The sequence below is a fragment of the Conger conger genome, chromosome 18 (assembly GCF_963514075.1).
Source record: "Conger conger chromosome 18, fConCon1.1, whole genome shotgun sequence".
Taxonomy (NCBI): domain Eukaryota; kingdom Metazoa; phylum Chordata; class Actinopteri; order Anguilliformes; family Congridae; genus Conger; species Conger conger.
This window is the reverse complement of record NC_083777.1, coordinates 15,234,180-15,353,624: the sequence shown is the minus strand read 5'-3', so window position 1 is coordinate 15,353,624 and position 119,445 is coordinate 15,234,180. Positions and strand designations below refer to the sequence as shown.

At 43.5% G+C, this 119,445-nt stretch overlaps 7 protein-coding genes across 10 annotated transcripts; 3 read left to right on the top strand and 4 right to left on the bottom strand.

Moving 5' to 3' along the window:
- Window positions 1-2,962: 2,962 nt before the first annotated feature.
- Window positions 2,963-11,357, bottom strand: LOC133118316 (cytochrome P450 1B1). 2 transcript variants are annotated; one of them, XM_061228196.1, is made up of 4 exons: window positions 10,901-11,357; window positions 10,747-10,808; window positions 9,456-10,465; window positions 2,963-6,352 (listed from the first exon to the last, which is right to left on the bottom strand). In XM_061228196.1, the coding sequence occupies exons 3-4, from the start codon at window positions 10,455-10,457 to the stop codon at window positions 5,582-5,584; spliced, it is 1,773 nt and encodes a 590-aa protein (XP_061084180.1). In that variant the 5' UTR covers window positions 10,458-10,465; window positions 10,747-10,808; window positions 10,901-11,357; the 3' UTR covers window positions 2,963-5,581. The 2 variants fall into 2 exon arrangements, with proteins under 2 accessions (XP_061084180.1, XP_061084181.1); XM_061228197.1 differs by having other exon boundaries at window positions 5,599-6,352; window positions 9,451-10,465; window positions 10,747-11,357.
- Window positions 11,358-54,025: 42,668 nt separating this feature from the next.
- nanp (N-acetylneuraminic acid phosphatase) lies at window positions 54,026-56,141 on the top strand. The gene is made up of 2 exons (XM_061228688.1): window positions 54,026-54,260; window positions 54,815-56,141. The coding sequence occupies exons 1-2, from the start codon at window positions 54,171-54,173 to the stop codon at window positions 55,451-55,453; spliced, it is 729 nt and encodes a 242-aa protein (XP_061084672.1). The 5' UTR covers window positions 54,026-54,170; the 3' UTR covers window positions 55,454-56,141.
- Window positions 56,142-56,603: 462 nt separating this feature from the next.
- Window positions 56,604-65,019, bottom strand: polr1b (RNA polymerase I subunit B). The gene is made up of 15 exons (XM_061228037.1): window positions 64,764-65,019; window positions 64,216-64,383; window positions 63,927-64,073; window positions 63,509-63,641; window positions 63,092-63,228; window positions 62,588-62,811; window positions 62,186-62,357; window positions 61,658-61,829; window positions 61,108-61,389; window positions 60,563-60,696; window positions 60,061-60,231; window positions 59,701-59,857; window positions 59,182-59,378; window positions 58,404-58,654; window positions 56,604-57,734 (listed from the first exon to the last, which is right to left on the bottom strand). The coding sequence occupies exons 1-15, from the start codon at window positions 64,938-64,940 to the stop codon at window positions 56,852-56,854; spliced, it is 3,405 nt and encodes a 1,134-aa protein (XP_061084021.1). The 5' UTR covers window positions 64,941-65,019; the 3' UTR covers window positions 56,604-56,851.
- A 747-nt stretch (window positions 65,020-65,766) lies between these two features.
- Window positions 65,767-73,890, bottom strand: ttl (tubulin tyrosine ligase). Its single transcript, XM_061227953.1, has 7 exons — window positions 73,234-73,890; window positions 72,473-72,551; window positions 71,581-71,813; window positions 71,342-71,477; window positions 70,508-70,777; window positions 70,226-70,369; window positions 65,767-69,881 (listed from the first exon to the last, which is right to left on the bottom strand). The coding sequence occupies exons 1-7, from the start codon at window positions 73,400-73,402 to the stop codon at window positions 69,719-69,721; spliced, it is 1,194 nt and encodes a 397-aa protein (XP_061083937.1). The 5' UTR covers window positions 73,403-73,890; the 3' UTR covers window positions 65,767-69,718.
- Window positions 73,891-78,597: 4,707 nt separating this feature from the next.
- Window positions 78,598-83,024, top strand: LOC133118287 (vinculin). Its single transcript, XM_061228149.1, has 5 exons — window positions 78,598-79,670; window positions 80,727-80,906; window positions 81,154-81,326; window positions 82,030-82,147; window positions 82,484-83,024. The coding sequence occupies exons 1-5, from the start codon at window positions 78,864-78,866 to the stop codon at window positions 82,691-82,693; spliced, it is 1,488 nt and encodes a 495-aa protein (XP_061084133.1). The 5' UTR covers window positions 78,598-78,863; the 3' UTR covers window positions 82,694-83,024.
- Window positions 83,025-83,700: 676 nt separating this feature from the next.
- On the bottom strand, window positions 83,701-98,826 carry LOC133118286 (zinc finger CCCH domain-containing protein 6). Of its 2 annotated transcripts, none has more exons than XM_061228146.1 (12): window positions 98,398-98,826; window positions 94,110-94,311; window positions 91,187-91,309; window positions 90,525-90,765; window positions 89,987-90,126; window positions 89,126-89,254; window positions 88,801-88,915; window positions 88,319-88,428; window positions 87,871-88,085; window positions 87,166-87,593; window positions 86,408-86,611; window positions 83,701-86,103 (listed from the first exon to the last, which is right to left on the bottom strand). In XM_061228146.1, exons 1-12 carry the CDS (start codon window positions 98,481-98,483, stop codon window positions 84,653-84,655), a joined length of 3,444 nt encoding a protein of 1,147 aa, XP_061084130.1. In that variant the 5' UTR covers window positions 98,484-98,826; the 3' UTR covers window positions 83,701-84,652. The 2 variants fall into 2 exon arrangements, with proteins under 2 accessions (XP_061084130.1, XP_061084131.1); XM_061228147.1 differs by lacking the exon at window positions 98,398-98,826 and adding an exon at window positions 94,962-97,069.
- Window positions 98,827-101,680: 2,854 nt separating this feature from the next.
- On the top strand, window positions 101,681-117,659 carry LOC133118476 (fibulin-7). Of its 2 annotated transcripts, none has more exons than XM_061228519.1 (8): window positions 101,681-102,104; window positions 104,949-105,111; window positions 110,459-110,635; window positions 113,123-113,248; window positions 113,851-113,988; window positions 114,619-114,756; window positions 115,827-115,965; window positions 116,226-117,659. In XM_061228519.1, the coding sequence occupies exons 1-8, from the start codon at window positions 102,027-102,029 to the stop codon at window positions 116,596-116,598; spliced, it is 1,332 nt and encodes a 443-aa protein (XP_061084503.1). In that variant the 5' UTR covers window positions 101,681-102,026; the 3' UTR covers window positions 116,599-117,659. The 2 variants fall into 2 exon arrangements, with proteins under 2 accessions (XP_061084503.1, XP_061084502.1); XM_061228518.1 differs by having other exon boundaries at window positions 104,940-105,111.
- The last annotated feature ends 1,786 nt before the right edge of the window (window positions 117,660-119,445 follow it).

The window sequence follows — 119,445 nt, the reverse complement described above, 5'->3', positions numbered from 1 at the left end:
CGCAGCACTGTGTCTTACATTAGGATAGCGATAGCGTGGTGTACTGACTACACTGCAAAGCATCGCTTACAATTTGTGGCCCACATGTTTTTTGCTTTAACATATAAAAACGTATAGCTATGGGCGCATTCACTTATATATTACGTCACGCTAAGTGACTAACGATTATCTAAGTATCTAACGATTTGGCGAGCATGTTACGTTTGCTTAGCTTGTTAGATTTTGTATAAAGTTAACTGGCACAGGTTGTTGGCTAGCAAGTAATAAAAGCACTAATAGTAACTGCTGTTACACTAATAGCTCAATATTTAGTTATTTAACTATCAGAATGCACCCTGTCCCCCCCATTTATCTCTGATAAAAGAAATCTACTTTTTGGTTTGACGTGTTGTGTGTTCAGAGATGCTCTTCTGTATACCACTGTTGTAATGTGTGGTTATTTGCGTTACTGTCACCTTCCTGTCAACTTCAGCCCTTCTCCTCTGACCTCTCTCATTAACAACAAGTTTCTGCCCGCAGAACTGCTGCTCACTTTTTATCCCACATCATTCTCTGCAAACTCTAGAGACTCTAGGAACTCTGTGAGTCAAAATCCCAGGAGATCAGCAGTTTCTGAGTTTCTGAGATACTCAAACCGCCCTGTCTGGCACCAACAGCCATTCCATGGTAAAGTCATTCTGACATTTGGTCTTAAAAGCAGCAGAAACTCTTGACCCCATATGCATGCTTTTAAATATATTATATTTCTCCCATAACCTAATTTCCCTCAAGGTGGTTTATAAGGCGCTTTCTTCAATTCCTCCCGCTGTTTTGGTTTTATATTCAGTTTGCCCCATTTCCATTCCTTCCAGGAGCACATGGCCGTGGCTCGAGAGCCCCTGGTTCAGCTCTCCAGCCTGCGTAGTTCAGTCTCCTGCAGCCCGTTCAGAAGGAAACACTTACAGGTCTGAACCGCTCCCCCATCTCTCTCTACCAGCTCACCCTTTTTAAAAAAAAAAAAAAAAAAAAAAACGCGTGCCAAGGAAAAGCTTTTGTGCTCATCAGGAACAGCAAGGCACATGCTGTACTCTGGGTCACAGTGAGGTCATGGGAAAGTGAAAGGGTATCCCATGATTCCCTCTGTGGAGAGGGATATTACGATTACCCCCATTGTCATACAATACGTAAAACAAGGGATCGGGGGGTGGGACAGCTGTTGCTCTGTGCATGTACGCCTTTCGGAAGGGCAAGGCGTGATGGAGTGAAGTTAGGAGCACTACTGCTGGCGGAGCGCAGTGGGAAAGTGATTAACTGGCCTCCTCTCTCTGGCATCTTATGCAGGAGAAAGTGGCCTGCATTCCTTGGGGTGCCATGTTCCCGCTGTTTGTGAAGGTAAAACACAGGTCCTGACAATGCCGTGGCCTGTCAAGACCCACATGGCACTATGAGGGGCAGATCTTTCTTGGAGAGGTCAAGCTTGGACACTCTCCCTATGTGCATATACTCCAGGGTACTATCTGTGGTTGGCTCTTTTCCATACAGTATGTCTGCGACCTCAGAGGTTCACACCCATGCAGAGCGACACACTGAAGCTCATGCATGAGAAATTCCTTATTCTGCTTGAGGGGTTTTAACAGGTGGGAGCATTTGGTGGCAGGGGTAGCACAGAGTGGGGGTGAAGGAGGTCCAATCAGTATTGTGTTTTCTTTATATGAGCTTGACCACATACCCGAAGCTTGCGGTTGGCTGCAAGCCGCACTCCGATAACATACAGGATGTTCTGGGATCACTGATAACGCACTACTCCATAAGCATTTTTGTTCTAGGGACGCATGGAAAAGCAACACACACGGCTGCCGGCCTGGCTTTGGTGTAGGATTACTTTATTACCTAGGCTTTAGTGGACAGTGTTTTTATCAATATACGCTCAGTGAGCACTTTATTAGGTATTTGTTAGACTTACTTTTAAGACGTCTACTGCTGTAGCCTATCCACTTAGAGTTATGATGCGTTGTGTGTTCAGAGATGCTCTTCTGCATACCACTGTTGTAATGTGTGGTTATTTGTGCTACTGTCACCTTCCTGTCAACTTGTCTCTCGTTAACAAGGCGTTTCTTTCTGCAGAACTGCTGCTCACTGGATTTCTTTTTGTTTTTTGCACCATTCTCTGCAAACTCTACAGACTAGTGTGCGTGAAAATCCCAGGAGATACTCAAACCGCCCTCTCTGCCACCAACAACTATTCCAACTATGGTCAAAGTCACTGAGATAAATTTTTTCCCATATTCTGATGGTTGATGTGAACATTAACTGACCCGTATCTACATGCTTGTATGCATTGCACTGCTGCCACACAATAGGCTGATTAGATAATCGCATGAATAAGTAGATGTAATAAAGTGAAAATGTTCCTAATGAAGTGCTCCGTGAGTGTAAACATTGGAGCAGTGACACAATTTCTGCTGTTTTGGCTCTGTTCTCTTGCACATTGAAATAAAACAATGAATACGAGGGCTAAAGTGCAGCCTGAGAGACAACAGAGTCCAAATGTAAATTCCACATCTGGAATCAAATTCTTAGCTACATGAAGTTGGCCATTTCAGTTCATTTTTTGCAGTGTGGAGTACAGATCCAAAAAAAATAAAAAAATAAAGTTGTGTCACTGTCCAAATACTTATGCAATTAACTGTAACTGATTTTTTTCAACAAGGCAACAGTTCTGTTTCTTCTCTGGGACAGTTACTTACAACATTTTACTGTTAATATTTTGCATTCATATCAGCACTTTCCTCTCAGTCTGTCTAAACACACATGTGTCTTCACAGGAATAAGTGACAAGTTTGAGCTTGAAAAAGAGCTTCTTTCTCCAGTCTGATATGTTGCTGTTCCTCTTTGGACTGAGTGAGACACTATTCTGATCACCACACCAGGAAGGCTGATGTCACCTGGAGACAAGTGCTTAAGAAATGATGATCACAATGACCACAATAAAAGTAGGTTTATTTTCCTAAAATTTCCAAAGGTTATAAATGTGATTCATGATAATCTTTTTTGGTTCTATAAATATTATGATAAATTCCTTATAACAACAAAGTTATATCAAATATATTACATATTTATTACAAAAATATACAAAGCAGAAATTATCATACTGTGACAAGCAAGTTAAATTAGACTTATTGACAGGCTGTACATACACTTTTTCCAGAGCAACCTCTTATATGTTTGAACTTATACACATCATCAGCAGTAGAAACAGACCAAGAAATGCCTGAATACCTGTGTCTAAAACAGCATGGAGCACATGAACCTCCTTTGCGAATGTTGGTAAAAAAAACTGTGATCTAATATAGATCTAAAATGAGTAAAACCATTCAATAAACGTATGAAACATCAGTTCAAAGACACCGACCAAGTTCTCCGTGACATACAGCCCAACACACAGCCTGGGGGAGCCATCCTTCCACTGCTCTGTATCGAAATGGCACAAAATGTCAGCCAGCTTGCCTGCTTTTCCGAATAGTTCTACTGCACTTGTGCACCTTTTAGAAGGTAACCAACATTCAACAAAGAATCGGGGTCAGTTTTTTCATCTCTGACGTACAATTCATATTAATGTCCCCTCACTGGGTCATGTTTGTACCTTGGAATTGTCATCTAAAAGTGTAAGGGGCTTACCTTTGAGGGTAGTACCCCAGTGACAAGCCGTTGTACCCCTATTGGTACAGTTTCTGCGCATTGTTTCTGACAGTGCATACAGGAATTAAACTAGCTGTCATCAAGCATGTCAAAACTACATGTCCAACCAGTTTATTTTACATTAAATGATAACACTTAAAGTACTGACAGTATTAAGAGGATAATCCCACATGACTTCCCACATTGAGACAGATGTGCTTCGCTGTGTTAGGAGAACAGATTCCCTTCACTGTTATCAACACACCACCCTGTGGGGAGCTCTCAATCTGTCCTCTCTGCTTCTCCTAACACCTGCCACAGCTGGATCATCTCTTTGATTTTCCCTGATTCATATATTTCCTTTTGTAAAAGGAGGAAAGTCAGCAAGCCTGCGAATGAGAGTGAGATACAACAGCAGAACGAGGGCATAGATGCAAAAAGAACTAAAGGTAACTAAAGTGCTCAGAGACTGGCATTCTTATTGTTTTCCCTCTCACTCTGTCATTTTTTGTATATTAGTGTGCGCATAATGAGATTTGTGATTAGACAGCTCTCCACTGCTCTGTTATTACATTTATGATCCTAAGTACCATTCATGGAATCATCGACACAAAAAAAAAGAAAAGGTTTCTGACATTAAACATCTGAAAGATGTGTGCTACAGAGTTGATCTGCTCAATACTTTTATATATTTTGTAATATATGGTTTATGCCCAGTGCTAGCCCATGGGCTATGCGTTAGGAGAGGATAGTAGATCAGCTTTAAGTGTCCTCAGGCCATTTTTATAAAGCCTTTCACAGTAGGAGTGGTGATCTACTGTAGGGTCAGTTTTCCCTTGTCCATAGCTAACCCTTACCGCCTTAAAGGCAAAACTGACCCCAGGTCAGTACTCCCACTCTAAAATACACCTGTTTGTAATGTTTGTTATTCTGACAATTGTAATAAGCATCACTAACCAGCTGCTGATTCCTACCACATGTGCTCCTCATATTAAATTAGTTTAATGGAAAGTAGCAGCTTAAAAACAATCTTTGATCTATTTTCTGTCATCAAAGTTATTGAACATCACCCAGTCCCTTATTATGATTAAAAGGTAGAAACCTGACCTTAAACACAGTTAAGTGATCCTTTGTGAAATTGATTAAATTAATTGATTGAAAAATTAGAGTCGCACACTCACTCCTTTGCTTATGTTTAATACCAATGTTTCAGCAAGATGTGCCTTTGTGCCTGTATTAAACGCAAGGAAAAACCTGAGTGTGCAACTCTCTTATTTTGTTTAGTTATCACTCCGTTAATGGGCACCTCACAAACCTCTGGGTGTGTGCCATTCTGTGTGTATATACTTGTTAAAAAATCACCAATGAGTTCAGGACAGTTGTGAGAGCCTTTTCTTGCTCAAAGAACACCACAGCTGTGTATCCCCTGAGGCTTGACATATTAGCTTAAACATTTTCATATTATAATGTACACTACTTATCAAAATTACTCATCATATATCTATACTAAATGATTTTCATATTTAGTATTATCATTATGACTATCGCCTTAAAGTGTGTGCCACTTGTGGCCTATCATTGCTCAGAGTTACTATCGGACTATGCTGACCAATCATGGTTCAGGCTCGACGTTAATATCTTAATGCCCAGTGAACTTCTTCCACCCCCTGTAGGAGTGATTGTTCATATAGTATGCAGCTGAATATACAACATTACACCACACACATCTGTATATATGTGTGTTTAAGTGTGAGTGTGCATGTACTGTATATCTCGCCATGTATATTAACTCTAATTTAAACTGATAATCAAATATACAAAAGATTAATTCACTGATGGTGACAACAACAAAGTGACAAAGCGAAAATATATAAAAATATAAGAATCTATTTTGCCTGAGTGTTGCATCTATAAACAAACATATCTATACTCTTATGAGCAGGGTGAAACCTGATGGCACATAATTATACTTCAGTGATAAAATAATTTTTCCTTTGACCTTCATTTTTGTCTTGTAATTGGTCTGTGTGCGTGTGTGTGTGCGTGCATACATGAGTGTGCGTATCTGTGTGTGTGTGATTAGTTCTGTTCTGATGACGCTTCTGCTCCCCCGCTGGCCTCTGCATTGGCATGCTGTTGCATGTAAGTGTCCAGCAGGTCCATAGAGTTTCTGTGCTGAACTGCGATGGTGAAGGCGACGGGTTTCAAGGTCAGGCCGTACTGGAAATCCAAGCTGAGCGGCTGGGCCGGGTTGGCCGTGAACAGGCACTGGTGGATGAGCAGGGTGGTGTAGAGGAAGAGCTGCATCTTGGACAGGTCCTCCCCGATGCAGCGCCTCTTCCCCAGCGAGAAGATGAGCACGCTGCTGGTCAGGTCTTTGTCCAGGGCCCCGCTTTCGTCCAGGAACCTGCTGGGGTTGAAGACCTCCGGTTGTACCCACTTGTCGGGGCTGTGGTTGACGGACCACTGGTTGATGAAGACCACGGTGTCCTTGGGGATACGGTAGCCCTGGATGGAGGTGTCGGTAGTGGTGGAGTGAGGGATGGTCAAGGGGACGAAGCTGGTGAACCGCATGACCTCGTACACGAAGGCCATGACGTAGGGCAGCCGGGGCTGGTCCTCGATGCTGGGCAGCCGGCTGCTGTCCACCACCTTGTCCACCTCCTCTCGAAGTTGCTTCTGGATGTCTGGAAACCTGTGGAGATAAAGCCTAAACATGGTGAGGCAGGTGAAGGCTGGGGTCTCTCTGATGGTTAGTAGGGGTTAGTTCCAAAGGGAAAATCGCTTTGTTTCTTAGCCTGCTGGTATACTCTGAGACACCCCCTCAATCATGTCAGCAGGGACCACTGCTGTTCAGCCATCACTTCCTCTCACTACAAAACTTCTTGAAAGACTTGATGATGACGGCATCACCTTTGAAAAGCAGAAGAAATAGTGTGTGTGGGCATGTATGTGTGTGTGGGTGTGTGTGTGTGTGTGTGTGTGTGTGTGTGTGCGTGTAATGATTCATGGGGCTCCAAGCTGGATGAGGCTCAACTATGTTTGGATTAATAGCATGGGATATTATCAATGTCATGAATATTTGTAAGGGACCCAGTGCCATATTTCCTGATGGGGCCCATTGCTGTGTGTGCTTGGAGGGAGTGGAGGTGGGGGTGGGGAAGGGCAGCCTCTGTCGAGCATGCCATTCCTGGATACTTTCCGTAATGTTGCTATAACAATATGATGACATCATCTTGGCTTTCATTTTCACAATGACAGATCATTGCCAAGATGACTACCTGTTCACACTGAGCTGTAATCCAGAGAGGGAACAGTCAATATGAGTTAATCCTGTCCGTAAAGTGACGCAGGGCAGTCTTAACAAGCAAAACAAAACTACCCGCTATCAAATGTCCACACCTGTCCGACGGCTAAAGTAGCCTACATTAGACTTTGCTGTGGAACACATTCTGTAAAATGAAACACTGAAAATTTACGGCCATTCAGTCACGCTAGACTCACCATTCACTTAGAGTCTTGAGCAGGGGTGTCTTAAAAGGGCTGCTACTCCGATTTAACCTTTTCGGATAAGATTAGACAGCCCTGGTCTAGAGAGTGTCGAGCACTATAAGAAATAAACAGCTGTCACGGTGACCATACTGGCTCATTATCACAATAAATCATATGTACTCTGCGTTGAACTCATTCAGATTTACAGTTTAAATGTTTCAGCTGAGAGGAAGCTTGGCAATGTAAGGAGAGCCCTGTTGGTATAAATCTCTCCAACACTTTGGTTGTACCTAGTACCTTTGTTAAAACCAACTAATTTTAAACCGCATATCGAAAAAATACCATAAGTACCAAAATCATACTTGGGGGAAGCATTATTCCCAGCAAGTAAAAAACGCTTACTGATACAGGCATCGATTAGGGGAGACCGGGGCACAAACCAACGCAGCATGTTGAAACATGGGGATTTTGCATAGTTGCATTTGTGCAAGAATGATTGGTTTGTTTTCACTTATGTATTTGAATATGAGGAGTTTGAAGAGTTATAAGAAAATCTGTGTTTTAGCACCCTGAAAGTAATGTATTTTCACAAATGTTTTTTAAGATTAGCTGATGAACACCACAGGCCCCAAATATGTGTAACTTAAATCACTGTCTTGTAGGTTATAAATGATAGTTTTGGCACATTTCACTAGCAAGGAGAGACTGTGAGCCATGCAGGAGTACAACTAGCACAGCCAGGGAACGTTGGGACAACCTTTGATTGATTAAAACAAAGCATTTTCCAGTCTGTCTTCCAACATTTCTGCCACTGTTTCAACGTAATATAATAATAATAATAATTAATGTGTGTGTAAATAGCAAATTATTAATAATAATAATTTGCTATTTAGCTGATGCTTTTATCCAAAGCGACTTGCTATTGATTAGACTAAGCAGGGGACAATCCTCCCTGGAGAAATGCAGGGTTAAGGGCCTTGCTCAAGGGCTGAACAGCTGTGCAGATCTCATCGTGACTACAATGGGGCTTGAACCACCAACCTTCTGGTTGACCACTTGGCTACAGGCTCAACTTGTCCCAGAGCTGTTTCCACTTGCCCCATAGTTGGGGGATGTTGAAACAGGTTAACTTTCGCTACTTTTTATTGAACTGTCATCACCAGGAATGTCCTAGAACTGTACCAATCGTCTATAGTCATAGCAAAGACATGTATCCTATTTCTGGATTAAAAATATTTGCGCTAATATGTGTACATCTTTTTTAATTAAGCGAAAAGTGTTTGTTTGTTCCCTGGCCTCCCCTATTTTATTAGCCTTCTCACTGTCCAACCACCCCCTCCCCATAAATAATACTGATAATAATTAATCTTGCATAATTAAAATGTAATGTAGTCGATGAAACTTTTTGACGGGCACCTTTCATGTTTAAGAAAAACACGCTTAAAAAGTTCCGCTTCCTTTCTGTGTCACGGTGTTTTTATAAACAACTGAACCATGGTTCTGTCAGCGCCTGGCCTCCTGTTCTCGAGCTGTGTTATGTAACGTCTTCGAGCACGTTGGCACGCGCACTGACAACCGACGTTTATGATTAAGAACAAACGCCCCTCGCAGTAAAGAACCTCTTTCCTCTGCACATAAAAATCAGCTCGGGTTAGAAGACCGTTTACGCAATCCTACTTCAACACAAAGAATGCACGAGACTGCAGATATCATATTTAATACCCCCTTCATTTCATCCCCTCCCAGAAACACACCCACATCCTGTTGTACACCTTCATCTCGAATATAAACTATGACATGTGGCTTGCCTCCACGCAAGCTCTATGAGAAGAATTTGTATCCTAAATTAGATAACAGGTTACAACTTTATCAAAAAAGTAAAATCCCTAAGGCCAATAAGGACACGAGAATGCACGAGAATTTAAAACGTAATATGCTGCACATAACTCGCATATAATGGTATTTATGTTTGCGTTTACTCAAAACTTTAGCCTGCTTATTTTGTTCGTCTGCGTATCATTAGTACCGTGTGAGCAAGCACGCTGATACACCTGCTTCCAGTGACCTGTGGTTTCAACATTATTCCACACATTATTCGCGTTGATTTGCATCCTAATTCTCTCTTATTCATTCGAAGTCATTGCAAGAAAAGTTTAACCAGATTGAACAAGTCTACATTTATTTTTGGGAGCATATATGGACCTCTCGGTTAATCCTACTTAACCTCTCAACATGTAAAGATACTAAGAAGTAGTCACATAATGCATTTTCTTAATTTTAATTGAAAAACAAAGGACTTACCTTACAAGTATCAGAATTATCCACTGCAGAGCAGTTGACAGTGTATCTTGGCTCGCCCCAAATATGTCGCCAACCGTGGGTGGCACGTATTCTTTGTCCAAGAACACTCCCGCAGAATTGGTTAAACCATGGTCAAGCGCCAGAATGAATGCATCAGTCATGTCTCTTACAGTGCGTGACTGAACTGTTTTTCGGTGCTCAGCGACTTTTTGACTGATAAATTCGTAGAATTCCCGGTTGAGAACTTTAAAGTTTTCAAAGATGGTTTTAATTGGATTTGGGAAATACTGGAGCCAAGGCATGACGTCCACGATGCTTCCAGCACCAACTGTTTTGGTAAATTGGTCATTTCTACCGACCAGTGCCTGGAATTCAGCGTCATTGTAGGAGTACCTCTTCCCAAAACACACAGCGCTCATTATGTTTGCAGTGGATACTGTCAGATACTTATGCGGTTGAAAATATTTGTTCTCATTTGTCATTTTCATGAAAAGGTGCAGCAGCTCTCTGCCTTCGCACAGCACGTGAGATTCGAACACTTTCTTAGTCTGCACATTGCCTGTTGAGAATGTACGGACAGTTGTTTGGGCAATTTTTCGATGTGCCTTCCACCAATCGCTGTAGTTTCCAAAAGCCATGCTCTTGCCGTTGGAGACAAATTGAAAAGAGGTGAAATCGGGTCTTCCTGCGAAATCGGCTCCCTTTTTGACGAGGGCCGTTTTGATCGCATCGCCATTGAGCACCACAACTGTCCGGCTGCCAAGCTTAATTTGAAGGACCTCGCCATATTTCTCCGCCATGCGACTGAAGTAGAAATGCGGTGCGCTACCCATTTGAACAGCATTCCCAATGACTGGCCAGGGAAACGGACCCGGCGGCCCGTCAGCGTTCCTCCATCGCTGGATCCAGAGCCACAGGTGCACGGCCACCAACAAAGACACTGACGCCAGTAGCAGACCCCGCGGCGATGATCGACACATCTCCTCCATCACCTGCAGAATCTCCATCCTCCTTCCTGTCAAACCCGAAATGAAAATGTTACAAATATTGAATTCGGATAGCCTACGCTCAAATAATATTGCACATTGTAGGCTATACACTGATTGTGCGAGTTGCTACAAAACGAGTTAAAAGGATGGTGTAAAGGAAAATAAACAACCGATTGGCAAACCACTTAAGTATAATTAATATACAAGTTTCCTGCATTTGCTAAATTAGGCAATACAAATGTAGTGAGTAAAATACAAATCCAAGCAAATGCAATTGAGATGGTTAATAATAACCATTTCATTGTACCTGTGGATAAATCTGCACCAGGTGTTCCACTCCAGATGACGACCAAACGTTGTCCGTAATTTCTTGAGAAAGCACGAGAAATTTTTCAGGTCTCAATGCAGTCGGGGATCATTGGTCGTTTATCTAATACGAAAATCTATATTTTCTCTCTTACCGAACAGCTGCGGTCCCAGCAACCAGCTAATGTAGACAAGCGGTTACATTTCAGGGAGGTCGCGAGGGATCCAAAAACAGAATTGCGCTGGTGTTCTGTTTAACGGATTCGATTACGTATAATGCGGGCTAATGTCAAATTCGAAATTTTCGCAAACACAGTCATAATGTTTCAAAATTAGTTCGGACGGTGTAAATTCATTCAGGAAAAAAAAATAGCCTTAATATGCTCTCAGGTAATTTATGCAACCCGAGATTATTATGGGTTCCCCAGCCGCCGCTTTGACTTCGCTCAAACTACTTGAGACCCTCCGAATATATAGCTTTGTTAATCCCAAATCAAATGATTTATCATGAACGGTACACTGACGTCCGACTCGTCAGCGTCCGACTCGTGGTTTGTTGCGTTGGTTGATTTTTTTTTTTCTTTCCTCGCAAAATGATCTCGCTCTCTCTCTCTCTCTCTCTCTCTCTCTCTCTCTCTCTCTCTCTCTCTCTCTCTCTCTCTCGCTCGCTCTATCTCCTCTCTCTCTCTCTCTCTCTCTCTCTCTCTCTCTCTCTCTCTCTCTCTCTCTCTCACACACACACACACACACACACACACACACACACAAACACACACACACACAAACAGAGGACGCACATGCGCGCGGACGCCCAATATGCACTGCAGTAGATTGCGGATTGTAGTAGGCTAAAAGTTTTCTACCCGCTGCCTGTATGGTTAGTGCGTAGTCAGCAGTACACGAGTTCATGTCGGGGGGCTGCGTTACATTTCCTGCTGGTCGCTTAGCTCCAGCTAAAATAACAGTGAGGGAGTTTTATGACACCATGTTGCTTAATACAATGTTGACCTTTGATGTTCATAGGGTAATGTTTTATGGCTCATGTCACTGGCATCATGCTGTAATAGTGCAGACATTCAGAACGGAAATTGAATAAATAATTGAGACCAAGTACACATATAAGGTTGGCTACGTACTATTACCCAAGTGACACACGGCCGTCTTTGGCCATCATTGTCCAGTTTCCACTTATATTTGGACATGGAATTGTTGTATTTGGGACAAGTGATTGTAATTCAATAATTTAACATGTACCAGTGCATCACATGTTACCTGTTTTACAACACCTATTAATTTTGCAACGAAAAGACTAAATGCCGAAAATATTGGAAGGAAATGTTGCAATTAAATACATGATGTATTTAATTAGATCTACCGATTTACATAGTAGGCCTATATTCTTATGATTTTTTTGTATGTGGGGGAAATTCATATTGGGATAAGAGTATTGCAGTGATTCATTATCAATGTGACAACGTATTTTGTCACTCACGTTTAACATACCTACATCTTACAGGTCCTGCTGTTTTAATCGCTGTTAATTTCATTCCTATAAATCAGTTGTCAAAGGTATTGTAACATCACACACCTACTAAATTCCCACCATCAAAAGTCACACCTAAAAAACAGCTTAGGCATCCTATTTGCGAAAATATAAATTGTAAAAAGTATTATAGATCTAAGCAAGGTATGCTACTTAAAAGTCGTACATGCTGTATATCTAGCAGTTAGCTGCAATCTTTTACATGGAATGCAAAGATTGAACATGATTAATTACACAGGCCAACACCTTTGTAATAGACGATGCATCTTTTTAACTTGCAATGCTACATGCTATAAATATTGTAATTTTGAAGGATTCAGACTTGATTTTAGAACTGTAAATGTAAAAATGGCACTAGTACAATACTGTTTATTTTTATTTTGTTTTTATTCGATTAATGATAATAATGATATTTCGTTATATAACGAAATACCTACACGTTTTCATTTATGAAATGTAACAGAGTTTAATTAACATTGAACATTTTACTATCAGAGTAGCTACATAGTCCAACAGGGACCATGTCTACCCTGTATGAGTTGATTTAACACTGAACATTTTGCTGTGCACATCGGCTCTTGTGTTGTAAATCACTGAAGAAAGACGCTATTATTTAGCCTACTCCCAGTAATTCACGTTTTACACCACAATTTATGGGTTTATATTTAATTTGAGCATCCACTGGGTTTCAGGGCATTTTTGAGTAGTTAAGGGTCGCTATATTAAATCATAATAAGTATATCTAAATTAATACTGCTTGTAGGACTAGCAAAATTGCGACATTGTCTGTTACCTCTTTTTCTATATTGTTAGCGAGAAGCGCAAATGAAAGAAACGAGACCGGATATACCTGTTATCTCTGCCATTTAACTGAATGCTCAGTTGCTGTAAAGCTTAAAGTTATGGTTGCGCTGTCACGCAATGGCTCCTACGGCCCGCTGCTGGCAGACTGAACCAAATCCACGTCTCTGCTCGAGTCACGCCCCGTACCCTACTCCCCCAGTTCGCCCCCGGAATGCAGATTTCTACGAATGCACTTATGTGAACCCTTGGCAATGTCGAGTAAGTCCATGTTTGATTTATAAACAACACTGATAAAAAAAAAATGCTGGAGTAAATTGGTGGTGTAACCGGTAGGGTCGTGAAAAGAACGGCAAATCAGATTGTACCCAATTGCTCATCTATAGGCTACACGGGCAAGTTTGAATTAGTATGTAACAACCAGCTTTATGATTGCCTTCAAAAAATAGTGACCGTGAAGATGTTAAAATTCCTATTATTTTGCAAATATTAAGAATAAAACTGCGTGAAAACATTTCGAGGGGATTTGAAAGTACATTTTCAATTATGACCACTAGGAGGAGACTACATCTCTGGCTTTCTTTTTTTGACCTGTTGCAGGATTTGGTTGAAAGAAACATATCAGACAATCAAATGCAGTTTATTATTACTAATATTCAATTAATTCAACTAATTTTTCTTTAAAAATGAACTTCATATGCACTAGGAGGCAAGTTTATTTCAATTCCTGAGTCTAAATGAATATTGCGCCGGCCCGCGGCTCCTGAGTTTCATCCACACCTCGAGGCAGCACAATTGCACAACCCGATCCTCCAGGGAGACTCCGCCTGAAACTACGCCTCTCTACGTCCGACTGGCTGTTAACTGGATAAGAGAGTACTACTGCCGCCATGCTAATCCTCATTGATTGCATATACGGCTGATGGGTACCGTAGCAGTCCACCCGAATGACAAATGTCCTACAAGTTCCCTAACGCCGTTGTCGGTTTTATCCGCTGAAAGCACGAAGAAGACCCTAATATGAGACCGGGAGATTTCAGGACCACGGACAGCTCACAACAGATAAGCTCGCATTCGTTCCCCACCCTACGTGTTGCAAGGATGAGGGCATGGTTAGTTTACATTCTTATGAAATACAATATATTATAACAGATCGATCTTATGTTTTTCAGAATGTGACAAAAGGCAAAGGCTTCCGAACAACATCAGCAATAGGCCTATCAGTTAGCCTAATGATGTTGGCTTATTGCAAATAATATCCAATCTATCTATCAATCACATTTTATTTATCTAGCGTAAATACAGAATGCAACAATAACTTGTTGCAGTATTCAGTTGTAAATCGCTTTGGATTAAAAGCGTCTGCAAATTGACTGAAATGGGAATGTAAAAATGTGTAGTGTGTAGTTGAAATACAACAGATTATTATTATTATTATTATTATTATTATTATTATTATTATTATTAATGTCGTTTTTAAAATATTTTTTTACTACTACTTCGATTGCTGCTACAACTACTATGATGACTACTACAAACTACTAATAATAATAATAACAGTAATAATAAATACATAAATAAACCATAGAAATCAGGCACCAAGGGAAGTAAGAGCAAATAAACCATGATATGTTTTATTTTTTTCCTTTTAATCCCTTCAGAGACATTGCCAAAAAGAGGATTTACAGAAAATACAGGAGAAATAATTAACCCACATGCACAACATGTATTCATTTCTTATAGAATTTGATGCATATCTGAGGGTCTCTTTGTTACCTCTTTTTAATTAATTAATCTACTCATTTTATATTCATCCTGTTCATTAATTATCTTGTCCCCCCGAATTTGACAACATTGGTAACGAAGGACCCATATTAATTTCCAATGTCATTTTATGTATGGCTGAGTGGCTCTTTGCTATATCACTGAGATAAATTATTGTAATAATTTAATCATACAGACATTCAGTGAATATCTTGTTTTGATAATTAAAATTACTCTTCCCCATTTGTTACTAGATGTGAGTGTGCATGCCATTCTTGTGTGTGTGTGTGTGTGTGTGTGTGTGTGTGTGTGTGTGTGTGTGTGTGTGTGTGTGTGTGTGTGTGTGTGGCATCAACATCAGGAGGTTACAGGCAACCACCAAATTGACCTCAGAGGATCTACATCATCGAGCTACAGTATGCCAATGATAGTGCCCTGGTAGCCCTCACACCAGAAGCCCTAAAAATACCATAAGCTGAACTTTCAACACCCAAAAAACAGACAACCTGTCAGATGAGTGCCAGCCTTCCCCACCACTCACCAACCTTTACAGTAGAACATTCCTACCATTGGGAAGCATACTATCTGACAACTGCACACTGGACTCAAACAAGTATCAGCATATTTGTTTACTAATCTGCATCTCAACCTTACTCTATGGATGTCATGAATCATCTACAGCCACCATCTTAGAAGCCTGGATACATTCCATAAATCAGTTGGAAGGACAGAGTGCCACACACAGAGGTTCCTGAATGGGCAGGGAGTTGCAGTCTGGAATCCATTCTGAACCACCATCAACTCAGGTGGCTTGAGCATGTTATTTGTATACCTAGCCATAGACTCACACAAAGTATAGTTAACTACTGTACACCTTAGCCATTGTACTGCTGGTGGCCAGAACAACCGGACAAATGAAAAGCACACTGGCCAGTCCCTCTTCATAGGACGAACTTGCTTCCTGCCGCACCCTATGGCACTCCCGCTTCTCAAAGAGAGTGCCGTTTATGGAGAACCAGCGTACACAACATCGCATAGCGAAGCATGCAAAGAGGCATGTCCATAAGGCGACCCCATACATAAATAATGTTTAAATAAGTAAAATAATTATTTGTGGCGATCCCAAATATTATACAATGAATTCCTGGACTATGAAATTATTAAATGTAATTTATTTCTGCGATTTTTCAAAGAACCACTCGGCCATTCATCAAATAACATCAGAAATGAATACAGGTCGTTTTTGACTCATGTTGTAAAATTTGCGGTTGTATATGATTTTTATTCAAAAAAGGTATGAAAAACAAATATGATAATTTGTGATGACCAAAAACAAAATAATTAATTAATACCTACAATATCAAATTAGTAGATGGATTAATTAAAAAGAGGTAAAAAGATACCCTCCGCTATGCATCAAATTCCATAGGAAATTAATACGGGTGGATTTGGACCCATGTCGTGCGTAGGGGTAATCATACAAAAACATTTATTCTAAAAGTAAAAACTTAACAATAAAAATAATGTCGTTTGGTCATTAATATATATATAAGATGTCCTCGCATCCTGAATGATACAATTATTTTATTTTAAAAATACACAAATAAGAAACTCGCCCGGGTCCATTTGGACACATTCTAGGGTTAAAACTATAAAGTTAACAATTTTCTTATTTACACTGTGATGGCAAACAAAGTTTCCGGCTAGAAATACAGCTGTTTGTTTTATTTTATAATTATTAATTTGTTTTACTCGCTTTACGGGTGCATCGGTAAATCTACGACGTAGAAATATTAAGTGAAGCTCATCCAAATCGATAAAGGTAAATGAGAAAACAGATGGTAATTCAGTTTAAGAGCATAGACGTTTCTCTTGCACTGACTTTTGTTGAGGTGGGAAAATTTGCGCTTGCAAATTGTCAGTGAGGTTTAAGATAACTATCAGTAGCCTATTACATACATTATTGGCGGAAAAATTAGCCATTTCGTGAAATAAAACAAAATAAACAAATAAACATAGAAATTGCCCCTTTAATGCGATTTAGTCTATGTAGCCTAACCGCTGCTAAGGGGTAAACAGACAAAAGATGCTTACCACTACGCTAATAATAGTTATATCGACTTTTTTCGTGGGCTTACTTAGACCAACCAAAATTAGCATTTTTACTAGGATTCAAAACATTTCCGAGTAGCAGTATTTATATTATTTCAAAAATCTTCGTTTTTCGCAGGTACTATTCAGTGTGTAGCTTGTGCGCGTATTTAGATTACATACAGATTGTGAGTTTCCCCACAGTGGACTTCGGGCGTTAGGACCTCTCGGATGTCTTTCTTGGAGATTGTGTCTTGAATTCAGGTGATCGCGTGCGAGCTGACTTGACTCCCGCGGTAATGAGAGTGGAGACGGACGGTAGGGAGAGGGGACCGAGTACGGTATAGCACCCCCCAACCACCACCCCCATCGCATCTCCCCTATCTCAGACCCATAGACCCAACCTGCACGTACATTTATTAGACCAACTATTCCTACGCCTTTTTCACAGCGAGAATAAACACCCACCCACGCTTTAAAAATATTTCGAAATACAACCAAGGCCAAGGGAAATTGAGTAGCCTTTGGGGTTGATGTAAAAGATGACTGTGGATTCCAAGAGTTTTTTCCAACATAATCATAGCTTCTGTTCTCCCCTGAAGTGCTCTACAAAAGACCGTGTTAATAATATTAATATTAATATTAATATTAATGTTAATGTTAATGTTAATGTTAATATTATTATTATTATTATTAATAATAATAATAATAATAATAATAATAATAATAATTAATGACCATCAGCATCATTTGAATGATCATCACTATCATTGCTACTAGCTGTGGGAGTTATAATAGTTCATCACTGCTCACCAGATGATGGATATTAAATGAGGTTCTGACATAAACAATTGGCATTTGGTATGGAAACCTGGAGCAAAAAATACTTGGACAAAAAGTTATCTTTTTTGGCATGTGGAGCAATTAATATCCCACCTGTGGTTTGATGTTAATAATTAAAGCATTGTGTGAGCTTAGAAAGGTCCCCACACTCTCCAGTAAAGCAGTGGGGTTTACTGAAACAGCAGCGTTTGGGTGGGACAGATGGAACCTTCCCGAATGTGAGAGATGAATGCTGGTGTCGTCAGGGATGCCTGCATGTGGTGGCAGGACTCCAGCAATCCTTAGGCTTCAAAACAAGAGAATACCTTTCCCCATTATTCATCTGCCCGTGATTACTTCAACACCTGGAGCACTGGAACAAGTGACTAATACGCATGTGAAAAGTGAAAATGAGATTTTTGGGAGCAGATGTGTCTGTACTGTGTTTGTGCATTGGTGTTTTCATGACTCACATCTCAGCTTCTGTTAGGTATCTTTCTTTTTGCTAATTACACTTACCTGAGGAACATTTTGTCATAAACCACAGGGGGTGGTCAGCACATGTTCCTGAGTAAAGGTTCATTCCTTGCATTCTTTTCTGTATGAAAGGACAGCCCATAACATTTTAGAAGGCATCTCTGAATATTTTTCCTCTCCTGTATAGCTGTAATTCTGCTCTGTGAAACTAAGTACTGAGGTCAATTCACAGCCTTCATGCTTCCTTACTTTACACTTGTATACTTCTGAGACAATTTACTTTATTTAATCTGTATGTACATTTAAATAGCTTCATAAACAACAAATGTTTTTACCTTTTTGTAGTGGAGTGAGCAGGTAGTGGCCACATTTACAAGCACTGCACTGCTCTGACCACTGCTCTACACTGCTGTTCTGATCACTGCTCCACACTGCTGCTCTGACCGCTGCTCCACACTGCTGCTCTGACCACTGCTCCACACACTGCTGCTCTGACCGCTGCTCCACACTGCTGCTTTGATCTTGGGCATCTGAAGTGAAAACAGTTGTGTGAAGCTCTTTGCACAGTAATGGCTGAACATATACATGTTAAAGTGAAAATGAAACTTTTTCAGAGCCCTATGATTAATTCATCTCAACAGTCATTCATGAAAAAATATCCTTCACAATCAACATTCACAATAATCATTTCAACTTCCAAGACCTTTCTCCTTGAACTGAGAATAAGAGTTTGTTTTTGGTCTCAGGCACAATTATAGGCTGGCTTTGCTTAAGAAAAAAGTAGGATGGTAGCTTTGAATGATTGATAGTTTGAAGTCGTGAGAGGCCCAGATTCACAGAATATTTGCAGGGGTATGCACCTGAAATTACCGCAGATCACATAATAGCACATGAGGATATTGACTAAACATGCACAATGATGTTTTCATGTATTGAGCACCAGAAAGGAAGGGGGTTTAACGAACTGAACGTCAGAAATCCATGCATATATAATTGGTCCTACAGGTCCTTTGAGGGTTGTAAAAATGCGGCAGTGGGCTAATGCAAATCATAAGCTAAAATTGCGATCTTTCAAAAACCTACTTCAGGTAGGTTGTAAATCCTGCTTCAGGTGTTTGGAGGATCAACATGCATTTTGCATCAGACAATGAGATGAGAGGTAGAAAACAAGGTGATAAACCAAAAGTATATTTCCTACCTTAATTTCAAAATAAAATGTAAGTTAACTTACATTTAGTGCCTTCATGATGTTGCCCAGACACTTGCTGAGCTGGGAATTTTATTGGCCAGGCCTGGCCCTGTTACTCATAACCCATGCATGTCTGCACTTACACAGCCCTCCAGAAGAATGGCAATGGTAGAGTGAAATTATTTCTGCTACATACTGAAGGGGTTTTGATTTGTTATCAGAACAATGAATATGAGATGAAGGTACAGACAGTATTCTTTTTCATGGTCTGTACATGTGTATGTCTTCATATTTTACAGAATATGGGGGGAATCAGCACAAAACAGCTGTTTATGTAAAATGTCAAAATCTAATACATATACCTTTACATACAGTACTGTGCAAAAGTCTTAGGCACCTGCATAACATTCTGTACAGATAAGATTCTTTCAAAAATAATTCAATGAAAAATAAGCGTACTATACATTTTACATTACATTTGAATAATTTGGCAGAATAGTTAAAAAAACTGAATCAAATCAATATTTTTTGTGACCACACTTCGGCATTAAAAACTGCATCATTTCTCTGAGATAGCCAACACTGTCCTGCAGTTCTATAAGACAATCAGCAGCCTTGATCAAGTTTTTATGTAAAAAGTAGTCAATTGCTTACAATAATATTTTGTATTAATTAAATAAAAAAATCCCTCTGTAAAATTAAATCTTTTGAAAAATGAATATTTGGAAATCTGAAATATATATATATATTGACTGGCGACCTGTCCAGGGTGTATTCCTGCCTTTCGCCCAATGTATGCTGGGATAGGCTCCAGCCCCCCTGCGATCCTGTTCAGGATAAGTTGGTTAGGATAATGAATGAATTAATTAATAATGAAGTCTAGGCTGCCTAAGACTTCTGCACAGTACTGTACGTATATATGGACTAAAAGCTGGTTGTCTGTACTTATCTCCTTAAGTTACTTACATTCTTTTTAAGGGCACTGTATGTTCTCTTTCGCTGTCACTCTGGATAGAAGCGTTTGTTAAAGGAGTATAATGTGATGTGATGTCATCGTGTGGGGCAGAGCAGGTTTGGCTGGGTGGGGTGGGGTGGAGCTGTGTCACCTGCATGCACCTGCCTGATGGGCCACTGATCCTGAAATTGTGTTCAGTAAAATGTTCAGAGTTAAATCAACTCATACGGAGTACATTATGACGCCTGTTGGACTCATAGTGTGTACTGTTATAGTGCAATTGACACTGAACATCTCACTGTGTTGTAAGCCAAGAATGTGTCAGGTTACCATCGCAGCGCAATGCTCGCACTGATTTCTGAAATAACATTAAAACTCAACAGCAATTACATGAAAATTCAGAAATTACATTAAAAAACTGAACTCCTTGATTGAAACTGTGTGTGTGCCTGTGTGTGTGAGGAGAGTGAATTTGTGTGTACATCTGTGCATGTGTGCCTCCTATGTGTGTGTGTGTGTGTGTGTTTGTGTGTATGCATGTGACTGTGTGTGTGTATATGTGAGTGTGTGTACATTTATTTATAAAGGTGCTTTGTCTATACAGTATGACTATTACATATCTAGGCTTGAATCTTTTCAATAATATTTGAATAAGTTTCAATACGATCAACCATCAAAATATCTGCTGAAAGTCAATGCAGAAGGTGGCCCATTTTAACTGAAATTACTGTCTCATTTGATCTAACAAATTAAGCTAAAGTGGGCCAGTGACTAAAAATGCATTTAATAAAAAGATTATGTTTATTTCTGTTAGAGACCATCAAGACACTGATCTTCAAACTTAACTTCTAGATGTTCATTTGTTTCTTATTCATATATCAACCTTATCATTGAAAGCTAAAACTTCTTCACCAGTCTCTGTATTAAATGTTACCCCGCCATCTTTAGCAACGTGAGACCAATCAAATCAGTTTCTACATGTCAAATACTATTGTGGCAACAGTTTATTTGCAGTGATTGCCTATTAAATCTTAAAGCTCTAAGACGCCCCAACCTTATCTGGCCCATTTTAACTGATGGCCCAATTTACCTGACTTCAGTTGTCAGAATAGTCCCAAATGGTAACACTACACGATATGCTTTACTAAAAAAAAAAGCATAAAAATTCAATATGTGTTGCTGGCATTGCTGGATATTTTTCATCGGCCGTCCTCAACGATTCAAATTCTGAATAAGTAATAAAAAACACTGTTTCTGCGAGGGAGCTGAACTGAAAGCGATTCAACTCAATCTATAATTATTCTGAAGCCTGTCAGCGCATTTCCCTCTTGCACCTCCCGCCTTCAGATGGTCCTGTTTTATTCCTGGCATATCTGACACTGCATTTGTTTTGACATCTCAGTGGTTCTCAGTAATGGCTGCCGCACCGCTTGCCCCATTGCCGTGTTTACAGAAGGGGGAGGCACGGGAACGCGCGCTTGTCAGACACACGGCTTCTGGGCAAGAGATCGCGTGTGATCGCTCTGGCAGTGCAGGTCAAGGTTAACTTAACAAGGGGGAGAGGGGGGCGCTCAGGGCGTTGTGTGACGGCGATTAAGTTCAGCGGCTCAATTGTTATTATAGACATATCCTTATTATTGGCGAGATTAGGCTACCTAAGCACAGGTACTGTTGCGTCAGTTCTTTCTTCTTAAGTGGCCGACATCTGATTGTAGTCGATTTATCAGATAAAAACTTTGCTGGTAAAGAATTTCCAATTTCCCCCAGTTGGTTTCGGCTGAAGAAAACAAGTGTTATGACGACGAGGATGGTGTTGGTAATATCAAATAATAATGGCAATATTTTTTTAATCATGACAAGAACAATATCATTATAATGTTATAATGCGTAGACTACACAGGCTAGCTTAAAATATTGCTAGACAAACCAAGTGCTAGACTAACTATAAATCAGGAAAAGAAAATGGTCATTACTTTGATTTATGAGGGTAATTAGTGCAAATACACTCACATACTCGGAAGAAGGTGTGTACTTAGATTTGGTTTATCTTCTTTTCTTAGTCGATGCTTGTGAACTTTTAGGGGAAGCAGAAGAACAGAGAATGGCCGCGGGGCGTTCAAACTGCGAGGAGAAGTCACGCACAGGCACTTCATCATTGAGGTGTCCCTCAAGAGCTCCCGGCTTTGCAGGCAGACGTAGAGATCACAACACTGGTCTACCGGTGGTTGGCAAGGGCCGAATACAATAGGCTAGCCCTCCTTCCCAACGAACAGCAATGGAGAAGTGACTAACATTTTTTTTCTCGGATAATATAAGTATCCAAATTGTCGTGAATAAACAATTAAAACATTCATTTCCTTAGAGATGAGTGATACAACTAGGCCTACTTAAAACGATTAAAAAGGAGATACGCAGTCCTCTTATTACCAGTTGAACGTCTTCGATTGAAGTTTGATAATCAAAGCATTAATTGATAATAATCTGGTGATGTAAGAGTAACCGAACAGCCCAAATACCGGCCTTCATGTGAAATATTCAGTGGTATACCGTCAGGAATTTTGTTTCTTATGGTAAGGCTTTCTCAGGAAAGAAACAAAAATATTTTTGACGCTGGGCAAACCACACTTTCAAACTGTAATAATCCGCAAATGTGCTTTGTGCAGCTTCAAAAATGTATAGATTTACAGATTAACATTTTTAATTAGTTTCACTTTCCTAAAAGCGTGCCTGGAATGTACAAGTGGAACACGTGCTCGGTAATCAAACAGCCATTCAATATATATTCAATATATTACATTTATTTTGAAAATTGATCAATGAAATTCTGTATAATCAACACCCTATAATCCCACTTGCCCCTTCTAGCACTTCATTACTTATTTTAAAGGTTGGTGTGTCAATCTACCGTTATACGTTAATAACAAACCAAGATAAAATATTATTTTACTGAATGTTGAGCTGAAACCAGATTTTGCAATATCTGGGTTAATGTGGAAGGTCGTGTTTTTAAAATAATTTGTGGAAGGTCAGTAATTTAAAATAATGATTCATAATAGTTTTAATATTTGTATTTTATTTTTGTTTTATTGTGACCAAATAATCACAAAATGTCTGTAAAATTATATCCATACCTTCTTTACAAAACATGTTGACCCCTTGAAATATAAACAATTTCTAGCCAAGTTATTTTTGTATCAGAGAAACTTGTAAAAAGAAAATACTTCAGTCTAAGAATGTCTGTAAGGAGATGCATCCCTGTCTTTTTCCCAGGTTGCATAAAATATTAGTTTAGATTATTTATGCTCAGCAGGCAAATGCCTTTAAATGGCTCTTCTTTGTTTGCTTTTGTAAGACACTTTTTTCTGCTTCCTAGCTTGCAAGAATTTCTCAGTGAACCAGATCAAGAAAGGGTCACTTTCCAATCCTCTCATAGTGGCAATTGCCCTTTTTTGCCTTGCAAAAACATTAATTGTAGTTGCTAATGATGTGAAGGAACACACACACACACACACATTTATAGAAACAGGATTTGTCTGTTTGGCTCCTCCATGCTAATTGCGTCCCATTAAGGATGAGACCTGCCGCATTAGGGGTGGGCGACTCCTATGAGAGCGGAGAGTCTGAGGAGGGACGGGCACAGACCCATACCCCGACAGCCGTTCGGTAAAACCGCAACCCCCTCCTCCCCCTCATTACGTATGACCCGGAGACTCGAACTGTCACACCACCCACCACCCTCCCCTCATCCCCATCCCCATTTCCCAGGAGGCAATAAAAGTTTCTACAAAAGCTTCCAAAAAAAAAATGAAAAGTTAAAAGCGCATGAAAAGGGAGTCATGCTAATGAGCGCAGAGCGAATCGGTTCGCAGTATTCCTAATGACCTCGCAGATTAACCGCCCCACGGAGGTACCTTGGTCAGGCCAGGCCTTGCTTTGTCTGGCCAACTGCTGCAAAGCCCCTGGCCGAGGCGTAGCCAGCAGTCCGTGAAGGCGTCTCCCGCCCTCCCTGACACTGCTCTCAGTCAGCATGAATGCGAATGTTGTGGGTTTTTGTTTTTCTGTTTTTGTTCCGAGGGCAGATTTTTGTCACAAGGTCAGCAGAATCGGACCCGGGCGTCCTGGGCCAGATGGAAGCCCTACCACTTTGTGATGCCAAGCATGACTGCATTTTCAACTACGCTGAGCATGGCTCTGAATTTAGATGACTTCATTTCTGTTAGCCATCTCTTAGCATGCATGTTTTGTTTTACTTTGATGCAGCTTTACTTTAATTGAAGAAGAACAATAAAGTCAAATTGATTCCTGCTTTAAAAAATGTGAGAAGTGATCAGCAAGGATACATACAAGGTTGCTTGACCTATTTAGTTCTCCTGATAGATGGTTTCAGTCCATTAAGATGTTAACTGCCTTTAAAGCATAGGTGGATATATGATGATAAAATCTTACCCTCAGGACTTTGAATAAAGATAAGAATCCTACATTAATAGGTTGCTATCTGGAAAGAAAAGTGGGATGAAAACTAAATATGGTTATCTTTATCAATTCCTATTACTTCATTATTTCATTATTTATGTTTATTTCTTATTATTATATATTTTTTAATTTAAAGATACTTGGTATAATGAACCTGGACATCTCTTTATAATGTAGAGGACTGTCTTTCATTGTGGGTGACTTTGTTTCACAGTAAAAATGCTGAATATATCCGTGGACCAGAAATGTTATGTATGAAATACAGTCAGCCAATGCTGGACAGGAATGCTGTCTCAGATATGTATGCTTTGACCTCTTATAAATGGCTGTTTTCTCAAGTAAGCATTTGTGAGCCAAATAATCTTTGCTGGGCCTTTCTCTCCAAATTCTTGGAGGCTGGCCTTGCAAGAGCTTCAACTTCCACTGTTGACGGATAAAGGTGACCCTTTAAGACCTTAAGGCCAGGACAGGAAGTCTCCTGTCTTCTTCTGCTGAAGGACCAGCTCACAGCTTTGAAAGTTAATCGGGCGCATGCGAGCGTGTGTACAAAGCTGAAGGCTCTGCGGCTTCAGGCAGGAAGGAGCAGGCTGTACCTGACAAGGCCCGTGCTGACCTACTCTCTGCATGGTGACAGCACTGCTATTCTAACCCCAACAGGCTGTCACTGAGAGTTACTGAAGCCAGCCCCTCCGTGTGTTTTTCAGTTTCCCCCACGAGAGATCAAGGGTCACACTGCCTTAGAAGGAAAGTTAAGCACCCCCTCCGTCCCCGCCCCTTGGAGCCTGTCTGCAGTGTTTTTACAAGCAGGTAATGATGACGGACGGGCACGAGCGATCGGCTGCAACCTGCCGAGTGACGAGTGCAAGTCACGCAGAGCCTCACCTTGAATGGCTGCGGTGGGATTCATCCAATATCGTCTGGAATCAGCCGGGTATGCCAGGGCACTGTACCAATCCAATCAAAGCAAAAATAATCTACCCAAATTCCTCACATGTGACCTGAATGCGTTAAAACTCACGGTTCTATCTGTATAAACTATTTTGAGATGCCATTGCTTTAGCGAAAACAGTTCCTTATTTTGTAACATGTGGGCGGTAAAACCCCACCTTTTTGCATTTTGGAAGTGCACATACTACAGGGAATTCAGTAATGTGTGTGTCCTTTTCACAACAAGTGTCCAGCAAACCAAATGCATAATAGTTTCTCATTCTAAAAATGTGCCATTGTTTACTTAGAATTTATTTGGAGGAATTATCATTGTTGTCCATTTCACTGTTGTATACTTCTATAAAAGTACTTCTACGTAGGAAATATATTATCTACGTTTTGTATAGGCTCTCTCAAACACGATGAGCCCAAGTACAACTGTCTTTAACCAGTATTTGTAACATAGTTGCAGAAAATATGTGTTACCCCCATCCATGTGAAAGAAAATTCAGTATAAATTCAGCTATGACTACAAGAATCGACTACAGGCATGTTATTGAACTGATGACTAAAGAACATTATGTTTCCAATGGTGTATAGGCTTGCATAAAACACACAGCAGTTATTTGGCTGCCTAATGAAACTGGAGCATTTTCAATATGCATGCGGAGTCTGTTACACTTCAGCAAAAACAGTTATTGAGATTTTATGCCAAAAAAGGTTTTACAACGAAATAAATATTTTGCAATGCCTACAACTTTTATTTGCAATGAATCTCTCGTCTGAGTGAATACTTCTGAGTCAAATTGTGAAAGCACAGTTAACACAATAGAGGGCATTTTCAGTGATGTGACGCCATTTAATATTGGTGAGAATCTAAATATATTCAGCCTGCTTTTGAATAATAAATAGCATGTATTTCAAACATATATGGAATATGTTTGACTTGTTGATGGGGGTTGGGTATTTGACACAGACCTCAATCAGTGGACTTCAATTAATATATTATTATACAAGATGGTATTGTTATTATTGTCCTTTTTTTATGATCATCTCTACCTGTTGCTGTCTGAGGATAGCTGCAAGGAGAGGGAGTTTGTGACAGACAGGCAGGGGAGAGTGCAAACACTTTTTTCAGGATAAGAAATGTTGTATAGTTTAGTAAGCAAAATGTGGTATTTTACACTTCATATGACCCATGATATCGTTTAGTTTCCATGTGTCCTTTTGGAGTCTCCAAATTTCCTTTTTGGAAAATTGCCTAGACATTGCCGAGACATAGGACAATATTTTTGGTGATATTGTCCTCACATTTGAAAGGGTATTTGACCAGTGTTGTGACTTGGCTCCATTGTGTTTCTAAGTGCACCAGCCACAGCTACGATAATCTGGATCCCGTCAAATACATCTCATCTTTTCAGTGGGAAAAAAAGCTTCCACTTACACTGTGTTTGAGCTTCTGTAACTTTGTTAATATTTGGAGTCATTCTGATTCTTGGAAAGAAAACCCCAAAGGGTTACCTTTCAGAGGAGACCAGGATTATCCCTGTGGTCAAAAGGGTTCAAGAACAGCGTTTTATTTTGGGTATGTCATTTTTAAGCTTGTGTCATGAAAAGTGGCAATACCTTTGAGGGGTTAATGGACCAATAAGGGAGGGAATCCCAGAATTCTGAGCAATATTTCCTCTGGCCTCTGGAAGTTCCCCATCAAATTTAATTCTTCTGGGATATAAACTATGCTCCCAAACCTAAAAAGCACCATTCAGATTCCTGACTTCAGGTCCATTTTGTAGCAAATGTTTCTTCAAATACACTAGCAGTGTATTTGTATTTATTTATTTTATGGTAAACAAATATATAAAACACATACATTTCAGGAATCTTAAAAATGTTCATCCCATGGGAAGCCCCTCTGTGCAGCAGTCAGTGTTCCTGCTGTCTAGTCAAACACTTTATCATGGTTTAATTTTCTGTCACGGAACAGAATAACTGGAATCACATGCAGACTCAGAACTGAGAGAAAGGCATCTTTATATATCAGGTCAGACAGTCCAGGTTCAGAAGCCAGCAAAAATAAATTACACGGGTAAGGAGTTTGTAGTAAAGGGGCAGGTGAGGGTCAGGATCTGGGCAGACAGGGCAATGGAGAGTAGGTGAGGTGAAGTCGAACACAGGCGAGGGTCGTAACCGGGAGGTCAGTCCGATAGAAGGGGCAGGAACAGGGTTGAGGGCTTAGAGGAACAGGTTCAGGGCGAAGGAGCAAGGAGCGGACAGGGAAGCAGGCAGGTAACAAGAACTTGAGCCGGCAGGTAACAGGAATAGGAGCGGGCAGGTAACAGGAACAGGATCAGGACGGGGCAATAAAAGCAAGAGAGCAAGACACGACCATGAAGGCAACAAACACAGAAAACTGGCAGGTATAAATACATGACTAATGACGGAACAATGAGGATCAGGTGAGTGCAATGAGACATGAGGTAACACATCAGGTGCAAGGGGCGTGGGGAAATGGGGAAATCAAGATATAACTAGGACAAGGAGGCACGGAACATAGCAATTTTCAAATAGCTTTTGACTTTCCGTGGCAAATTAAAATTACTATAAAAACTGACAGTATTTCAGTGGCATCTTTTCAGAGCTTTTTCAGCAATTACAAAGCACACCATTTTCAATCTTACAACTTTCCCGATTGGATATGTAAAGGTATATTCGGGCTGAGAATGGCCCAGTGTTCTACTGAAGGAGACAGCACTGGCCCGCGGACCCTTTGAAAGGGAAACATTGGGATGGTTCATTTCACTGCGTTTCACTACGTCTAATCATGTGAGGATAAAGGCGGTATAAAAGGCCGAGCATGCCAACGCCAAGCAGCATGCATCTCTGGCCAAGCTGACCACTGCTGTGATTCCATGTCAACGGTCTTACTTGTCTCAGCGAAAATGCGTGAATGGAAATGTTGTCACCTATGAGTGGATATTTCATCTCTGATTTTCACTGAACACGGTGTGTTTCCTGGAGTTCGTTGCCTGTTGGAATACCCCGATGCTCTTCTGCTTCATGACATGGAGGGCGACTGTTTTTACTGAGGAGATGGAGCCATTTTTAGCCGTCGGGTTCCGCTCTTGTCACCCGATTCTCCTCGGTGCTGCATTGGGAGGAGAGCTGGGAAGGATTGTGTGGAATAAATGCCTTTCCTGCAGCTACAGGCCATGTAGATTTCCTGGGAACAGCAACAGAAAAGAATGTCTCAACATGTTGCTGTAATGATTGGGGAAAAAAACTTGGAGTGCTTGAGGATATTTCTTTATCGGCTCGTGAGAATTTCATCCTCATAATAATCCTCGTCATGGGATAAGAACAATGAGATCAATTAATTATTGATACAAATTTTGGATTGCTTCAGTCTGCAGGTTGAGATATAAAATGCAGCGGTATATTTTGATATATTGTTGATATTGCTCTGTATTATTTTGAGTGTATCCTGCTTTCCCAAAATGGAAGTGAAATGTGTGAGATGTGCTGTGTTCCATCAATCACTGTCCTTCAGATGCTCACCAAAAAAGCTGCTTAACAGCTGCTGTTATCTTTGAGATATATTTGGCATCCTGTAAGTAACTTATATCTTCCATGGTATGCCAGTAACACAGACACGCATAGGCACTTTTTGTGCAAATCTCCTTTCACAGCATGATGCTTCTAGAGTTTGCGGTTCACGTTTGAGCCATTGGTTCCAGTGGTTCTGCGTGTTGCTTTAGTGGGCTGGTGGGGGAGCGAGAACCATAAAGCATGCTGGCCAGGGTCCCTGTTTCTCTGCCCTCTGTTTGTCACAGTAAATTTGAAAGATATAACCATTTTGAAATCAGGATCGCCTAGCCTCAGATCACTTTACTGGCGATGTGAAGATGTTTCTAGCAGTAAGCTGTGGGTACTTGTGTCAGAAAAAACTAGAAAAATACAGCAAAGGGGTGCAGTGGGTTTAGGCTGTGAGAGTTCCCATGTTGTCTCAGAACCCTATAGGAGAGCAGTTATTATCTGTGAGTGAAACTGATAATAACTGCATGTGGGCACGTAAATTAGAATCCTAAACTCACTTTTCCACAGCATTCTGGATAGGCAGGAGTCAGACAGTGGTGGCTGCAGTGGTTGATTCCAAGCTGGTGAAAATAAATTGCTTTAAAAAAAGAGGAGAAACAAATGAGACAATGTGTTCCTAGTCTGTGCATGTGCTTTTTGCTCACGGGCTATGTACCTTGATTGAGAGGTACCCAGAAGCTGTGCCTGAATTGAGGGGTCAGACTGAACACTTGCCCTATACACTGACATTGACCTCATAGGAAAGGAATGCCTGCAGTATTTCTGGATTTCTAGTTAAGGAAATTGCTCCAGGATGGTTTTATTGATGAATTAATTCAATAAAGCACACAGTGGTTTTACCTATTTGTTTAAAAGATGTTTCAATAGGCACATTACATTTTAATTTTAATTTTTTGGTTGTAGTTTACATAATGGTTACATCACCAGTTCATAGCAGGACAGGCTGGAGTTACAGGAGGGAAGGGTGTTGAGTTTCTGTCTCCCTCAAGTGTAAAAATAAACCTGCCTACCGGTTAGCTTCGCTAATGAACTGAAAAAACTGAATCTGTATCATTTCCTCTTGGCTTTCAGTCATTCAGTGTTCAGAGCTTATCAGGCCGTAATCCCCAGATGAGGTGCGTTAGGTCATGAGTGTGCCCCAGTCTCAATCTCTCAGACTGACTGGAGCAGAAGGCCTCAGGAGACAGGGATCCGGTGAATGGACGACCTGCTGTGACCTGAGCGTGGTTGCTCATACGTGTGGCGGTCCTTATTGTTGTGCTGTTGTGGGTGATACCTGAATAAGGTAGACAGCCCTGCGTCACAAAGTACAGTATCAGTCTCCCCCAGCAGGGGAAGGAAGCCCAGCGGACTTTCAGAAACAATGCCAGGGGCGATGAGTCTCCGGCCTGGACAGCCAGGGAGAAAGGCCAGTTCTAAATCGGGATGGCAGACATTCAGCCACAACGCCAAAAAAACGGCAGCTTTCTCAGCAAAAACAAGCCGCTTCCTCTCCACCCATATCCCCCCCGCGCACGGAGACAGAGAGTAGAGGCTGGCCCCCAGAGGGCTGTTGGGTGGGGAGGAGAGCCGACACAAGGGGCATGAGATACATTTGAAAGATAAAATTGAGGTATTGTGAATTGTAAAATGTCTTCTTTCTTCCTGGCTCCCCAGAGTAGAATAAGCAAACCTCAGTGAAGCATGGGTAGGTCAGAGCATTTTATTCAACATGCACTTCACTACTACAATGGGGTCCAAAAGTCTGAGACCACCAGTGAGAATTCCTCTATTTTACATGCTTTTCTAATGTTGTCAATTTGAATGAAAAATATACATGAATTTAAGAATTTCTCTAGTATTTGGTTTAATGGCAGCGGACACTTGAGCTGGCATGGACTCCACAAATGTGTATAGAGCATGATGATCAATGATGATCAGTCTTCAAGTGTCCCCATAAATATTCAATAGGGTTGAGGTCAGGTGATTGTGGATAGTGCAGCACTACTTTGGTCTTCAAGTAGTTCTGTGCATTGAAGTAACTTTGATTTGTTTAAAATTTTTCAAAACCGAAACCTCTGTTTATTTTCATGATTACATTAAAAAACCCCCAGATTTTCAATGTGGTCTTGGACTTTTGGACCCTACTGTATGTATATTAAACACAAGCTCCCCACAATTAATGACCCTCTGTGACTCGTCTCTTGGTCATGAAAACATTTCCAGTGAAGAATCCAGTGATGTTGAGGCAGAAGTTATAATATATTTTTTTAGAAGCGAAGCAGCTGTCTTTTACAACATGTTTGAGTCTGGAAGCAATTTGACTAGCTACATTCTGCACTTTAAACACTATTGCATCTGCTAAACTTCACGGCTTTGGCAAAATCAGAGGTGCCCGTGGGCATGGCAGTTTGCTTTAATGCGGAGAGCAAAAGGTCAGAGGTCATGTGTTGGTCTGCCTCAGTCTAGAGCATGTTGATGCACAGTTCCGTCGGATGTCTCCGCTTTCCGCTTCTGATTTTTGGGGGCGCTGCTTGGCTCATCCTACTAAGACACTGTTTCATCCTGGGATGGAATCTGCATTAACCAATTCTAAATGTGCTCAGGCTTCCCATAGGGTGGGGTCATATTTTCCCATCATGCATCAGTGATTCCCCTAGTCTGAGCACAGAGCAGCTACTCGTGATGCCTGCTCGAGGACCCAAGGACTGCACAGCTAGTGAACTGTGCAGTAGAAAAAAGTACTCCCTGTTAGTGTGTACATCCTTGGAGACTTTTTTTTTGTGCTCTCCAAAATGAATGCTGGATACTGATATTGAGATAGACTTACCATAACCACCAGAGTTCAAATTTTATGTAAAGAAAAATTTATTTTGTCCTGAGCTCACTTTCTTGAAAATGAGTGTTAATGACAGTTTGTTTAACCAGTTGTTACAGTGTCTGTTGTGTGGCAGGGTGTTTTCTTAGTGCAGTTGACTGATTTCCATGCTACACATTGATTCTCAGAGCGTGATTCAGTTAGTTCCAGCTTTATTTATTTTGTATGTTTGGATGGTTGGTGAGAGAGCAAAGCTTTGACTGCTCCATTGTTATCTCTGAATATCTTAAATGTAAAGCTCAGTTTTATTGTGAATGAAATGAATTACAGTTGAGTGAGAGTCTCAGCCTTTGTTGAGTACCTTATGGCTAGCTCTAAAGATACTGGATATTTCTACTGCAGCGAGATAGGGTTTCTTTATTGAGGAAATGGAGGGAGGTCTCCACAGGACCATTCACCATATGTGACACACGTGCCACAGCAAATCGCAGTTTAAATGAATGGAGAGCATGTATTATAATATGTGTGTGAATTGAGTATGGGGCGGCACAGATGGTGCGGTGGGTAGCACTGCTGCCTCACAGCAAGGAGGTCCTGGGTTCGAATCCCCGTCGACCGGGGCCTCTCTGTGCGGAGTTTGCATGTTCTCCCCGTGTCTGCGTGGGTTTCCTCCGGGTACTCCGGTTTCCCCCACAGTCCAAAAACATTAGGCTGCTGCTCCAACCTGATTAGGCTGTTAGGCTGTTAGGCTGATTGGAGAGTCTAAATTGCCCGTAGGTATGAGTGTGTGAGTGAATGGTGTGTGTGTCCTGCGATGGACTGGCAACCTGTCCAGGGTGTATTCCTGCCTTTCGCCCAATGTATGCTGGGATAGGCTCCAGCCCCCCTGTGACCCTGTGACCCTGTTCGGGACAAGCAGGTTAGGATAATGAATGAATGAATGAATGAATGAGTGAATGAATTGAGTATGTCTGGAACAAGGCTCAGCTCCCAGTCACATGGGTCTGTGTTGACCTGCAGACAGCACGGGGAGAGACTTAGCATGCCTGCCCATGTTAAGCACAGACAGCATCTGTAATGAGAGCTTGACTTCATTAGTGTGGTAAATTCCTGGTCCTGCTGCGATCACATCCACAAAACTAGCTGCATGCACGGAATGGCGGTTTGCATTTTTAAACCATTAACATGACATCACGGCAAAAAAGAACAAACACCGCGCATCGGCTGGGTCAGTGTGACAAGAGTGCTCAGGGAAAAAGTTAATCACTCCATTTATTTTTATTTTTTTTGCACCATTGTTTGCAAATTTAGTGTGCGTGGAAATCCCAGGAGATCAGCAGTTTCCACCCAGAATCATTCCACGGTCAAAGTCACTTAGATCACATTTTTTCCCGATTCTGATGGTTGATGTGAACATTAACTGAAGCTCCTGACCCGTATCGGCATGATTGCATGCATTGCACTGCTGCCACACAATTGGCTGATTAGATAAATGCATAAATAACTAGGTGTAATAAAGTTATTTTTTGTTGTGTGTCACAATATCGTTGAAACATGATCAGTCCCAAATATGTCTTGTGTACTTTCATGTATGGGATTTTATGTGAAATTTCTGCGGTCATTTACATTATGTTTTCACCCTTGTATGGTGCTCTCAGCACACCCAAAACAGTCAGATTTTGCGTGATTAGGCCGTATTGCTTGCACTCTGTTGGCACGTTTTTCATTTGTTTGATGAGTTGTTGTCCATGACATCATATGTCGTGGATAATCAGTCCAGCTCCACTGTAATGACCTGGTAAGTGATGGATTAGTGAAGGAAGATGTTCATGGGCTGTGAGCAGTAAAATGTGGCAGGGTGTGGAATGCAATGCTTTTCACTTATCCACCTGGAACAGTACTCAGTGGGTACGTGAGAGGAAAAATGTATAATTACTCAAACCTAACTAAAAATTGTCTGAATTAACGCATTGTGATAAAGACCATTATGCCGACACAACCTCTGGCTTGGATGAGCCTTTTAATTGTGGAGCTGCATAGAGGAAATCTATGCTCTAATAATTCTCATAGATCTCTAATAGATCTTGGACAGATCGCTAATTAGATTTGTAATTTGTTTTGGCACAACATGAATCATTCACCCCCTTCCCAGGGAAAACACTGGGGTTCTGATAGAAAACAGTAGGGGGATAAACAGAGCTGCCCTTTGCTGACCCCCCCATACACGCACACACACTCTCCTCTCTATTTCACACACACACACACACACACACACACACAAACACACACACACTCTCTCTTTCTCTCACACAGCTGAGAGAACAATGCATTTAAAAATGCTTATACCCCCATCACCTCAAGTCTACTGTCGAAACATTGGATCAGAACACACAAATAGCTCCTTTTCTGTAGATTCACTTATAATAGTCAGCTATTAGCAGTAAGGAATTTGTAAGTTTCACACTACACAGAGCTCCTGTCGTCTGTCATGTCTGAAACCCCAGGCAGGCATGAGCGTATGCTGTAAAAGTAGCCTACCAGAGACTGGACTGTGAAACTGGCAATAAAACCTGGCCCCTCCAACATCTATCATTTATGTTATTATCATATAAATATCCATGCTATTCTCTCAGCAGAACAAAAAAATCATAAGAGAACTCTGCTCCAACTTTGTGTTCTCCCAACAAGGAATTTAGGGCCAGTTTCACAGAATCATATTAGTGTAAGCCTAGTCCTATACTAAATTCAATTGGGAAAGGTGATTCTCCATACAAAGTTTTATTTAGTCTAGGACGGGGCTTAATCTGTGCCTGTGGAAACAGCCCTACATCTATCAGTTTAGGTCTATCTCATGCTGTGACAGCAGGAAACTGCATAAGGAACACTGGCTTTCTCTCAGTCTCGGGTTTGGGAATGTGGCTTTGGGAAATAGGACCATGGAGCGTGACTGGGAGGTGTAGGAGGTCGTGATAATGGGATGAGGGCTGGATCGGCGGTTGACTGGACATAGCTTTGTTTGTGCGTTTCTCTTCAGACTCAGTCAGTCGCACTGAAAACCAAAAACAGCAGGAATGCACCGTGTTGACTGGACAGCTGTGAGGTTTTGTGTAAGACTCTCTGAAGTGGCCTACAGAGTGACAACTGACATTGTAACACAAGGAATGAGAGGAGCGTAAGAATGTTTGATGGCGAGGAAAGGGTTTTGATCTAGGCCGTAGGCTTGTCATTTTGACACAGAGATCAAAGAGATACAGAGCTCTTGCCAGAATGTCAGCTTTGTTGCCCGAACATGATTCTGCAGTTCAGTATTTCATATGGTTGCTTTTCCCTCCTGCGAACAGGTCGACAACAGGACGAAAAACAGCCCGCATACATTTCAACAGATAAACCTTTTCTATAACCAAAATGCAGAGAGGTGTCTTGCAATATCGCAGGCAGGTGACTGAAATTCTGTCTTAAGTGCCAATAAAATAATTGTGCAGTAGCAAACTTATCACCTCTAAAGTGCTTCTAAGAGTGACTCTTGAGGATTACCATTGCTTGGAGCGTTTATGTTTTCGTGCTACAAAATCATCTTTCTGTTTACAATAGTAATTATTATTACTCATTTAAGTAAAAGCTCTTGAACATGTACTGCTTAAATAAAATGTTTTAAGCGTAGAAATGTGTTCAGTTTCTAGATAACAGATCTAGATGTCTTACATAAACAGATTGGAGAGGAAGATTCCATTATTTGGAATTCAGGAGAGTCCAGGGACAGGAGTAAATTGGAATAAAGCCTGGAGTCTCTTGAGGCTTAAAGGGCCACTGGAATGATGTGCTTCAGCAGTTCCAGAACAGGGGCGGGGTGAAGAGTTCACCCAACAGCCAGTCTGCTCACAATGCTACGTCTTAATGGCGTTATGCCTCCATCAGCGTACGAGTGCCTGTCAACTCCGTCATTCAGACATGAATACACACGCTTCCTCAGCGCTGCAGCGAGGATAAGCCTCTGCTTTCTGATTCTACCTTACACTTTTCATTTGTGCTTGTTGGCAGTCTGCGCAAATATTCCACTGGTTGTGTCTTCAGTCAGCTGCAAATATGTGGGAAAGAAGTCATCATTTTTATTAGTATTTATAGATTTTTGGGGGTGGTGGGTAGGAATATGAGCATTTAAGCAGGATTTGAAGGCTCAGTTTTGTCTGCAGTGTATCTCACACATGATTAAAAATTGAGTTTTTAGAACAAAGTAAGATGAAGAGCCAAACGAATTGCTGCTTCCCAAATGCAGGCTGTATAGATGAACATTAACTGCAAGTGGTGCCAGAGCTGAATGCTGTACGCACTTTCACACCGTGTGTGATGGAGCTCGTTCCTCAGGAATCCAGTCAGGGGATGCAGCCAGGACAAGAACAGGGGAACAGCTCATAGTCTGAGAGTTGCTCACTCACAATCACGTATTGATCAGTATTTGTCTTTGCGTTAGGACCATGAACTGCTGTATAGATTATCAGTGCCAATAGAAAATAACACCTGTTACGAGGATGACAGACTAAGGTGGCGTATCAGGTCCCATGCTCTTTATACAAAACGAAAGCCAGTTGTGTAAGTTGAAGCAAGGAACCCTAGGGAAGTTTACCATGAGTAAGTGTTGTCAAGATATAGATAAGTTGGAGCTTGTCTGCTTTGCAGAGTTGATTAGCTTGAGGAAAGACTGTGTAACCCTACTGCTACCGGGAGTCCAAGCTGAGCCAAGACTTTCCACAGTCTAGAACGTCCTGTTGACTTCTAATTATATCCAACTTCTCATTGGCATTTGATCAGGTAATGTGTCACTCAGTAATATGGAACATCAGTTTGTAGCTGTCGCCCATTCTCTGGTGCTGCCTGGTTGTTCCCTTTAGTGAGTTATTTTAGTTTTTCACTTATTTCAGGATTTTTTCCCCTCAATTTTGTTTTTGGTTTGCAGCAGAGCAAATTTCCACTGGGCTGATTGGAGGGAGATTTTTGTTGCTGTAAGCATCAAAATACCTATATGCATTGGGTGTTTGGTGCTTGCATTAACTGTGAATATAATTTTATGCTGGCGGGAACAGGTTTGCTGGCTTCTGCCTGATCAGCTGAAGTTTGGGATATCAGTACTGCCGCAAATTGCATATTTATATCAATACACATGTTGCATTTTAAATTCTATTCTTGGAACAAACCTAAATGTATTTGTTTTTGAAAACCGATTTAATTAAGCAAAATAATTCATTACAGACCCTAATGCTGGTAGCATGTGTTTATGAATGGTATGGTGGAGTAGATCATTGTATGTACCTGGATTTATGAATGCTATATAGAGCAGATTGCTGTATGTATCTGGATTTATTGATGGTATTTTGAGTAGATTGTTGTATGTACCTGGATTTATGAATGGTATAGAGCAGGTTGCTGTATGTACCTGAATTTATGAATGGTATATAGAGCAGACAGTTCTTACCCATTGATAAATTCTCTGTATTCCTTTATGGGTTTTTTTCACCAGGTACCGATGCATTCTTTGCGGTTTCCATTCTCTTATATAACCTGGTAATGGAATATGTACCCAACGAAACACGTAGAACCGGAATGGCGGGTCTGAGAGACAGAAACATGCAAGGATTCTGTAATCTCTGAACACTCGCACGCACACGTCCCCACACACACACGCTCGTGCACACCAGCACCCTCCGCACACACACACACACACACACACACACGCTCGTGCACACCAGCACCCTCCGCACACACACACACACACACACACACACACACACACACACACACACAAACTCGTGCACACCAGCACCCTCCGCGCACACACACACACACACACACACACACACACACACACACTCGTGCACACCAGCACCCTTTGCACACACACACACAAACACACACACACACACTCGTGCACGCCAGGCCACTCCATGCACATACACATACAAATGCAAATGTTGTACAGCTGTATGCTTATTCCTACATGTGCATTTTTGCATGCACATAAACTCATGTCTGTGTCTGCAAGTGCCTGTGTCCATGTGTGCACATGATTGTGTGTATGCACGTGTCTGCACATACTTATCTGTGTGTGTGTGTGTGTGTGTGTGTGTGTGTGCGCTTGCGTGTGTGGGAAGATATATTGTATCACTTCTCTCTTACTTCTCAGTACAGCTGAGGAGTTGAGTTAACCACAGAGTCACAGTCACTGTGCGTGCAGACTCCACCCCAACCCCACCCTGGTTCACTGTCACGAAACCCCAGAGGGAGGAGGGGGGGGGGGGGGGCAAGAGGATGTAGGGAAATGATTAAGAAAAGTCATGCTGATGGCACAAAATATTAAGACCTCATGAGAAACATACACACAGAACTGACTAATAAATCAGAATGCTGTTAAGGCATTGAACAAGCAGTTTTATTTCACTGCAAAATCTTAAATAAATAATTAGGTAAATAAGCCTGAACTGCAGCAGGACTCTTGAAGCTGGCTGTCAGAAAGAGCAGGGTTAGATCCTGCCATCCTGCTCCAAATTGTCCAATTGGACACCTACCCGCCTGACATTATTGATAGAGCTGAGGTAATGACATGAGGAGACAGCTTGGCCTGTCTGAGGTGATCACTGATGCTGTCTACAGTGGCCTCAGTGAGTGGCAGGTTCTTACTCTCTACTTCCCGTTGTCACTGAGCTACGGGAGGCTCGTGTGCGAATCCCTGGAGACGAGTGTCAGGGGAACAGAGTGCATTTGAGGTAACCAAAGCGCAACGTTCCTGCAACGTTTATCTGTCGTTGCCATACCGTTGCCTCAGCAAAGACAAGGCCATCGCGTGTTTGCCCCGTAGACAAAACTGCAGGCTGTATCAAGTTCAATCTCAAGCTTGTCACATAAGCTCGCTGCCAAAAACAATCACTCAGTGGTGTGTAGCATCTGTAACTGGCCCTGTCCCAGAAAACTTTTTTTGGGATGCAAAAGGACGCATTTTTCATTTTTACAATACCTTTGCTTTGCTACACAAATGAACAAAAGGGATTGTTCCTCTTGTGACAGCAGTTATGAATCCAAAACAAACACTGCTTATTGTTTATAAATAAATACAGAATATCATTCAGAGTTAAAAACTGTGCGTCTTTTTTAATTGCTTCCAGGTTTTCTTTGGTCTGCCCAATGTCTCAGTCAGTGTCTACTTTTTATTGTTGTTTTGTTATTTATGCACAGTTCTTGTAGTCAAATTTGTATATAATTATAATATATTATGATAGTTTATAATTACACGGGTGCACACTCATAGAACAATATATTTTCCCTTTAGCACAGCAGCACAGCGGCACAGCGGCACAGCAGCACAGCAACACAGCGGCAGAGCAACACAGCGGCACAGCAGCAATAAACTCCTTTCTTCAAACAGTAGGGACCTGTGAGAACTTTTACAATTATACTGTATATATAATTATAACTATTATCCTTACTTGACCAAGTAAGATATTTGCACAGCTGTTAATACAATTATGTTTTATTTATGTATTATGGATCCACAATAATGTAAGGGTTGCGTCATTATCATAGACCTCCACTGCACCCCAACACAAGAAAACATACCGGATAAATGTAGCTTCTGGTCTCTACGGCATGCAGTCTAGAACCAGACCTAGCTGTCTGATAGCAGTCTGTTGTGTTTTCTCTTTGTCACAAGCACAGTGTTTCAGGCGGGTGCTGACATTGGAGGCTGGGAACCGAACAGTGCCCTGGACCAGGTTTTTCATTTCTCTCCATGATTAAAATGGAGTTTCACAAATACATTCAAATCTAAAAGAAATTCAAGCACTGTGCACCTATTTAGGCATCGTCAATTTAGTTGATGCCACCTCTTAATAATAGCAACAAAGATTTAAAAATACAATTGATGTCTTTGAAAAACAGTATCCAAATCACTTTTATTTAGGTTATTATTTCAATAAATTCATGTTGGCAATGATTTAAATTATCTTAAGGGTACAAAGTTCTCTAATTCTACAATAATGGACATATTGAATGGGCAATTTATTTAATGTTTCTCTTGTAATATTTCTAAATCAACTACACTGAGGTCCTGTAATCCTTTAAATAAACCGAAAGTTTAAGGATTTTGAATATTTTAAATAAATTAAAATTACTACCATTGCCATTAAAGCAAAAGGGGGATATACAACTTCTGAAATTCATGTAAACTTCTCAAAGTTTTTTCTAATTGTTATGCTGATAATATCACTTGTAATAAAAAAAAGTTTGTATTAAATTAGAAAATAATGCAAAATAGAAGCATTTTCACTAGTGGTCTCAGACTTTTGGATCAGGTTTTTCTCAGCTATATGGGAAAATGCATGTTAACCGCTCCGTAATTACAAGCTGCCTCATGACAGCTTCCCATTGTCCTGTGTGAACTTCAACTAATCCCTCTTCTCATTTGGACATACATGGTGAATTTAACACTTTTACAAGACTTAGTGATCGAGTTTTGTTTGCTTTTGTTTGCTCGTTGCCAATATTGATGTCGATACTGCAGTGGGGAGGGACAGGGGAATTATTAGTTATTGGTTATTATAGGCAACCTGTGAAAGTATTTGTTCAAAATTGTTTCATTGCCATTCTAGAATTTCTGGAATTTCACAGTTCTAGCATGCAGGATACCCTCACGTCAGGATGCTATCTCCACTGGCCTTTGAAGCAGCTGTCATTACCTGCTGAGAACATACCCCGTTCTGCCTATTTAATCTCCTGCATTGTTTTCCGCCCCTCCCAGGAGGATATATGTACAAAGTGAGAGCCGCTTCGCTGAAACTGGAGCCTAACTTGAGTGTGTCAGCGATGCAAGCCCTCTCCCACCTCAACCCATGGCTCGTTGACTGTTACAAAGGGGACAGGAACAAGTGGAACCTCCCTACCGACACCTCTACTTTTTCCAGCACGGAATGTACAATATAGAAACACAACTCACGCCTGGGTGTGCTTCATTGCTGCTGCTTGGAGACTGCTGATTAATCTCAGCTTCTCTTCTAGAAACTCCTGTGTGTGTCTGGCTTGCATTGATTCTAGTCTCCCAGCCTTGGTGTTCAGAAGTTCATTGCATTTGCTGGATTTCCATTGCATAAACACTCAAATAACATGGCCTGGATAAAAACCATGGTCGCCTCACCAGAAATGGTTGCTTTTGCAGTTTTTGCCCTCAAAGACAAGCTTTTCCATTGTTATTTATTATTTATTACAACAAGCTCCTTGGTGTCTGCTACGGTACTTAAGCTTTTCCTTCATAGTTATTTATTAGATTGTGAAACATAAACCCATTATTGTTGTTCCATTGCAGATAAGCTTTCAGTTAATTATATTTGCTGAATGGTTTTTCAAATAATGACCCCTGTCTGACATTTCTCATGACTGATTTGTTGAAAGTGCTCACGGAGGTTCCTTTGTACTAGTAAACATACTGTAGGCATATTAATTTTGCTTTATGTATAATTAAGCTTACTTAGTTAAATGTTTTAACTCCCATCAAATAACTATTTTTCATGGTTTATTCGTTTCCCATAGTTCCTCTTTTCACAACAGGCAGTTTCTATGACCTGGTGAGCCAAGTGACAATTTTATCCATTTTAACTTGTGAATACCCTTTAAACAAAGCTGATGGAAAATCTAAGGAACAGCTAGATAGCACAACATTGCACAGAAAAGAATGAGTTAATTTGGGCAGTACCTGTTATATTTATTATCGATCCACAATAATGTAGGGTTGTGTCATTATCGTAGACCTCCACTTCACCCGAACACAAGAAAAGCAGGTCTGGCTGTGTGACAGTACAGCAGCTGCCTGTATGCCATCATCATTCACTGCTGCAGTACACTGATGCCTGTAGAGTCCTCTGCAATGGCCCCACTGACGTAGCCCACACAGGAGCTGGCAATATGTGAGCTGCAGAGATGGATGGTCTGGTCTGTGGTAGAGGGTATGTGATTGGTGCTTGTACTGATGGTGCCAGTCAGACAGACTGTTGTCAGTGTTCTTTTCCTGAACCATGAAGCACAGTCTCCATTTTATTCATTTCTGCCAACAGCTTGTTAAGACTGATGAGCGACAAAGACATGTATGCTGCCAAAACCCAGGAAACAAAAACATAACGTGTAGCTGCTGACTTCAGTCTCTGCAGAAAGCTTCTGTACGCCCTTCTTGGGTGGGATCTCATGTGATATCAGGGACAATTTTGAGAAAACTTCAGTAATAATACAGTGGAAAAACACCAAACGCTTCCTGGGTTCCTTTTGATTGCTGTAGGGTCATGATGAAAGAATTAGTTACTTTGCTTATGCTGTCTGCATTACAGATAAGGACTGAGGTTATCTCTCCCTACGACAAACTCCCTGTGAATCCTATCCATTTGCGAATATTCCCTTGCTAGTTTGTCTCAGCGGATGGTCCTATCCTGACTTGCAGTGTGTCAATATGCCTTTTGTGACCGATTTGTACAGTTAGAGCTCTGGTGGGAGACCTGAGATGGAATCTGTTTGCCTAAAGATGCAACAGCATCCTGACTGGTCCCAGACCCCCAGAGTCCAGCTCCTTGAACATGGCCCCATGGTGCTGACAGAGGAGTGGAGAAGGGAGGGGAGGGACTCAAGTAACTGGCCAAAGCTGTGTGCCTGGTGCTTGGGCTGCCCTCTCACCTGCCTGTTTAGTTGTGTTCTGTCAGAGTTGTAATGACTTGTTCCACTGGGAGAGAAAGAGAGAGAGAGAGAGCACTTTCATGTGTGTGTTTATTGATTTACAGTACAGTTTCAGAACAAAAAAAAGGGAAAAGAAAATGAGTCTGGGCTGGTGGTTCAGAACACTGTGGTGCCAAAGCGTCTGCGTCCGTTTCTGAGGGGATTTACAGCTTCCTGGTGTTTGGTAAAAGCCAGCTACGTGAGGAGGAAAAGGAAAAAGAGCTGTTGTGGGTTTGTTTTCAGGCATTTCTCCAGTATCGTTTCCATCAAAGACATTTCTTCACACGCAAGCGTGGGGTGAGACGACAGATTCTGTAAAAAAAACTGGCGTGGTTCCAGGTGAACACGGAGCTGCGGCCCAGCAGGTCAGGGCCCCCCCTGTCTGCGAGACCCCAATGCCTGCATCACAGGTAGAGCGGGGAGCCCCAAAAATAACACAGGCACAATGGCCTGCATTGTATCAACTGTATCACTCTCTTCATAAACAGTTAGAGTTGAGTGATTATCACTATCAGCGAGTTAACATTTGCATTTCTCCATAAGACAAAGTGAAGGGGGAAAAACTGGTTGAATACATGTCAGAATGTATTAAACGTTAATAAATTTGTAAGGAAATTGCAGATTTTGTTTTTACATTATCCAAAATACTGATTACAGAACCCAGACAACATTTAGCTATAGTTCAATGTTAAACATGTGCATGCTTACAAACAATGTCAAAAGTGCTGTTTAAGAATATGTGTCTGAAATGAGTGCTCTGGGTTTCCTGTATTCATCTCATGTGTGATCTTATTCCTGTTGGTGCATTTGTAAAAAGTGCATGACGTTTAATAATAATAATAATAATAATAATAATATAGTCTGGATCATGCTGAGTGGATGGGTTTCTTTGTGTTAACTCATTTGAAAGCACATCCAACAAAAGTAAAGGTCTTTGATTGAGTGATCAATTGCATGCAAGGGAAAGAATCAAAAACACATTCAGACACAGACTGTATAAAATAGGTTCAGGACACAGACTGTATAAAAACACATTCAGGACATAGACTGTATAAAATAGGTTCAAGACATAGACTGTATAAAATAGGTGCAGGATGTGTCATGGGGTAAGGCCAGTTTTCAGCCTCTCCATTTCCTTTTTTAATCTATTTTAACATTGATTCTTTCCCTCCAATTTTACATGTATAATTGTATTGATCCAGTCATTGCAACTGCTATTCATTTATAAATGGCCCTTACTATCAGATCCAATCCAATCTATACCAGATTGTGGGATTCATTCACACACTGGAGCCCAGTGCTGTATAGTAGCCATTCACCCAGTCTCCCCTTGTCAATCTCACAAGTCTTCAGGAGTCACAGGAAGTGCTGCAATCATGAACTGAGACATCCTCAGCCTCTCACGCTCTGATGAGCCACTTCCCTTTCCCTCACCAATGGATACATTCCACTTCATGAGTAATGTTATTGGGAAAATTAGGGGTTAATGTTTCAGCAATGTCACAAACTATTCACCCATTATTTTAAAATGATACATGCAACAGAAGTCCATCTGATGGCATGGTTTTTTCTTCATAATCATCTTCTACAATTATGATATCTAATGGATATTTGATATCCGTTTTTCAGTGGTCTTTCTCTTTTAGAACACTATCATGGGGTATGTGTTACCCGTTCTACTTAGTATGGAACACAGACCTATAGTCTCTGCATTGTAGCAGTGGTCTCTTTGTTGCTACTGCTTCATCATGGCAACAACAAAGGTTCCCTTGACAACTGGGGTTCAGGGGTCACCCTGCCATCACCCAGGTGAGATAAGAGAGCGGCCCCAGCTCCCTGTGGTTCTGACCAATCTGTCGTCAGGTCTTATGGGCACCCTGGGGCCCAGGCTGGTGTTCTGTTTCTGCAGAGTGCAGCTGGGAGCAGCGTCTGAAGGCCCATGGGAAGAGTAATGGAATGTGTCTCATTTAGATAATGACCCCCTCTCCATCGTGCTCTCTCTCTCTCTTCCTTTCAGCCTTCTCTACCCTCTCTACTTTGTCTAAATCATGCTGTGTGTCTGTTTTTGTCTGTATCCACAAGCACAGATGAGGACTCTTTCCAGTATGTATATGCAGTCAACAGGTGTTTGGTTTAAACTCCCAAAAGTAAGACAACTGCTGCTTCAAGGCCTTTATGCCCCATGCAGTATCCATACTTAAGAAAAAAAACAAAAGAGAATAAGGGCCTAAGTATACTTTAGTACATGAGAAAGAATAAGTTTGTATTTTCTACCTGTTTTTTTATTATTGTACATATGTCTTGGCAGTTCTACTGTGTTCTACATACTTTTATCTAAACACAAGCACAAAACAAATTCTGTTTTACATTTACTAGACAGGAATGGTACAAAGCATTATTTTATTAGGTGTTGAGTGTGATTAAGCATTATGGTGTCTTTCAGCACTTCAGAACCTCTAAGCTGTGGTGTAAGAACACTGCCATTGGGGATTTCTGTGAGCAATCTTTTCCAGCTCACAAGCCTCCATTGGTGCAACACCAGAACATGCAGTCACATGGAGCTCCTCAGCTCCTCCATCTCTATTACCTCATGCACGCTAGCAAATGGGCGTTGTGTGTGTTTCACAATTATCAAGAAACAGATCTTCCCAGCAGTTTGCTTCGATTTGCATGAGCAAGAGTGACTCTGTGTTTTTGTTTTGTTAAGCAGTGCTGTGGGTAAGCAGCTGGGTTCTCAGCCAAAGGCCAAAGGCACTGTCTTTACACCCATGAGAAAGCGTATACCATACGCACTGTACACTGTACTGTACAAATCCATAGTATACTACACTATTCTGTAGTATAATATCGAACAGTATATTACAGCACAGTATTATAGTCCGGCTGTACTTATGGAGCTACAGTACGCTGTACTATACTAAGCTACAGTACATTTGTACATGTATTTTATAACTTGTTTTAATGATCTGTACATTATCCAGGATAAACTGTTCTGTGTAAGTAGCAAGTAAGTAGAACAATGTAGCTGTTGCAGTCGTTGTCCCTGGCAGATGAATATGTACAACTAGACTGAATGGTCTGAGATTGGATGAGCTTGTCTGTGGCGGTTATTTTGGGAGGACAGTATCTGGGTACGTGTTTACAGCTCTTTCAGCTTGAGTGTCACTCCTGATTGGCAGAGTGGCCTGACAGCCAGGGGGGATGATGTCATGGTGTGGAGTGACAGCCCTCTGGAAGGAACCGCTCTGAGGAAGCAGTCACTGAATGACATCACCAATGCGCTTGGGGCTTTTGATTGTCCCTGCTGCCACACCTATGCAAACACTGAGCTCTGTTTCTTAATATGTGCTTTGTGTGAACTGTAAACTGTTACTGGGTCTTTGCTGTAACAGGCCTAATTCTCAGATTTAGTCAGGAGTGTTGTACCATTATGAAGCCTCAGAATGTGTCGCTATGCTCAATCCTATAAGTGTATCCTATATATCTGATGTCTGCACCCCTATTACTCAGAAGGTAGTTTGTTTCCTGTCTTGGTGGGATCCTCTCCTCCGCCTCCAGCCAATCAGAGCATGAAGAAGGGAGGAAGGGGGTTGTTGTTGCTGGGGGCTCAGGTCCCCGGGCTATACTCCAGTAAGCACAGGAATCTGTGGTCAGAGGAAGGCTCACCTCTCCCAGAGACTCTGCGGTTCAGCCGCAGGTCAGGACCGCTCAGCCGGAACACCAGGGCTCCGGTGTGCACCGGGATAAGCTGCGCTGCCATTGGCTGACTGCCAGTACACATCATCGCCGTTCTACCTCTGACCCAAACTCCCCACAGCCCCGAGACCTGAGCTAAAAACAGCAGCTCAGGAGCGCATGGTGATAGCAGACAGATGCTTCACTTACCCCAATGGGCGGGGTTAGCCACTGTCAATCACTTGTGCTGTCAATCACACGTATGGTCTCCATGTTGAATGGTCAAATTACTTTGATCTCAGCACCAAAATATGTAATATTTCAAATCCGCTATTACTGCCAATACAGCTGCACCTGTGTTTTGGTTTAAGAAGCACCTCTCCCTTTTCATTTTGCAGATTAAAAAATGCCTGCCCTGGGTCTTCAACTCATAAGAGAAGCTGTGTGACGCTACACCCTCTTCCTTTTAAGTTTGTTACCCAGAAATTAAGGTTGATTCTTCTGTATTCAACTCAAATAATTACATTAGTACAGTACACTGTATTGTACTTTATCTTAAGTATTTTGGGGAATATTATATATGTGACCTTCATAAAACATTTTAAAGGCATTTACAGTCACTTGTTGAGAATCATGATTCTAATCCTCCAGATGCTCTAATGTATGATTCTAATGTTCAATATAGGTAGAATAGCATATCGCACTGGAGTTTGGTTGCACTTGGTAATTTCTTGTTTTTGTTTGTGCGTATGCACTGTTTATTGCACTTACCTTATTGCTGTGAATGATTTTTGACAGACCAGCACTCTAATACTGTACCTAGTGTAGTTCATACATTCCAGCACACGTGATGAGATTGTGTGTGTGTGTGTGTGTGTGTGTGTGTGTGTGCTTGCGTGTAAGGAACAGTGCTTCCAGGATGAGGGTGTCATACTGTACATTTGATTAATATCACCACTGCTGCTTTTCCTAGAAATAACTGGGTACAGTGTCTGATGAGGATAGAGGATAGTATCTATACCCTGTGGTATATGACGGACTGTCTGCTTTTCACAGCAGTGAGGGCTAACCTTTCTGTCTGTCTGTCTATCTGTCTATTTATCTTCTGTGTATCATCACGGAGTGATCACAAAGGACACAGAAGGAAAAAGCGGCATACGTTTGTCTGTGCACACCTTTCTCTTTCTCAACATTTTTTCTTCAACCACAAGAAATATAAAAAGATAGTTGAAAATTTTCTTCACCAAGATTCTAGTTCTGCGCAATTCTTTTGGATGAGATGGGACCTGATTCACCCTGCAACTATTATTACTATTATTGATATTTTATCTTTATTAGTGGTGGTAGGGATAAAGGAGGAAGCTGCGGTAGTCACAGTAGTAAGTGTGATATGTTAATAAAGTTTGTTTACCATCCCACATACTAGCACCCACAACACCCCCTCTCCCACAGCATTACTGCGGTTGTTCACCAGTATGGTTCAGTATGCAGTGAAACTGTAGCTCCTGCCACAGTCCCAGGCAGAATCTGCAGCTGTCACTGCAGGCATGAGTCTTCACTGGTTACCCAATGGAGTCATACAGGAGACCCAGGCTGACGGGGCCATGAAACCTGAGACACAGTGGAAGCACCGTGGGGAGGTATTATGTAACGTTTGGAAGGTCTGGGCTGTTCAGAACAACATGAGGCTGGTGTGCCATACAGAGAGATAGCATGGAGTGGCTCCATGATGACCACCTACCATGATGAAAGGGCTTTCTCACTTTTTGTCTGCAATCAGAGGATATGTGAAAAACCCCTTCACTGAACCCCAATCCACCAAACAGCCCCACCCAGATTCTTGCCCTTCTGTAGCAGCTCAACAGAAACATGGCTGTACTGCGTTCTCAGGGAAAGGCCATTTTCAATTTGAAAACAGGGACACTCTGTGGTTAAGTCACAGTTTTTTTGATTGTTTGATTTTTTCATTTTTTTGTTTCATATTTCCCTTAATTGTGAGCGTGTGTGCATGCATGCGATTGCGTGTGTGCATGCTGTAAAAATTTTAAGAATCTGGACTGGTTTCCTGAATGTGTCAGATACAGGTGTGTTCATCCTTCATATGCAACTCACCTGTACTTGTTTGAGTTGGCAGGTAATCTTGGGTTAGTGTTGGCACACCATTTCCTGATTCATAGTTTAGATCAGGGGATTTAGCTGAAGGCAGCCGAAATAAGCAGAGCCAGGCATTCTTGCCATTCGTGAGAACTGGTACCATTATTTCTCATTGGGACTGAATGAGAGTAGTGTGCAAAGACATTTTTATGTGTGAGAAACTGGCACCTGGTCAGGTGTAAGAACACGCAAGCTACTTACGTAATGACTGAGAAAACTACAGAGTGGATGATCAGGGGCTGGGCTGACAGTCTGTTTTGGCCCCTGAAAGCAAAACCAGATTCATTTTAGTATTTATTTATTTTATTTTTTTAAGTATTCAAAATATAGTCAGAGTTGGAGATTGTGTGTTATTATGATATGGCTCAGAGCTGGACTGTGAGTCTCAATGGGAACCTGACAGAGGGCAGGAAATTCAGTTAAATGTATTTTGCTTTCTTCATCCACTGTGAATTACAAATCTTAGCCTTTAAATCATATCCCTATAACTATGTTTTTAAAGAGAGGTTTTTTTCATTTTTCTTGCACCAACATTGTCCCATCTACTGTTGGATTCGACCCTTCAGCATTTTGACCCAGTGTTAGTGCTCACAGTTGCATGCAGCCTTTTGGTTGGTTGTAATATTTATTGTTTTTATTCAATCTTATGAATTCATAAAATATATGATGATCAATATATGTTGATTTATAAATTTGAATTCATCCGACACATTCAATTTGTATTACATTACAAATGTATTACATTAACTTATATTATTAATTCATATTAACTTGTATCTGTATTTTATTTTATCATTTATATTTGGCATCAAAATAAAGTATATTTGAATTTAAACTTTGTATAGAATTTGAATTCAACATAATTACTGACTGTTTCAATCCTAAAAACAATGGCCCACCGAGGCCCTCCAGTGGCCACCGTTAAAATAAACTATTAGAAGCGTGAGAAGGGAGCAGTGCAAGAAGGAAGCAAACTCGTAAAAATGACAGCACCCTGGCAACATTTCAGTTAGTTCAACCGTCTCAGTAAAATAAACAATGCTTTGTACAGTCAGTAATACATTTGTATTCAGTGATTACAAAGATTAGGGAGGGGTCATCTAAATATTCTAATTTTTTGTGTTATTGTGTTATTCTTTTTTATCATACTAACAAAAGTCAGATTCAGATTCTGGCAGATTATCAATTGCCTTTCGTGTGACAAATGTCCTTATTTATAAAACTTCCTGGTTGCAGCATTCCACAGTCGTTGTACCATAGGCACTGGATTACAATGTCTAGATCTATTTTTAGCCATTTTACAACATGCAGCTATTTTTGGATGACAACAGAGAGTCTGTGAAACGCTTTTTTTTTATTCTCTTTTATTTATAGCTTTTTATATGCATTTTCTTTTTTCAATCTCAATGAAATTACAATTCAAAGAAACAATGCCTCCTTTTTGTGTAAATATTAATATTTATTTGATTTATTATACTTTGCCTCCCAGCAAATGTCCCTGGGCATGAAAATATAATTAAATAAAGTATGGCCAAAAGAAAATAATAAATAATGTTTTAAATAATCTACAAAATAAAGATTTTACAAATAAATACAATTTATTTTAACATGTTTGTTTATTTTAAAACAGAATAAGCCACAGAGGCAGATCTGTGATTCTACCCCAGATTGCCAGACTAGCTAATGCACAATACTTGAACAGACACAGTATTATAATACTGGACATGGTTACTAATTCATCATCACATAATTTTGCTGATTTGTCTCTTGATTGCTACTATGTTAAAGAAAATTGTTGTACTGTGGGTAATATATTTTAAATATGAGTAAATTGGAGTTTGAATAGCCTTAGTGCTTTCAGATAAAATTTGTATTCTGAAAACCTGTGTTGAACAATCTAGTTTAAGAAAGCTTACAAACAGATTATTTTACAGGACAGATGGGAGAATTTTAAACTGCATTCTATGAATAAATATAGGCCTGTGTTTCAGGGGTTAATCTGAAATCTTTAAAGTCAACAGCTTGAACCATGGCAGGTCCTTTGATTGTGCACTGGTACAGGTATCGTAGATCTTCATTTGTTTTCATAGGGGCAATATGTGACCACTGGTACCACCTATAACACAGGTCACTAATAACATAGTAGGCTGAACGGAATCTTTCGTGGGCCTGCATGTAGATTAAAAAACTAAGACATGCACAAAACAAAGGCTGTCCTGATATCAGCTTGGATTTTCGTAGCCTAATGATGACAGTCCTAGCAGGCACATGCCTCACTGACCAAGGTGAATTTTATTGCTTCATTCCCGACGGCTCAATCTGAAAGCGTTTTGCTACGGCTTCTGTGATGAATGATATGTTTTCTCCCAACGGTGTGCAACATTTTACAACAGGCTTCAAGGTATTTTTGTTCCTGTTGGGTGGTGGGTGTATCGGGGGTGTAGCCCGAATCAGTAATGACGTAGGCTTATGCTTTAAGTGCTGGAGACGCCATAGGAGCACATCGTATTACGTCAGTCAGTCTGCCCATGGTTTGTTCAACGTGCCGCTTCTGTTTAAAAAAACGTTTTGCTACGTTTTGTCGCGGCTGAACGTAGCCCAGGTGTTAAATATTTCGAACGCACCTCAAATAGCACGTCTGCTCCTGGATTTTTACCGGAGAACAAGTTGAAGTGTTTCTGTTTATTCCTCCATTTGGAGCCATATCAACCCTTTCCAAGAATGTATTTCGTTTTGCAGGACAAACACGAAATTCTGATGGTGTGATTCAGGCGGATTCTGGAAGCACTTTATCGTTCTTTTGTTTTGGGGCATAGTTTTGTAGTGTATCGTTTATGTCCCATGAGTCATGAGTCGTAGCGAATAGCAATTAACCGGAGTTACTAATTTATCATAACATTAACAGTTTCCTGTCACAACTACAAGACTTTGCATACTTACTGAACACCATAAAATTGCATACCAACACAATGCCCAAAAACTCCTTTTCCCATAAGGCATTGTGGGGAATTGTGACTTTTTACATTACATTACATTAATGGCATTTGGCAGACGCTCTTATCTAGAGCAATGTATAGTTGATTAGATTAATTAAGCAGGAGACAATCCTCCCCTGGAGCAATGCAGGGTTAAGGGCCTTGCCCAAGGGCCCAACAGCTTATTGTGGCTACACCAGGAATCGAACCAGTGACCTTGCAGGTCCCAGTCATGTACCTTAACCACTACACTACAGGCCGCCCCTATACAGGCCGGACAAGAGGTAAATAATGCTGTTACCTCTTTAAGTAATTGTTTGCAATATAGCATAATGAGCAGAACATGAACATCCAATTGTTATCCTTCATGGAGTGCTTGGATATTTCTTACATGATGTGGCTTAAGAAGGTTAATAAACCCTCTAGGCATGAAAAGCTTCAAATTAAGATTTTTTTTTTTTTTTAAAGAAGCATATAAAGGATAAATAAATAAATACAAAATTCTGTGCTTGGAATGAAAACCTTCATACAAAGGATTGTGACTGGGAACCACTGGATTAGGGTATGTAGTATGTAGTTAAAAAGTAATTTTATCATCTGATTGTTTAAAATTTTTCATATTGAAGGAAAAAGTGCATCTCTGTCTCGACCTGAAGGTTGGGTAATTTCAGGACCAGCTGACAGAGGAGACTGTTGCAATTAGTGCAGTGAGCCTAATTCTGCCCCACTTACATTTTTTTGTGGATTTTCAATATATGCTATTTCTACAGAATTAAGCAAATAGGGTCTCTATTAGTTGTTTATCCCATATAGTGCATTCGAGTTGACTCAATGCTTCATACACATATTGTGCAATAGGCAAGATCACACTGGGTTATGATAATGGGAATTTTGAGTCCATGGACTGACTGAATAATTGCGCTTATATTATGTTAATTGTATCTTCTGGGCTAAATCATGAAGTAAGTAGTAGAAAGGCCAGCGCTTTTTTACTACCTCTTTACTACCTTTACTACCTCTTTACTACCTCCAGCATTACAGCCATGATTTCTGCCCCCACAACAGCCCAATTCCATACGGATTTTAGGAAAAGTAATGGAAAGAGGAGCATATTGCATTTACTGTATTGGAGTAATTTTAATATTAAAGACGCACTGCAGAGAAGTTAGAGCAGCACTAGCTTCCGTGATGTGATGTATGTGTGAGTGAAACGGCTCTTTCAGGGGGATTTTTTTTTTGGGAACAACAAACCGACTAAATTGTAAGTGTATTCCCCCCTTTCATTTGGTAACAATTTATAGTTTTTGAGTTATCAACTACGCAAATGAGCTGGATGGCAACTGACAGTCAATAGCAATGCATGCCCATACCACACTGTAAATATAGCAACAATTGCTGGGAACATGATGTCACAGGAAAAACTATACAATGTTAAAGATATGGGTCTAGAGAGTAATTTTATACCCCCTTTCATTTGGTAACAATGTATAGGTTTTGAGTAATTAGCTATGCAAATCAGCTGGTTGTAAACTTACAGTGTCTAACAATGCATGTTTTGGCCACATGTGAAGTGCAGCAACAACTGCTGGCAAACAGGTTTTATAGAAATTAGTGCAATTACCTCACAATTATATCAAACTGTAATTAATTTAAAAAAAGAAAACGACAAAATTACAGACATAAATCATTTTATTCACCGAACCTTTATTTTGATAAATGCGAATCGAAAGTCTCCAGTTGTGGCCAGCAACAATTTCTGTTAATCCTCGTTGTCAAAGATGGGAAAATTGGTATCTTATCCAGTCGAAAGCCAACTGAAGCGGTTCATTGTTTATCTTTCAAACTAGCAACTTTTTCTCTGCATATTCTTTATAAATTACTTCTTGCAAAGTAAGCCAATAACTCACACAGGGCTTAGCCATCCTGCCCACAATATGCAAATCCCATGCCATATCATGTTTCTGCCTGAATTAATCTAGGAATAGTGTTAAAAGGCAAATCTTTTCCATCCCTTTTGAAAGCCGAATTCACGTCAAGCGGGTTAACAACTGTTTCACTGAAGTCAGTGAAATCGTGATCTATTCACAAAATGTCACACTTAGAGGAACTTCTCAGAACTAGACAGCCGTAGTGTATCGTTTATGTCCGATGAGTCATTACGTCGTAGCGAATAGCAATTAACCTGATTTTTCAGGTTATTAATTTATCATAACATTAGCAGTTTCCAGTCTCAATTGCAAGACTGCATACATACTGAACACCATAAAATAACAACAAACCGACTCAATTGCACGCCAACACAACGCCCAAAAACTCATTTTCCCAGAAGGCACTGTGGGAAATTGTGACTTGTCATTTCCTACCAGTTTCCGTGTTGTAACATTTTTTCGTTAAAGATATTTCAAGATTAGTAACCTAACATACCCGTTTTTTGTGTGGGACACTCTGAGAACCATGGAAAGTAACGGAATAAAAGCGATATTACTTGATTTGGACAACACACTAATAGACACGGCTGGTGCCCACAGAATAGCGATTCAAAAAGTAAGTGCTGAGAGAAAGTTGCCGGGTAGCTTCATTGCTAGCCAGTAGCTAAATGCCAATTTACTATTTTTTGTTAACGAACAATGAATGAATGAATGAATGAATGAATGAATGAATGAATGAATGAATGATTGAATGTTAGTATCACAAGTTTGACTGTCTATTAGTTCATGAACACGTTTCTTGTGGCTAGATTAGAAATGTGCATTAATCTTTGAATAAAGGAAATATTCTTTCTGTCAAAGATGGGGAAATCGGTATCTTGTCCAGTCAAAAGCCAACTCAAACGATTACTTGTTTATCTTTCATACTAGCTACTTTTTTCTCTGCGTATTCTGTATTAATTACTTCTGGCAAAGTAGGCCACACATGACTTATCCATCCTGCCCACAATATGCAAATCCCGTGCCACAATTAATCTAAAAATAGTGTCAAAGGGCAAATCCTTTCCATCCCTTTTGAAAGCCTAATTCATGTCAAGCTTGTAAAACTGGTTAACAACTGTTTATGTGTGCAAGTAAGTGAAATTGTGATCTACTCACAAAATGTCACAGGTAGAGGCACTTCTCGGAACTAGATTTGGGCAGGACGACATCGGAAAAATCTGCAAGGGATTCGAGCTGAAGCTGCTGCAGGAGACCTACAATCCCTCCGGCGGTGAATCGATCGACCAGGTGAGAGTGACGCACTGGCAAGAAGCCATCCGGGAGGCAGGCAGTGCGGAGCCGGATGGCACCTTGGCAACGGAGTGCTACTCTATGTGGAAGAACAGCCGTCTGGAGCAGCTGGCCATCCCAGGGCCTGTCTGGGATCTGCTGAAGGACCTGCAAAAGACCCACAAGCTGCTCCTGCTGACCAACGGGGTGTCGCAGACGCAGTGGGAGAAGATCAGGGCTGTGCGCTGCGAGGAGCTCTTCCAGGCCATGGTGGTGGGAGGGGACCATGCTGAGGACAAGCCAGCCCCCTCCATATTCCAGCACTGTTTCACCCTGCTGGGCGTGGGGCCGCGGGACTGTGTGATGGTGGGCGACAGCCTCGACACTGACATCCTGGGAGGAGTCAACGCTGGTGTCCGAGCAACAGTGTGGGTGAACGCCAACGGCAGGGAGATACCCCCCGGAGTGTCCGTCAAGCCAGACTACACCGTCACGACGGTGCTTGAATTACCTACAATCCTCTCCACCTTGAAATGACAACCTTTTTAATATGGTGTTTTAAAATTGTAACCAATAAAAGCTAATTTCTAACAGTGATCAAAGTGCGAGGGTTCATGAACCACATAATGGACCAAGAGCAATCATCAGTTAAGATCATTCACAAATAACACCAGTGAGCTTCACCTTGGTTAATGAACATATTTCTAAATTACACTGGAGTGTAACTTGGGCATTTCCAATTTCTGGTGATCTTGGGGTTTCCTTTTTCATCTGTTCCAGCCACTGCTGTTCTACTGCTTTTTAGGTTCAACTGGATTGGGCTCTTACTATTAAATGGTGCGAAATGGTTTGAGATTGTGTGGAACAACCTGCGCTCTAATGTGTTACTGAAGGGTATTTTGTGCATATGTTAAAACTTGGGGTGTAAATACTTTGACACATTTAAGACAAATTTTGAGGTGCCCTGCAAGTGCCTACTTTAAAGCATAAAATATCCTTCTTCCATAGAGAGGTTATTTATGGACAATGTCAAGAAAATCAAGTTTGTCTCAATGTCCGCATTTATACTGGATATCCCTGAAGGGAATATTTAAAATTCTTTATAGATCATGTATACAGCTAATTTATGGATTTAAGGGTAGATGGGACCTTTCATGTCCCCCATGAAAATGAGAATGAAAATGGCTCTCAATGGTGGATAAATAAATATTAATGGTGGAACCAATGAACTGGGGTCTTTTTTTTCCACAATTCTTTCCCCATGGTAGCGGGGAGTTGAGTTTTAGTCTGGTATGTATAATCCTGCTTTAGTTTATTCATCTCAGATATATCTTTTCAGATCCGGAATACTTAAGCATCAGCTTACCTGTGCAGTGTATCTATGCTGCTAAATTCCTCCCTCCTACTGTAGCCCTGCTTTTGTGGACTAAACAGGAGGGGTAATGTAGGCTCCCTTAAACTATCCCAATCACTGTGATGGCCTATTAGATATTTATTGCATTACATATTAGACCGCTTGGCCTACATGTTTACATACCATCCATTGTTACAGGCTAAATCTTTTACTTGAAGGGCAAAATGGCAGTGCCCCATGTGAGATTTTAACCTGGAACCCCTGAGGTTCAAGTTTTTGTTTTTAATGTGGAGCGTACAGAGTGGAACAACATACCCAAGCAGGAAAACACAATTAAAAACATATCAGAAATACTTTATTACAAATGGAAATAGTTTCTCTGCTGAATTCAACAAAACACTGTCCGTCAGCATGTCATAGGTGCAGCAACTTGAAAAATGTCATAGCAGTACTACAAATCCTGCTCGTTTCATTACACATGAAGATGTATGTTCGCTGAACTAATTGGGGGGATTTGGTTTATGGAGGTTTCCCCTTCAGAATGCCCACAGAGACTGAGCAGCAGTACCCCGGGGAGGGGGCTACTTGATGTCCAGTTTGACTTTGATATTCATAGCAGCGAGTTCGGCCACAAAGTAGCGGAAGACGTAGGGCACGGACACCGTGTCGATGGAGTCGCTCTTCCCGCAGATCATGCAGACGGTCTTCCTGTGGCGCGTGGCCGACCAGGCGGGCGGGGGCTTCTCCAGCAGGGGCGACAGCAGGCTGCCGCAGTCCATGCACACCTGGGCCACCGACCGGTCCGAGCAGCGGAAGAGCCGGTCGTGCAGCAGGAAGGACGAGCCGTGGGCTAGCAGCGCGTCGCGCTCCATCTCCCCGAAGCGGATGCCCCCCTGCACGTTCCTGCCCCCCACGGGCTGGTTGGTCACCTTGTCCCGCGCCCCCGTGGTCCTCACCTGGAACTTGTCGGACACCATGTGGCGCAGGCGCTGGTAGTACACCACGCCGATGAAGATGTCGGCCTCCAGCTCCAGGCCGCTCAGGCCGCTGTACATCCGCTCGGTGCCGTAGTGGTTGTAGCCCGCGGCCCGGAGCATGTCGCCGAAGTGCTGGAGCGCCGGGCTCTCCTCGGAGAAGCGGAAGGGCGTGGCGTCGTGGCAGGCCCCGTGCAGGGCGCCGGACTTGCCTGCCATGCTCTCGATGAGCATGCCGATGGTCATGCGCGAGGGGAAGCCGTGCGGGTTGAACAGGATGTCGGGGGTCATGCCGCTCTCCGTGAAGGGCATGTCCTCGGCGGGCCACAGCCGGCTCAGGATGCCCTTCTGCCCGTGCCGGCTGGCAAACTTGTCGCCGATGGTGGGGTTGCGCGGCACGCGCACGGTCATGCACACGCGCTTGAAGCGGCCGGTGCCCGCGTCGTTGCTGCACACCTTTATGTTGTCCACCACACAGCTCTCCTTGTTCCTGTGCAGGGGGAAGGTCATGTTTTATGTTCCTTCAAAACTTCTTTAAATTTGCACAGAAGCCAGATTATTATTTACACATCTGGGTATTTTGAGATGATAATGTAGGGAAAAATACATTTCCTGCTTCATTGTTCTTGGATGGTCACCTAACACCTCAATCGTACTGAATGATCAAGGGGGGTTAGGAAGCCCATACTGAATGATCAAGGGGGGTTTCACTGTCTGCTTTGCTGACGATGACCATTTGGTTTCCTTGATCACATCATATGCATACAAAATAATGTGTATTCGTCTGCCTGTCACCCAATCAGGGACAACTACCTGTATTTTACATCAGGAGGTTTGGGGCATAAAAGTTCATTCTTTCTAACATGAGTTTGTAATTGAACTGCCTTGCTTTTACCCGGTATGCTTCATACTGTAATTACGGACTACTAGTTCTACTTCACCAAGGACCAAATTCCTACAATAATATGAATTACTCAAGTACACGGAGTTCCAACTAAGACTACTTAACCAGTACACCATACAGGCCACCATCCCAGATTAGTCCCACACAATTTCCACACAGGCATTTTGACACTACGTTTTAAGCCCTGCTTGTACAGCAGCCGTTTCCCTGCAGTGTGGATGAGGTTTCTCAGAGTAAGGGCTTGTTGGGACTCACTTGTAGAAGGTGACGAAGCTCTGGCCGGTGTTGAGGTTGATGTAGCTGTAGTAGGGGTCTCCGTACTGGAGCACCGCTCCGATGGGGGGCAGCCCATCTGCGTCCAGCTTATCCATCACTTTCGGGTCGCCAGGCTTGACCCCAAACACTAGGCAGTCCTCCCCTTTCATCTTCTCTGCAAGGTCCACCAGCTCGGTTTTGTACACACAGCCATGACCGAACCCCCTCTCCCATGATGACTTGTTCAGGATCTGAGGGACACAGTAAGCACGCATGTGTCAAACTTCATCAATATAACCCACAGAGAAATTAGACAATTAGAACCCATAGAGAACTGTAACAATTAGAATTGAGAGGGAAAATTAGTTAATGAAAAAAAAAAAAAAAAAAAAGTTAATGATTCTTTCAGTCAGTTGACATCTTCCTAATGCACCTACTGTCACCCTTAACCCTTTCAGTCCCCAGCCCAGTATGTGGTCCAGTATATCTCAAGGGGTTTTGGCTTTGGTTGAGAGAATTGAGTATTAGTAGGGGCTCAAAACAATAGTATAGCAGTCATTTTGCTTGGTTGAAAAGCTTGAGAGTACCATATGGCACTCTTGGGACTGAAAGGGTTAATAATTAAAGTCAAGAATCATCTTCTTGATCTTTTTATGCAGATTTATCACACCAAATCTATGAACATTTACACACAAGGAGGAAGAATTAAATAAGAGATGACCAAACACAAAGGTAATGAGGTAATGCAGCAGAAAAGCGTCAGCGCCCGTGTCCTCACCATGGCGTCCTCCATGTCGTACCCAGTGTAGGAGATCACCGCCACGATGGCGTTGGTGCCGATGGGGTAGTTGTCCATGTTGTAGTGGTCGTACATGTAGGGCCGCACCAGGGGGCTCTGGGGTGTTTGTAGGCGGTACAGCTTGTTGTCGGAGCGATCCTGGTATGAGTGCAGTGGGAAGCCCATAGTCTGTTTACCTACAGAGCAGAAAGATGATTTTAAAGAATCCTGCATCATAATAATAATTTATACCTTTCTTATATTGCAGTTGGAAGGGCTCAATTTGAATAGAATACAGCCAAACTCAATATATACATAGTACTCACTTCCCAGAATTAGTACACCTTCACACTAATGCATTTCCCAATACTCACTGAAGTTAAATATTTGACTATAGGGTATGTTCCTGTCTAATTACACAACAGTCCTCCAAGGATAATGTTTTCCTATGCTGATCTGTGCCTATGTAGATGGAATCCTCCTGCAGTACTGCAGTTGTCCACAGGGTGGCAGCCTCACCCATCTGGCACTGGTACATGTTCCGGGGGGACTGGTTGTGGTCGGAATAGGGGATGAAGCTGGCCACCACACTCAGCATGCTGTGGGGGAAGAGCTCCTGGTGTGTGGTCACCCCCGGCTCCAGCTCATCCTCGAATATCCCCACATTAATGAAGAGCTGAGGGAGAGAAGGCCGAGATACAAAGAGACTGGAGCTATGCTATACACATTACCGATAGGTAGAGTGCTAAGTCAAACATGTTAGTACAATAGATTAACTGAAAAGTGGATTTGTGTGTCAAAGAGTTTGTCCCAAGCAGCACAGTAGTGCTATATATAGAAAACAGCATCACGCGCATATCAGCTGCCTCCGTGTCGTACCTGCTCAAATGTGCCGATGAGCTCCTCCTGCCCCAGAGCCAGGTTCTGGACGGGCCTCACCAGGCGGCAGGGCGTGGTGAAGAGGTGTAGGCCGGGGTAGATGCTGGCCTTTCCCGTTTGAGGCGCCAGAACTACCTCAGTCCAAGGAGGGACTCTATTCTGCTTAAGCACCTGCAGGGGGAGGGCACACAGTGAGGAAACCACCAGTCCAGGTGCATGATGGGAACCTGTAAGTGAACCTGATGTTTCAGGAACCTGAGAAGCTGTGTTGTGGAGCAGTCATACAAAGCCTTCCGGAGTCATGACGAGAGCATCAAGGAGCAAAATCCTAGAACATTCCCACACAAAGAACCAGACAGCAAAGGGAAAAAGTGCCTTAATTTCCTTTATTTACATCAGAACCACCTACCCCTGAGAGGGAACAATGTGCACAGTTATGGTTCTCTGAGGATGCTGAGAGGCGTGACTATGTTGGAAGGATGTGGCAGGTCATGCTGCTCACCTTGAACCTCCGAAGGGAGTCCACAATCCCCGGTGCAAGGTCTCTCTCCACCCAGCCCACCATGGCACCGTCCAGAACCACAGGGTAGCAGTCCGCGTAGGGCTGGCTGGGGGTCCCATCTACAGGCGTAACGCCTGGCACAGCGGACAACAAGCACACTCAAGTTACCCAACACGGGGGCAGGCTGCCTGCCTTACTCACTGTGGTAGGGAGCAGCCTGTAGCAGGCAGGGTCATAGTGGCTAAGGTACATGACTGGGACCCGACTGGGACCCATAGGAGTATGAATCTTAAATGCATAGATGAGTTAATTTATCTGACCCCCTCACAAGTATGTCACTGATAGAGTTAACATTGTCTGGTGGTTCAAGCCTCAGTGTAGCCACAATAAGATATATAGCAGCAGTTGGGCCCTTGAACAAGGCCCTGAAACCCACTTTGCTCCTGGGGGATTGCCCCCTGCCTAGTCTAATAATGTAAGTCACTATGGATAAATGCGTTAGCTAAATAATATGTAAGGTAATGTAATTGTGCAGGGAGACTCACCCAGAGAGCAGAGCAGGGTGGGCAGGGTGGTGGTGGGAAGGGCGGGGGCCACGATCTGGCAGTGGGCGGTCATGTGGTTCATGAGGCCGCAGGGTTCGCCGTCGGGCGTGTGCACGGGGCACAGGAAGCCCCAGGACTCAGGCAGCAGCCGCCGCACCATGGTGGTGCGCATCTTGGCGAAGGCGGCGCCTCTGTGGATGCACCGGAAGTGGGACAGGTAGCGCACAAAGTTCAGCTTGTCCGCCACAACACACAGGCCGGAGTCCTGCAGCATGCCCAGCCCTGAGGAAGAGGAAGAGAGAGAGGGGTTAGAGAGGAAGCACGAGACAGACCCACTTTGTATCTTTTATTTGCCTTTTAATGCCCTTTTCCTGCAACAGAGCTGAAAGCACTCTTCAATTGACTTTGTGCTGTACCAACACCTCAACTCACACATGCCACAAGCATTACGAGTTAGCCGTAACTGGTATTAGTGGTGTTGTTTGGGTGCACCAAAATTGAAAGTGGTGCCTCACCTATGCTGGGAGTGGATGTTGCTCAGGTGTATTACCTGTTTTGGAGTGCAGGTTTCCAGTGGCCAGCAGGTACTCAAAAGGTTTGGTCAGGTCTGTCCCCATGTTGAACATTTTTATGAGGCTGTCAGTATTTACAGCATTCTTGAAATTGTGAGCCCGCTTGTCCATGGAGAGTTTGACTGAAACTAGCCAGGCTGACAGTCTCTCCTGCAGTTGAGTAAAATAATTAAGGAACAAACAAACAATTTTTCTTTTTTCTTCTCCTTCTCCTTGAAGGTTTCCCCATGTTAATTTTGTTTAAATGTCTAATGTAAAAACTGGCCTTAAATAATAAATACCAGAGAAGCAAACTGAATCAAATCCCAACCAGTTACTATTCATACGTGTCATATTTGTAGATAATAGCATATTACAGTTTCAAATTTGACATATCCATTTATGTACAGATGTAAAATGGCACAAAGCAGCACTCCCTGGCTCGGACTGAAACTTGCAGCTCTCTGGCTATAAGCCCACCTGCAGCACACAGCTGCCCTGGGACAGATCAGCGTGGCACACACTACCTTCATGAACATCAGGTAGAGCTGTCCAGGCGTGAGCACCTCCTGACACATCAGACTGTCTGGGTTCTCCTCCATGCACTCCTGCTTGGCAAAGCTGAACAACTTGCGGGCCATCAAGCACAGCAGGTAGAACTTCTCCACGTCTGACTTCAGGTGGACGCAGAGACACTGCCTGTGACAGGTGGACATCCAGTATACCATGAGGGGGTATCATTTCTTGGTCTCTGGGTCAAATAGGCTGATATTTTTGTAATTCTGCATGCCACGGATTATATACAAATACATATGAAATTTCTACTTGTGTATGTGAATACGGTTTATGGAGTGGGGATTAGACGGTTGATATATGTGGTCACACTAGCACACAACATTACATGGCCACGCTAGCAGCCACACACTCACTCCAGAAGAAAGTCGGCACACTGTTCGTTGGTGAACCACTCTGGCAGGTTCATCTTGACCCGGAAGCGCTCGCCCAGGTAGTTGAGCACCTTCACTCGGGTGGTGCAGCCCTCCTCCATGACGAGGCGGAGCATCTCCGACACACAGCTCTTGTAGAATGAGTTTTCCTCACGCCCCTTAATCAGCTCCTGGTAGATCTGGAAGTCGGTGAAGTCCACCAGGGCCTAGGCACAATATATTTTAATTATAATGTCACAAAATCACAGGTAAAACCAGCCTTGCTTTTTATATTTACGGGTTACGGGTTAACCAACATTGCTGCAGGCATAAATATTATTTGGGAACAGAGAATGAGATGAGAGGCCAATTAATAAATCACCTGCCAGTAGCTTAAACCATTATGCTTGGAACTCTGGAGGGTAAACATGATGCGCATTGCATTCAGGCCCTACAGGTTTTTGAAGGCACTGTGTATGTGCTGAGGACTAAAATGGCATTGCTCACCTTCAGTGCAAACCCCAGGGGAAGGAAGAAGAGCTCCTTCTGGTAGATGAAGTTAAGCATCACAGTGCCGTTGTCCAGATAGTGCAGGTTCATATTGACGGCGGTGTGCTCATCTTTCACACAGCGCATCGAAATACCTGCAAGAAAGCAGGTGTGGTCATTCAAAGCGCAGGCTGGAAAAACAGAGGGAAGCTTCTGTACAGACTCCATTCCAAATTGCTGTGTGCTATATACCTGTAAACCCTGTATACTGACCTGCTTCTAGTCAAGACCCAAGACATCTCGGTGTAGTACTTCAGTACCTGACAATTACGCTTTGTCCCCACTTGAACACGGTCTTCCATTTGACCGATCAGACACTGAAAGGACAAGAGCGCAGGCTCTTTGGTAAAGGACAGAGATGAAGCTCAAACTTACCGTACTGTGTGTAGCCCTGACCGCGGCCCTTCCACTTAGGTCTGACCATGGCAACAGGGAAGTTTCTCCTGGGCATGATCAGCATGCGGATGACCTTCTCAATCCCGTTCACAATGAAGTAGCCGCCCATTTCCTGAGATAGAAATGGAGGGTTGACACGGAGTTCTCTGCTCAAGGGGACTTAGGCCCAGAATGTAAAGTGCTTCGAGACTTTCAAGGACGAGTGTTGTTGGCTGAATCCAGGCCAATGTGTTCATGACAGTGTATGAATGTGTGTAGGAGAGAAAGGCAGTAAGTAAGCGGAATGCATGTGTAATTGACTGAGGTGTGTATGTCAATTTGGTGAGATAGAGAGCACGTGGAATTAGACCAAGTTACAAACTGACAGACAACAAAATAGTTCCCGAAAACACACTACCTCAGCCTCCTCGTGGTGCTCTATGAGTTCTTTGGGTGAGAGCCCGTGCAGGTTACAAAGCCTAGACTTCACCATGATGGGCACCAGACCCAAAGATTGCTTGACGATCCCTTTGGGAATCCCGTTAACAGACCAGCTCACGTCTGCCTGTAAAAACCATGAAGAAAGGTTCAAGGTGAGGGACATTTGTATATGGTAACTTTTCTGATTTAGGACATGCAAAACTATTGTTGTAATGAGGCTGAAAGGAAAGTATTCATCAATGTTTTTGCATTTCGTAGATACTCACAACCAGCTTCCCCCTGTAAGAACAGCGACGCCCCCTACATTCTGCGGGGTACACGGTCATGTCCCGGCAAACACTCCCTTTGCCAACAACAGGTTTGTGGATCGTCGCTTCCACAAATGCCAGGCTAATCCGTTCATTTTTGAACATGAACTCCAGGGGCGGAATTGCCTACACCAAGAAATGAAATCAGGAAGCTTATCAGCTTCTTCGTGAAACGTCGCAGCAAGATAATCGTGAAAGCACGTTCAATCAAAAGGACGGGTTCAAGCTAACGTTATAATTAGTCAATAATAACAATGATGATGATGATAATAATGATAGTAATAACACATTTTAAAATATACCCTGAAACATGCCCAATATTCAACAAAGTTCCCCAAGTAACTATAACGACCTAGCCATGTTGGTCTGTCTGTGCCGATATTGTACTTGACAGGTCAGACAACAAGCAGGTCAAATAACTGACAACACATTTTGCAAATGTACACAGCTGAGATTTACTTGGGTCTTGCAAAGCCAATGTGAGAACACGATCGTCCGGCACTAACCTGCACTGCGCGACATAATCCATCGCTAACCGCTTGATCAAACGACTCGATGTGCGCTTTAACCAGGTCCTGTACTGCAGCGTGCTGTTTCTCCCCGGGTATTCCGAAACCGGGTACCGTCAGGTTCTTCAAACTGGGGCCAGACGGCAAGTTACTCCACTTCGGCGTGGAGTCCATGCTTGTTATTAGAATTCAATGTGGCAGCAGACAGGAAGCTCATGCTGACTGACACGGGAAGTACAAAGGTCCAAACAAAGATTTTCTACAGTCATGAGATTCTCGACTCAACTAACTTTAAGTCTAGAACCAGAACCAGCGCACACACACTGTACGGGTTTCAGAAACACGCAATTAGCATGAAGTAAAAATACGCTCAATTCAATCCGGGTACGATCAACTACAAACAAAAACTGCTTATCTCATCATTTATTTGCAGTGGTGCACTATTCAACTGAGCTGCTATCAATTACATATTACATTTTAAGATTAAATTAATTTCTGTTCAGTACTGACCGTTTCATCCCGCAGGTCAGTGTTAAGGGACATTGTAATTACTGGGAGGAAATGTGAAAATGTAATGTGAAAGAACCATAACGACCCACCAATCTAATGCTTCATGATCCGCCATATCTCACCTGACTGAGTTGCTGTACAAAGCAGCTAGAGATTTCTGGTAGTTCACGCACATATTTGTTCAAACTTTTTAAGTACTGGTGTAATTTGCTTTTAAGGAACTGAGCTTTTAGCCAGTTTGCATATTAAAATTGTTAACAGCACACTGCTGCTGTACTCTTGTCTATGGCACATAACCGATTGTCCGCAACAAACATTCCAAGTTAATTTGTTTTATATGAAAAACGTAAGTGTGTAAGGCATCCTGCGTAAGACCACCTCAGACGTAAAAATGTAAATGCAACATTTCCCCAGACCTTTGTGATGGTGTTAAAATTGAGAGCAAACATGTTTCGCACAAACCAGGGGCCAGGAACAAACAAGAGACAAATCAATGAGCATTAAAATTTTAATATTTATAATAGTGCTCATTACCGATACAGCCAAGTTTCCATGCAATAGACTGTTTAACAGAGTAACACAGAATCAACAGATTTTTCAGACAACAGACGCACTACATTTGGATATGGTGACAAGAACGGCCTATGATAGGAGTCTTTTTCATAAATTCTCGGTTGAGATGAAGACATTGTTTCTTCGCAATGACAGTTTCCTTCGCTAACCATTTATGGTTTGTGTTTTTCCTGCTTTTCTTAGAGAAAAGTGTGTATGATGGCCTATAGTCATTGTGGATCACAAAGAACTCGAACTGGGGGCGGAACAGGTAAAATTATTCCACAGCCAGGTAAATATACTTTTTGCTTTAGACCCCCTCACTCTTGACCTTACAGAAATTCTCATAGAAAACAAAAAAGTAAATTCTGTATAACAAATGTATCTGTGCACAGCAATGCACACACAGATGTATCAAGCATTTGCCTGCAAACCGATTTCGCTTCAAGCATACACAGACGGGACAGATTTTGAACATGCAAACCATAGTTATCTTTGGTCAGGAGGATCATTGCTTATGGAAAATGCTGGCAGTAGGAAACGCATCACCCACACCAGAACCAGTCACAGAAGGACATTCTCTCTTGTGAAGACTGTGAAAAGTCTGGCTGACAAAGAAATGGGGCACAAGGACACACATCCTTTGCTTCATCCAAACTTCATGATTCCCATTTACCCCAAGGCACCCCTTCCCTTTGAGGGAAAAATGATTCTACAACATTATACAAGACAAAAATACTGCCATTTCTTTGGGATCCAAATTTGTTTCAAAATAAATATTTACTGTATAGAAAGGATGGGTCACAATTATTAAATTATACTGTAAAGAATTTAGAAACTGGTTTCCCTTTTTTTTGTGTGCTATACATTCTGGTAACACATTCACACACAAAATAAGTTTAATTAATTTTAACACTTCCTTTGAGACTGTCCATGACAAATTTTCTTATCGTTGGAAACAGTTTTTCCCCCCTTTGCGCTTTTTAACTCTGATGGCGCTACAATTATATTATTGTACACTGTTCCTTTCTGAAGTCTGTTTTTATACACACAGGTTTATCAAAGGAACATTAAAGAAGCATCAGCAAAATGAGGCCTGTGACAGTCCTTGCATGCGGGGAGTAAAAAAACTAAATACAAATCAAGATGTTTCAAAGAAAATACTAAATATGAACATAAAGGAGGACTTGAATCTCACATTTTTTCTCCTGGGGATCTGCTGTCAAGCATTTTCAACACATCAGACCGCTGAGAGATCCCATGAACCACCATAGTGGGCAGTTACACTGCTGAATATCACTGGCTTGTTTGAAGCAAATCAACATTTCTGCTCTCCAAAGCAAAACAATGATCGCTTCAGATCTGTGCCACTGAGCATGACACCTCCAGCTATTCTTGGTGTCATGAAGTCACAATACACACAACCAAAGAAATGTACAGTGGCAGTTTTAAGGTAAACTTTCTGCTAAAACAAGACAACATACAACAAGCTGGCTCACATTTGTGCAATGCTCCGAAATAGGTCTATGCTCTCCAAATTTCCCATGAATAGAGCAAAAGGACACAGTGACCTAAAGGTTTCTTACAAGCAGTCTGTGAATACTTTTTTAATAATAAAAAATAAAAACATTAACCTGCTGGTATTTCAAGCCATTTGTGATGTCCGGGAGAGAAGGGTAACAAACGGTGCCATAAAATAACTATACACATCAGTGACTATTAAAATACAGACAACACCATCATTGTGCAAATCTATCTGCAGATTAGAAATGGTTTCCTTCAGTCATCAATTGAGAGCCACTACAATGTAACAGGCATAACACTACATTACTTATAATCTCTACTTCTAAATCTGGAAGCTAAGAAACTTGGTTTGAACTAGCACTAGAAAATAACCTCATTATTATTTATCAATCTAAACCTACATAACAAAGGGACTAAAACACCATGGGGTAACCCTTCACTTAAAGTATACCTAATACAGAGGTATGAGAAAAGGAAACGTCTGGATGCAAAGTCACACACATTAACGTCACTACTCTGGCCAGCATGCAATTGATGGACAGGTGAACGGGGAGGGAAAACATTTCTAAGCTCTTAAAGGCGATGTTTCTCTCACAGCTACAGACTAATGAACATTTTATTCCATCAGCACAACCTTCATCTGCCAAGGATATTTTCTGCCAATACATTCAAAAAGAAATTTTTCTATTCCTTCATGTCAACATGTCAAAATGTCAGAAATCCACAGCACTGAAACCGAGAGGACCTGGGGCAGTGTTGTAATGCCCTTTTCAGGAAACCCAAAAACAACTGCTTTACTTGCTGACACAACCTGACATACCAGCTCAAACATTTTAGGGAATCTGGCTGAGGCCTGCCCTGTGATGCAAATCAATCAGCCTGGCACCCAAGATCCTTGCGTTCTTCCTAATGTCCCAGACCTGTCCTAGTTCATTGTATGGAGGATATAATCTGCCGTAACCTGTTGTTTTGCATAACGTTAAAGCACGTAAGATGGGAGACAGGTGCCTTGCTTCTAGAGCTGTAACACAAAATTGTACAGCAGTCCTGAATATGAGGTGGGCTTCTTCTGTTGTACCATTGATAAAAATACTTTTATTAACCAAAATTGCTTCAGTAAACATTCAGCTATATGAATGTCTACGTGTACAATAATGTACTTTGCCCACAATGAGTTTCTGCCAAGTTCATAATATTGATTATTCACTTGGCAGATTACATCGCTGTTCTCCCGTTAGTACATTGCCAATAGACTAAAGAATGTACAGGTGCTGAAGTCCACAAAGAGCAAAAACCAAAAACCACTAAAGGCCAGGAGATAATAGCTCACATGAATACCCACAGTGTACTGGCAAATGGGATGAGAGCTCCCACACTCCTGCCAGACTCAAATGGATTATACTCATGAGTGCTTACCAGTTTATAGCATTAACTGGAAATAAAACATTACATTTTGGATGTGTGGCTGACAAGCCAGTGGAAATCATTCATTGGTTTTGAGTCTTCAGACTGGAACATTCTACCAAAAGCTAGTAGGTCTCAGCTAATGAAGGCCTATGGGCACAGGAAGCACACAGAACAAATTAGGGATTTGCTGCTGATTCCAATGGACCAAACATCAGTGCAAAAGATGGGATGGTCATGCTTTAAGTGTCTAATCAGACTTCAACCACTCTGCCACAAATAGGAGCATTTGGGAGTGCTGATGCAATACACAAACACAAATAACACAAACACACACAGTAAGGCAACCTCACCTGGCAGCACATAACACATACTAAACAATGGTGCAAAACAATGGACAGGTGGTCTTTCTATGATACAGGGTGAGGTTATATGTATATCTGTATATGTAAGGCACTGAAGACACAAGTATTGAGCAACAAATTGATATAACATCACTTCTCCATTCTTTCACCCACGTGCTGTCCAAGGTCATCAACTTCCTGACAGTGAAATGGACATTTTTGTGCCAAAAAAAGAGGGAGGGGGGGGGTAGTGGCAAAAGAGGTAACCCCACCCTGTCTGTCAGTCCCTCTTACTTTCCCCTCCCACACATTAACCAAGACACTCAAAATTTTCACTCTGATCCGAACACAACGGCCGCCAACAATTACCAGAGCTTTGGAACACTGGAGACAGGCAGGGGTGGGCGATCTTATGAGGTCATTTTCAATTTTAGGGGCCATTTAATGATCATTCACCGCCTCTCCATGCCGCATCTCTTCAGAGTGAGGGGTCCAGCCTGTCCCCACCCGCCCCTCTGGATGATGTGCAGACGTATCCATGGGGCCGCAGGGGGGGAAGCACAGCGTCTGAGAGGAGGGAGGGGGTCACAGCAGTGGAGGCCAGGGCTCCATGTGTGCTTACAGCTTGATGAACGGGCCCTGGGCATAGGCCGGCCTCGGTTTGGGGGAGGAGCAGGCGGAGGAGGTGGAGGAGGCTGAGGATGGGGTGGATTCATTGAGGGAGAAGACACTGGATATCGCTACATCCACGATTCCCTGACACAACTCTGAATACAGTTTTCTGTGGAAGAAATGTGAAACGAATGACATAACACAAAATGTCATACCTCGTTTCATGCGAAAGCAAATGAAAGCAAATGAGTGCAAGTGAACAAAGACAAGTAAACAAATCTTCCCTCGGAGAGCACAGCCATCTCTGCTCAGGACATTGGGGAATAATGGGGGAATAATTAAATAAATGTACAATCACAGTGAGGGAGACAGAGACGGACAGAGACAGTGGTAAAGCGAGACTGGGTGGTAGCATTTGAATTTTCCATAATGTAGAATTGTGTATGGTATATTGTAGATTCTGAGCTCTTTTCACTGAAACATGAGAATGCAGCGGAAGAGCAGAGGACTCACTGTGCGCATGCAGGGGCGCCGTTGATTTCGATCAGCCAGACCTTCAGGCTCTCGTCCACCATGAAGTCAAAGCCAAAGAGCTGGAAGCTCTGGTAGGACAGGTGCTTGGTGCTGATTGAGGGCTCGATGCAGACCAAGCAGCTCCTGAGTCAGAGAGGGATGAGTCAACGAACATAGCAGCAACAATTAAAACAGGTAATCTTCCACACCAAGCACTGGCTGCAGTCTGACAACAGCCTCGTGCTCAGCACGCCACATTCTCCATATCACTACATTTAGTACCTTATGATCTGTTTGATCTGAGGTAAAATGGCCGCCTCGAGGGAGACATTATGGGAGCTCTGCAGATACTCGCGGAACTCGTCGAAGAACATCTCGTTGCCCTCCTCGTATCGGCCATAGTTCTGGGAGTGCTCCTTCTGTATGCAGTGATTGGTCAGGTGGCTGGTCTTGTCCTGGAAGTCAGAGCTGTTATAAGGCTCAGAGGACGTTCTCAGCACCCCCTCCTTGTACAGGTAGATGTTGTACTGATGGTCAACCAGCACCCAGCTCCTGCCAAGAGCAGAACAGCAGAGTGAAAAACCTGTTTTTCAACAACAGTTTCCATAAAACTGAAGAATAAGCATTAACCTGACCCATTAGCTTCAGGGCATTACCAAGGAATGGTTTAATTACTGCAGCAACTGTGCATTATGTTACTGCTGTGCACATCTGTTTTTGTATTTGATAACTGCAATTACACTATTTGTTTCTTAAACTGTTTTATTTACACTTTGCATTTTACTCATGAACTCAATTGTGTATCAACATTCAGTATGCTGCAATGGATAAAGGTCTGGCAACATATGATAAATGATGCCACTAATAGCAATTACAGTAAAAGGACACTGCAGCATAGTTTCATCATAACCCCGCCATCCCTGTCACAGCAGCAAGCATGATGAGTCAGCATTTTCAATATGTACATTCATACAGTAACCGTCATGAATATTCAGAGAAATTAATTATTTATCTTTTGAACTCGTTCACCATACAAACACAGGACATGACTGCACAGGGGTTAGTACTGGTTTCCAGCTCAGTGACCCACAACTCAATCTTCTGCAGCCAATGTACCTGATGTCAAATTTGCGATGACCTGGCTCCAGCAGAAGGGGTTTCTCCAGGTACTTCTGAATGACATGGACCTGGCCTTGATTATCAATGTACTCCAGCAACTGATTAGCATCATTAGATATTAAAATCCCAGCACCTAGAACAGAATCAATTCAAGAGCAGGCAGTGAATGCAACCATAGTACCCATTACTTTCTGAACATGCACAGGTTATTCCCTGGGTATTCCCTGGCAACTCACCTTTGGCTCCAGCAGAAGATTTTGCTATCCACACGGATCCCTCCCCGTTTTCCCTCTTCTGATGATAGGAAGCTAGGAAAACTTCCCGCTCATCTGTTTTGGGGTTACTCTTCAAGTGGCTTATGCCGTTTTTGGCTGGGGCCACGGGGGTCTTTAGGTTTGTGGGGTAGATTATGTATGATTCTGGGAATCCATTGCAGCAGTCTGAAAGCTCTGGACTGGTCTTGATTAACCTTGGAAAACAAAAACGAGTTATTACTTCAGGGTGCAAATCGATTTGCACTTCGTTGTATGTTTCTCTGGATAAGAGTGTCTCCTAAATGCCTGTAATGTTATGTAATGTATACCAGCATATGACTTCAGTCAATCTAAGCATGAGCTGATTAAGTCAGTCAGGCAACAGACATCACTCAGACTGTTTCAAGGAGGCAAAAACATGCTGATGAAACATGTTTTTCTCTGGTCAGACTGGAGCAAAATTGAGCTCAGCTTGAGAACTCCTTGCATGGAAGAAGTTAACTAGGTCCAGGAACACATCATTTACCCTTAATTCCACAAAACCTAACTTCACCTTCAGAGAAAAGTGCAACTTTTCTAGTCTTTGCCCTGGAGTACAGTCAGTCATTGTGAATTTCTGCAGATCAAGCAGGTTTGTGCTTAATTTATCATTGACTTGAAGCAGAAATAGGTGCCCACTATGTGCCTCCCCTGACCACAGTTGGAGGAGAAGTGACATATCTTCCTTGATTTTCCCCCTACTCTGGCCACTACTACCAGGGCTATAAATGGTGTTGCATTAGACGTGCAAGAAAACCACAACCGCAAAACATGGTATGCAGCACAGCAGAATGGTAGGCACAATAAATATTCGTGCAATGGGCGGAATACGTACTTTACCAAAGAGGCTTTACGGCACAACTTGTCGGCTCCTCTGTAATAATTCACCAGCTGCACCAGTCCGGGTTCATGCCCTATGGAGAATATGCAGGAAACAAAATGACGCCTCTGGCTGCATATTTAGCCTATTCACTAAATCACAGCGTCTGTATAACGCACGGTAAGGGACTGCATTCAACCCGGGAGGCATGTTGTGCTTCCCAACTAGGAACACAGAAGATTTTTAACACTTTGCTGTCCCTCCCAGGTTTTGCATTTGACTGGGGTCATATAAGGTCATTATGCAACCTGTCGCTTTTAAAGATGAAAATGAATAGCATACAGGTATACAAGCACGTTTTAATATGAATGCAGAGGAAAGATCGGACAATCTCCAGAGGCAACATAGCGTCGCCAGGCTGATTATGAACTGCCAATTTGTGCAGCTTCCAAGCTAAATTACCGTTGATTAGCTAGTCTAACGTTAGATGCGACACAATTGCGGTCAAAATGCAACCAATTAGCAAACGTTAGCAAGCTATCATTGCCTTTGGGTTGCAAGTTCTGTTGGAAGCGCAGTTAGCCAAGTTACTGAGACTAGCTAGCTAACGAATTTAAAGTGGCTCGACCATGCCAATTAGCCTTCTTTCTGCAATAACCGTGCATAGGCACGTAAAAAAACTAATGACAATTTAGGAAGCTAAGTACAGAAAGCTAACGTAAATACAAATCTCCCGTCAGATCATTTTCATAGGAACCGATAAGCTTCATCCTTACCTAGCCTTCCAAACGGGAGCCTGTTCCTTTCTCCCAGCATCAAGTTGAATCTGGGATTATCTTTTTTAAGTCTCTTCCAGTGCCCAGTGGAAATCAGGATTTTGGAAACTTCGGCGTAGACGCTACTATTGTCATCTCGGGCGACAAATGTATACATTGGAAGATTCATGCTGCTTTATCAGTTATGTGCCAAGTTATCGAAGAACTCGGTGTCATGAGTCATTCATTTTAGCTAGCTATCTATTTAGCTATGTTTTGGGCAGCTAGCTAGCCAGCATGACTAGTAACATTAAACACTTTATTTCAGACCAGCACAAATATAGCTAGTCAATAAACGTGTTATGCGGGTAAATTAGTCCTGAAAACTGATCCTGTTGTCCAAACAAGATAGCCAGCTAGCTATGGGTGTGACTGTCCAAGCTAGCAATGCATGCTAACAAATTCCTTTTCGAGATTATCTATTCGCTGGATTGCTATCTGGTTGCTAGCCAGCTATTATCCCCTTAGTTTGAAGTATTTAAAGAACCGAAAGCTTCTTTACGTTTGTTGTATTCTAAAAGGAACCCCGAAAAGATAACTAATTACAAGTTTTATCGTACGGCGCCTAGCATCGTCTTTGTAATTCCCACGTCTCACATATCCACCCTAAGCGCTGTCTTTTCCTCTTTATTCCCAGAGAGCTCCAGCTGTCAGCCCTCGTCGTCACATGGACCGCGCAAGCATTAAAAGGTCACAGCACTGAATTGTGGGTATTGCAGTTTATGTTTAGACCTAGACGTTGCCTCGGTTTTTTTGTTTTTTGGTACAATGCTCAAATAGGCAACATGTAAATGTACCATTCTTAATATTTGTTCAGAATTATAACTTTGCTTTATACATGCATTGGACGTCCATCGAGTACGCTATACTGTGTGTAAGCGTATGTCAATTGTACTGAACTTCCCAAACGACACGTGAAGCTTCATGCGTTTGCCAACGTTGTAATGCTACAGTTACGCTACACAATCTAAAGACTGCTGTGCTACATATGGATTACAAATATCTAAAGAAAACATTCGAAACCCAATGGAAACACCTGACAACTTCTTAAATTATAGCATATCCTTGTAATCATCTGAGGATATCAATTAACGTAGACAGCAGTATGAATTTTCCGTATGCGAGAAGGATACGCTCATCTTTCATAATTTATGTCTTGAGGCAATGTTTGAGTCGGCTGACGGGGTTGCTATGAGACACAGAGCAGCCATTGTCACTGTTCCTAACAGTGAATGAAAAATGAACCCGGGCGCTCCGAATAGGAACCCAGCAACGCTTTTCATAATGATCTGTCAACCCACCAAGTAAAGACTGTTTTAGAGCTGTGGGCTGGGGCACGTGCATTTTTAAAAATCATGTTTTGAAAACGAGATCTTCAGTCCACTGAACCTTCTATGTTTTTTGAGACTATTTTCGTTTTTATTGAAAACCAGCAACGCTACTTTGGTAATGGCTGTATAATTTTTAAATGTGCATATAAATGTTTTTGACGTTATTGTAGGCTGCCGCATACATTTAATACATTTAATACATACAGTAATTGGAAAATGTCCATGCTTATGTATCTCACAATTTTACAGTTAGTAATTTATTTAAAATGCACGCGTAAGTTATTACGCGTGCATTTTAAATCTATGTGTTCGTGTTCTTGGAATAAATGTCATTGTTTTACCAAATACAGATATTGCATCAGATGAATATCTTTTTGTCACTATTAACATAATTAATTATTTTTGTATTGTGTCACTTTCAGATGTGTTGTTGTTACAGTAGGCCTATGTGTCTCGGTGCTTTTTGCGTTATATTTATCGCTGCATACATACATAAATAAGTTAATAAAAGCATGTGAATTTCTCAATTGAGTATAGAACTTGTTTGTTTGGATTTTAAATCATGCCTATCCTGCTTCCAAACCAATGGCTGTTTCTACCATACACACAGGCTGATGTTCTGATACCTCTTTGACAGGGATGGCGTCCTTTTTGGAGCATGGCCTGCCTGACCTGGTTAAGACGAAGTCTATTGAAAGGGTGGTGGCACCAGTTGTGACCCACCTGTGCCACCTGGTGCTAATCTGTGAGAGTGGGGAGGTGTCTGAGCAGTTCACTACTCTGGAGGGAGTGGCTAAGGGTGTGGCTAAGGCATCAAAGAACATGGCTGCCCTTGCTGCCAAGTGAGCATCTCCTGAGCAACATTGTACATCTTTATTTGTTTTCATTTCTTTTGCATGTTTAATTCTGCACAAATTCTGTAACTGCTGAGTATGAACCATTTGCATTTTACTGCCAGTACCTCATAACACAAAATATCAATTTATACCCAGTTTAAGCTCTTCCTCACAAAACTTTATTCAATAAACATGAATAGGAACACACTGGACACAATGTTTTGTTTATTAATAAACTACCAGGCAAATTATCCAGTTAATGGTCTATGTGTTGTGCTATCAAGCTGACTTGTGGAAACCTGAAAGTCTGTCAGTGTCTTTGGATAAGCTGGCATTTTGAGTCAAGGAGGATGAAATCTGGGCTGGGTACCCACTAAGCCAACCAAAATCAAATTAATGTTTTTAGATATTCCCACACTGTTCTGTTCAGTTCCAATTAGCCTGTCATATTGTGATCAATCACATCCCAGTGATCTCAGTGACCTATTTTTGGCCCTGGAAAATATGGCTTTAGTGAAGCACAAAGATGGGGCAGCCAAACAGCAACTCTGTGTCTTTTTCACCTGTGTGCCAGGCTTGCTGCAGAATCGGATGATGACATCATGAAGGCAGAGATGGAACCAGTGGTGGCGTCCATGAAGCTGTCAGGTCAGCACATGCTGCTGGCGGCTCAAAAACTTAGCATCCAACCCCATCTTGCCGATCACAGAGATGACCTTATTTCCTCCACTCAAAATGTCTTGTTTGGACTGCTTAAGGTACAGACGATGATTGTTCCTGTTTTTTTCTCCCTTTTGATGAGTAAAGCTGAGAATGAATATTGCTGATTTCTTGGCTATTTTAAGAGGACAACTGCCTCTGATGACTGGAACCAGTACACAATAGTGCTTAGCTTTGTTGTCATTGCAGGTAACAAGTAAAATGGAATTATGTAATGTAAAAACATAAAAAGTAATATCCATGGGTTTTTTCCCCGCAGATCCTATTAGTGGAGGACGATGCTACTGTGAGGAAGATAGTCACATCAGCTCACTTGCTCCTAGACTACTTGTCCCAGCTGGAGGGGGCCCCAGACATCCCTTCCTTACTGAGGGCTTTCCAGGGCTTCTCAGAGGCCCTTCTGCTGCTCAACAACCTGGCCAAGAGGCGAGCTGAAGACCTGCGGGACCCCAAGCAGCAACAACATGTGCTCCACTCCCTGGATACCCTGAAGAAATGCATCTCCATGTTGCATACTGCACTGTGCACCACCATCAAGCACCCCAAGAGTGACCAGGCTCAGGCTGCCAAAAAGTACATCGTAGATCTGGTGGACTCCACTATCGTGGGCCTCATATCAACGCTGAAGAGCAGCTGCTGTGGAAGTCTCTCAGGCCCCACCAGAAGCTACACTGAGAAGCTGCAGGTTTTGCTCAGGCTGCTGCCCATTTCTGAGTGTTCTTCAATCAGAGAGAGCAACTTTGACAGCTTGCTGGGAGACCTCGTGATACACTGCATGGTGGTAGCAAACACCTCAAGGAAATACATCCAGCCGACTGTCATAGACCGTTGCCGATGCGTCCTCCAACTGTGGTTAGAGATATCTCAGCAAGCAAAGCTGTCGGGTTCATCTGACCCCACACAACAAACACAGCAGGATCTGGAAGTCAGCTGTTCCTCTTTAATGCAGCAGTTGTTGAAGCTCAATGACAGCGTAGTGACAGCCATTCTGTACCAAGTCTTGGATGTGTTTGTTAAAGCAACAGCCCCATTTGATAAACTGTTAAACATTGCCATCACTTCACCAGACAGCCTTCAGCCCCTGTTCACTGCATTCATATCTCATGCAGACCGAATGGTCCAGATTGCCAGCTTCATTTCGAGTCTGTCCAAGGACCTCAAGTGCATTGAGAATGTTGAGAGCTCCAGGGCATGCCTAATAAGACTGAAGGGTGCTGCAGTGCCACTTGTACAGGAGTTGTGTAGGGGCGGCCCCACCTCTGGATCCCTGGAAAGGCTCCAAGATCTTCACCAGCGATGGGCAGAGGAGACCAGCCAGCTGACAGATTTTTTCAATGACATCCTGGATGTGAAAGCATTTGCCAGCCTCACCCTTCAGGAGATAGCAGAAGACTATAGTGCCTGTGAGAAAGCATTTAAAGACAAAAGCCACGACCATTTTACTGAGCATTCCACTGACCTCATGGGTCATATGAACCTCATGGTTAGATCTGTGAAGAGGCATGTGGACCGGAGCGATAACCCAATCTTTCGCAACGGGCTACTGGTGCTGGTGAAGCCGGTGGAAGCTTCAATAGCTGACGTAAAGACATGTGTGGAGCTCCTCCTGTCAGAGCCTGGGTGGGACATGGATTCATTTTCAGGATTTTCACAGACGTTTTCAACGGCAGTTGAGCAGTTTCACATTTTAAGAGAAGGGTTGGATGGCCTGCAGCACCCACACCTCCTCAGTCCCTTGCGAGATGAAGCCCGCCACCCTTCCTTCTCACGGCCCATGCCTATATCTGAGGAGCCTGAGGCCTCCAGCTTGGATCCTGATGCAAATTTCGAGTGTTCGGCCCTCTGCACTGACACAATAATTACACCCAGTCCATGTTGTGCACAGGATGTAGAGAAAGACCCTGACACACCTCCACTGCTGAGCAACAGCAACATTGGTGAGACTGGGGAAATTGAATTTATCAGTAAGGTGAAGCCCACTCAAACACTTCAGGATGTTGACTTGCTGCCCTTGCTGTATGAAGTCCTCAAGGCAACTAAACAGAAAGATGTCACATCCCTCAATGTGGCTTGCACAAAAGTTCTTGAGCTCTCAAACAGCTACGTACAGGCTGCCAAGGAGGCGGATGCTATCATCAGTGGCATTGAAGGTGAGCGGCTGGAGGGACTGCGGTTAGAAGTGGTAGGGCTCACATCAACACTCATGCAAGTTGCACAGGAGACTGCTATAGGGGCTACAATGAGCACAGACAACATTTACAAACACGCAACGCTATTCTCAGATGGGATAAGCAACATGCGGCAGATATTGCTGCCTGCCGCTGGCACCTGGTACCATGCAGCCTGTGCCATGTTCCAGACCGGATCTCAGAAAGAAAATACCACAGAGCAGCTGAACGAGGTGATGCAACTGTGCTCAGATGCTGTGCAGCTGGTTACATCAACAGAGGTTGTGGCAAGAGGTGAACATCATGAGAACATCACCGTGCTGCACAGCAAACTGAAGAAAGCCCAGAACTGTGCTAAACATTTAGCTGAACTGGTATCATCTGTACCAGTCACACTCGATAAATTGGAAGGACCTTGCATCCTTTGGGCCCTGTCAGTGCAGGTATTGTTGAATTCACTTGATAAGATCTTAGGTGTTGTAGCACGTGGTGGAACACAACAGGCTATCAGGCGTTGGACAACTCCACAGAAAAGGATGGGGGTAATATCAGAGAACTCTCTGAGGGTCCAGGAAGCAGCAAGACTGACTTCCTCAATCTGTAAGAACAGCACTGGCATTATGAAGATGAGAGGTCTTCAGGAGGAGGTGAAGGCCCTCACAGAGACCTACCTCCAGGTGACTGACAACCTCAAAACCGTGCCCCTCTCTGACATCCATCAGCTGGCAAAGTCCGAACTATTACAGAGGCAGCTCCTGGTGAAGATGAAGGTGTTGTTTGGTCTTGTTAGCAGTTTTAACAAGGAGTACTCCACCACAGTTGAAGACACCCTTTGCTTGGCGGTTTCAGCCTGCACAGAAAATTGGAGCCCTGAAAAGGGGAAGGAGGCAAAGGCCAAATTTGAGACGGATGCAGAAGCTCTTTTGGCTAATGTGAAAGCAGCCTGTCAGAACTTTCAAGACTGCCTCAATTACATCAGGAATCCCAGGGTTCGGGCTAACCTGAGATCAATTAACGAGCATCTATCCTTTCAAATATCTGACATTGTGTGCAGAGCCAGGCAAATGGTGGAAACTCAGGACTTGGATGACATGCACAGTGTGGAAATTCAGATGCAATATTGGTCAGCTATGGCTCACTTCCTTGTGGATGAAATGGACATGGTGGAAGGTGTTCACCAGGCTACCAAACAGCAGATCAGACTCTTTCTGCAGGGCAGGGATGCCGATGAGGCCCAAAACATGCCCTTAAAATTCCTGCCAAATCAGGAGATGACACATCCACCAGATCCAGTCATGGCGAGCCCTCAGAACCCTCCTGTGACCAATCAGGAGCTAAAAAGGGTAATCAATCATTTTTGGAAATTGCACTGTTCTCTCATGTAGTCATTACATAACACCTGTATTTTTCTATCATTCACCTGTATATTTTTGGACAGTGCTTTTGGATGTTAAGCCAAATACTGATCTGATTTGTAATGCTGCTATGGTTGAATGCTAATTCTGATTTCAGTATTAGCAATAACACCGTTCATATGCTCACAGAGCACTTCATTAGGAACATTTTAACTTTATTTCACCTACTTATTCATGCGATTATCTAATCAGCCAATTGTGTGGCAGCAGTGCAGTGCATACAGTCATGTAGATACGGGTCAGGAGCTTCAGTTAATTTTCACATCAACCATCAGAATGGGGGGAAAATTTTATCTAAGTGACTGACCGTGGAATCATTGTTGGTGGCAGACAGGGTGGTTTGAGTATCTCAAAAATCCAGTGAGCAGCAGTTCTGCAGACAGAAATGCCTTGTTAATGAGAGACATCAGAGGAGAATGGCCAGACTGGTCAAAACTGACAGGAAGGTGAAAGTAACGCAAATAACCACACATTACAACAGCGGTCTGCAGAAGAGTATCTCTGAACACACAACGCATCATATCTCTAAGTGGATAGGCTACAGCAGAAGTCTAAAAAATAAGTCTAATAAATACCCAATAAAGTGTTCATTGTTCCTTTAACATTTGAGTGACATTAGGTAAAGTTACTGTCTTGAGCACAGGTGTCAAACTCCAGTCCTGGAGGGCCGTAGTGTCTGCTGGTTTTTGGGGTGTTCTGGGTTCATTCAAGTCACTGATTGGTTAAAGTATCTACACGCCTTGTTCTCAAGGCCTTAATTGGCCTTAATTGGCAGCTGATTGAAAGGAAACCGCAAAAACCCGCAACCCGAAGCCCCCTGGGGATTCAGTTTGACACCCCTGGTCTAGAGGGTATGGGCTCAATGGGCCAACTATTGGGAGAACTCAATGCACTTGCTGATTGTGCGCTAGTGTGTTTGCATTTATTTGTGTATGCGTGTGTATGCTTGTGCAAAAATATACTAATTTCAGTTTTCATCCTTAGGGTGGCACTGTGCTCACAGCAAGCAGGGGGGCACCATCTCTTACCTACACTTCCCTCTTCCTGAAGAGAGAGACTGACAAGTGGGATGCAGAGAACAACCATATCATCCAGGTGACCAGAGCCATGGCTGAGAAGATCTACCACATGGCCCAGTACTTGCGCAGGAAAGGACCCATACAGGTTAAGAAAATGTGTGTGTGTGTGTGTGTGTGTGCGCGTGGCTCTTAATAATCACCAAATGATCCCTTGGCTTAATATGTACAATACCCCCTTCGCTTAGCTCAGCTGATGTATGGTGATCCTTCTGGTGCAAAATGGCTGTGCATCACCCTGCTGGATGCTACACGATAATCACAGCGTTTCCCCTCTTCACTGTAAATGTGTTATCATGACCGTTATTATTATTAGTATTTAATCATTTCTTCAGAGCAAAGAGGTGTTTGTTGCCGCAGCCAAAGAGGTGGTGTCCAGATGCCAGACTGTTACTCAGTTCGTCAAGGTCATTGCTGACCACTCCCTGAGTGAGCACAGTAAGGAGGACCTCTGCCTCATCCTGGAGAAGATTCTCACCACCACCAACCAGCTCACCATTATCTCTAGGTATGACCATCATGCTGCAGCCATCCAACCTCTTAAATAAACCCGCCGACTAATTCAAATGTTAGGCTTCTCAGCCATAAGTGAAAACATTCTAGCAGGAAAAAGTGGTTGGTTCTCTGGTCCCTTGTGTCGAATGCAGTCTTGGGGCTTCTTAGCTCGTTTCCTCCAAATACAAAAATACTGGAACACCAGGGAGTCCTTATGATAGTCCGTCCTGCAATTTTCTCCCTACTGTACTGGAAATGCCCATTTCCAGACCCAGCGTGATTGTGACCCTGGCTACAGTGGAACCCAGAGAGAGAACTGTCCCCAGTTCAGAGTGTGAACTACCCTAATTTGAATGCATGTATTCATTCATAAATACTGTACAGTAGAAAAACTGTAGTGTGTCAAGAAACTGTAAAGAAAATGTCCAAATTCATATAATACAGATATGTGCCTTTGCAGATAGACATTTGACCATGATTGGTGGTGAGCAAAATGAGGAGCATAATTGACATTGTTATCACTGGCACTTTGCAGGTCTAGGACTAAAGCATTCTGTGCAGTGTATGACTATGTTGAAATTTATGACAGTCTGTGACCTAAGCGGCAGTGAAAATGTGAAAATGCTGATTTAATGTTAAGACACAAACTGTTGAATGATGAGTTGAATATTCCCCCCCCCCCCCCCCCCCCCATCACCCCACCCTTGTTCCCCCAGCGTGAATGCCTTGACCCCTTGTAGTAAGTCCTCAGACGAAATCCTGGTGAAAAATGCCCAGAATCTGCTGCAAATCATCCTACAGGGAGTGCAAGCGGCTGAGACAGCCTGCATCAAGGTGAGACCCTCATGACCACCTGCATTAAGTCCCTCTTGAGCAGAGGCAAATAACCCATTACACAGAACACATGCTACTGGGAAGCCTGTGAATTTCTCAAAGACCAAAACTTAACATGCACCCCCATTTGCTGTTATTCTGTCAGAACCAGGACACATCTCTTTATATGGTTGCTGGAAGCCCACATCAACATTGGCATACAGCTAGAGACAGGAACCCTGTCTGACTGTATGGACCATCATGTACTGTACTAGCTGGACTGACAGGAGATGCTGTTCACTTACTGCAGTGAGTAGTGGCGGATGACATCCTTGTCCTCTTTTTTTGTCCAATCAGGGACTGAGACAGCCAAAGCCTAACTCAGATGGAGCTGAGGCAGCAGCTCTCTGCTTCCAGTGGAGGAAGAGTCTTCAGATTCACCGGGCCGAGCAGAACTCAAACCTAGACACCGATGACCTTGGCCTACGCAAGACCTCCCTGCACCCTTCTGCGCCCAGCCTGGCTCCTCCCATTCAAATTCAGCAGACCCTCAAGTGGCCACCATGATGTTATGAAGACCCTGTGTAAGGACACGTGTGAAATGTAGGCCATCACACCGATTTCATCATCTGTCTGTACAGATTCGCGGGACACCTCACTGTCTGTAACTTGCACCTGTAATACCTCTGTGGATTTAACTCTTAAGATTGAAAAATCTGTAACAGGACTATACTTGATATCTTAGAAATTGGGCCTCTGCAGTCTTCAGAGATGCAGTGACTGCATAGCTCCACTTGTGGGCTGAATTGGCACCAACACCAACCCCCCCACCCCACACAAACAAAAGTACTGATTAAGGACATTCTTCTCTAATAACGATAAGCAGACTTTATCCCAGTATTACAAAGATAATGTAACAGCCTATATAACCAACTGCAGCTTTGAATAACACCCATGTGTAACTGAATTGCAGACCATGGGAATGTGTCTGGTTGCATGTTACACAATTTGACGTTTAGATAAGAAAGTAGTAGATAAGAAAAAACGTCAAATTGTGTAACATGCAACCAGACACATTCCCATGGTTTGTGTGTGTGGGGCGGGGGGGTTGGTGTTGGTGCCAATTCAGCCCACAAGTGGAGCTATGCAGTCACTGCATCTCTGAAGACTGCAGAGGCCCAATTTCTAAGATATCAAGTATAGTCCTGTTACAGATTTTTCAATCTTAAGAGTTAAATCCACAGAGGTATTACAGGTGCAAGTTACAGTGAGGTGTCCCGCGAATCTGTACAGACAGATGATGAAATCGGTGTGATACTAGTAATACATGTCAACCTCACAAAGGAAGTCACGCTTTGGTCAATTCAGAAAGTACCCTTGGCCTTGAATTCACTTGAATTCAAATGATTAATTAAAACACAGCAGTTACCAGACTGCAAGTTGATTACCCTGGCCTGCTATGTAGCATAAGCAAATGTGTTGAGATTATCCAAAAAAGATGTGTAATGCTGGGTGTAATGTTATTTTTTTTCTTCATCGACTTGCTAATGATCTTTATCTCTTCTGAAACTATGTATACAGTAGTCATTTATTGAGGACAGTTATTTATAAAAGTTTCAACGCAACACAATTTGTTTTGATTTTCCTTTCTGATCAGATCATTTCACAACCATTGCAACAACAAAAGGTCAAATTGTGAAGAGGTTCATAACAAGCACTGTGTTTATCATACAAAAGAAGCCATTTACAACGTGCCTTATCAGGTGAGACTGGAGAACAGGGAAAATGCCACTCATGTCAAACAGAAGTAGCACCGTACAGCAACACAGTATTGTACATAATATCTGAATTAAACAAACCAGGGCTCCGACCGTTCCAACATTCTTCATTGTCATGGTGTGCAATCACAAATGCAAAAGTGTCATAGTACTGGTGTTGTACAAATGGAGTGCAGAGGATAAAAGAGAATATTTTTACTTTTCGTTCTGGTAGATTTGTTGCATCTTGCCTAATTATAAGCTAAACACTGTACAGTAATATAAAAGTGGCAGTTTCTTAAACATCTTCTTATGCTTTTGTTCCACACACAAAAAGGTAAACCCTTAATACTGTACCTTTAATAAGATAATAGCATCTCTTTGATACACTATGTGACTGACAAAATAAAATTTTACTGTACCCACCACATACATTATACACCCATGATAGCTGTACACCAACCAAGTCTGAATCAAGCCAGCGCGTCATGTTCTAAAAATCCTGCAACGTCATTGGTGGAGCAGGCGCCGCAATAGCAAACCAAAAGTCATCATGGCAACACTGAGTGTCGACCAGGAGAGTGTCAATGGCTGCCTTTCATCAACACATAAGTGCGTATACAACTTACTCTTAAATGTTTTCCTTGTTTCTATATACAACTGAATAAATAAATATATAATGGTCAATAAAGTTACTTGGGGTGAGGTGACTCACACAGAGTCTGTGACAGACGTTTTGTTAATTCATAATAATAGTTACAGGGTTGTTTTACTGACAGAAAGGTGAAGCTGTGGGGTCGAAGGTCTTGAAAACGTCTTTCAGGGGTCGGTCGTCGGGCTCCTCGGCTGTGTCCCCGTCCTCCTGGAGCCCTGCTGGCTGTCCCAGCGGTTTGGCCTGTCGGGGGTCAGCGTAAGGGGGCCGTATCAACCCTGCCAGGGCCTGGATCGGCAGGTTGTGGACGGCAGGGGCTGGGAGTGGTGAGGTGGGGGCCGAGGGGGACTGGAGCCTGAGGGCCCCCTGCCCCCCCGCAGGGGCCTCTGAGGGACTCTCGGAGGCCGGGGCGTTGTGTGCGGCCCCGCCCGTGTGTGCTGGTGACAGCGGCGGCTTGGTGGAGGATTGTTTCAGGATCCCTGGCTTTTTGGGGGTCTCCACCCCATCCTCCCGAGGGGGCTGCGCAGGGGTCTGGTTCCGGGGGTCGTACAGGCTGATCCCTCCCAAGAGGGCAGTGGGGCTCTCCAGCCCCCCTCCAGAGGAGGAGAGCCGGGGGGCGTAGGGGGGCAGCTTCTCAGGCTCTGGCTTAACGGGTGTGGTGGGGGCGGAGGTGCCCGCAGAGGTGGCCCTCAGGAGCCTGGGGTCCAGGGCCCCGGCCGGGGCGGCCTCCCTCAGCGCTGGGAGCTTGGAGTCCAGGCTGACGGAGCGGCTGATTCGGGGGTCCAGGGGCTTCTCCGGGGGGTGCTTCAGCTCCAGGCTCCTCCCGGTGAACCCCACCCTGCCCACGCCCTCTTTCAGGCGCGCCGCGGCCAGGCGGGGGTCGAGGGGGGGCGGGGGGGCGGGGGACTCCACCAGCGGGCCCCCCAGGGTGCGGTTGAGCCGGGCGTCGGCGATTAGGGGGGGCAGGGGCAGGTTGATGGAGGGCTCCTGTTTGGGGATGAGGAGGGGGATGAGGTCCTCCGGGGCCCACACCACGGTGTGGGCGAAGGCGGGGCGCGACAGGATGATGTCCACGCGGATGTGGCTGAAGGGCTTCACCTGGCAGCGCGGGTCCTTCAGGGCCACGCCCGGGCGGGGCTCCAGTGGGATGATGAGGGCCTTCTCCCGCGGCTCTCTCTCCCCCTCCTCCTCGTCCTCTGTGCTGCGGGGTCTGTGCAGGGGGTGGGGGTGGGGGTGGGGGTGGTGCCCCCCGTCTGCTTTAGGGGTGCTGGGCTCGGGGGGCCTCATCTTCCGGGGGTCTCGGACCAGCCTGGGGTCAGAGGTCGTCTCCGCGCCCTTCCTCATCTCTGCCGCACGTTGCCGTGGGTCGGCCTTGCGGGGGTCGCTGGGCGGGGCCCGGTCTTTGTGGAGACGGGGGTCACAGAGCCCGGCAGGGGGTGCGGCCTGGTGCATTGTGGGAGGCTGCTGCTGCTGCTTCATCGCTTCGTTCTGTTTCTTCAGCGACCGGAGGATGGCCGTCATACTGTTCCCATCCTCCTCATCGCTGGAGTACCAGTTAGTGGCTTCATCTGAAACACCACGGAGAGGAGGGCCATTAAACAACTGCTTTACCAGCTACATGTACACCAACATGATGGGCACTACCCCTTGCAATTAGACTGATCTCCAAAATGAGGTCTCCCAGAATGACATGACAGAACATCATCTGAATTTCTTTAATAAAAAGGTGAGGCTGTATAATTCATCAATGTGTAAAATAAATCCTTGCTAATCCTTGGGCAAGTAAAAATACAGTAATCATAATGATTGGATATTTCTGGGCAACTATTCCAACTGATTTTGATGAATCCAAACATCCTCTCCCTCTCTCACCTTTGTCTCTGCTTCCCCTCCTCTGTCCTTTCCCCTCCTCCGCCGGGGCTTCCCCCTCCTGCTGTTTCTGACTCAGCCTCAGGAAGAGGGCCTTCTGCACCGCCGGCAGGAAGTCGGGCACCTGCACCGCCCCGTCCGCCTCCCCGGGCCCCTGCGGGGCCTCCTGGGAGCAGCCGTAGGCCAGCTGCTCCTGGTGGAGCCCGTCTGCAGTGGAGAGGAGAGGAGAGGAGAGGAGAGGGTGGAGGTGGAGGTCAGCTTTACACAGCCACATTCATTCAGTCTCAGAAGGGCTTCACAGCATCATTTCAGTGTACGTCAGGAGCTAGGTTAACAAGACAATGCAGTCCAGATGCCTTAAGAAGCAACATTTCTGCCTTAAGAGCCACGTTCCAGCCCTTCCAACACATTTATTAAAAGTTTACATAAAGCATGTCTGTGCTCATCTCACTGTATGTTGTAGATAGTGGGTCCAGCTGGTGGAAAATGCACTTATTTCTTCATTATCTTGAGCAGAAAGCTACACTCTAAAACATGTAGAATGTGCCACCATGTCTCAGTGCAGTAGACCTCATATTTACCAGCAGTCCTTTGTGTTCGTACAGTTGCTCAGCTGGTCCTGTGACAGCTGTTGTTGCTTACGGCCCGAGCGCAGAGCACCATTTCACAGAATGGTTACAATTGCCTCACAATAGCCAAAGACAGAGAGCGAGCATGCAAGAGCAAGGAGAAGGAAAGCAGATAACAGCACGGTCTCCTACCTCCAGGGCCCATGGCCTGGTTACTGTAGTAACCGCCAAAGAACTCGGTGGAGTTGGGGGGTGCGGCCGGGTACGGCATGTTCTGCATCGGCATGTCTGGCGGCGGTGGGAACGGGGGTCCCTGCTGGTTCTGCTGGGGCGGGCGGTTGCCGTGGAGATTTGCGTGGAAGCCGGCGAGCTGTCCTGGAGGTGGGGGGTTCATGGGGGGCCCCTGGTGGAAGCTGTGTGGTGGGGGCTGCCCGGGCGGGCTCTGGGGGAGGGGCGGCCCCCCGTGGGGGAGAGGCGAGCCTGGAGGGGGGACGGGGGGCCCGTTGGGCACGGGGGGCATTGTGTTTGAGCCCTGCCCCTCCTCGGGAAACTGGGGCGGGGGGCCGTTCCCCTGGAACTGGGCTTCGGTGGGGGAGGAGCTGTTGTAGAAATTGGGCATGCTACACAAACACACAAAAACACCAGATTCCTTTAGTCTCCCTCTCCTGTCGATCACACATGACCACAACCACAACACTACAGGTAGGATTTATGGTACACTCAAGCCAGTCACACTGCACCTCATTAAATACACAGCTGCACGAACTGGCATCCATCATGCAAATGAATAATTCCAAGTTAACACAACGTATTTCCCTGTGAGGAGTCATTCAGCAGTATAAACAGAGTTGGGCTTATTAGTCAAAGAGGAGGAAAGACACGACTGCAGGGTTATACCTGAGTGCAATCTTCTGTGCCAGGTCCACAGTGGGCTGGACCACGATCTCAAACAGGGAGGGGATCTTCTTGCCGTCCTGGGGGCTGCTGGGTCCGGGCGTGGGCAGAAGTCCCACCCCAGGGGGCGGTTTGGGCAGGGGGGCGATGCCCTGCTTCCGCAGGTCCTCTACCTCCTGCTCGTCCTCGTTCAGAGCCTCCCCCTCCGTGTTCAGGACCTGTGCGGTGAGGAGTCAGAGAGGAAAACATGCTGTACTTTTCTTGTATTCTCTAGTTGTATTGTTTTCTCATCTCCTTTTATACAAGTGATTTACAATTTGATGGGCGTCTAATTAATTATATTCAAGCTGCGCTTGTGTTACATTATTACATTGCAATCACTCAACACAATCACTTGGTGTAGTACATTGCTGTGTTGAAATGAAATGACGTATTGACGTTGTTTCTGAACCTTGTCCAGAAGTTCTCGGGCCACGTCGTTCAGCGGTTCGTGGGAGAACTTGCACTTTTCTCCCTGAAAGCACTTGGCTCCCGTGTGAAAGAACTTGCATGGGTATTCACGTGGATCCACACATCAAGGAAACAAACCTCAAGTAAATTACATTCCCAACTAAAAAACATCATTGTCAAGATTTGTCTGGAATATCCCACTACTGTAATTATTAGTCATACTTATAAGTATTACTTTTACTGAATCAATACATTTACTAATGCTCAACTTACAGCGATGAAGCATGTAACCGTAAAGATAACCTTCCATCTACATAATTTGACTTTAAGTGTAAAACATTTGTTAAACATTACATTACATTACGTGGCATTTAGCAGACGCTCTTATCCAGAGCGACGTACAACGAAGTGCAAATCAATGTTTGTTGTTCAGGTTTCACCTTCACATACACACAAACCAAAGGGAGCGCAGTGAAAGGATATTGTGCATGTAGATGCAGTTGTCCCCCTTGCTGCAGTACCCCTGGATGTAGAATTTACAAAGCTCCTTCTTCTTATCAGGTACGACTAGGTCGTGCTCAAACTTGCACTGGTCCCCCTGTTAGGAAACAGATGGACAAAGTCACTACAGAGTCAGAGCGTGCTTTATCCCGTTACTGACAAACTCAATGACTTCAGTACAGTAACTACAAAACCTTTTCATAAAATAAATACCAATATCATCCTTATCTGATCAACATCTCTCCTTTTTATCTGTGATCTTGTATTTCCTATTTTTGAAATGATTTCCTAAGTTGACATGACTTACTTTGATGCATCTTCCCTCCAGGAAATACTTGCAGATGTATCTTCCGTTGTGTTCGACTGTGTGTTGATTGATGAACTCCTGTGTCATGATTGGCCGTTTCTTCTGGAAGGGGGGCGGGCCCTTCCCGTCCTGTGAGAGAAGAAGCTGCATCCAGCATGCGGGCCAGTGGCTTCCCCTTCATGACCTCACAACCCCACGTTCTATCTCCCCACATTTATGCTCCTTTATAATTCCTTTACTATACAGGGTACACTGACAAATTTAATATAAAATGTACACTGCAGATAATCATATTACATATAATGAAATTGACATACCAGGTTTGACCGAGAGTAATTTGAAAAGGAGAAAATGAATTACCTTTATTGGCAGTGCTGACTATACACTCACCGAGCACTTTATGAGGAACATTTTTACTTTAATGTACCTACATATTCATGTGATTGTCTAATCCGCCAATTGTGTGGCAGCAGTGCAATGCATACAGTCATGTAGATACGGGTCAGGAGCTTCAGTCGATGTTCTTCTGGTATTTTCACACTAGTCTCTAGAGTTTGCAAAGAATGGTGCAAAAAACTAAAAACATCCAGTGGGCAGCAGTTCTGCAGACTAAAACACCTTGTTAATGAGAGATGTCAGAGGAGAATGGCCAGACTGGTCAAAGCTGACAAGAAGGTGACAGTAACGCAAATAACCACACATTACAAACAGCAGAAAAGCATCTCTGAACACACAATGCATCATAACTCTAAGTGGGTAGGCTACAGCAGTAGAAGTCTAAAATTAAGCCCTCGGTGAGTGTATATTAATGATATTATGCTGATCGTTATAAAGATGCCTTCACTGGCAGCGGTTGCTCACCTCCTTCATGCCGTCCCCAGCCTGGTCGAGGCCCCGGCCACGCCCGCGTCCCCAGTTCTTGCCTTTCTGCTTCTTGTTCTTGTTCATCATGCCGCGCCCCCGGCCCACACCGCCCCGGCCTCTCCCCTTCGGTCCCATGTCTGAAAATCGGGAAATACCACGCTGGTACTGCTGCCACAAGGTCACACGAGCAGCCGGAACCATAGCGGGACACTCCGATTTGCCCAAGGCCTGCAGTACTCAGGGTAGGGGTCAGTTCAATCTAAATTCAGTCCATTCGGAAAATGAATTAAAGTGTAATTCCTGAATTGAATTAAGCTTTTCTCTACAGAGATTTTTGAATGAATTAGGCTAATTGAATTTCATATCCCAAAATGGCTGAATTTACATGGGACTGACCCAAAATCCGTAGCGTCGGTGCATTGTATAGCAAGAGCCAACAGTGCAGCGCCCATGTCTGGCAAAGAAGCATTTCTCCCCCGAACATTAGCAGTCACATCACAAATGAAGAATGAGTGAAGTGAGTGGAGAATCTTACACTGCTGCTTCTGCACGCCCTTCATGTTGGGCCTCTTCATCTGCTCCTTGGAGGGCCCTCCTTTGCTGTAGGCGGGGCACTCCTTGCCCTGTCGATAGTGGCCCCCGTCGTCGGCGAAGTCGTCTTCCTCAGCCTCATAGTCATACCTGTCCTCGCTGTAGTCGCTGAACTTGTCGTAGTCGCTGTTTTTGTGTGAGCCGGTTCTCTGCAGTTTGCCGTGTCCCCCACCGGACTGGCTATGCTGGAAACGACCACACAAAGAACCGCAGCGTCACATGACCAACATGGTACCTGACGCAAACACAAACAGGAATGCCTAGAGCCTGGTCGATCCATCTCAGTTTTCACCAAGCAAATCACATGAGTGACAGAAGCCCGTAGATCAGAAAAACAAAGGAAGGCAAACTTGAATCTATTAATTAACTTATTTTCTGTGTTAACAGAAAAGTAAACGCTAACATTAAGCACAACATTTCAACATATCCTTTTTGATTTCAACTAATATATGCACACCTACTCATGAATTATTTAAAGTACTCAACTTCCATCAATGTGAAACCCCTTCAAGTCAATTAAAAAAGTAAAGAATGCAAATTATCGGTGAACAGTTGGCAGAATAAGGTAAGCTGGCGACCAGCTTTGCCAGGTGGAGAGGTTCTAACCTGAGAGAACATGTTGTCATAGTCCCGGTACGGGCCCTGGTTCTTCTTGCTCTTGGGCCGCTCCGAGCGCTCGTGATCGGACTCGTAGCTGTCCGAACTGTCCGAGCTGGAGGGGGAGTGGTTCTGGGGGCAACACAGGAAGGGGGGGGGGGGGGGGGGTGTTAGTCAGAGATGCCACACCTCACCCAACTCCAAGAGGAAACCATAGTGCCCTGCATCTCCACACACCACATTCTTATGAAATGTCTTCAAAGTCATGTCTCATCATTTGTTCCTACCCTATGAGAGCCCCATTAATGCAGAATATCCATAATGCACTTTAACACTAGAATGGGCTGAGCTGACACCATTGGGTTGACACTATTGCACTTTAAAATAAAAATTACGCCAGCACTGTAAATGCAAACATCTCCTCCTTCCAAGACTTTTCCTAAATACTTGGGCTTAAAATATGGCAGTTGATTTTCTTCACAAAACTCCCCCTGCCAGACAACAGGCAGGTACCCAGGTGTAAATGTGTCCCTGTCTCTGATTTGATACAAATTGCTCAATCAAGCGCTATCAAAGTAAATTTTGCACGTATAATAAAAAATGCAGTAATTAAAATCATTTGATGAAGATGATAAAGACTATAGTTTGGTATGAATAATTATAGGCACTCTAAACAGCCAAAGATCTGCATTCTCTGTGGAATGGATGAGTAAGAGGAGACTAGCGGGAGCAGGGCAAGAGAAGAGTGCTGAATTCATTATGATTTAAGGAATTACTTGTTTTTAAATATTGCAATTGCACTTTGCACACTAGAACTACTTTTTCCATTCTGTGCCTTCCATTTTGTGCTTTTCCATTTAGCCTATAAAACAAAACCACTATAATGAAAAAATAAAACTTCTGAAATCAATCGAGTTATGTCCTTTATTTCAAGAAAATAGTTTCGCAGCATTTGCTTTCATAATCTCTGAAAGGATGTCACGGGCAAGTGCAGAAATCAATGCTGCAATGCCAGACAAGCACACTGGAGTATGTGACCTGCAGCCGGACTGCGCAAGCAGTGCAGCCTGAACAGGCAGACCGCACGCATCTGACAGACCCCATAAGCTGCAGTAAAACCCTGCTGACTCAAACCTTCTCCCCCTGGGTGCTGCTATGGCCAATTAAGCACTGGACTCCAAGACTGGATTAGTGTGAACTCTCCTCTGTCCTCATCTTCCTCGACCTGTTGGCCGCCTTCGATACACTCAACCATGAGATTCTTCTCTCATCGCTGACTGGGATGGGTGTCACAGGATCTGCACTCGCTTGGTTTTCCTCCTATCTCTCTGGTCGCTCCTACCAGGTGACTTGGAGGGGCTCAGTCTCTGACCCTCACCCCCTACAAACTGGAGTCCCGCAGGGCTCAGTTCTTGGTCCTCTCCTCTTCTCGCTATACACCATGTCTCTTGGTTCTGTTATCTCTTCCCATGGCTTTTCTTATCACTCTTACGGCGATGATACCCAACTCTTTATTTCCTCCCCCCCCCCCCCCCGATACCCAGGTCACCACACAGATCTCTGCCTGCTTGGCTGATATCTCTGCGTGGATAACTTCCCACCACCTGAAGCTTAACCTTGCCAAAACTGAGCTTCTCTACATCCCGGCTAAGTCCTCTCCGTCAATCGACCTCTCACTGACTGTTGAGGACTTTGTAGTTTCCTCCTCCCGTACGGCAAATAATCTTGGGGTAACTCTTGATAACTGCCTCATCCTGGCTCCACAAGTATCCTCCACTGCCAGAACCTGCAGGTTCTTTCTGTACAACAGAGGTCACCAACCCTGGTCCTGGAGAGCTACTGGGTCTGCTGGTTTTTGTTGTTACTCTGCACTTAATGAATCAATTAGCAGATGATTACACAGTTAACTCACCTCACCTGGTTACCTGGGTCTCAACAGGGTGCTGATTTTAAGGTGAAAACAAAAACCAGCAGACCCAGTAGCTCACTGCTGTACAATATACGCCGTATCCGTCATCTCCTGACGGAGAAAGCCACCCAGCTCCTAGTCCAGGCGCTCGTCATTTCTCGCCTGGATTACTGCAACTCCCTCTTAGCCGGTCTCCCAGCGTGTGCCATCAAGCCCCTCCAGCTGGTCCAGAATGCAGCAGCCCGCCTGATCACCAGTCAGCCCAGGTCGGCTCATGTCACCCCGCTTCTCATTGGCCTCCACTGACTTCCTATTGCCGCACGCATCCGATTCAAGGCCCTAGTGCTGGCATTTCAGGCTGCTAAGGGGACTGCCCCACCTTACATACAATCCTTGATCACTCCCTACTCCCCAGCTAGACCACTCCGGTCTGCCAGCTCTGGTCGCCTTATGGTTCCCTCACTACGAGCACCTGGCGGTCGAGCTGCACGTTCACGCCTGTTTTCCGTTCTGGTTCCTCAGTGGTGGAATGACTTGCCTACCACTGTCAGGACAGCAGAATCCCTCCCCCTATTTCGATGCAGACTAAAAACACACCTTTTCAAACTCTACCTTAGTCCTCCCTCCTGATTTCCCCCGCCCCCCTTTCTGATATCCCTATCCCTCTTGTCTAACCCCCCAAAAAATACATAAATAAATAAATAGCACTTATGATGACTATATGTTTAAAACAGCACTTCCTATGTATTTTCCTAGTTATGGATGTGATGCTTTGACTTGTGGAAGAGCCTATGCACTTGTAAGTCGCTTTGGATTAAAAGCGTCTGCCAAATGACTAAAATGTAAATGGAACACAGACGGATTCAGCAGCCCAGAATGGCTCTGCTTGTGTTATGCCACAGAAACCAAAGGAATCAATGGATTATTGGGCAGGAGTGGCATGATGGGAAGGGAAGACAGATGACCAGGAGTGGCATGATGGGAAGGGTAAACAGATGACAGCCAGGCCAGTGTAATTCTTACTTTCTGCCGGTCTCGTCTCCTCTTCTTAGACCTCCTCTTTTCTCTTGCTTTCCTGTACCTCTTTCTCGAGCGCCTGCGAGATTTGTCATCCCTCTCCCGCTCCTTCTCCTTTTTGTCATCCTCTTCTTTGATTTCTTTTCCTTCCTCTTCAATGCCTATCCCTTCGTCGTCTATTTCTCCATCTTCCAGTTCCCCATCCTCCCTATAAAATAAATAATAATACAAAATGTGAAGGATTACAACCAATTACCAGGCGTTACAAACCACTACTTAAAACAAGTAATCTTAAGTGAAACTGACAATTTAAGCACGTGCATGAATAAAACAGGCTCGCAAAATGCTATTACAAGCTGTACAATAATAAAAAACATAGTTGTACCATCGCCCACAAGAAAAGATGAATAGCCAAGGAAAAAAGAGTAACAAACAAAACCAGCCACAAACCTTGTTTTTTGACTACACAACTGAGCTGTACTTTATACCATCATGTCACATTATATATTACTGCACCATAACAAACATTATTAGTCCACCTCATAAAATGCTTTCTGAATGTCTGTAACATAACAGCACATTTGAAGGCTCTTAGAGGTTCCCCCTTAGGATGCATAAAGACATATTTCACTACCAATAAATTGCCCTCAGAGGAATGATTTCACCGCAGAACAGCATTCACAGGACAGTGTGCCATCAGACCCACGTGTGCTTCCGGGTCAGTCTTGATGTTCACATTTTCAGGATTGGGAGAATCCCTTGGAAAAACATGGATACGTGCCCTTGGCATGATGCCACAGTCACAAGTCACAAGTAAATTCCATTGGTTCAGTCCTTTGAGGCCATTTGAACATATACCTCAACTGCTTATCAGAGCCTTCAGAGTACATGTTCCTGCTGATTACAAGATGACCATGAAGCCCGCTCTGCCACTCACATGCTCCACTTTAGGAGCCCGTATACAGCAATGCCTCCTGGAACCAGATTTACACTGCAAATTAGTACCAACCACGAGACATGACATTAACCAGACTAAAGGGTCAAGAAAGAAAAACTATGAAATCTCTAATTATGCAGACATCCACGCCCTCTTTGATTTATGTTGGTAACATGATTATCCACAGCAACAGCAGACATGCATCTAATGCGAGAGGAAGGACATTCAGATAAGGGCGGAAAAGCATTGCAGTGTGACTGAGATGTGTATTCTTTTGAGACATAAATGAGCTGATTAATTGTGGTTAGAGCGGTGGCCATGTTTGAGCTGCATGCTGGGGCCTATCAGAGTTTCAACAGGAAACACGCTGGCAGGCCTTGCCTCTGTCACGCTACGCACGCTGTGCACAACAACTCTTCCCACAGGGCCGCTGGCACAAGCAGCTCCCACAACGCAATACAACGGCCTTTTGCTTAAGATGAGTTTCATTTGGCAAGTTTCAATTTCATTCACCTCAACTGGAGTGATAGCAGGGCCCTTCCACACCAATGGAAATGAAAATGGTTAAAAACACAGCCAAATTCCAACATACCCAGTGCACGTCAGAGTTGCATTGCTAATCTTTTCTGGACAGTGCAGGGACATCATTTGGTAAAATGTAGCCTATGTTGTGTCTTTTGGGAACTTCTACATTACAAAGGCAGGAATCCGATCAGTTGTGTGGCAGAGCAACCCACGGTACCGCCTCAAAACCACACAATATGATTCTGGTATGGAGACAATGCATCAATCCCAGCCATTAGAAATCAATTCTAACTGATCCTATTGCCAAACATTTGAACCAATCAAATTCCAGAATGGGTTTGAACCAATCAAATGCCAGAAAGGGACCATGGCGACAACTTGGGCAGGACCTCTAACAAACGGTACAAGCTCTGGTTGACTGTGTGTGGTCTCTCTGGGGCAAGAGCTGTTATAAGTCAATAATTTAGAAACCCTGTGCACCAAGCCACAGTTAGCAGCCGTTTCAGACCAGCTTGTTATAGCAATGAGGCAGGCCCATCACAACAAGATCACCATTCGGCAATATCATCATATTGCTAGGACATAAGGACAGGTGTTGTGTGTTGCTTGTCTTTGCAATGACATAAATCGTGCTGTGGGGCACACATTCCATGTTTACTGAAAAGGGCGGGGGTGTCAAGACTGCACCGAGACGGATGGGAACCCAACAGCTGAGACACTGAGATTGAAATCATGTGACCAGTGCAAAAACACAGGTAACCACAGCCAATGGGAGGGGAGGATCTGATGTTTTTTCGATCAGCCACTTCCTGATTTTTACAACTGGGGAATCGCACTGTTGCCATGGCTCATGCCCCAGTGGCCAGCTTGTGTTTGGAGAATGCTTTGCAAATGCATCTGTGCATGGCTACCTAGACCCGCTTCTGAACATGACTTTCTTTCTGAAAATCAACAATCGCATGACAAAGAAGAAGAATGCACCTTCTCTATAATCAGGGCCATTTATCTATATGTAATATGTTTCTATGCACATTAAAAGACAACGAGAGGCAGTGCCATGTCAACAGAGACTGTTGTTTCCTAGTTACCTTAAAAGTCTCTTGCAACCAACACAAACAGCATCTTCCCTTGGCAGTGTTCTCTGTTCCATCAACTGATAGCATGCTGACTGATAACATGCCCACTGTTTAAACAACCTTAACAGGTGCCCTGCACCACCCGATGCAGGCGGAAGACTTGGAAGCTCTCCCCCAAGGCATTAGCAAACTAGAATCCCAGCCAACACAAAACATTCTCAAAATGCTGTTGCCAAGACTAGTGGCAATTTAATGTTGACAAAACATTCTGTGTTAGCTGGAACTCTAGTCCCAGGCAAAAACTTTCACAAGAGGACCCCAGGGAAAAAATGGTTTATACTGCATGCTATCCACTTTACCACATAACACCTTGCTCAAAACTAAATTGGTCATGCTGCGCAGTAGTCACATGACCACACACTGCACTATCTAGTGCTGCCACTGCTCTCCACTGTTGCAGTATGGTAGGGGCTGGGGGCTGGGAGCTTTAGATATGAATCCAAATGCCATCTATGGTTCTTAATGAACTTGAAGTAACACATTTAAAGTTTTTTAGTTTTTTTTCTGACAATATACATCTCAAAAGTTCAATGGCCACCCAAATGAACAAATAGTTACAATACTGTCTTGACTTTTTTGTGATTCTTGCAGAATGTTCCCAATGAATATAGGGCAAATCTGTCCTAAAAAGACTGTTTGAAAACTGTTACAAAGTGCCATTACTTGTTTCCACAAATTCAAAATGTCTTCTCCCAGTAAGTTAACTGCCTCACACTCCATTACTGCTGAACATTACTTGGTAACAGACCGTTTAAACCTGAATTTCAAAAATGTTACTGAAGTACTACATACTTTCTAAATATTTGCTTGTAAATTTTGCATGTTCAGTGTAATTCTGGAGAAGTGCTCTAATACAGTGGCACTCTGCTGAATCCTATTCTTGGTATCCGTTTTACACTGTGTGGGGATTAAAATACTTAGCTAGCCAAATCCATATTGGCAATGTGCACACACGCATCAATGTCTAGTATGCGGATTAACATCAGGGCACTACAACTGCACATTTTTTATGAAAATACAAATTGCTCATATGCCAAAAAGGGCAGATACACCCGGAAGCACAGTGGTCAAAACCTAACGGCGTTCTATTAATTAGTTATCTGGCCAAGACCAACTACGCTGAACGGGTCCCACACTCTGACGAGCAGAGCTTCTAAAGTGCTCGCAAGGGGGATATAGCAAAGCGCGTGATTGTGGGGAGGCTCTCATACGTCACCCTCATTTACATAAAAAAAACCTTGGCCAACATGAAATCCACGATCCACAAACCACATTTTCAAAATGGTCGACTCATCCCCTTCTATCGTGCCAAAGAAAAAAAAAACACCTCCCAGTTAGCTTGCTAGCTAGCGTCCCACAACACAACGGCGGTTCGACCAAGCCGGTTCATCTCGATGGACCGCACAGCTTACCATTACAAGTGCTTTTGTGGCACGGAAGAAATATGAACTGATATTTCGCTAGCTAGCTATCGATATATAAAAAGAGAAGGCATGCAACATAGCTATAGCTAGCTGGCTGGCTATGTAACGTTAGCTAAATGCTAACTACCTAGCAAAACGGCCTGGTTCATCCAAAACCAAGAATCACATCAGTATATCCTTCACGTCGAGCCGAGAAAAAAATACAAGCATTTACTCTACACGCACAGATAATCCTTTTGCAGAAGAAGGTTCAGATAAGAATGTTACTCGACCTTTCATCCCCTGCAAGTTCAGAGTCTGTCATGTTTTTGTGAAGAACGGGGTTTGGGGGATTGGAGGAAAGGCTCGCGAAAGCCATGGAAACGAAATTGCCTTTCTCCCGAAACGAGAGTGAGTTGCATTCAGTCACTCAAGGAGACGTTGGATTGTGAGATGATGAAGGATTTCATTAGTTTGAAAAAACTCACGGTTACAAGTCTTTACAGTGAGAGACAGTAAACACAGACTTTTATCCAGTCTCTTATCAATGATGTTTTAAAACTGTAAACACAGTTTTGATACCCCGCTTTGCTAATGTCCCGTCGGTTGACTGTTTTCTTGGTGAAATATTGGCGACGGAGGGTGAAACAAACAGAAATGTAATCATTTTCGGTGGTTTCTATTCCTTCACAAAACATGGCTCCCGCAACGCATTCTCAAAATGGCTGCTATGAACCTGAAGAGAGCAGTCGTATCCTTCCTCCTGAAGAATCCGACCTATCAGATCAATCTAACCCTACTTGCCGCATGTCTAGACCTGTAGCGATTGGCCAATATTATGAAATCATGCAGATTTAAGTAAGTCTATTGGTTTGGTCAACTGTCAATAAATGAGACTTTTTAGACGGTAAAGTTTGAAAGACTGGAAATAAAACTATCCAATGAAATGCAGTGTTGCGTCATTATCGTGGAATTATGTATGTCGACATCGGTGTTTTTGTAGCCATTTGCTGTTTTAAGCCTCATTGTTGTATATGTACATCGTTGCATTTTCTGCTCAACGATTAAAACTATAATTTTCAGTCAGATTAAAAATCAAGTGCAAAAAAACCCAGCCGAAGTGCACGTATCCTTGAACTTTTGGCGTAGTACGCTATTACTTACGGAAATGGTAATATTGCGACGTACCTTTTGGTATCGAAAGATGGCGGTATATCACTGCGGGAAAAGACAATTTGGTCTTTAAAGTAAGCCACCACTTTCCCCCTCTGCTGTTCTGGGTTGAATAAAGTTGTGCCACTACGCTACATATGTCCATGTAGACTGTAGGATTTTTTTTTTAACAATTTCTCCTTTTTACTGAAACTACAAAAGACATCGTCCCCTTGTGAAATCTACTGGCACGTCCTATGCAAACGTTGCTGGGAAGCGCTTTCCTTCTCCGTGAACCTTGGCGAACTCCATCCATCCATCCATTATCTGAACCCGCTTATCCTGAACAGGGTCGCAGGGGGGCTGGAGCCTATCCCAGCATACATTGGGCGAAAGGCATGAATACACCCTGGACAGGTCGCCAGTCCATCGCAGGGCACACACACCATTCACACCTACGGGCAATTTAGACTCCCCAATCAGCCTAACCTGCATGTCTTTGGACTGTGGGAGGAAACCGGAGTACCCGGAGGAAACCCACGCAGACACGGAGAGAACATGCAAACTCCGCACAGAGAGGCCCCGGCCGACGGGGATTCGAACCCAGGACCTCGCCGACCTTGGCGAACTCGAGCGCTAAAATTGATACAGAGGGATTAATTCTGACATTGGATGGATTTTGTTATTCATCTTATTTTTCACTAGAAATTTGGTAAACAAAATGCTTTATACTTTTATTCTATATAGGCTGTATAATTTTGAGATAATATGCCTATTTAAGTTCATAAGTGTCATCATATTTAGTATCAGTGGGCTTTGACCAAGGTTAGTCAGGGATGAGCTTGTAAGAGTTTAGGTGACTGAGCAATAGGGTACTCGAATCACTTAATTGAATATTCCATTGTATAAATTGTTTGTATAGGCAAAAAAAAAGTTGCAGAAGTGTCTCTGGATTAGAGTTTCTGTTGAATGTATAAACGTGGAAGTACTTGGCATAATTCACATGTCCTGAAATCTCAAATCCCAGAGTATGTTTCTCTACTGTGTCACCAATCTCACAACCTCTTGTGGTGTGGAAACTGGACACGACATCTGGTGACGTTTATGCTCAATAAATTGTATAAAATGGAGCTCAACACACACTCCTAGTAGCTAAATTGCATTTTATACATATTTTTTATACTTATTAAATATTCTGCTGCTGTAGCCTATTCAATTAGAAGTTTGACACGTTGTGTATTCAGAGATGATCTTCTGCATACCACTTTTGTAATGTGTGTTTTTTTGGGGGGTTTTCTCTCTCTCTCTCTCTCTCTCTCTCTTTTGCACCATTCTCTGCAAACTCTAGAGACTGTTGTGCATGAAAATCCCAGGAGATCAGCAGTTTCTGAGATACTTAAACCACCCTGCAACAATCATTCCACAGTCACATTTTTTCCCCATCCTGATGGTTGATGTGAACATTCATTGAAGCTCCTGACCCATATCTGTATCATTTTATGCATCGCACTGCTTCCACAAGATTGGCAGATTAGATAATTGCATGAATAAGTTGGTGTACAGGTGTTCATAATAAAGTGCTCAGTGAGTATATTATTAATATTAATGTAGTGGATCTCCTTATTGGTCTACAGGGCTCTTACACTGGAGTTCACGTTGACCTCATATGGCTTTGCTCTGATAGTGGTGCTGCTGTCAGACATTTTATGGATTTCAAAAACACTGTACATGCGGAGACAAGTAAAATTGTATTTTTCTAGACCCCTGTCTAAATCATTGTGTAATTGTGAGAGGATATGCAATGATAAATGCAAGGATATACATTTTTTTCATAGCAATAGGAATTATTTTAAATAGCTATCAATATACTCAAATTACCTGCCATTAGAGACTAGCAGATTTAACCAATTTCCCTTCTAATACTACTTTATATTAAGACTGATGCACTGTGCACCTTTAATCTTCCTCATTCATGGGCTCTGAAGTATCTGTGCCCAGTTAATATTTGTTACCTATGTTCTAAATGGGAATTGTGGCAGTCAAGAGTAGATGTGTGTGTTGAGGGGGAAATGTTTTTAAAAGAGTTGGAATGGAGAATGACGACTCACTGCAAGGGCAGTGTAACTGGCTACTTTACGACGACTGAAACACTGATGTATGTCTCAGGAATTCTTAATTTGGGCTATCTTGTCAGTTTAGGTTACTCTCTCATTCCTTGATATTCGAAACACCAGGACGGCTAAAAAAACATTTCGAGAAGAATTAGATGAGCTACCGCTTTAGGTAATCAGTCAGATGGTAATGCTTGGTAATAACGCCTGCTATATCTCTCGAAATCCTGAGGGGAAAGTGCGCATTGTGCGTTAGGAGAGTCCGTTCTGCTTCACGAAATAGCTACAATCAGATGACGACGGCTTTCAGAGTAATAGAAGAACATTTAGCAGTCAGAACTTAGTGCTATGGTAGGGTGTTGGTGGGAGGGATTACTACTTCCATTGCTCGTGGGAGTCTGGGGGACGTTAGGTAGCAGCTTCAGCTTTCTTCCTGGCTCCCGGAGCGCGCGGACACGAGACTGCATCCCAGCTGTTGCTGCACCAGGACACAGCCGATGAGCATCACTGATCTGGAGTCAGGCGTGGAACCTGTTGCTGAATTGCATTGACATCGCATTGCTTTGAAGTTAAAGCTTTGGAATTGCGATATTTATTGGCTAGCACCTGACGATTCTCCCTGCTGGTTTAAAACATTGCACTCCACTGGAATTACTAGCATGACTCCAGGAGTACTGTGCAACTGTCTGCTGCTGCTGTGTTTGACAGCGATTGATGATTGTCACGGTGGCACGCAGGTGGGTAACAACTTTACTTTGAAAATCTGATTTGCTTTTACATTCTAACGTGGGTTTTGGCATGTATCATAAAACATGCAATACACAGTGTATCGATAAAAAGTAACTTTACGCACTGGAGCGGGTTTTCTTAGAAGCCTACATGTAAAATATAAACATGCCAGATTATTGGCTATAAGAATCGAAAAACCTGTTCATAAGTTTGTTTTCTTTCTTTTGACATTGTGATTTGGCCTTGTAAGTTTGGCAACTGGAAAAAAAATTAAATGTAACGAAATTCCCCCTTTCCTCTCTGCTTAACGATTATAATGAGTAAAAAAACATTTTCTTTCACTAAATGGAGGAATGCTCCAAGGTATGTGGCTTTACCCACAAAGAGAGAGAGAGGAGAGAGAGAGAGAGAGAGAGAGAGAGAGAGAGAGAGAGAGAGAGAGAGAGAGAATGTCAAAGCATAGCTGAGGTGATTAGCGAAAGAAAGGTCGCATGCTAGGCAAGCCTTTTATACTTATTTACGCTCGAAATGCAAATTACAGGAACATGACTGCCATATCACTTTTCTCTCTCGTTGTCCAAAGGGGGTTATCCATAGCTTGTAATAAAACATATTTTGATTCTATTTCTCATATAAAAAAAGCAACAACAGCAAATTGCTACAACGCAATATAGTAATATGAATGGCATCCGTCATCATAATTGATTCCATTGTATAAGACAGTTAAAAATTCATTTAATAGAGCATATCAGCTGTTCATCCTTGGTATTTTGTTCCATATTGAGACTCAATCAGGATGTTTTTTGGTTCATAAAAGTTACTGTTACTGTTACTGTTCATGTTTTGTTATTGGCAGGCATCAATGGTGAGCTGTCAGTTATCCATTAAATGTTTATGTGCAGAAGAAGGCTTTTGGACCTGGATACCTTTTTGGCCTTTTTGGAGTTATCTAAAAGTTCTCATATGGATTTGAGGCCATTGTGGTCATGGCATGTTCATACATCAACTTGTACCCTTAAACAGAGCACCCACCACCCATTTGGCTGCGACAATTCTACAAGTCATTTTAACCAAAATAGCCGGTTTTACACTCTTGCCAGCCAGTTCTTAATCCATGTCTTACAGACAAAAGGCCAAGTCATCTTGTGTTTCCAAGATTATTCTGATCTCCACGAGAGAATGTGGAAAGCTATGTTTTATTGCATCCTTAATTGTGAGACTCTTATTTTTGTATTTGAGATCCAGCTGTGTGGAGCACAAATACATGCCTCTTGGGGTCCTTTCCAGTGAGCCTGAGCTCCATGCCATCCAAAATATACAGGCGACTGGCTCTTTGGACAGAGGTCCCAGAGACATCTGCTGCACAGCTCTCATCCAGCTGCAGCTTTGCCAGACTCTTCTGCTGCAGGGGGGCAGAGAGAGAGAGAGAGAGAGAGAGAGACCGACAGACAGAGAGGTGGGGGGGGGGGGGGGGGGGGGGGGGCATAGGGTAACTCAAATACAACCAAACCTATGTCAGTAAGGGGCTGAAGCCAACCACGGCGAGTCCCGTGCTAGGTTAGAATTGTGTGTGTGTGTGTGTGTGTGTGTGTATGCGTGTGTGAGTTTCCACACCTGGACAGCTCTTCCTATGAGGTGGTACCTGTGTGAAAGGCCCTTGGATGTGTTAGTGTAGGCCCTTCCCTCAGTAGGTGCTCTGGCAGAGGAAATGTCAGAGGAAATCAACAATGATCTCAGGCACTTCCTGCTCATAAAGCTGCTTGTAATATAGGATGACATCACCTCCTTCAGATGCAATATGAATCACGGGCTGGCACTATTCGTATTTCATCATTGTTGACCTAGCCTTATGTCTATTGGGAGTCATATGTTTTCAAAGCTCAGTGCATTCCGTCATAACTTCACTGTTTTTAACTGCTTGTTATGTGTGCTTTTACGTGTATATTTTCATTGAATGTAAAGACATGGCTCTATTGGACCATATTTAAGAACTGCTACTTGCTTGATTGGTACTGGGTTCCTCTGGGTGTGGAACATAAACTTATATTGGAGAAAAATAGAGAGATATACTTGTAGATATTCCAAACTTCTTTGGAAGTGAGGAAAATTGAGAGATTGAGTGCTGAAACAACTGATACTGTAAGAAAAGGGTTAAAGGTCACTGTCACATGCAGTATGACTCCCCTGGGTAGAAGATGTGGGAGATGGGGATGTTCGCCTATGTTTGTTGCATGGAGAGAGAGAGCGCCAACACCAACACCAAATAAATAATAAAAAGTCTCCACCCTTCCTCCTCACAGGTTCCAGGCAAAAATAATAAACTAACACAATAAACTAAAATAAAAAAGGCAAAAGAAAGTCAAACCAAGCAAAATGTTTTCAGCTCGCTGCTCAGAGCTGGTCACTTTTCAGCCGGCCAGTTCCACTGCTTTTCAGCTGCATCTTTCTTTCAAATGCTGTGACAAATTGAAGGATAAAGTCAAACAAAACTCACCCACAAAAACTGGCACTCCGGCGTGATCTCCTGGTCTCGGTCCCATACTGTGGAAATAAGCACACTTTAAGTACCTGGGCTGGACTGAGACAATGTCCACATGCCACAGTCACCCTGAGTGATTGCACTGTACAATCCAACAGGAAAATCATCTTCATTTCATGGTGTTCAGAGGAGAAAGGGAAATGTTAAAATGCCTTTTCTACATGCATAATATGTTATTATAAGCAGAATTACAAATATGATTGTGTATAATGAAGGTCTGGCCTTGTTTCAGCCATAAACTGAGTGTGCTTCTTGTGTGTTTTTGTTGTTTTTGTGTCTGTTGTTTTGGGTGGGGGTTCTGGAGGGGCCGCAGAGCTGCATGGACAGACACCAGGTGGTGGGGGTGCTGCGTCAGATGGAGAAGTTCCTGAAGGGGCAGGAGATGCGATTCACAGAGGGTCTCCGGATCATGAAGTCCAAATTGGCTGCCCTGCAGAACTCCGTCTCCAAGCTCCCCCAGGCCGACCAGTATTTGGGTAAATGCACAGTGCCAAAGAGGCGCTCGGTCACGTCTCACCAACCTCTCGCCAACCGGCTGCAGCTATTGTAAACTGAGGAAAGTCGCTGAATAATGTAGGTCTTTGTTTGTGGCATACACGCCTCACTGTAGCATTACTGTTACTGGTGCAGACCTTTTCAACAGTGACCAAAGGGAGGTCAGGAGCTCTCAGCAACATTTATTCTTTATTTTCCTGTATGAAATGGAAAAATAATTTCTGAACTTGATTTAAACATATTGCTATATAGTAATAGTAGTTGTCCTGCTGATGTTACAGTTGTGTTCAAGAAAATAGCTGTACAACATCAGTAACCTGATGAACCACTGTTATTAGTAGTAGTGATATTTCTGCATGGCAAATACTTTACTTGTAGATGTAGTAGTGTAATAGAAAAACAACAGACCCAAGTGTTATGACATGCACACTGCTTGTTCTAAATAATTGATTCATTCATTGAAAAGGGAAGAAGAAGGGAAACAAATGTTTCACACATTGTTATAAAATATATTTCCTTCTGAATTGTCATTGTCATTTTGGGAGGGGAAAACGTATAAAGAAGGGTAGCAAATTATAGGATGCTCAGCTAAAATGATCTCAAATGCTTTAAAATGGCTACAAAAACCCGAAACAAACAGAAGAAAAGCAACTGCTGTTAAAACGGATGGAAGAATAGTCTGAATGGCAAAGATTCAGCCATTCATCAGCTCCAGAAAGATCAAAGATGATCTACAATTACTGTGCTGTTACAGTCAGAAGACATTTGATTGAAGCTAAGCTATCAGCAAGAAGCCCCGCAAAGCACCATTGTTGAAAAAAGGGCATGTGCAGAATAGGTTAAAATTTGCCACGGAACACTTCGATTGGCCCAAAGAGAAATAGCGTAACATTCTGTGGACTGATGAGAGTAAAATTGTTCTTTTTGGGTCTAGTGGTCGTCGACAGTACGTCAGACGACCACCGGGTACTGAGTTAAAGCCACAGTACATTATGAAGACAGTGAAGCATGGTGGCGCAAAAATCATGGTATGGGGAGGTTTTTCATACGACGGTGTTGGGTTCGTATACCAGGGATCATGGATCAGTTTGAATAATCAAAATACTTGAAGAGATTATGTTGCCGTATGCCAAAGAGGAAATGCTCTTGAGGTAATAGAGGTAATAGAGTAGCCAACTCAATCCCCTGACCTCAACCCCATTGAAAACTTGTGGGGTGACATAAAAAATGCAATTTCTGAAGCAAAACCTAAAAATTCACAGGAACTGTGGAATGTAGTTTGTTCATCCTGGGCTGATATACCTGTTTCTAGGTGCCAGAAGTTGGTTGACTCAATGCAACGCAGATGCACAGCAGTTATCAAAAACAATGGTTATGCAACTAAATAGTAGTTCAGTAATTTAAAGTGAAGTTAAATCTTGAAAAATGTCTTCAGTTTATACAGTTTGAAGAGTCTGAAGAATTTTTTTTTCTTTGCGTCCTGTTAAAGAATAACGCAGACTTGATACAATTTGCTAATGCTTTGATTTGGAATTGAATGTGTAATGTTTCCACTACATTTGAAATATTGAACTAAAAGCTACTAAAAAATATTTGCACTTTATTAACTTTTTTGAACACACTGCTATTTATTTGAACACAACTGTAAGTATGGACTTAAGTATGTGGAGACTTTATTTGTTACATTTCTAATCCTCATCTGTTAGCTGCCTGGAATGTGTCTAATGTAGAGGTCAGATCTCATTGTTTTAGTACACTACTGGTGTATATACACTGAGTGAGCACTTTATTAGGTATTTATTAGACAAATTGTTTTAGCTGCCACATGATTGGCTGATTAGATAATCGCTTGAATAAGTAGGTGTTCCTAATAAAGTGCTCATTGCATGTATCACATGCAGACCAATTTTGGGACAGTCATAATACATTTCTACTTTTTTATTATTGCATTGCATTATTCACTTATTTGCTTAGCAGTTGTACTTATCTAGAGTTACTTGCTGTACACAGCTCACATGTTTAAATACTATCCCATACTGGGTTTTGGGATAGTAGTTATCCAGAGATGAAATTGGTGATTACTTCAAATACATCATGAAGTATGCAAAAGCTGAAGAGCATCAAGAGTTTGCATCAGGTTGTATTGTGTAAGGATCCAAAATGTAATCTGGTAATGGGGGTTGCGGCAGCAGGCAGGGATATCCTGAAAGGTATGGTGGAGTGGTCTTGACCTTGCCTCAGTAAGAATGTTCAAGTAACTTACTGCTGCTGTATGGCTCAGAAACCGTGAGGTTCTCCGTTCAGATCCTAGGTGGAACATAGCTGTCCTGTACAGGAATCCTTGCGGTCTTGCTGGCATCTGGACTGGTAAAGTGAAAGAGTTTCACTTTTTTTTTGTCCATCTGTAAATATTTGCAATCTGTGCAAGCACAGGAACGAGCAGGGATTTGCCCTGCATCTCAGTCCCATCTCTGGCACAGAGACTGAGGTTCAGGCATACTTCCAGGGAAATGCAGTCTGCCACCACCGGAGGCAAAGAAAACAGGGAAAGTTAGATTTATGCTGTGGGAAGAGCACAAGCTGTGGATTACTTCATATGAAGTCACTGGCAAAAAAGCAAGTTGGCGTGCAAGCTATCGCCAGTGCGCACATAGCTCCTACCTAAGACTCTCCATGTTTCTGTCTCTTATAAAGGCTCAAGGAAGTGAGTTGTGTTTCTCATGATAATGCCTAACTGAATCACGACTGTGCCGTGCTGCATGTGTTTGGCTGCAGAGTGGTTTTCCACCTCATTGCATGTACTTTGATGTACTCCACATTCCCGCCCCAGGGTTATAAATCAACAGGGCAGGAGGACATGAACCCAAACATTTCCCAAAAGTTTCACCCGCCAAACGTGCGTGGAAACCTGATTCTCGTATCACCCTCTGTGGGCCCGTAACTTTCATCGAGCTGGTCTCTGTGCAATGCAACTCAGGGAAAGTGTTCCACTGAGTGCATCGAGCATTTATCAGCCAGCCCAGTAAGGGCCAATTACACTTTCCACTCACTGCCCAGTTATAAAGCTTCCTGTACTTCCTTCCTTGTCTGCTGCTCTAATTTGAGTCAGATTGGAGAATCAGAGGTCAAACATCACTTTGCAATGGCATTGTGCCTGTGTAGTTATAAAAGTGAGAACCGCGTGGGTACAGTGTTATGCCAGTGCATGCTTTGTTTTAATAAGGGTGAATCACAGGAGATTTAGCCACTCATTAAGTAGTTTGTGGGCTCTGAAAGTAGACAGTTTCACTGCTAAAGCATATTGAATGTGAAAATGATGATTTTGAGGTACTTTGTGTCCCCCTCCCTCCCAGTTGGACATTCATCTTAGCCAAGAGAGGATTCATATTGGGCTTTTATTCTTAGTGGTGGGGCTGAGAGGGGAATTCACTTGTTTGGATGTCATAATTAAGATTATGGAGGTTGGGCCGGTTGAGGTCTTGTGGTCTATGGTGATGGTTGTGCAACGCCAGGTGATTTACTCCAACATGTCAACACAGTCATGTCCCTGTTATGATTTGTCGATAATATCCACCTGATGTGGGGCTTGAATCAGTTTATTGTCACAGAAAAGTTATCTTAAAGTTGGGTGTGGGGCATTATTAGATTGAATTTGACTTGCCCTTGTCATGCCCTTTTTATTTTGAAGATGTTTGACAGTAAATCAGTCTGTACAATACTATGCTACTTGGTATGGCCTCACTCTCTCTCTGTCACTCACTCACTCTCTCTCCCTCTCTCCCTCGCTCCTCTGAAACAGACAGTGATTTTGGAAGGTTGCAGATGACTCTTTCCCTTCCAGAAACATGTCCTACATTGATCAGCGGTGTGAAATTGAAGAGGATTTACGCTGTTATGCATCTCATTGCTTGTCAGGTGCTAGAAGTTTTGTGTTACTTGGCTGAGGTATGCTGAAGCTGCCAGACATTTAGCTTGGCGTAACAACACTGAACGTGGCCCTGCAGATGGTTCTTGGCTGAAGTAGAGACAGGCTGATAAGTGACGGTTAAGTGGGAAGGCGTATGATCCTAATGTGCGACTATACTCTCAGGCACATTAACAGCACATTGTTTTTGACTGTGAATACAGTGCATTGTTCAGCTGAAGCCCAGCTATGGGCAGCAGTGTTGTCTAGTGGTGAGGCTATAGGTTAGATTCCCAGGTGGGGCACTGCTGTTGTACAGTTGAGTGAGATACTTGACCTGAATTGCTCCAGTAAAACATCCAGCCCTGTAAATGGATTGTACAAAAAGAATTTAAGCTGCATAAATCATGGATAAAAGTGTCTGCTAAATGCCTAGAATGTACTACAGCTGACATATGCTTCAAATTACACCAGCAGGCTTTTCGTATGTTACTTATAGTTATGTACGTATATTTATGGACACTCAGTGAGCACTTTATTAGGTTTTAGTTTTTTTTACTGATGTAGTCTATCCACTTAAGAGTTATGATATGTTGTGTGTTCAGAGATGCTATTCTGCATACCACTGCTGTAATGTGTGGTTATTTACATTACTGTCACCTTCCTGTCAGCTTTGACCAGTCTGGCCATACTCCTCTGACGTTTCTCATTAACAAGGTGTTTCTGTCTGCAGAACTGCTGCTCACTGGATCTCACTTAGTTTTTTGCATAATTCTTTGCAAACTAGTGATGCGTGAAAATCCCAGGAGATCAGCCGTTTCTGAGATACTCAAACCACCCTGTCTGCCACCAACAATCATTCCATGATCAAATTCACGTAGATCACATTAGATCCCCATTCCCCAGCTCCTGGCCCATATTTATATGATTGTATGTATTGCACTGCTGCCACACAATTGGCTGATTAGATAATCGCATGAATAAGTAGGCAGAATAAAGTAAAAATATTCATAAAAGGGATGTTTTCCAAACCTTTTTTCAGAAAGTCATGACATAAAAAGCTTTGGGTATTAATATGCTTAAGATCTGATAAGATTTGGGTAAACATTCAAATTTTTATTGGTGGATGGATTTTATGGATTTATTTCATTGAAAAAAGATCTGAAACCATTAAAATATGCAGTCATAGGGGAAATCAGGAAGGGGGCAAATACTTTTTCATAGCATTGCAACCCCCCCCCTCCCCAAGGAATACATTCCTCCTCTTCCAAGGATTAAATGAGGCCTTTCCAGCATCCCTTCCCATGGAAGTTACTGGATATTTTTCAAAGACATTTGGATGTACTCCTGACAGCAGACCTCTATTGTTTGTTTCTTTCTTTCATTCTTTCTTTTCCTCTGTATCCTGCCCTTTCCCCCTGCAGCTCCCTCTACCTGCCCTTCCATCGATGCCCCGTCCCACGGGCGGAAATACGGCTCTAAGTACCTGATAGGCCACGAGGTCCACTTCACGTGTCACACAGGGTATCAGCTGGTGGGTGCGGCCACACGCGTGTGTCAGGAGAACGGCACCTGGAGTGGGGGCGACACCGCCTGCAAAGGTAAGCCGCTGTCCACCTGACCTCCGTCCACCAATCAGGAAGGGGCCCAGAGGAAGCTGCATCACTGCTCCTCAGATTGAATCCTTGTGGGACTGTTGGTTGGTTTGTCCTGGGCTCCAATGTGCAGATCCTCCATGGGCTGGCATCAGTCCTGAACATGCTTGCTGTTGTTAGCCTAAACATGTACTGACACAGCACCAAGCATAAACACACACACACACACACACACAAGCACATGCATACATATATTTATACACAAATACACACGCACAAGCACACACACACACACACACACACACACCCCTGGGATGTTGAGACCTACAGAACTTCTGAGATAGGCTGAAGCCACACTATTCTTACAGAGGATTACGTAAAGTGATGAGACCGTGAAGGTTGATCTGAAAAGGAGAGGAATGCTGTCACACCCCAAGTGGGGTGTATGTCTGAGGATTAGGAAAGATGCCCCCCCCCGGCCCAATCTGCAAGCCTTGAATCGGCAGAATTCCTGCGCCTGTCAGGGCTGCCACATTATCCCACAGCCCTGGGAGAAACCCCCATTCAGGGTGACCTTGACCGGATGGGCTGAATGGAAACCTGAAAGAGAGGAGAAAGACAGAGGGAACTGAGGGGGAGGGGGGCAGGTTAGCCAATAGAAAAGGTTCCTCCTCACACACAGATATGTGGGAAGAAAGGATGGATTCTTTGGATTGTTGTGGGCAATGATCCCCGCCTCCATCCCAAATTAAACTCTCATTAAAGTGACATTAAATATCCCTGCACACTAAAACACCTGCTCTGCATTCCACAGCGCATTGTCTCCCTCCACCCCCACTTTCACTTCACCCTCTAAAGGCCCAGTGCTAGCAGGTTTGAGTGGAAGTCAGCCTTGCCCCTCTCAAATTTCTCCCCCCTTCTCATTTCCAGTGTTTGCTGCAGGTTCCGGTAGGCAGGGGTTAAGTCCCCCGTGCGTTTCATTAAACGGGTAATAGTGCAGAGGTATGTGAAGCACGCTATCGACGGCTTCCTCCGTCTGAGCAGTTTGGCACTGGAGAGGACATTCCAAGTGGTGCGAGAGGGAGTCTGTCACAGTGGAGGGGGGGGGGGGGGCGGGGGTGGCGTGCCGTTGGGACAATATTACCCCTGTGGAGGCTGGGAAGGGAAGCAGCTTGCAAGGAAGGAGCTAAATTTGGAGCCTGCTACAAAGGCCCCACTGAGGAGAGAGAGGGGCATAAATATAAAAATGATGTTGATGGTGTTTAAAAATATCCAGCAGAGCAAGTGGGGAGGCCCTCTGTGTGTCAGAGGTGTGTGAAGGGGATTGGATAAAAAAGCCTAAAAACACACAAGGGGGATGAAGAACTGGGGGCAGGGGGTTAGGGGCTGCCAAACTCTACCTAACACAACCTCTCGTCCCTTCCACTCATTAGCAGTTCAATGTCAAGCCCCCGAACAGTGAATTACCCTAAAGGATGGGATTTGGAGAATGGGCAGAATTGCACAGCAACACAAAGCCCTCGGGTGGTTAAGAGTGTGTGAGCTCAGCATTACATTACAGGTCTAGGTTCTCCCTGTTTAAACTGCACAGAAACCCTGAGACTCATAGCCAGAGCCGCTTATGGTCACACTCAGTCTGCTCCAACTTCCTTTTTTAAAAGACAAATGTTAAACCTAATACAGAAACTGCATAGTACAGTATGCACACTGAGTTCTCCACTGATTGGGTCCAGATTTGTGTTTTTCGTTTGCATGGTCAGAAGGTGAAATGCCTTCTTGTGACATCCCGTGTGTTTGTTTGTGTAAGTTCAGAGCGTAGGGGAGGTTTATCAAAGGCTGCCTTCTGAATGGGCCCTGTGGGTAGTAGCCAGCCCTACAGTTTACTCTGACATTAATTTAAGCAGTAAAAAAGTTAACATTGTCAATGAGCAAATGACTCCCAACCCTCCTGGAATGTTGTGCAAACATGCCCCACTTCCACACAGCAGCACGTGGTCCATATTTCACTCTGCCCCCCCTACCTCCTCCCTTTGAGTCTCGATGTAAAACGTATGGAGCTGGAGCTGTCATGTAGGAATATAGTGGCTCCTTATTGGTGGAGCTGTGACATAGGACTACATTTGGGGTTCCAAACTCGGGTCCGGAGAGACAGGGGATCCACGAATGTGTCCCAGGAGTGGTCCATAGTGAAATGGAAAATAGATTTGCCCATTTATTAGCTTATTTATCTGTATTTCTGAAATAATATATTTTAATCTGGTCTGGTTTCCACATCCTTGGTAGTATTATAATCCTTGCAATTAATAAATAATTATGTATGTATGTATGTATGTATGTATTATGTAGGTATATAATTACATCATTATTAGGAGGAGTGGGTGTTGGATGAAGATGTTGAAAGTTCACATCTGTATTGAGGTTGGGGTCCTCAGCCCTTGAGATGGAAGCATTTGAAATGATGAACTTCATTGGGGTCACTGACATTGCTTTCAGACATTAGTGAATGTGCCAGCAACCCATGTCAGAATGGAGGTACCTGTGTGGAGGGGCTCAACCAGTACAAGTGTACCTGCTCACAGAACTGGAGTGGATCCCACTGCCAACACCAAACCCAGACAGGTGTGTACCACCTCATCCACACACCAGACGACTGCTCTTACCCACATTGGCTCCGGTCGGTTCGATCCTGCCCTGGGTGTGTCGAAGTGTCCCTGAGCAAGACACCTAACCACCTAACGAGCTGGTTGCTGCCTTGCATGGCAGCGAATCGCCGTTGGTGTGTGAGTGCATGTATGAATGGGTGAATGAGAAGCATCAAGTGTACAGCGCTTTGGATACAGGCATTATATGAATGCCAACCATTTACCATTTACCATACCTACCCCACCTGCCAACACCAAACGCAGACAGGTTTGCATGCCCCCCCCCCCCCCCCCCCCACCCCCCAATGCTGGCAAATCCACAGGGGCTCATCCCGTCCTCTGCTTTTCTGTACCCACTACAGAAATATCAACACTTCTCCCATATAGTTCAGCCTGCATGAGTCAATGCAGTCCTGTCCCTCCTCAATGTGTTACTCTGGGGTAAAATTGGTTTGTGGTAATATTATCCAGTTGTGTAAGTACTATAAATGTGTGTGTCTGTGTGTGTGTGTGTGTGTGTGTGTGTGTGGGTGTTGGGTTAAAGTTAACCCCCTCACCTGCTTGCTCGCTCTCTTGCAGCCCCTCCCGAGTGGAGCGTGATGAACGACCCGGCCTTCAGCCGCAAGCCGCGCTGCGCCAAGGTGGACCACACCCAGCACTGCAGCTGTGACGCCGGGTTCCACATGAGCGGCACCGCCGACAACACCGTCTGCCAAGGTACACCCATCACCTGGGACACACACTGCCATGGTACACCCCTCACCTGGGACACACACTGCCATGTTATACCCATCACCTGGACACACACTGCCATGGTACACCCCTCACCTGGGACACACACTGCCATGTTATACCCATCACCTGGACACACACTGCCATGGTACATCCATCACCTGGACACACACTGCCATGTTATACCCCTCACCTGGACACACACACTGCCATGGTATACCCATCACCTGGACACACACTGCCATGGTACATCCATCACCTGGGACACACACTGCCATGTTATACCCCTCACCTGGACACACACACTGCCATGGTATACCCATCACCTGGGACACACACTGCCATGGTATACCCCTCACCTGAGGACACACACACTGCCATGGTATACCCCTCACCTGGGACACTGCCATGCCATAATAAGATCTGCACAGCCGTTGGGCCCTTGAGCAAGGCCCTTAACCCTGCATTGCTCCAGGGGAGGATTGTATCCTGCCTCCTAGTCTAATCGACTGTACGTCCCTCTGGATAAGAGCGTCTGCCAAATGCCATTAATGTCATGAGTGCGCTGACCATGTTGTTTCCCCGTGCCCTTGCGGTACGCTCTCCCCCCCACAGATGTGAACGAGTGCGAGGTGTACAAGCTGGACCGGGGGGGGAAGCTCTGCGTCCACGCCTGCGTGAACGTGCCGGGGTCGTACCACTGCTCCTGCCCCGACGGCTTCACCCTGCTGCCCAACGGCCGCGGCTGCGAGGGTGAGCCTGGGGGGAGGAGGAGGAGGAGGAGGAGGAGGAGGAGGAGGAGGAGGGGGGGGGGGGCTGGGGACCGAGTGCTGCAGGGCACAAAGCCTCATTCATGGGTCCAGACCAGAGGCTACACAAGCACTGCGGAGTGTGGGGGGTGTGATTTATGCACGGTGTGAGGTCATATGAGCGGGAGGTCTGGAGGGTAAATAAAGAGGGAATGAGAGAATAGAGATGCAAAAGGGGAGAGTCGGGGAGGGGGGTGTGGGGTACAGCCAGTGAGAGGGGTGTGGGGTGCAGACAGAGAGGGGGGTGTGGGGTACAGCCAGGGAGGGGGGTGTGGGGTGCAGACAGAGAGGGGGGTGTGGGGTACAGCCAGGGAGGGGGGTGTGTGGTACAGATAGGGAGGGGGGTGTGTGGTACAGATAGGGAGGGGGTGTGTGGTACAGACAGGGAGGGGGGTGTGTGGTACAGATAGGGAGGGGTGTGGGGTACAGATAGGGAGGGGGGTGTGTGGTACAGATAGGGAGGGGGTGTGTGGTACAGACAGGGAGGGGGGTGTGTGGTACAGATAGGGAGGGGGGTGTGGTACAGATAGGGAGGGGTGTGGGGTACAGACAGGGAGGGGGGTGTGTGGTACAGATAGGGAGGGGGGTGTGTGGTACAGATAGGGAGGGGGTGTGTGGTACAGATAGGGAGGGGGGTGTGTGGTACAGACAGGGAGGGGGTGTGTGGTACACACAGGGAGGGGGGTGTGGGGAACAGACAGGGAGGGGCTGTGTGGTACAGCTGTATTCATGTGTGAACGCGGTCGGCCGACCGGAGTGGAGGGTGGTGAGCTGTGGGGGTTAGGGTCAGGCCCACCCCACCCCCGGTCCGCACGCGCTCACACTCGACCCGGCAGTGAGCGGAAAGCCTGACCTCACCGCCTTCACCCACTGGAGGAATGTCCAGGCAGGGAGGCCTTCGGGGAAACTAGAACAGGGGACGACCCAAAAAAACAAGCGGAGCCCCAGGCCCGCTGTGTCTCTCTGGCGGGTGTCTGCGCCGCTCCAGTCAGCGGTGCCCCCTTGTGGTTCCAGACGTGGACGAGTGCCTGTCCCAGCAGCACAACTGCACCCGCGGCACCACCTGCATCAACACGGGCGGCAGCTTCCAGTGCGTCAACCCCGAGTGTCCCCGTTCCCACGGCAACGTCAGCTACGTCAAGACCTCGTCCTTGTGAGTGAACCCCAGTGATCAAATTGCTTGGGTTTAGGCACAATAGTGGGGCGAGGGGGGCAGATTTCTATAGGGAGCTATGTTCCCATGTTCCCACTAAACAATAGCTCTGCTTAGACTCTGTAGCTGTAGCTATGTAATGGGGGGGGGAGAGATGGTTTTCCTAACTTACAGGTGTAAGCTACACTGCATGGCTCGTGTGTTTTGGGAGAGAGAGAGACCTCAGGCTGCTCTGTGTCCCTCTCTCTCTCCTCCTGCAGCCAGTGTGAGCGTAACCCGTGCCCCATGGAGAGCCGCTCCTGCCACCTAGCAGCCAAGACCATCTCCTTCCACTACCTGTCGCTGCCTTCGGGCCTGCAGACGCCCGCCACCCTGTTCCGCATGGCCACCGCGGCCGCCCCGGGCCGGGCTGGGCCCGACAGCCTGCGCTTCGGCATCGCCGGGGGCAACACCAAGGGCCTGTTCGTCATGCAGCGCTCGGACCGGCAGACGGGGGAGCTGATCCTGGTGCAGGCCCTGCGCGGGCCCCAGGAGGTGACTGTGGACGTGGACATGTCTGAGTACACGGACCGCAGCTTCCAGGCCAAACACGTGGCCAAGGTGCACATCCTGGTCTCGCCATACGACTTCTGAGCTCTGCCCTGCCTGAGAGAGAGAGAACGTGAGAGAGAGAGAGAGAGAGAGAGAGAGAGAGAGAGAGAGAGATGAGAGAGAGAATGAGAGAGAAAGAAACAGAATATTCCTTCTGCTTCAATCACCTGTTTGCCCTCTCACCCCATGTAAACACACACACACACACACAACTCACAGCTCCATGTTTGAGAGCTTAAGACTGAAAGAAAGGTCTTTTTGTTTTGAAGTCCCTTGAGCCCAGTGGAGGGAAGCAGGTTGTGAGGGTTCCAGTGAGCTGGATCAGATAGGGCAGAGAGCTGGGGCTAAGGAAGAGAGAAAGGTCCAGTTCGATCCAGTCTAAACCGGTCCTCATACCGTCGTGGAGAGGGAGAATGGCTGAGCACCAGGACTACAGTGAGGTGTGAAATCACTGGCACAGTGAAAGGCCTGTAAATCATATTTTACAAACCAATGGATATATGAATGAATGTAATAATAATCAACATTTTTTTTGGTTCCTAAGAAACCTAACTAATCCTAGTTTTGATTGATTCAGGAGTGGGCCTGACGTTACCTCAGGAGTCTTAACTGAGGTACTGCACTTGAATGTGCACTGTCATTGGTAGATCCCAGAAGTTTAGACCCTCTGCCCTGCACACATAAATACACATGCATAACTAGCACCATGGCCCCTATTTATCAAAACGTTTTTTGTACGTTAGTAAAGTGTGTTGTCCTTGTCTTTTGTCACGTGAGTTTGTTTTTTTCTTTCTTCATCATTCAACCAAATGCAAGAGCAAATCATGTAAATGAAGCATACTGTAGCTTACTGTACAATTATATTGTGGAAACACGTTATATTTTTCTGTGAGATACTGTAGGAAAGTTACTAGATATTGTTTTAACAGTTATGCCTCTGTAACTACAGTCTGAGGCCCTTGCTGATGCAGTATATATCAGGTATCTGACATCATAATCCATCTCTTTACGGTGTGCCTTATTAATATCTCTTTTACTTGTTGTTGCACATGAATGTTTATACATAAGTGAAATAAAGCCAGCACTATAGTTGTTCTTTTTTATATGAATCTGTGTCCTTTTGGGTGAACCATATGTCTGTATTTTGGTAAATTAGGAAGACCTCCTCCCGCTCTACGATTTAACTAGTGTGAAAATTATACAATTGATCTAATATTTTCCTTAGTTTGTGCTTTTATACTATTCATTTCAGTGAAATCCTGAAAATGAGTGGGAGTGAATTAGGATTAAGCCATGGGGAAGAACACAGATGCTGACAGTTAAAAGGAGAATCTAATGTTTCTAGTATTCACACTATGCAAATACAAAGGGGTAGGCTCCACAAAATTTTTTTTTTTTTCATGGTGAATTCTATCAGTAGGACAATGCGGTTTAGGTGAAATTGTAATTGACTAAGCAAAGGTAATCCAGGAAGTGTTTCTTTACACTGGAACTCCCGGTCCTCAAGGGCTGGTCTGCGTACTGGCTTTTCATCCAACCAATTGCCTTGTTTTAATATTTTCTATAAATTACGCTGGTTCAAGCCTGTTCTTGACCACAGTAAAATCATCAGGATACACTTGCAGTCTGCAGCTGTAGCCAGTACTCATACAGATGTCAGATAAGATACGATTGAGTCAATGAAATAATCAAGACCAGAAGTTGGCACAAAATCCTGAAACAGACTGGCCCTTGTTGTGGACCCCTGAGGGAAATGGAGAGTCGAAATGGCTCCAGAAGGACTCCAAAGAGACCAGCTTTTTTGCTACTTATTCTCATGTTTGATGTGATTTGCTCAAGTTGGGTATTGCTTGGGTGAATGCGGTGTAGTGACAGACAGATGATGTAGACACACACACATGTACACACCTTAGTGAACCATTCGGCTATTTGAAATGAAAAATTATGTGAACCCCAAATGCCCAGTATGGCATTTACTTCAAAGTGTTTTTTTTTTTCTATTTCAACTAGGGCCCTCTTACTGTAGGTTGGAGGTCAAAACCCACAATACACATTATATATAGCGGAATACCAGAGGTATTTCACATTACTGAAACAATAAGCATCAGGAAATTAAAAATGTACCTCAATGTGTTTTTCAATTATGTGTTTTGTTTGAGAGAAGAGTAATGTCGACCACATGTGCGCTCGCTCCACATCTCCCTGTCTCTGGATTCAGATTGCAATAAGAGGAACAAAAGAACCGCGTACTTTTTGGGAGGAGGCACCACAGAGTTCAGTTCCAAAATAACACAATGTTCTGACGGCAAATGCAAGACAAATTATTATTCGCATGACTACGCAATGTTCTCAGGCTTTACATGGTGCCTTACGCATAACCGACGGTCAAAATGCTTTTTCTCTGCACACATTTCAAAGGTTCTGAGCGAAGATCATTTTGCTCAACGTCTCAGCGAACGAAAAATATACCGTCTCAGTACTGAGAAGAACAATAAACGCGCGGGCATTCCTCGGCACCCTGTGAGTCTGCTCAAAGGCCTCGGGCGAAGCCGCCCCCAAAGCCATCCCGGCGAGCACCCAACCTCCAGCAGCTTGCGCAACAACGGAAAGGCGATGGGAGCACGTGCTGAATCTGCGATGAGCGGATCAAGGGCTCGCGTGAGTCATGCCACACCTGCAGCTGTGGCAAGCGCTTTTCTTTCTGGAGAAATAATAATAATAATTTAAAAAATCACATTCTGAATTCTCTAGATTCCTGCCGGCATCCGCTCAGCCAAATGACCCACGACCGCTTGAAATAACACAAAGGCGCACGTTTGCTTCTTTTTTGGTATGTCATAGAAAGAAGCCGCTTGCATGGGTTGGGAAAAAAAAGTGAATTGTTGAGCG

Excerpts from the sequence above, each read along its gene's own strand:
- LOC133118316 (XM_061228196.1), bottom strand. The coding sequence starts at position 10,457 with ATGGAGATTCTGCAGGTGATGGAGGAGATGTGTCGATCATCGCCGCGG. Across the intron at positions 6,353-9,455 it reads AGTGGATAATTCTGATACTT|GTTTCCAGACATCCAGAAGC; the intron begins GTAAGGTAAGTC and ends TTATCTCCACAG.
- nanp (XM_061228688.1), top strand. The coding sequence starts at position 54,171 with ATGGAAAGTAACGGAATAAAAGCGATATTACTTGATTTGGACAACACA. Across the intron at positions 54,261-54,814 it reads ACAGAATAGCGATTCAAAAA|GTAGAGGCACTTCTCGGAAC; the intron begins GTAAGTGCTGAG and ends AAAATGTCACAG.
- polr1b (XM_061228037.1), bottom strand. The coding sequence starts at position 64,940 with ATGGACTCCACGCCGAAGTGGAGTAACTTGCCGTCTGGCCCCAGTTTG. Across the intron at positions 60,232-60,562 it reads ACTCCCTTCGGAGGTTCAAG|GTGCTTAAGCAGAATAGAGT; the intron begins GTGAGCAGCATG and ends CTCCCCCTGCAG. Across the intron at positions 57,735-58,403 it reads AGCTTCGTCACCTTCTACAA|GAACAAGGAGAGCTGTGTGG; the intron begins GTGAGTCCCAAC and ends CCCCCTGCACAG.
- ttl (XM_061227953.1), bottom strand. The coding sequence starts at position 73,402 with ATGAATCTTCCAATGTATACATTTGTCGCCCGAGATGACAATAGTAGC. Across the intron at positions 70,778-71,341 it reads CATCGCAAATTTGACATCAG|GAGCTGGGTGCTGGTTGACC; the intron begins GTACATTGGCTG and ends TGCTCTTGGCAG. Across the intron at positions 69,882-70,225 it reads GGCGCCCCTGCATGCGCACA|AAAACTGTATTCAGAGTTGT; the intron begins GTGAGTCCTCTG and ends TTTCTTCCACAG.
- LOC133118287 (XM_061228149.1), top strand. The coding sequence starts at position 78,864 with ATGGGGGTAATATCAGAGAACTCTCTGAGGGTCCAGGAAGCAGCAAGA. Across the intron at positions 80,907-81,153 it reads GCAGGAAAGGACCCATACAG|AGCAAAGAGGTGTTTGTTGC; the intron begins GTTAAGAAAATG and ends TCATTTCTTCAG. Across the intron at positions 81,327-82,029 it reads CAGCTCACCATTATCTCTAG|CGTGAATGCCTTGACCCCTT; the intron begins GTATGACCATCA and ends TTGTTCCCCCAG.
- LOC133118286 (XM_061228146.1), bottom strand. The coding sequence starts at position 98,483 with ATGGCTTTCGCGAGCCTTTCCTCCAATCCCCCAAACCCCGTTCTTCAC. Across the intron at positions 90,127-90,524 it reads GGGCGTGCAGAAGCAGCAGT|ACATGGGACCGAAGGGGAGA; the intron begins GTAAGATTCTCC and ends CCCGATTTTCAG. Across the intron at positions 88,916-89,125 it reads TGGAGGGAAGATGCATCAAA|GGGGACCAGTGCAAGTTTGA; the intron begins GTAAGTCATGTC and ends GTTTCCTAACAG.
- LOC133118476 (XM_061228518.1), top strand. The coding sequence starts at position 102,027 with ATGACTCCAGGAGTACTGTGCAACTGTCTGCTGCTGCTGTGTTTGACA. Across the intron at positions 102,105-104,939 it reads ATTGTCACGGTGGCACGCAG|GGGCCGCAGAGCTGCATGGA; the intron begins GTGGGTAACAAC and ends GGGGTTCTGGAG. Across the intron at positions 105,112-110,458 it reads CCAGGCCGACCAGTATTTGG|CTCCCTCTACCTGCCCTTCC; the intron begins GTAAATGCACAG and ends TTCCCCCTGCAG.